This window comes from Ruditapes philippinarum, unplaced genomic scaffold (genome assembly GCF_026571515.1).
Source record: "Ruditapes philippinarum isolate M1 unplaced genomic scaffold, ASM2657151v2 ctg516_1_1_1_1, whole genome shotgun sequence".
Taxonomy (NCBI): Eukaryota; Metazoa; Mollusca; class Bivalvia; order Venerida; family Veneridae; genus Ruditapes; species Ruditapes philippinarum.
The window spans coordinates 29377-151272 of NW_026861855.1; the positions used below are offsets into that span (position 1 = coordinate 29377).

General features: G+C 31.5%; 3 protein-coding genes and 1 long non-coding RNA gene across 7 annotated transcripts in view; 3 read left to right on the forward strand and 1 right to left on the reverse strand.

Annotated features, from left to right (window-relative positions):
- LOC132717134 (uncharacterized) overlaps positions 1–289 on the reverse strand; it is a 14608-nt gene extending 14319 nt beyond the window's left edge. The window contains exon 1 of the mRNA XM_060700539.1: positions 1–289. This exon is cut by the window's left edge and continues 185 nt beyond it. The gene's annotated coding sequence lies outside the window, so the exon portion shown is untranslated.
- A 14352-nt stretch (positions 290–14641) lies between these two features.
- On the forward strand, positions 14642–21219 carry LOC132717135 (alpha-N-acetylgalactosamine-specific lectin-like). Of its 2 annotated transcripts, none has more exons than XM_060700540.1 (9): positions 14642–14793; positions 17101–17173; positions 17350–17490; positions 17879–17939; positions 18519–18614; positions 18844–18932; positions 19321–19435; positions 20180–20406; positions 20835–21219. In XM_060700540.1, the coding sequence occupies exons 2-9, from the start codon at positions 17147–17149 to the stop codon at positions 20835–20837; spliced, it is 759 nt and encodes a 252-aa protein (XP_060556523.1). In that variant the 5' UTR covers positions 14642–14793; positions 17101–17146; the 3' UTR covers positions 20838–21219. The 2 variants fall into 2 exon arrangements, with proteins under 2 accessions (XP_060556523.1, XP_060556524.1); XM_060700541.1 differs by lacking the exon at positions 14642–14793 and adding an exon at positions 16470–16667.
- Positions 21220–24021: 2802 nt separating this feature from the next.
- On the forward strand, positions 24022–27941 carry LOC132717126 (uncharacterized). Its single transcript, XR_009623914.1, has 3 exons — positions 24022–24077; positions 24554–24642; positions 27535–27941. It is a non-coding gene; the product is annotated as an uncharacterized LOC132717126 (long non-coding RNA).
- Positions 27942–59564: 31623 nt separating this feature from the next.
- Positions 59565–116515, forward strand: LOC132717136 (PR domain zinc finger protein 1-like). Of its 3 annotated transcripts, none has more exons than XM_060700544.1 (5): positions 59565–59692; positions 96594–96763; positions 108018–108140; positions 110582–110834; positions 114119–116515. In XM_060700544.1, the coding sequence occupies exons 2-5, from the start codon at positions 96617–96619 to the stop codon at positions 116173–116175; spliced, it is 2580 nt and encodes an 859-aa protein (XP_060556527.1). In that variant the 5' UTR covers positions 59565–59692; positions 96594–96616; the 3' UTR covers positions 116176–116515. The 3 variants fall into 3 exon arrangements, with proteins under 3 accessions (XP_060556527.1, XP_060556525.1, XP_060556526.1); XM_060700542.1 differs by lacking the exon at positions 59565–59692 and adding an exon at positions 61327–61701; XM_060700543.1 differs by lacking the exon at positions 59565–59692 and adding an exon at positions 90487–90756.
- Positions 116516–121896: the final 5381 nt, after the last annotated feature.

Sequence of the window (121896 nt, forward strand, 5' to 3'; positions counted from 1 at the left end):
GATCGACCCAGTTAAATTTTGCACCCTTTATCTAGTTTAAAGACAACACACATAAACTCTAAAAAACAAAATCTGTGCTATTTAACAGTATCTATCCTTTACAATATTTATGTATAGTTGTTTTCAGAAGTATTAAATTATAAAAACAGCATTATTTATCCGAATATTACACCGGACGTTTGAATCAATATCATTATATATCACCCACTAATCCGTGTAAACCTAAAGTACACAGCACTTGTACAAACAATAGTAACTTAATACAGTAATTTATAAATAAACTCGAAGTATGTATTTTTTTGGGGGGATTCAATGATGCGGTAGTAATGTTATATGAGCCGCGTCTTGACAAAACCAACATAGTGCGTTTGCGACCAGCATGGATCCAGACCAGCCTGCGCATCCGCGCAGTCTGATCAGGATCCATGTTGTTCGCTATCAGTTTCTTTACTGTTTATAGGGTTTGTAAGCGAACAGCATGGATCCTGATCAGACTGCGCGGATGCGCAGACTGGTCTGGATCCATGCTGGTCGCAAACCCAATATGTTGGTTTTGTTATGACGTGGCTCAATTATTATAAACATGTTAAAGATCTTTGAGTATCATATAACACATCAGTTGTTGAACTATACCGTCTAAAGTTAATGTGTGCGAAAAGATCGAAGGTTGGATAAAGAGAATTAAGTATTGTAAGTGGTATGTGTAAAAAAAATCATCAAAGTCAAAACAAGCATTATGTTATTCTATGGTGTCGTGTTTGGAACAATTAAAAATGTCGCCTGTTGACAAGCAAGATCCTACTTCATCTATTCTCCTCCTTCTCGTTTTGATAAATAAAGTAGCGCGGAAACTACCAACATTTAAGTTTACTTTGTCGCAATCCTGGCGAGAATCGTACTATAAAAGTAGAAGTATGTTTTATGCTCTCGCGAGGATTAACCTTAGATCTCGCATGTCTTTCTCGAAGGACTATTCTAGTACTTAATGCGAAAAGCAACGTTAATCCTCGCGAGCGTAAACGGGCGATATTTTAACTGACCCAAACAGGGCACCATATTATTCGGATTGTTAGACCTTTGTTACCGCCCATTAGCGAGATTATACCAATTTACTTTGAAGTATTTGTCGGTTTTTCGAACAGCTGTCTTGTACTAGCAGAAAAGGCTCTATCGACATAAATTACCTTTTATAAGGTACATGTATTCATCAAAACAAAATATTGCGAATTATAATGCATGCAATCGGCTACTTAAAGTAGTAATATGTTTGCGTGGCTTAGTCTACTCACAGACACTTGGGGTTTGGAGCTCAAAACGCCTTTAAAATCCAAATAAAATGCTTATTTGTGAATCCCAGCACATGTACTGATCATATATATCAAAAATACTTAATATAAGCCGTTTTGAAAAAATTTCATATTTCAACATCTATAATAATAATATTATATAGCTAATATGCATTTTATTTGGATTTTAAAGGCGTTTTGAGCTCCAAACCCCAAGTGTCTGTGAGTCTACTATATAGACAGAAAATAACATGTCGGGGTTACCTTCGTAAAACTCGATTTTTACGACAGAAGTGTGAGGGTTTCTGTACGTCGCGACATTTTATACAATTTCGAGATTTAAAAGGTGCCCGCGACATTTTATAAACTGACGGTAAAATTTCTCGCGGCTTTAAAATGGGCACTATCGGCTACCATACTAAGCAGTTCTTATTTTGGCTATGTAGCTTCATTTGTTAATTTACTAAACTTGTTGAATGAAATAATATTAAGCTTGATACGCATGATAAAAGTTTATTCAACTTTTTCAATAAAATCAGTATGGAAACTACATTTCATTCTATAATATTGTACTGTTCAAACGAACTTATTTAATGTTAAGAACGTTATATAAAGAAACGTAACTCTAATATATATTTAGAATAGTTTTGTTCTAATTATCTCCCTCTTCTGGGCAAATTTCTATACTAAAGAATCACATTATGTAAATTTAAATGTTCTATACGGGGTATATCAGTTTCAGAGAAGTTCTTAAGTGTTCCGTTGGTTTCTTTTCACAAAATGTATTACATGCATCATAAATCTCACCAGATCCGCCCATTTTCCCCGAAATTCTTCATGACTTGTGTAAAATAAATCCATTTAATTAAATCATCTTTATGTACAGATGTTATATTAACATGTTGTAAGTTGTGGTTGTTGTCAAAATGAGTTATTAAGATTTTAATTTGTGAAACGAATTTGTCATCACATTACATCACATTAACTGAGGTGCGTTGTTGGTGTAAGGGGGGTCTTTTTATAGAATAAAAGATAATGAAATCAAGACACTTGTAGTATGCCATTAGTTTTTAACCTCAAATCTCATAATTTATCTTACTTTTTTGCAATTACCATTCGCTTGCCCATTTTGGAAAATAATTGTCTTCTAACAAATAAAATATTTTATTTGTGCATTCATTTAACTAATTTTGGCGCCTAAATGGGAATTCCGGCACTTAAATAATTATATAAGTAAAAGCAAAAGTGCGGAAGAATATAAAGGTAACTCAGGGAATTATACACAGAAGAAAGAAAATCATCAACCATATTATTACATGGTTCCATTTATTTCCTCAAACAATGGCGATCAATTTTTGAAGGTGTAAATGTACGATTATGTGCATGTTCTATAAATCTATATGGTGGTGATGTTGGTAGTTTTCACTCCGGATCACGACAGTTAGCCACATTGAATTTACCAGAGCACAGTTCAGCCACCGCAACGTTCCTTTGCAGGCTGTCAAGTAGTTTACCAGTACTAATGCCTTCACTTTCGCAAGGAACTGAAACTTCTGTACATGTCAGAGCAGAGGTACGTTGCGAATGACCGAAGAAAGGATTTCATGATCAATCACAACGAAAGTGACATGCGCCGTCCGGGAATCGAACACGGGTCGTCCGATTCATGGTAAAATTTTATCAATAGTAAAATGATATTGTTTCCGTAATCGAATGGTCGATTCTCAAAAGAGTTGTAAAATAGAATGTCTCTGTTACTTAATACACTCAAATATTCAACATACATAGTACATAAAATACGTGCTCCTATTTTAAGTAAGGATTTAACCGTTTGCAATGATTTTATACTTGCAACATTTGATTTTATGACATTAAACTACAGTAAATACTCCTTAAACCGGAATTGTTCTGGACCATGATAAATTGCCGGTTTAGAGAGGATTCCCAGAGATGATGATGATTATTATTATTATTATTATTATTGAAATTTACTATTAGAATTATTTATTAAGCATGGAATTTGTAGTAAAACAATATCTTTTTTTAATAATGAATATTATGCTTTCATTTTTTAATTATTTTTGATTGATCTGTCCATTTTCATTTCCATTGTGTTTGTTACCAGTGATGCTCTAGAAATGTCACGCGTCACGACAAAACCAACATAATGGGTTTGGGACCATCATGGAACCAGACCAGCCTGCGCATCCGCGCAGTCTGGTCAGACTTCATGCTGTTCGCTTACCAACTCTATTACAAGTAGAGAAACTGATAGCGAACAGCATGGATCCTGATCAGACTGCGCGGATGCGCAGGCTGATCTGGATCCATGCTGGTCGCAAACGCACTATGTTGGTTTTGTCGTGACGCGGCTCATATTTTCTTTTAAAGACATTTTCGATTTATTTTTAAACACAATAAACAACGCAAGTGTGTGAACTATAATTTATTTACATGCAAATTCAATATGAATCAATAGCAATCATAATATCCACCCGGAAACCATTCGAATACAAGCGAGTTCAAAGAGTCAAACTTAGCGTTGTTGTCGAATCTTCGTCGGCTTGGAGTAGCATTTTTCTCCCAGATAGGGCTCAGATGGTCACGTTTCTTCAGGATACCTCCAACTGTAGATAATCCAAGTCCGTACTTTTCTGCTAGAATCTGAAACATAAATATAAATCATAACTTAACAATAATTTTTGAAGCAGATATAAAGCTTTTTACACTTTAAAGGGATTCTATCAAGAAAGAGTTTTATTTATAAGGACGGGCCTTGTGTAAACAATAATTGCTGAGTCATGTGTTAAATAGACAATAATTTTAATTATATATAAATGTAAAACAAATTAATTTAAATAAACACAACGAGCAAGGTTAAACAATGGGACACATGAAAGCAGTTTGTGTTATTTTAGGAATATATTTAATATCTCTGTACCATTTAGAATCGGGTAAGTTCGTGAAAATTTAATATTGTTCTGAACTAAAAGGATATGTGTAGTGTTGATTCATTGTATCAAAATATGTATATCTGTTTTGACAGCGCGTCTGTTTCTCGTGCCAAATGCCGAGGGTTAAATAATATCAAAAGAATAGCCATAGCGAGGTCATAGTTTTTAGAAATTTCATTGTGATAAATTATTTTACTACGTATATATGTATGAATATAGCCTTTATATGTTTTGACAGATGCGTCGGACTTTTTTCCTATTCCATCGGCATGCATTTGCAAAGAAACATCAGACGGATGTAAACGGATTGGTGGGCGCGAAGACAAGAAGCAGTGTGCACTTTGTTTTAACGAGGGACTTTTCTGCTGTTGTGTAAAATGATGGTCTTCTAACAATTTGAATCATCAAAAGCTTCTATGAGCTGAACATTCTGATAAGTGGTGTTCTTTTTTTTCTCGGCCGTATACGTTTTGGTTGACCATGACATCCGGTAAATTTGCAGGCTATATGCCCGGTATTTGCCGGACAAATTATTTGTGTTGATGTGTTATTTCTTAGGATTAGAAAATATAATGAATGTTGAAACTAATGTTTGCTTTTATTTGGTTATGGAACTGACAAAAAATGTGTAGTCATACTGCTGATAGTGACTTTGCAAAATGGACAGTATAATTAAAGCTGCTCACCTCCAGATGAGTAAAAATATTTCGATTAAATCAAACCTGAGAAAAATGTTAAAAAAGATTTTAGGAAAAGTATAAAGATTCAAAATTCTAGTGATAATTTTCATGTAATATGTTATTAATGATATATTTTTCAGTATTTATAATTATATTTTTTTGTACATTTTGACCTCTTTATGGTAATTTACATGGTTGTAAGTGCCAATGATAATGTGTAAATTGCTTCCTTTTGGTAACTATAGATTTATCACGGTCGAGTATCTTTCTTAAATGTTATATACTTCTTGTTTCATAGTTTATATCACATAAGGTATTTTCCAAAAAACAAAAACAGCTATGGCTTATCAGTAGGTACACTTGCAAGTATTTGCGCTTTTTGGTAGTCTACATTGATAAATTTCCACAAAGAGTGAGATCTAAGACGAAGCCAATTAATATCTTATCCTTACTGTTCGGACCAATGTTTGTTAAAGGAGCTATATTGAGGTCAAAAATTTGAAATTCTACCAAACATGAAATGATGCCCATAAAATGGTAAAATCTACGTAAGACAGTTAGGAAATAGACTCAGAATTATATTGAAATCGATTTTGTGAACGAGTTTAGTCCCGTTTTAATGAAAAGCGATTTAACGCTTTTCATTTTTTGGGTCATTTTTGTACTATAAAAGTTATTCTGGGAAAACAAACGAAGTGAGGAAATGATATGAAATTTGCAAACAAGTTATTAGTCCAAATCTACATCAAATGATGCAAAGATATTTTGAGTTTCCTTTATATCAATAATAGTCTCAATGGAGTCCCTTTAGGAAACAGAACAATTTTTAAACAAATTATAGCAATTCTAAAACTATATTGAATTAAGAAAATTGAATGGATGAAGTCAAAATAGTGACAATAGATGTCATAGCCACTGAAATTGCAAAAGTCTATGGAGAGCATTATCTGGAAGTCTTTATCCGCCATCATTGCAACAAATATTGTGAACTTGATGGTGGGTGGCACTGTTGCTCTCTACATGTAAATTTGAGATTTGTCCAGAGATGGACATTATTGAAATATAATAGGAAGGCAGATTGTTGGTATTGGACGCAGAAAGTTTTTGGGAACAACATAATTAACGATAACCTCATTGGAATGTTTATTATCTAACAGAGGAAAAAGCGTATGCTTGCAAGGTGATTTACATTGACGAAAGAATTGAAAAAAGTCCAGAGTTTTAGTTATGAGATATGTCTACATCGTTGATAATGATATATGCCAGTTCTTTTTATAATGTGTGTTCCTCACAGAAGCAATATAAGAGACCAAAAGTGACATTGTGATTTTTGAAGCCGCACTATTTTCAAGAGTTTTGAAAATAAGTACAAGTTAATGAGATATACCGATAATTAGGACGGTCATTTGTCATGTTTTTCTTAAAAATTATAGGACGACAGTAGGCCTGTACTAGAAACTGGAATGCAAACTTGTTTTAGTTCCGTCCATTGTTTTCTCGTTTAGGGCACATGCATTGTTTTACTTGGGGACCATATGCCGCTTTTCATGGAATGGCACTTACGTGCCACATTGAAGGTTCCATGATAACCGCCATATGAATACATCTGCGGATGTTTAAAAATTCAAAATTGTACCAGTTCATAGTAAATGTTGAATTCTGCTTAAGCCGGTGCTAGGGGGTGGATGGTAGTTTGCACTTAAAGCTACAGTCTCACTTACATCCCGGCAGAGCCCCGGCAGAGCCCCGGTAGACGTCCGGGGTGATCCGGGAACGACCGGGGTACGACCGGGAACAACCGGGGTACATCCGTAACTCTGCCGGCAACGTCCTGGATGATCCGGGATGATCCGGGAACATCCGGCATTCGACCCCGGATGGAATAAAATATTTAATATCACCGGGGTGGTCCGGGATGATCCGGGAAGGTATAGCTTTGCCGGCATCATCCTTAGCTCTGCCGGGAACGACCGGGGTGATACCGGGAAAGCACCGTAGCTCTGCCGGCACAAACCGGGAATGATCCGGGGTATGATATAGCCGGTAGAGCTACGGTAGAGCTACGGTAGAGCCCCGGTATATGCCGGCAGAGCCCCGGTAACTACAGGCAGAGCCCCGGAGGATAAAGGTAGAGCTACGGTTGATCCCGGTAGAGCCCCGGCAAAGCCCGGATCATTTAAAAAAAATAAGGACAATTTGTGATGATTGAACTTGTTTGTATTAAAAGCCTTCCCATTTCCCTTCTATCCAGTATGGCATAAGGATTTTTCAGAAAATCATCATGAATTACTATTCTGGAACAATAGATATTATATTAAATAAAAATTATGTATCAAAGTTATCATTTTCGGGCGTTTTCAATCCACCGGGGTTCTACCGGGGCTCTGCCTGGATCGTCCTGGGCTCTGCCGGGGCTCTGCCTGGATCGACCGGGGCTCTGCCTGGGTCAACCGGGGCTCTTCCGGCGTCATCCGGGAACGACCGGGGTAGCACCGGCATGAACCGTAGCTTCACCTGGGCTCTGCCTGGATGATCCGGAGCGCATCCTGGGTGGTTAGTAGGGAACTACCGTAGTGCTGCCGGGGTAAGTGTGACCGCAACAATAATTTCATCCCGGATCGTCCCGGATCATCCCGGTAACTTACCGGGATGGTCCTGGGCTCTGCCGGGAGTAAGTGAGACCGAGGCTTAACAGTACCGTCCATGAACAGGCTCAATCAAACCGAGCCTGCAACTTTTTCAATTATGTCGTGTTGGGCTTTCTTTGGGGATTCTTATTTTCTCTATTTTATCGCCACATCAGCGTTGTTTGTGCCGTGTGGAGGCTGTAAAAAGTCGCCCCGTTCATTCGATCAGGGATGTTATATTTCCGATCCTTAAAGATCGTTCAGCATGACATTATTGTTGTGCTTGTGGTAATTTACTTCTTTCTATTCGGCTTTTTCTTGTTGGGTGGTTCCAGTATTCCTCACTTGAATACTGTATAATCACCCTTAGGACATGTGGCCTGCTTTTTAATTTTGTCTTTTGACGTCTTATCTGTGATATGCAGGCTTCATAACCTCTGATCCCCTTTCAAAATTCCATTTTATTTAGTTCTGCCCATTGTTTTCTCGTTTAGGGCACACGCATTTTTTTACTTGGGGACCATATGCCGCTTTTCATGGAATGGCACTTACGTGTCACATTGAAGGTTCCATGATAACCGCCATATGAATACATCAGTTCATAGTAAATGTTGAATTCTGCTTAAGCCGGGGCTAGGGGGCGTGGATGGTAGTTTGCACTTAACAGTACCGTCCATGAACAGGCTCAATCAAACCGAGCCTGCAACTTTTTCAATTATGCCGTGTTGGGCTTTCTTTAGGGATTCTTATTTTCTCTATTTTGTCTGAATCAATATCTGAATAATTAAGCTGATTTTAGTTACTTTTGCCACGGATTTCTATTACTATTATTGTAAGATAAATCCGTGCTTTTGTTATGAGGTCGAATCTGGCGTAGTCGGGATTGTTGCAAATATAGGAATAATATACTTAAGGACAATGAAAACGCATGCCCGCACTTTATGCATTTTATTACATGAAAACAAAACACTAACGACTCCATTAGATATATATCATAACTTTCATACAAAAAAGCAAATTTTACAACTGAAAATAATTCAAATGTTTGAAATCAACTGTACACCAGAAAATCTAAGAACCTAAGGTGAAAATCCCAAAATCACACATTTTTATCACAGTAATGCAAACTTAACAACGGCAAAAACCAAAATAAAAATCCAAAACAAAGTCACTCAAAAATGTCTATTCGTAATGTCACCGTCGGGATCTTTAGCAACGACAATGTCCTCCTTCAGCGTCTGTTACAGATGTACATCGTCGCCTCATAGATCTTACGGTGCGGATAGTCGCCTGTGGAATCTGACGCCTTTCGGCCTGTATCGGAAAACGCTGGTGAAGCCGAGAAATTGTAGACCGATGGACACCAAATCGGTTGGCGCTTTGTTCGTAAGATAGACCAGACTGAATCTGTCCTAAATCTATCCAGCGGTTATTTCTTATCTGCTATTTAATTTCTTCCGATTTCAACAGCCATGGTTCCTGTCAGGCGTATACTTAATACATGTTATGTTGGTTTTACTTTATGAATTTCATATATAAAATTATTATTTAAAAACAAAAATGTCACTAGTTCCTTTCCAGTGCCTGAGATGTCTGTCTTTTTCAAAGATTGTTGTAACGCAATATACGACATTTCGGCAATTCTACCTTTGGTCGTCTGGAGCGCTTCTGATATACTGTCATCGCCGCTTCTTAATTTTGTTTGACATTTAAACACAAGTTGCCTTTAACATTTTATGGTTCGTTTTGTTTTTAAGGTTAAGATTAAAATCTCGGTTGGTACCATATTAGCGTTGCTATGAAGTAAAATATCATTACGTTGCTCCGTCCGTGAATTTGACGTCATCTTTGCAACACAAAAATAATGCATCTTCATTGCCTATAATCGTCGTTAACAAGCTGTTTTTTTTTGCGTATGACGTCATAATTTTCACTAAACATCATGTAATAGTATCTCATGAAGTCACGAAATTATAACGAGAGTTTGCGCTTAAATTACAACTTTTAGCAATTTATTATTCCAGTAGCTATCGTCATGAAATCAAAGTGCTCCGTGATTCGTTGATCATGTTGCCATGGTGATCAGCGCTTTGCGAATATTTCTTTTATCATGTTTTTTAATTTAGAAATATGTAGCAGATAAATACTTTAGCAAAGTGTTCAATCATCATATTGATATGACTGCTTATGATAATTTTATAGCCTTGTCTACGAACTTTACGGACAGCCCTCTACTTAATGCGGAAAGCAACGTTAATCCTCGCGAGCACAAACTGGCGATATTTTAGCTGACCCAAACAGGGCACCATATAATTCGGATTGTTAGACCTTTGTTACCGCCCATTAGCGAGATTATACCAATTTACTTTACAGTATTTGTCGGTATTACGAACAGCTGTATTATACTAGCAGAAAAGGCTCTATCGACATAAATTACCTTTTTACAAATTACATGTATTCATCAAAACAAAATATTGCGGATTATAAATCGTAACTCCAATTTTATATTTAAAATAGTTTTGTCCGAATTATCTCCCTCTTCTGGGCAAATTTCTATTCATTGCTGACATGACTAAAGAGTGACACCACATAAATTTAAATGCTCTATAAGGGGTATATCAGTTTCAGAGTTCTTAAGTGTTCCGTTGGTTTCTTTTCACAAATTACATGCACCATAAATCTCATCAGATCCGCCCATTTTTTCCCCGAAATTTTTCATGACTTGTGTAAAATAAATGCATTTAATTAAATCATCTTTATATACAGATGTTATATTAACATGTTGTAAGTTGTGGTTGTTGTCAAAATGACTTATTAAGATTTTAATTTGTGAAACGAATTTGTCATCACATTATATCACATTAACTGAGGTTCGTTGACCTGTAAAGGGGAATCTTATTATGGAATAAAAGATATTAATCCAAGGCATTATTACATCTTACATTATTAAGATCTCATAATTTATCTTACTTTTTTGCAATTACTATTCGCTTGACCATTTTGAAAAATAACTGTCTTCTAACAAATATTTTCATTTATTTATTTTGCATTCATTTAGCTTAGTCAGGAATTCCGACACTTTAATAAATATATAAGTAATGGCAAAAGTGACAGATTCTCTTTACGGAAGAATATTAAAGTAAATCCGGTAAATTACACACAGAAGAAAGAAAATCATAAAGCATATTATTACATGATTCCATTTATTATTCCTCAAACAATGGCGATCAGTTATAGAAGGTGTACATGTACGATTATGTGCATGTTCTATAAAGCTATATGGTGGTGGTGTTGGTAGTTTTCACTCCGGATAACGACAGTAAGCTAAATTGAATTCACCAGAGCACAGTTCAACCACCGCATCGTCCCTGGGCAGGCTGTCAAGCAGTTTACCGGTACTAGTTGCCTTCACTTTCGCAAGAAACTGAAACTTCTGCACAAGCCAGAGCAGAGATACAGTGTGACTGTAGAAAGACTTTCATGATCAATCACAACGAAAGTGACATGCGCCGTCCGGGAATCGAACACAGGTCGTCCGATTCATGGTAAAATTTTATCAATAGTAAAATGATATTGTTTCCGTAATCTAATGGTTGATTCTCAAAAGAGTTGTAAAATAGAATGTCTCTGTTACTTAACACACTCGAATATTCAAGTTATACCCTTTTCCATACTTTTCTGCTAGAATCTGAAACATAGATTTAAATCATAACTTAACAATATTTTTTGAAGCAGATATATAGATTTTTACTCTTAAAGGGATTCTATAAAGAAATAGTTTTGTTTATAAGGAAACAATAATTGCTGAGTCATGTGTTAAATAAGCAATAATTTTAATATTATTGGCGTCCGCCCCGAAGCGCGACGCCCTTATGGAATGAGAAAGGGCGACAGCAACTTCTCGGGCCTTTTCGTCGGTCATAATAGCCGATCATTCCGATCGGTATGAGGCTTTTTGATTATGAAAAATGAAATGATTAGCAACTGGAGAATTTTGCAATGCAAACATATTTATATTAAATAATCTTTTTCGTCAAATAATAGCGTTCTTCGGTTTTTTTATTTATCATTTTGTAGTACACAGTGGGTTATTATGGTTTGTTATTGTTGTACATGTATCCGTAAGCTGTAAATCTATTTATAGAGGTATGTACTATTCGCCGGTCTCCTATCGGTAATTCCCGGTCTCTCCCGGTCTATTTTGACCGGGATGCCAGCACTATTAAGTGTTGAGAATTGAGTACCGCTCAAGCCTGTGCTAGGAGGCGTGAGAGATATTGCACGTATTCATTATCCCTCATGTACTCAATCAAACCGAGTCTGCAATTCTCTTGTAATTTTGTTGTGATTAATGCTTCCGAGGGATAGCTTTGTTTCCGGATTTTTGTGCTTCACGACGGCGGGTGTCAAGTGCTGTGTGGCAGCTGTAAAAAGTTGCCCCGTACTTTACTTAAGTGTTGTTATATTTTTCTGGTCCTTCGGGATCATTGATGCCAGCACTATTAAGTGTGGAGAATTGAGTACCGCTCGAACCGGTGCTAGGGAGCGTGAGGGATGTTGCACGTATTCAATAACCCTCATGTACAGACTCAATCAAACCATGTCTGCAATTCTCTTGTAATTTTGTTGTGATTAATTCTTCCGAGGGATCGCTTTGTTTCCGGATTTTTTTTAACTAGAGACCGGCGAATAGTACCACGCGTTTATTGTCCGGTCTCTCCCGGTTTTGGAGTAGATGTTTGATATCGTTACAAATGAATGTTAGTCACTTAGTTTGGTTACAATAATTAATAAACACAGATCAACTCTCAAAATTGATTATTATTATACATAAACATACAATTCGAAAAAAACAACCCATCGACAACAATAGCATGTTTCATTTTATTTATATGAGATAAAAACAATAAATATGTACAGCGGTACATTTTTATGGTACGTATATGACACCATCAACTTTGAAACATTTTATTTAATTTGTTATTCGTGTTTAGTAAAAATGCTGAGGAATTATTCTAAGTTACAAATAAATTTTTATGAATTACTCAATTGATTGATAATTTAAAAAATGATAAAGAAAAATACAAATGTACATGTACATGGTTTAAGAATAAACAATATAACATATTGAAAGATTAACCGTAATTTACTGACCTTTTCCAGTTAATTTTTGACTTATAATCGTCAGTCAATATGACAATTGAATTCTTAAAATTAATTTTACAATTTTTCTAAAAAAAAGTAGTAAACGTAAAAACTCAGTATTAAAATAACACATAAAACACAAAAAAAAGAAAGAAAAAGAAAACAATATTCATAAAATATGTAAAAAAATAAATAGAATAAATATTACAAGTATTGTATTATAAAATAATTATGCTCAACATGGTAATATAACCACTGTCATATTGTTACTAAGTGTGAACAGATACCTTATGAGGGAGTTTTCGCTAATAGCGATAACATAATAAGGGAAATACACAAGTGTGGTGTTGAACATGCCTTACACAAATAGATTATAAATGATTGTATATATCCGTTGCTATTAATAATCACGATATAACATTTATGACCATAAAAAATAACAATTATAATATAATATTATATATGTATTTTATTATTTCAAAAATGTAAAAGAACTATTGATTTTGACTACTATTTTGTATGTTCCAAAGAAAATACCACATGAACTTGAAATTCTATCAAATCACCAATATTAATGATAATATCCAAAAATACCCCCTATATAGTATAAATAAACTTATACCATATGGGGAGTATATTTTGAATATCATTGACCTATATATTTTGGATATTATCGTTAATATTGATAAAATTTCAAGTTCCTGTGGAAAAAAACAAGTAATATTCTAATCTCTAGCATGCCTACTAAAGTTCATAATGAACAATGTCTTTCGTCCGCTCATTCATAAGTGATATACAATTCTGGTAAAAACCAATTAACCATTGAAAAGTTTATAAGAATATCTTGTCATCATATATATGTCTACTAGTTCATCTTCACTTGCTGCATTTCTTGTTTGGACGCCCTTTGATGCTTTGCATCAATGCTTTTCTTGTCTCTATTGAAACCACAGACATAATTAATACACACACAACATCACATTACTGTGTACCATCCTTGAGACTTAAAGAAATCTTCAAGTGAATGCATCCTCTAAAATATAATAATAATAATAATAAAAAAAAAAATAATAATAATAATAATAATAATAATAATAATAATTAAATCTTTATTAAATTTTAAAGAAGTTAACATAAACAACTGTTCAAGGCTAAATGTTTATATACAGATTTTTAACATATGCTGCTCAAAATATGATAAACAAGATCAAAACAAGATCAAAATAGAAAGGCTGCAAAACTTAATTTAGATAAACCAACATCAGGCGACGCATCAGAATATATTAAGCTACTTATGCGATTTGTTTCGAGTTATTATTCATCAAAATAATAATAATAATAATAATGAAATAAAAAAATGTCGAAAACAGACATAAACTGGCCTTATTTCACTTTTCAGAAAAGCAAATTAACAATTGGCGCCTTTTGTCTGCATATACAAAGAAGTAAATAGGAAAAACTGGGAAAGACCAACATACGAAGTAGAGACAAAAAAAGGAGTCATTAAATAGATAAATGCTTTTTACAAAATCTCAAGTCAAAAAGGTGTTCTATCAGGACTGCAATAGAAAAAAGTAGAATTAAGTGACTGATACAGATATCTTATTGGCTTCTTATTTTTCAGCAAGCACCGTGAACTTGCAAAAAGTGAAACCGATTTTCAAACTCCAGTATCGATATTTCCAACAAGAAGCCTTTTACAACAATGACAGTTCTCGTATTTAGTACTGTTCTTATTTTTAAGATAAAAGTAATGAGTTGGTTAAAGACTACACGTATTTGATCAGATGGTTTATTATCACGTTATTGATTTCTCTATATTGTTTATCGTATGTTTTGAATAAACAAATGTCTGAAATCTGTGCTTCATTATAATATCAGCCGGAAATGATTTGTAAATTGAACTAAAATTTTGTTTTTTATAACACAATAGACAGTGAATTTGTTTTCGACAAACAGCTGGTATGTCTATGGCAACTTGTTTTCGATAAACAGCTGGTGTGTCAAGGCGACCTTGTGTTCGACAAACAACTGGATATGTCTCTATAAATATGCAACCATTTGCCTTGTACTCCATCATTGTGATTTGCTTCATTACGAGGTAAGTTTTGTATTTTATTTTTCTATAAAATTATTTTTTTTTTATATAAATTTTCTTGTTCTTAGCTCGACTGACCATGCGACCAGTACAGAACAAGATCATCCTGCACGCTTGTCGTCAGATCATCTGGTCTGTTTTGCTCGCTATTCAGTCAATGTTTATCAACCGTTCAAGATATTTAGCGTGAAAAATGTTAATGTTATGATTCCTACTACTTTTAAAATAATTTTTAAAAATCAAGTTCATTGATAACGTTTACACGTGACCATTTAAATATTTAGATAACAAAATAGTGTTCTTTTAAATAATCTCTAAAACGATAAAATAATAACAACATGCTTTTCTCTATAGCTCAAAGCTAAACATAAAAGTATCCAAGCTTAAGACCGATGGTTTATCAAATAATAAGTAAAACAAATGTAATGAGAACATTATTTATCATGACAGAAAAATAAAATGAAAATACATGTATGTTTCTAGTCAGATCTCACGTGACATTGTACCAACTTGAATTAATTTTTGTATTTGTTGTTTATTGTTATATTCCTTTTTATTATTTTCGAGACAGTAATCCGGGATATGTTTCTTTATCTATTTGCAAAACACAATCACGATAAAATAATGTATAGAGGATATTTGTTTGTGTGTAAGATGAAATTTTATTTCATCGAGTGAGCTTTAAAAACAGTATATTCACGAGTGGTGTAGCCACGAGTGAGAATACTGTTTTTAAAGTTCACGAGATGAAATAAAATTACATCTTACACAACAAACAAATTTTCTTTTTATTTTATGCTTAAAAACAAGTTGAAACGAAATTTCCATGATACCACGGATTTGTAATATAAGTCCGTGATGATACTAACTTTAATATTAATATCTGTTTTCCCCACAGGTAGCCTCTATTAGTCAAATTTCTCACAAAATACAAGAAGTCTTGGTCTGAAAATCAACATTAAATGGCAATGATATTATTCATTTTATTCAAATAATATGAATGATCGCTTGTTTAAATAATAAAAACAAACAATTCTAGTAGGAGAAAAAGTCCAACAATCCATCCATATTTCTTTTACTTACGGCGAGTTTATATTAGTATTATGCAGTATTGCATTTTATATTTGTGTTGTACAGTGTGGTTACACTACAGGTAAATGCTAACTTTTTGTGTAACTTGAAAAACATAATGTCAATATTAATTTATATATATATAATTATGATGTTTAATAGTTTAAGATAAGTCTAGTTAGCGAAATTCTGTCATGTGTTTTGTTTTTCTTCAAGTTCATTGTTGTTACTATAATACAAATCAAGTTTTAGTTTCTTTAATGTCTTTATTTGATCTTTGATCTCATTATTATTGTGATTTGCATGTCATTTAACATGACCCTTGATTGGAAATAAAAGTTATTCTATTCTATTCTATTCGACCTGGCTCTGTGAAATGTAAGCGGCAGCCAATTTTAAAAGTTGTGTATTTCACGAGTGGAAAATAATTGTGATTGCATTTGGATTTGTTAGTCATACATCTTTTAAGAAGAAAGAAAACTTATTTGAGGATTGTTAAAGATAATAGATAAGTGTTGACAGATGTGTAAACATTCAAAAAGCGGCTAGGAAATTGGAAAACATGGAAGTTTTGAAAGGCTGCCTTGCGGAGTTACGAAGGCTGGGTTGTTTACTTATTCTTCGGGCTGATGTCTGTCATTGTTTTTCAAGTTATTAGGCAGTTATTGCTCGTAGGATACTTAAATATGCCCAAATGTCATCAAGAGCAGTTTTGCATGTGGAAGGAATTGTATTTTTCAGACTGTAAAAAATGAAACAAAAATTTAGAGACGATATTTGGTGATTGGTAATTTGAATGAATTGAAGTAAGATTTCTTCTTTTTATTACTTTTGAAATTTCAGTTATTTATCAATTTCAGCTTTACTTTTCTCTAAACAGCCCTGACAATGTCAGAATTGTCAACAATAATAAAACTGAGGTACCGCATGGGGAAAATCTTAAAAAAGTAGTCTCATCATTGAAAAGTGTGAAATTATATTTTGATAATTTTCACTGTGAAATTATCAAATATAATTTTCACGGATAAATCAGTAATCCACTAAAAAGCATAAAATAAAACGTTATATTTTCATTTTGGAGTCTTGTATCCCATTTATATTCTACAATAAAAAGGAACGCCGGAATATTCGTTGTTTTACTGCTCTCTGCAAATTTTATTGTAATTTAGAATACAAATGTATGATAGTCAAATGCAAAACAACAACAACAAATAACCTATCAGTCTTAATTCCTTTCAGGGCCTTTATCTTTTGGCGATTTAATTACTGTAGAGACTAAAGAACAATGGGAAAGTTTATGATTACATTCATGGTAAGAAAATTTAGATACTTTATGTTTCCTACTTATTTTACTTTACTTTTATCTAAATTATATTTTATTTCTTTCGTTTCCTGAAAATACGAAAATACGTATTTTTAAATTATACAGGTTTAAGTTCGTGGAATCTCTAAAGGTTACTTAAACGTGGATACATGATTATTTTCCAGCTGGTTGTATTGCTAATTGTGTTTATGAAAGCATCCGAATCGAAGCCGACGTTAAAACAAAACATATTAAAAAGTTCAAAAGCAAGAGGTTTAGCCCTAGGGATTGGAAACGGAAACGGCATATGTAATGACCACGATCAGGTAAATTAATTTGAATCACATGATAATGTTTCCGCCTTAATTACATTGCCGTTTTGGCTTCCAACAAAAGTATGAAAATAAAAACATTGCTTATATTTCATTTGTTATGTTTGGACTACATGTATATCAAATTTATATTAATTTGGGGTGAATGCACAGATTGTAATATGTACTAAGCAACCTCCTTTAAAATGTTCCCCCGATGTTTCAAGAAGATAACTCTGCAATTATACTATTTTAGATGCACCTGATAAATGCCTTAAATCAACGCTTACTTTGCCATTTTGTTTGCAAATGACACTAAAACAATTAAACAACGTTTTATATATTTATTCTTTCAAATATTGAATTATTTTAAAATTCTTATGTATACATTTATATACTCTAGTGCCCAGATGGCTATGCATGCTTATTGGCAGAGGGAAAAACAGTGAAGAAATGCGTTCAGTGTGAGTAAAGATGTTACATACTTAAATATACATTAAAAGCATTAGCATTGCATTACAGCTTTATTACAATTATGTCAGTTTCTTGTGCATAATTGTGCAATATCATTTTTTTTCTTGCACATATTGTGTTAATTATAAATTACTATAGAATCGTTCAATATCTCCTCTATCACTCCGCATTATTTCTATTATTGTACCGAAAAATAGCTTATTACTGAAATATGGAATACTTAAACAGTCAAAAGAACATTTTTGTTCCAGTGAACTTCCCGCTTAAGGATTACGGACCTAAATGGTCACCAAAAGGAATCAGCGTACCAATACTTTTTTCTTCTCTGTATACATGTAGTGTAAGACAATCAATATTCAAATATAAGCAAATTTAACCATAACCACCCATTTTTATTTTGTATTCATCCTTTTTAATGCCACGACATAGGACAATAACAATGGTCAAATGAAAGTATTGTAGAATTGTTGTCAAAGTGTTTTGCATGTACATGCCCGAGAGCCCAATCAACCTTAATTTTTTTTCATTACCACCCTATTTATTAAAAAAATGAATAATTATTATTTTAGGTAACTGTTCGGAGACAAGCCAATGTTATCTTGAAAGTGAAACGACGTTCTGCAATTGCTCAGGAACTGGGTTCACAGGACAATATTGTGAAACATGTGAATGATGTGATATAATTTGCTTAGAATTTAAATTTCTTTTAAAAGAAAAAAACTTCAGCCATTTAATTTGCTTTAGCCTTTGTTTTTCCCATAACAACATTCGTATGTATTGATTGTATATTTTACTAATATGCTAACTTACTGTTCAGATATTATTCATTTTTCAACCGAGAAATATCTTTAAAATGACTTACAAATAATTGTGCTACATCTTCCTACATTTTAGTGCTACCGCCATGTCCAATGGGATGGTATCAAAACAGAAACAGCTGTTACATCTATGACTGCACGGCGTATGATTGGATGGCCGCTGTTGTAACACGACAATTTTTTAAAAATATTCTTAAATTAAATATACCGCTAATACCTCGATGAAATTTATAAAATTTTCATAAAATAAAGTTCTGTTAAGAACAAACAAGGTTTTGGCTTTTTGCCGATTAAATTTTTAAACATTAATAACAGTATTTTAACAAAACGTTGAGAATCCATCATCTGAAAATCATAAGAGTAATTTGAAGTCGCCATATACTCTGCTTTATCAAGAAAACGAATAATGCTTCTTACTGTCGCTGTTTCGATAGTACACATAGTACACACATATTACTTTTTTCGAAAATAGAGATAAATAAATCATCATAATTTCCACCATTTATTTTTTATTTCTAGTGTTATTCGAATAATATTTTTATTATCTCAACAGTGGCACTGCCAGTCCCTTAGTCCGAACGAATATCCGAACTCTTATCTTGTTGAGATCACAGATGAAGAGGAAAACCAAGTTGCATTTGCCATTTCAGGCATTACAGGTTATTCAGGTAATTCTAACCATCTTGTATACTTGCAGTTTTATATATAAATTTATATCTTTTCTCTATTCAGATTTACAAAACGTTTGATAAATTTTAATATCACAATTATAAAACGGAACAACCAACAAAATAGACCTAGAGCGGGGTTAATATATAAAATTATAAACGTAATGTCATGACTCCACTGACCAGCACTGCTAGTTACAGCGAAAACTGAAGGTCTAGCTTAAAGTCAATATGCATCGAAAACATTTTACTACTGTTCGAATATATGTTTAAATGCATGTTGCTTCTATAAGAAACAATTTTCTGTAGCTTTATCCATTTATGTACACGTGACCCTTAACCTTTGCATAATGGATTTGCACATCTTTGTATTTGTGACAGTCTATTCAAAGTTTAAGGGAATTTAGTTTCAAATACAAAGCAAAAGTGACCTGCTGAGAGTACAGAACCTGACAGACTAAATAGATGTGCACTATTTATTAATACTTGTTGCAAAACTAGCGAGAAGCTAATAACCTTTAGATATACAGCCAGTTAAGGAAAAGTTATGTTCCTCATATTGATTAATAAATGACGTAGGGGTTTAACAACTTACACAATGTATCAATATACATGTACCGGTAAACAAGCTTTATAACAGCACTTAATCTTCATTCATTTAATTTCATTTCCAAGCATTTTCTATTTGTTATACTAATAAAAAGGCTATGAATAATCAAAATTTGTTTTTGTTTAATTTGACAGACGCTTGGATTGGTTTATCAGATACGGAGTCAGAAGGCATTTTTAAATGGATAAATTCCGGGAACATCGTAACATATAAACCTTTCGACTATATATACGATGCGTATTACCCTTACATTTACCCCGTGGAAGTGATGGACTGTGTTCATCTACATTATGATCACTGGGATGCAGAGATATGTGGAAAGTTCAAGCCTGTAGTGTGCGAGATGCCAGCATTAATACAGGTAAGTTTATACATGAATATACATGTATATAAATTAATCCCCGATTTGAATGGCACACTTGGCATTATCACCATGATTAACAAATAAAGAAACCCCTACACTGGCCCATATACATATAAAGTACGAATATTATATAGATGTATAATTATACATGTAAGTATTGCAAAATGAGAGCTATAGAAATAATGCAGAGTTTCATTTAATAATATGAAATGTACTTATCAACCGAACATTTACAAAACCTGATCTCTATAGATAAAGACATGTTGTTCTATCCTGAAAGAGTGTTGTATGCTGTCAATAATTCAAAATATATTAGAAATTGTTAAGATATCGCATGTTATAAGCATACATATAATGCAAGTGATTGTTGTTGAAACTAAAATAGCGATAAATATATAAAAAGAATTGCTACTGTTCTATTGCAGTAAAATGGAGAGAAGATGGGACGAAGTCTATGGACATTTTGTTTTATTTAGGTCGTTATAATGAGTACTGTTAACTGGTTAATCAATGAATAATAATATTGTTGATTAGTGGGATTTTGTTTTCTTTGTTCTTTCAAGGTGTAGCTTAAACTGTTCAGTTAATGAGAGACAATATTGCTTGTCAATGAATGATTGTTACATTTGATGTACATAATTATGTATTTTGTTCTTGAATTCGTTATTATACATTTTCTTTATACTTTAAATTGTTTAGTCAATGAATAATGATATTATGTTTACGACAATGTTAGTGTAAATAGAGGTAGTTATATATTTGTTTTGTCATCTTATATCATGTGGGTTATGATAATAAAATTGATGGGACAACAAATTGCGTTGGTTTTATTTGCCGGAAAAATAGTTTGTGTATTGATGTGTTATTTCTTAGCATCACAAAAAATGATGAATATTAAAACTAATGTATGCTTTTATTTGGTTGCGGACAAAAACATGTACTCATATTGCTAAAAGTGACTTTAAAATATAATTAAATGTTCATTATACATGTATGTTTGCTTGATATACAAAATCAGGTGTCAAGTGCCGAGTGGCAGCTGTAAAAAGTTGTCCCGTACTCCACTTCAGTGTTATTATATATTTCTGAACCTTCGGGATCATTTATGCCAGCAATATTAAGTGTTGAGAATTGAGTACCGCTCAAGTCGGTGCTAGGGGGCATGAGGGATGTTGCACTTATTCATTATCCCTCATGTACACACTCAATCAAACCGAGTCTGCAATTTCCATGTAATTTTGTTGTGATTAATGCATTCGGGGGATCACTGTGTCTCCAGATTTTGATGGTATGTAAAGTGAATCGTCAATAAAGATTGTACATGTATATGTTTCAAATTCTTAGCTCGTTCCACATGTAATTTTTCTCGAGAACCTGACACTATAATAATATGTTCAAATTATGGGCATTACAATGCCAATCTCATAGTTTAGCAAAATAAAATCTAACAACAACTGAGGAACAAGAACATGTAATGTGGTATGTCATAACTGAAGCATTGATAATATTTCTGCATAAATAGATCCTTCAGAAAATAACCAACGAAGGTTGGACTAGGTTTACCACAGTCAGTCGAGCATCTCTCTTAAATTTTATATACTTCTTGTTCCATAGTTTATATCACATTTGGTATTTTCCAAAAAACAAAAACAGCCTTGACTTATCAGTAAGTATACTTGCAAGCATTTTCTCTTTTGAATCAGCCTACATTGATAATTTTCCACAAAGATTGGAATCTATGGCGAAGCCAATATCTTCTGCTTACTGTTCGGACAAATGTTTGTTAAAGGAACTCTATTGAGGTCTTAAAGCCTAAAAACATAAATTTGAAAGTCTTCCATAGATAAAGTGATGCACTTATAATTGTAAAATATACAAAGTCCAGTTAAGAAATATACTCAGAATTATTTTGAAATAGACTTTGTGAACGATTTTAGGCCCGTCTTAGTGAAAAGAGTTATAACGCTTTTCATTTTTTCTTTAGTCATTTTGCCATATAAAAATATTATTCTAAATTAGGGTTTGTAACGACGCTAACTATTGTTTAACGCTTGTGTAAATAGTCATGGCGCTTACTATAAGCATGTATATCTATAAAGAATAAAACAATATTAGAAATCTTCGACCACTCGGGAATTATTTTGCTTGAAAATTAATGCGCCTGTCATGTGACCATATTTACGCAGTGATCTCCCCTGAATATTTCGGCCTTTGTGTTACATATAAAGGGAAGTAACCGCTTCAAAAAAGCGGACTACTTTCGGCAATTGCAATTAACAGCATTAATTAGAGTCTGAAATTTCGCTACCATTATTTGTTTGGTCTGACGACCCAAACAAATAAAAACGAAGAGGAGGAATGATCTGAAAATTTGCACACAAGTTATTAGTCCAAATCTACATCAAATGGTGCAAAAAATATCTCCCTTTATGTCAAATAGTCTTAATGGAGTCCCTTTAGGAAACAGAACCAAAATTAACAAATCATAGCAATTCTAAAACTATTTTGAATTAAGTAAATTGAATGAATGAAGTTAAAATAGTGACAATATATGTCATATAGCCACTGAAATTACAATAGTGTATGGAGAGCATTATCCGCAAGCCTTTATCGGATATCCGCCATCATTTCAACAAAGATTATGAACTTGAGGATGGGGGATAGGGTTAGTGGTACTGTTGATCTATACAGTGTAACCAACAAAGGGCGGAGTTGAGATTTGTCCAGAGATAGCAGCTGGGACCTCATTGATATAATATGAAGGCAGATTGTTGGTCTTAGATACGAACAACATAATTTACGAGGACCTCAATGGAATGTTTATCATCTAACACAAAAGACTACACGAGGAGGGAGCGTATGCTTGCAAGATGATTAACCTTGTAACGAAAGAATTGAAAAAAGTCCAAAGTGTAGTTATGAGATATGTCTTTATTTGATATTGATATATGCAAGTTGGATTTATAATTTATGTTCCTCACAGAAGCAATATAAGAGACCAAAAGAGACATTGTGTTTTTTGAAGCCACAATTATGTTCAAGAGTTTTGAAAAAAAAATGTTAATGAGATATGCCGATAATTAGAACAGTCATTCATGTTGAAAAATTAGAGGACTGGGCCTGTACTAGAAACTTGAATGGAAACTTGTTTTAATCAATAGCTGAACAATTAAGCAGATTTTGAGTTACCTTTGATTTGAGGCTGACTCTGGCTATCTATGCAGTCGGGAAAGTTGCAAATAAATGCATAACGTTACTAATTGATTCGAGTACTACATTTAGTTAGTTGAACTAAATTTTTCGAGAAAAAAAACAACATGCGTTTGGTGGCATTGATTGAACAATAACAACAATTTTTAAATGTGTTCGTCTGCAGAATAGGCAAACCATATTGATCAATATGGCTAGGATATTTCAATTGAATTTGCGAAACACCTGACGTAGGTATATAAGGGTATATATATTTCATTTTTATATATCTTTATTCATTCTTTTTATGTAATGAATTGTTTTTAACACTTGCATTGGATATTTTATGTAAAATATCTGGATACCGTCCAGTGTACAAAATACCGGGCACTTGTTTTTAGCTATGCATTAATTTTCCCGCCATTGCAGAGTCATAGGCTGCGGAGCTTGAGGATAGACATGCAACTCTTTTTAAGAAGGTAAGTGTTTGAAAAAAGGATTATACTTTCAATTTTCTGTTATATCTAGTGTATTGAACTTCATGTAGCTCTTCAGAAGTCAAAAGTCAAAATATATTGATGTGCTAAAGGTACATAATTTTTGTAGAGGCGAGATTATACGGAGATATTGCCCATGTAAAGTAGCACAATATCTCAAATGGTGGTACAATTATTGCATGTTGCCATTATTTTGTTGATTTCCCATATATAATAATTTGATGATTTCCAATATAGATATCTGGATCTATTAGAATCGAAAATCGGAAATTATCTGTACAATGTACATAATTAACTGCACTGTGTATTGAAAAAAAAACAATTGTTGATAACTTTTTTTCAATATAGACACTACTGTAGTAATTCTTTAACTCTTGTTTGCCTGTTAAACATTAGTGTCACATTTATCTCCCTTGATTCATTAAATAAAATCTGTCTTATCACACTAACCATTTCAGATGTCCAGGAATTTAAGAAGAAAAAGTTGTAAAGCCAATACAAGAGGGTCTGCTTCTTATCTTTGACCCCAAAAAAAGATGGTTGGAAGGTAGAAATTTCTTTTATACATTGTATTTTATATAATTTGTATAATAAACATTTAAAAGTGCAGGAATTTTTTACCTCTGGTAGCCACTTTAAAAATGATATAACTGGGAAACAAATTAAATTAGTATAAAAAAACTTGCACCAGGTAGGTACTTTACATTAATGCAAATGTTTCAGAAAAAAGTCAAATGTAACTTTCCCTCAAATTTTCTACTAATTTAGTTTTTGTCCAAAAGTGATCTAATAAATCAAATGATGGGCTATCATAGAGTAATTAGCACTGACAGTTTGTAGGCTGTTTCTGATATCTTCCTCATAAGTAAATTCCAGAGACCCCACCCCACCCCCGGCAGGATTCCAAGCTCACATCAGTTTGGGTTACTATGATTTTGTAAAAAAATATTCACATGTATACATACATGGTACTTGAAAATTATCACATTTTAAACAGAGTGAATACCAAACTATAAATTTAATTCTACTATTAAAGCTGCTTTTGAATGTTTTATCTTACATGTAGATCAGTAGCTTTTAAGCAAATTGTTTGGACTGCAGTACTGATCAATTCTATATAAAATAAAATCAAACTGAATAATATTAAAATTTTGAAAATAACAAAAAGAAATTTTGAAAATTTTAATTAGAAAACATTTTTTATTCATCAAATCACATAATATCAGTCAGAAAATTGTTGGTATTTCCTGAATTACAGATGTTTTTAAGGAGGTCCTAAAGATTTATGTTTCTTTTATTTCATTGTTTTATGATTATAGATAATATAATCATAGGCGGATACAAAGTGAGGAATGGAAAATAGGGGGTTATGACTCCCTCCCCCCATCAGGGAAATTTCCTATTTTGTTTTAGAAAACACATAAAGTACATGTATAATGCATGTATAATAATTAACATAAATTTTGGATATAATTTAACATACAATTCTGGTTCATGAACCCCGCGTCAAAACTAGTAAAGTCCCGCTGGAATATACATGATTTCTGATTCAGAGCTCCAGATAGCGTGCGTATCAGTGTAAAATACGCATAGAAAATCTAATATACGCATCACTTTCAAAATCCATGCGTCAAAGTTACGCACAACAAAATGAAAATACACTTGTATGTCAAAATTTAAGCGTGAAAGAATAGAAGTGTAAACATTTGATATTTAGAAAGAGGATGTTTTTAGCATAAAAATCAATATATTTCCATTTCATTGCTTTGAAAACTAAAAATTCTGTTGTCAACAACGCATGTTAAAAACGAAAGTAACAGGAAGTACAGAAGGGAGATAACTCTCGTAGATCAACCTGTGAAATTAGCCAGCTAATCATCATAGGATTTAACATAGTATTGTTTGTTTAGGCATCTATTGACATGCTAATATGCCTCAATATAATAACAAAAATATATATTTTAATTTCTTTCACTTTTGTTGTTGGAACAAAAAAGACATGTTTTTCACCTGCAGTTTTGTACTCAATATTTTCGTACCCAGTATACAGTTACGGACAATTTTCTCTCAGACCAATGCCTTTTTAAGGAAAGATAAAAAAATCTTGTTTATTTTTCTTTAATTCTAATTTTAACTATAATTGTTCAAACTGGAGTACATGATAAGGTACATGCCAGCAGAAATAAAGAAAGAAAATATTGACTCCTAGAATATAAAATAATTTCAGGGCTTCCACTAGTGGAAGTTTGGGAGTCATTTACTCCTTCATTTTGGCTTGTGACTTCAAAATCTAATACTTTTCCTTCTTTACCTATAAAATGTGACTTCCAATATCAGAGATTTTGAAGTCTGACTTCCAAATTTTGAAAATGGAAGCCCTGATAATTTTGCTGTGTATACTCTGGAAGTCTGACTTTACAGAGCATGTTTTTTACTGTTTCACATTGATTCAGTATCTTATTTGTAAAAGTTTTTCTAAAAAAAGAAAACAAACAAACAAAAACAATATTGTAAGATTAATTTGTTTATAAAAAATGCAAAATGCTTTTTTGACAGATTTTACCCCTTAAGTTTTTCAGAATTTGCATTTTATCCCTAACTCTAGATTTTGAGGGGTAAAAACCCCTTGGCCAAAAAAATTATCTGGAGCTCTGCTAATTGCAGAAATATTTTTTCTCTCTGATATAATTATATTAAAAAAAAAATTGGTCTGTTCCTGATATAAAAAATATGTTGTGATTTGTAACAAAAATTTTACATATTCATTTTAAAGCTTTCAGGTAATTATTGCTTAAAATTGTACATTTTGATGCTTATTACCTTTTGACACAGTTCAATCTTGATAATTATGATTCTGTTCTTTAACAAGGGAGACGATTGTAGACTTTCAGATCATTACGAGTTTTTTAGGTCAAGGGAGAAGACTTAGGACTACAAAAGTATAAATTATGCAATCAGTTGTTTCCCTTTATCTGCATCCATAGTATGATTGATTGATATGTTAGGCAGATGTATAAAAAAAAAGAAGAAATTACGAGGTTACAAAGTCGTTATTAGTTACAGGTCTTAATGTTCTACAACTGTCAGGCGACTTCATGTTTCACAAAGCCTCCCTATATAGATGATCCCCCCTATTGGAGTGTTTATATAATTTATTCAATGTTTTCGACATCTTTTCAGCACCTTGTTGACATTTTCACTCGTCAAAAAAATAATCCAGGTTAACACCTATACATTTCTCACTTGTGATGCCTCTGTGTCTATTATCACAATTTTCACTACCGAGTGAAAAATGCAAGCGGGAGAAATTTTGTGCAGAACGAGATCATTTATATAATAAAGTTTGATAAACATTTACGTTTGAAGTGGGTTTTAGGGTATTACGTTAATCCGTAGTTTACAAGTAGTTTCTGAAAATAATGATATGCTCTGGTTCCAGGTGTGAATATCTGGCAGATGCTTGCAGCGCTCCCGGGTAACCAGAGTAGCTGGACATGGCGAACAGAGAACAGTGGGATTATCGTCGTGAAGAGGGGCGAAAGGCGTGAGTCATACTACGTGTGATTTTTGATATAGAAAGACAAAACGGCAATCAACATTGTTACGATGACACTTGAGTTTTAAAGACAGTCAAGTTTAACAAATTTTTGACGCATTTTTTGAGACAATTTTCAAATATTTGAAATGTGCTTACTTTCAAGTTTTTAAACAATAATATTTCAAGTCCTCTTGAAACTTTGAACACAAAAAAGATATTGATTATGAAAAATGTATCTGGAACGCTTCAGTTGTCATTTGTAAAAAAAAAATTATAGGGTTGAAACAGGTCTATTAAGTATTTTGTTTATCTAATGAAAAAGCAGATTAACTTAATACTTAAGTTAAAATATACTGAAAAAGACAGGAATTGTGATTTTGTTTTAGTAGTGAAATTCTGCATTAAGAATGTAAGCGAAGTCAAATTTTAACATAATTTATGAAGATGTTTACATTACTTTTTGGGTCCATTGTTTCAAAGCAAATTGTTTGAACCTGACCTTCCTAGAAACTCAGTTATAAAATTTAACATATAAAACTGCTAAAAATATTTTTTCCAAGTCCACTTCCTCATTAACACTAAAACTGCTGAAAGCACAAGTGGTAGGCCTTTGCCATCAGTATAGTCTGAGTCAGGCCAATGAAAGTTTAAAAAGTCCATTTAAGAAATTCAGCATGCTATGGGTGAACTTTGTCATATATCAAGTAGAAATAATACAAATGTAGCTATGACCCAGGTAAGGTTTGGACCAAAGATCCCCAGCTTGAGAGGTAGAGACCTTTTAACTTCATCACCTATATATTTTTGTTATTATAACTAATGCATTTTTGTTTAATAAGAATTTGTTGGACTTGTCCATTTTGACACTAAATATCTTTAATAGACTTAGTGGTAAAGGTGTCCTGCCTCTCAACCCAGAGATCATGGGTTCGAGCCCTACTCGGGTCACGACCATGTTTCTCCATGTGACACCAGTACTGGTTGGTTCCAGGAAGCGGACTCGAAAGTGATTAATATAAGTTGCTAGAACTTGTTTCGCAATCGAGCTTAAATAAATATGTTTAAACCAAACCTAGGTAAAACCATTCATGATTTATAAAGAAAGTTTCCAAAATACATTAATGCACTGACTATTTTAGTATCAGACAGTGCGGACCATGATGAGACGGCCATGGATGTACTGGCTATGTAACCGCAAATTTTGGTCTGCACTTATCACATAGGTAGAACAGTCACTGCCAGCAGGCTACTTGTTAAAACTTTTGCTTTATTTGTATAACACCTGTGTTTACAACTTTACAAATTTTACATAACAATACTTTTTTTTTAGTATTATAGATATGTTAAGTTTTAACTTTTAATAACTAAAATTTGAAAGGAATTACGATTACCCAAATTACAAAATTAATTGTTTTATAACCATAATCACATTTCAAAATAAATTTCTGGCGTTTCTTTTTGTTATTTGATTTGATATATATACATAAATTGATGAAAAAATCTTTTATTTGTGTGTTTCAGGCATGTAATGGCTTCACTTGGTCATGTGTTTTGTATGATGATGACCTTCACTATCATATTCAAAATTTTTTATGTGGGTCAAGCCAACGTGACAAAGTTTGCATTTACAGAGGTAAGAAACATTTCTGATTCATGTTACATATTTAGTAAAATCATTTACTAAATTACTTAAAATATATTAACTTAAAGGAACCTAACTGCCTGCAAATTTATGACAGAAGTGTTTGTTATGAAAAATAGTCATTAAAAAATCAGGGATTTTTTTGGGCTTATTTTTTGGCTAATATTTGGTCATATTCCCAATTGAAAAAGTATATTATTTTACAATCCGCAGGAGAAAATTCCCAATTGAAGGTTACAAAAAAAAATAACAAACTCTAAAATCTTTGAAAATAAGGTTGTGTTTAAATGTTTGAAGATGCCATCCTAGACAGTGATTCTTTGCATTCATTTAATAACTGCAAAATTTAAATCATGCATTTTTCCCAATTTTTAACAAAACATCACTGAAATTCCCAATTCCATCGGTATGTGTCATGTTCCCAAAATCCTAGGAAAAAACCCTGAAAATAAATCAATTTCATTTTTTTCCTTAATTATATTTGAACCATTGTAGAGAAAGATTTCAACAGAAAATGTTTACATAATTTGTACAAGATTTACTGATATGATTGCTAATTTGGTTTTCTTTTTCATTTATCTTTTGATTATTTTTTAAAATATCAAATAAGATGGACCTCTGACCTTACATGAAACAAAACTTGTTAAAAAATGACTAAATTCCTGTGATTTTGGTATTGTATGTAGTCGTTTTAGATTTCTTTACATCACAAAGAGGTATCTACTTCTCTCGTAACTGTCGCGTTACTTTTTATCTCGCGAAAAACATGTTTTAACAAAGTAACATTATTGAGTCTATAGAGTTACACTGTTGAATGGAGATAATGCAATTATCCAATGAACAACTGTTACATCAATATCAGGTTTGTAAAGCTACCTTTTTAATGTTTGCTTGTCACCGAAGGTTATTACGCGGAGAACGCTTGACCACCGTGATGTGAAATCCGTAAAAGATATCAAAACGGGTCCATATTGGTTGAATAACTCAGTTACACTGTCAAGCATATCATTCGGTAATGGGGTCTGATTGTAATGAGGTAGTTGAATAATATTGAATTAGGAATTGAAGAGTAAAGGGGCGGGCAGTTGTATAATAAAGGTGATTTAGACACCCATTCCTCTGTAATTTTGTCCTGTAAGTGTGTCACCTATTGAAAAAAAGTGTGCCCTATGTTAAATGAAATTGTTATATGATTTTTTCTCCCTGTAGGGAAATCATAAAAGATGTCAAATTTTTTGTTCTTTTTTCATTAGTTCTTTTTATGTTGCAAAATCGGTTAAATTGGGTTTTTTTATTCTTGATAATACATTTTAATTATCGAATTATCTATTTGTAAAACAAAAATTCAAAGTAATTCTGCATCAATTAATCAGTTTTTTGTGTGTTCTTATAATTTTATACTATCAAATAAAAAAAGATAATGATTAAAAATATATTTCATTAACTATTACATGTTTAGTCATCTGTTGATTAGTAAGTGTAGCAAAAATTTCAAATTTTTGTGAAAAAAAAAATAATTTAAATCAATATTTCAGATATTTAAGATTTTATAAAAACCTTGATACCTGTCTGTTAACACTTGTAAAAAAACTTGTCGGGAAGTTGCAGTAATGACACATAAATTTATGTAAGATTAGATATATGACATTATCAGCGTGTTCATGGGTATTACGATGATTCGGGATTTTGAATTTCTTACGAATAATCCTAAATGCACAAGAATACTTGTCTATTTCACATTGCCGGACAATTCATTCACTCATAATGCGTTTAAACAGATGATAAGACGACAGTAAAATCAAAATAAATTATCTTCGCGACTTTCGTTTGGGATCTTTTTATTATCTTACTATTGACAATTGTTTTCACTGACTTTGGTAACGCATTATGTAGAAAGAATTTATCGAATACTTCAAACAATTTTCCTTTGTTATAGTGATTTTGTATTTTGTCGTCAAGTTTGGATATAGACGTTGAAAATCTTCAATCAATTTACGTGTGTTAGGTGGATTAAACACTGTGATGTGGGGATCAGAGAAATTCCATAACAAATGCCCTACGTTATATCCCTTGAGTCGCGTGTTTACTGCGACTTTATTTTCGTAGCCCTTCTTGTTTATACGCTAGAATTATTTAGTAAGCTTATTTAGGTAGATATAAATATTTGTTTGTTTTCAGTTCATAGGTTCATTAATTAATTTTCTGTTGTTTTATCCAAAACTTATATAATAGACTTGTCAAGCTTCTATATAATATCAATTTTGGGAAATCAAGAGGTAAATTTGAATTTAGTCAGTCAAAAGTATAAAACCTGGATCTGAGGTTTTAAAGAAATTACCTCAATGTCAAACTCAGATCTCGAGGTAATAAAACTTTTATCTGAGCTCTGTCTCAAATGTCAGGGTTTTCATTGGTTAATATACATTCTCTGTTATTTTCTGACCAATCAAATACCTGAGATCTGAGTTTGTGCTCATTAAATTTTTTATTGGACCCTGGACTTAAGGTTATAAATTTTTTCTGTCTCAACTCTCAGGATTTTCATTGGTTATTGAAAAATCTGTGGCAGTTCTTAGTATAATCTATTGCAAATTTTCCAAAAAAAAAGAAAAGTTATTTATATTAATAAAAATCTGTAGAATTAAAACAGTTGTTGTTGCATCTGCTATAATAGATAGAGATATTTTCTGCAGAAACTTATGTATTTACTTTATTTTTTGTTTTGAATTATTCATACAGTGATATTTAATTATTTTCTTACAAAGAAATAATTGTTTTATTACACTTTAATAAAAAAAATACCAAAAACATACAGATCGTTACTATATGCCCTTTAGGTGAATTCCCAAGAGCTGTGTACAGAAAGTACCGGAAAACTGTGTTTAGCTAGGTTTTCGAATTCGTGAATAGATATAGAACTTACTCTGATACAGTATCTAAGATCATAAGTGTAAGCCTGTATTTAACAAAATGCCTTTTATATGTGTTATTTTTGTATGATAATTCAGTTTATGTAAATGCAACCTATATGATTCTTAAAATTTTATGCTTATTATGGTTTAGGCTTAATCTTTAACATACTTGTATATGTATATAATAATTCCTAAACTTTAGGTTTCATACTATTCAATAATTTGTGTAATGGCTTTGCCACCTTCTAGGATTCTGGTGAAATAGGCCTGTATTCCAGACATGTATTCTGTTGAAATAAGCTTGTATTCAGGTAGAATAGAACTATTTCTGGTGGAATAGGTTGTATTATGATAAGTAGGTCTATTTTCTGGTAAAATAGGCCTGTTTTCTGGTAGCGTAGGTTGTTTTATGGTGAAATAGGCTTGTAGTCTGGTGATAAAGGCTTATATTCTGGTCAAATAAGCCTGTTTTCTGGTGAAATAGGCCTGTTTTCTGGTGGAATAGGCCTGTTTTCTGGTGGAATATGCCTGTATTCTGGTAGATAAGGCATATTTTCTGGTAGAATAGGTTGTAATCTGGTAGAATATGCCTGTATTCTGGTGAAATAGGCTTGTTTTGTGGTAAAAAAGCCTATTTTCTGGTAGCATAGGTTTTAGGGCGAAATAGGTCTGTATTCAGGTGAAATAGGCATGTATTCTGTTGAAAAAGGTCTGTATTCAAGTGGAATAATCCTATTTCTGGTTGAATGGTTGTATTATGGAAATATGCCTATTTTCTGGTGAAAAGGCATATTTTCTAGGAGCATAGGTTGTTATATGGTGAAATAGGTCTGTATTCAGGTGAAATAGGTCTGTATTCTGGTAGATAAGGCCTATTTTCTGATATAAAGCAGTATTTTAGTAGATAAGTAGCATACATGTATGTTGTAATTTATGGTAAAAGGCCTAGGTTCTGGTAGCATAGGTTGTTTTATGGTGAAAAAAGGCTATAATCTGGTGAAAGAGACCTGATGGAATAAGCTTTTATACTGGTGAAATATGCCTATATTCTGGTGGCATAGGTTGTATTATGTTGAAATAGGCCTGTATTCTGGTACATAAGGTCTGCTTTATGCTGGAATAGGCCTGTATTCTGGTGGAATTGGCCTGTTTTCTAGTGGAATTGACCTATATTTATATTCTAGTAAAATACCCCTGTTTAGTGGTGGCATTGGACTTGTTGTATTCTGGTGAAATACAATGTAGGCCAGTGTATTCTGGCAGAATAGGTTAAAAACAAGAAGAGAGCTATTAAATCCATCGCCTTGCTGAAAAAGAAAATGATGAATTTATGCCCACAGTATAGTGCCAGGCCAGGTCTCTCATCTAGGCTCCAGAGTTGTGTCCCTTACACAGGTGATATAATGTCCCTGATTGAAGTTTTGGTCCCAGGACTACCATTCAACAGCAGCAGTGCATCCCAAGGACCCACAAAACTCATAAAGAACTTTAGAATTTCAATTTCTTTATTGTAATTTGTAGGGATGGCAACGAATACAAAAATCAATACTCGAGTACTCGGTCATTTTTCCGATCGAGTACTCGGTTACTCGGATGATTTCCAGTGATCTTCAAAGTTTATCTCACAATATCAACACCGTCCGCATGCTACTTTCGTTTTCTATTTAAATTCATAGAATTCGTTGCTATAAATAGGACTGCACGGGAGACAAATTTAATAAAATTAATTCAATAATATGATATTTTACAACATTTTAATTAATGCAATATCAAGTTTAAAACATGTATAACAGTTCATATATCTTTTCTTTTTGAAATAATATAGACTGATCGGCAGCAACAAAAGATTAAAAGGGGTCTAAATACTAGTTACCTTTTTCTTACATTCATAATAGCAATCGATCCTTTCTTGTTTTCAAAACAGTAACATCCGCTGCAAACTGTTACACGATTAAAGGTAATAAAATATCATAAGAGGCTGGATGACATAAGCGACACAGGTGCGCGTGTCAAACTGTTGATCGCCTCGTTAAATTTATGATATCATTTTCGCACCTCTGCAAGGATGTTTTGATTGCATTTAACAGGTATTTATGAAGATACATGCACATCTCCGAATTTCTGAACTAACACACCAATCTTTCTAAATCGTGAAAAAAATAGAAATTATATATTTTTTCCGAGTAATCGAATATCAATTTTGTTAACCGATATTCGGACGTTCGATCGAGTACTCGGTTAACCGGTTACTCGTTGCCATCCCTAGTAATTTGGTAACTTTTGTATAAACATAATTTGATCTTGGCACCTTTTGTGTTTTCAAGCTCTACAGTTTGTCTTTAAGATGGCTGTTCTTGAAATAGATGCCTACAACTGAAATATATGAATAAGTTACAATTGTTTTCAGTTGCGTAATTATGTTTTGATATAGGGACCTTTTAGTAAGTAAGTAAGTAACAACTTTATTTAATGAGACTAACAAGTTCAGTTTCCCAATCTTCTATGTGGGCATCAGCATATATAATTTTTTCTGCCTTGATGAAATTAAAATTGTAAATTATAATTTTACATATTTAAATACAGTTATATGGCTTAACTAAGACTTTTACAATTTGTTCTTGAAAATCAAAATTTCAAGATTCAAGAAAACCAGTTTCAAAGTCATTACAAGTTTTAACAAATTCAATTTCAAATTTTAAAATTTTGGTGCTTTCCTATTGGACAAAGTGCATTTCTCTCAAGTACCAGTGGTCAAGATTTAAATTATACATAAATAGTAACATTGCAAAATGTTAGAGGATGCTTTTTCTATTCAAAACTGTAATTGATTAAATACAATTTGAACATTTCCATTTTATCTAAAACACATTTTCTTTTAAACTCGTTGACAGCCAAATGAGCAAGTGTCCTTAAGTTTAAAAAGTGCACAAAAACACACTGGCTCTTTGATTTATAAATCACTCGAAATTTCCATTCAAAGATTGGTTATTTAAAATTTAAAGCCATTTAACATTTACAAACAAATATGGTCATTTCCGCACATGCTGTTTTATTCTGAATACAACTGTCCACTTCTTTTGTTTGAAAATTCAAAATAACCGAAACTCATCGGCATAATTGTGATGCATTTGACGGTAATATTTATTTGTCCGCCAGATGACATGGCCGCACAATTCACCGCGTAAAAAGTAACTCTTCACAGCATGCCAAATCTAATTTTAATTGAACATCTTGGATTTTACCTTTACTGTGAAAGCAGTTTCACGTTACACTCAAGATGACAACTTTCAAGTGTGCTGCGGCCCTCGGTGCGTGGATTATTGTCTCGCAACCCCGTCATTATTTCAATAATCACTTTGTTTAATTGTGGTCATCATTTATGATATGAGTCTGATGAAAAGACATTTGAATATTAAACTTTACGTCTTTGCAGATAAATGTCTTTTGTTATCGTCTAAATGAAATTTGTGATTTGTAACTGTCCGTTGGTCTTTATGAATGTGGTCAGTTGCACAAAAGACGTGATGTCCAGTGGAGTATTGTTAGTGGCTCAATTTCACAAAGAAAGTTGAAATTGTCCAAGATTTTTGGGTGATCCAGTCATGAACAATGTATTACATCTCTTGTGTTCCTCTGTTAAGATTGCATTTGGAACGCTTGCATGTGATACATATAATAGCAAGGTCAACTCATCACTGACCTTAGACCCAAAGGTCCTTTCATATCGTGGCCTCGTCCACACGTATCATTGGTCAGTGAATGGCCGGATGATAGGGACATTATCGGGACTGATACGCACCACCTGTTTAGAAACGCATCCTAAAATATTTCAAAGGGGCAGATGCTTACGAATCTCTTCAAAATGACTTAAACGATTAGATGAATTGCTTTGGCTATATATCTCCTGCATTAGAAATTAAGTTTTTATTAGTTTTGCTAAATTTCCTGAACCTTTCATTGAATGGTGTTTGGGATGGGACAATGGGCTCGCCTTTTATGGTGAAAATTGCCCGATTCACCCATCTAACCTCCATGTCATTGCATGAAATTGATAAGATGAAGTCTTGAACCGAACAATTTTAATATTAAATTTTCGGAATACTTTGGTCAAGACTGCAAAAAAAATTTGAAAGACAATTTAGATTTTAATAGTATAAAAATTTGTCTGGTAAAATATGGAAGAAGTTTTGAAAAACAGTATTACTTAAGATTTAAGTATCAACCTAAGAACATTGATTCTTATTCCTTTAACACCTTTATTTTGTTGTTAAAACTGAATAATTTTTTTTTAAATACCCAATTATATACATAATATTATAAGATAAGAACAATGATTTTATTTATTTGTTTTATAATTAATTTGGATATATATGTATAAATCTTGATTATATAGGGAAATTTTGTTATTTAAACAGGAAAAAATTATTTAATGCACTTTGTTTGGTATATTATTGTGTGCTCTTGTAATTTTGTGATAAAACTGACAATTTTTTATCAAGATAAAGTTTTATGAAAAATGATGGTACTTTATACAATATAGACAGGTTGTCTCTTTTAATGGGTTTCATGAATAATATAAATAATTTTTGACCAATTATTATAGGGAACAATGTGTATATATTTTTTATTTTACATTGTATCATCAAATTTACATATACAAAATGTAGTAGGGTTTCACTTGTAAAGTTGTGTTTTATTGCTATAAAAATATTTGCCCTGTGTATGACAGTATATGAGGTTTTGACAGGTTTTAGTAAAATTGTGATCTTAAAGTGACATGATACTCATCCAAGGGTTATCATATGAGCCGTGTCACAACAAAACCAACATAGTGCGTTTGCGACCAGCATGGATCCAGACCAGCCTGCGTATCCGCGCAGTCTGATCAGGATCCATGCTGTTCGCTATCAGTTTCTCTACTTGTTATACAGTTTGTAAGCGAACAGCATGGATCCTGATCAGACTGCGCGGATGCGCAGGCTGGTCTGCATCCATGCTGGTCGCAAACCCATTATGTTGGTTTTGTCGTGACACGGCTCATATAGTAAGTGAACAGGTGGAAAGTTTAATTTTTGCAACAGTTCCTTTCGATTTTATTATTTTGCATGAAAGATAAATAACTCACATAGCATAAGAAAATTTCTATAGATAATAAATCAGTCTCAATATAACTGTAATGTTCAATTTATAAATAAGAGTGTGGCAGTATTTTAGGCAGATTTATATTTTTGAAATTTTTTAAAATCATCTGTTGGTCAATCACCATTTTGAAATATTTAGTCAAATCAGCTAAACTTGACAGTGAAAAAAGGAGCATAATGTCACTAAAAATATAGTATATATTAGATATATCACCATAAAATATTACTACCCGTAATTTTTTCTTTTTGATATGTTTAATTAATGTTTTTGTTTTTTGTTGTTGTTTTTTTTTCCAGACATTACTGCCATCTTTATACTTCAGTATGAAATAATTTAAAAGTAAATTAATTAATATACTGTTTTTAAATTTACATAATTAAAATGTGAAGGAGATTCTCCTTTTAAATGATTTTGGTGATTATTTGTTTTTATTTATATATAACTATCTATTTTACAAAGTTTATTAACCTCAAAATAGATCTGAAATACATAGTTATTATTGTTTCCAAAGTGATTTCTGTTTTTGTATTTTCTGATCGCAGATCAGATAATACATAGCTAACATCCACGGTCTAACACAAAATTTCCTAACAGTCCTAACAACGCAAATTAGTTCTCACTCAAAACTGCTTAAAACCAGCAATTAAAAAGAAAGAACAATTTTTTATTACAAGTGTCCAACAAATTACTACACCTTCAACTTTTAAAGTAGCGTTGGCTTATCGCGGGCTTAGCGCAAAACGGTTGTAACTCAATTTTAGCAAATTTTTCAGGAGCATGAAAAAACTTTTTAAAACTTTTGTTAATGAATAAAAATGTTTTATTTTAGGAAAATATATACATTCTAGTTAAGGAATTAGAAACAAAGAAAGAAAAAAGAAGCAAATTATTTTTGAAAAAAGATATTTGAATAAGTTCAAGTTACAACCGTTTTGCAAATAAATTTTGATAATTTGTTACATATTTTTTTGTGCAAAAGGGTAGTATCTCAAGTTACAACTGTTTTCCGCACAAATTTTGAGCAAATTTAATTATTTTCTTTGTGCAAAACGGAAGTATCTCAAACCTGCATCTTTTTTATAGGATGTAATAATTGGATAAAATAAAACATTACTTCAAAATCACATAAAATACATGTAGCCATTATAAAATAAGATTATAATATGTGCAAGTCATGTTTAGAATGATAAAAAATAATGAAAGTAAGAATAATCAGTAAAAGTTTGAAGAGAATGAATGTCCTCAATAGAGAATAATATAGTCTATACCACTTTATTTAAAAATATATTAAGGGATAAGCTAAAATTATTTTTTATGGTAATTATAAATTTATATGCTATTCTATAGGATGGTATAAATGCTATCTTAGGCACGTAATAGTTATAGTTCAGATTTTAAAAAATATGGAATTTATTGCAAGCGTAGCGTAGCGGAGCGCAGCAATAAGTTCTATATTTTTTAGAATATGAACTATAACTGGCTTACCGTTTGACCCACTTTCGTGGAATAAGTCACGTACGAAGTGTCGGTACAGCGTTTGATGTAATACGAGTCCCGCCCTAACTAGTATAGATTGACAGGCCAACACATGGTCGTAGTGTTTTGACCTGTCAATTAAAGCATTGCATTTTTATGTATTTTTATATCATTAGTCATCATGTAACAATCCTGCGATCAGGCTGTGTTTGACATGAATATAGCAAGAATCATGTTTTTGAACCATTTCATGTCGAATGTGCTGATGTGGTCACGCGGTTGCTTGATATTGATACGCAGGTTTTATATGCAGACACAAGCAAAAAGAGGCAAAGGCTCAGGTAAATATTTTATAAACAAATATTCTCGAATTGTCGCAATATCTAACATTATCTGAATGAAAATACAAATTGTAACATGACCAAGCGCGCAGCTTTTGTACGCCCAACCAGCACCGAACCTCAAAGTATTGAGGTAAATTATTCAAACATAACATGATTAATCTGCCTAAATGCTGTTGCAATTATTTAAAAAAAACTTTGAAAATCGTATTTAAGGTGTTGTTTTTTTTATATTTGCATTTTGCAGGCCGATTTGAAAAGCTTTTGACATCTGATGACATTAAGAAAGACCAGAAATACAGTGCCCTATAATACAACGAAAAACAACAACTGGGCAGTGCGCGTCTGGAGGGAGTTGGCTGAAAACTGCAACCTACAACCGGAGACTATTTAAAGCAAGAGCCTGGTTCAAATAGAGCAGTTCCGTTCATGTGCAGAAATGGATTTTTGGTTACAACGATTCATCAGTGAAATTGAAAGGAAAAATGGTGTATTTTATCCTCCAACAACTTTACTAAACATTACTGCAAGGCTACAACGGTATCTTCGAAATGAAAAATCCATGCACGTGAACTTTGTTAAAACTGTAGATCTTTTTTTCTGAACTTCGCAGAATATTGGATCCATGCATGCGCGAGTTGACTAACGAGGGTATAGGGGTCGAAGTCAACTGTTAAAAAAGTGGAGATTTTAACAAAATGTGGAAAAAAATGTCTTGGAATTATGAAAAATGGATATTCTGTATGATCTTTTAAAGATATGTGTTAGTTTTGAACATTGAGATTTCTCTCGCTCCATGTCTATTATTTTCAGTTATCAGCCACAAACTGTTTTCTAATGTTTGAATTATAACCATGACGGTATAGGGAATATACTGTTTCAATAATTTTTATACATGTAAAAGCTTGGATATATAAAAAAAAAACGTATGAAATCGCTTTCTTATTTGTTTACTTTATTCGCATGCTACATTCATTGTCTGATGTAAAACTCCGCCCATATCCATAACGTCATATTTGCCAGATACCACGTCAATACCTGTTAAAATAAGTCAACTTATTTTCCACATACACCAATCCCGGTATTGTGTATGCAATATATTTCAAATAAATTGGAGCATTTGATTGGATAAGAAAGTGGGACAAACGGTAAATGTACATGTATTTCAAAATAAAAAGTAAGGTTAGCCACCCTTTCAGCTGCTGGGCATTTAACCCTTAATACCCCAATTGATATTATAAAATTACGGATTTCAATTTTAGCGAAATAATTCAAAACCTTTTTGATTTCAAAATGTTCTAAAGGATTATTAAGCTGGCTCTGATCTTCACTGGTTGCATGATAGAATGTGTGACACCATTTGCAGGTTAAGAGTTTAAGCTGTAACATTTGATAAACATTTGATTGGAAATATGACAGAGTCACCATAACAACTGTGAATACAAGGTCCTCATAATGTGTCTTGACTTAAAGCTACAGTCTCACTGACATCCCTGCAGAGCCCTGGAAGACATCCGGGGTGATTCGGGGCTCTACCGGGAACAACCGGGGTACATCCGTTACACTGCCTACAACATTTGGGATGATCTTGGGACATCCGCCATTCGACCCTGGATGGAATAAAATATTTTATATCACCAGGGTGGTCTTGGATGATCTGGGAAGTAAAGCTCTGCAGGCTTCATCCTTAGCTCTGTCGGGAATAACCAGGGGAGTTACACAGGGGAAGTACCGTAGCTCTTCCGGCACAAACCGGGGATGATCTGGGGTATGAACCAGGATTTGAACCTACGACTTTATAATGTCTATAATATCTTGAAGCAATGTCTTAATTACTGCTTGCGCTAAGAGGGATTCTTAATTAAGACCATTTAACAACTGGTTATATTATTAGTTATAAAGATTGTTGTCAGGTTATATGGCCCTATATAAACCGCTATTTGTAGGCGGGGTTATATTGCAAACAGCCGTTTATATACCGCCATATTACCTGTCAACAATCTTTATAACGAATTTATAATACAGCAAGCATTATTTTTTAGAGAAAAAAGTAAGATGTTTTTATGAATCGACAGCTGCGAGCCGTGTATATAAAACTATATAAACGTCACGATTATCCAATGAAAAGCGACGTTACAAACATGCAGTATTATAAACATTCATTAAGATTTTAAAGTAGATCAAAAGTTTACCGAATTTACTGGCTAGGGGGTCAAATGAAGAGTGCATGGTCAATATTGTTGGAAAAAAAACATACCCCTGTCTGTCTGTTAGTGAACAATTTGTTTATAAAAATAAACTGCTGAATGTCTGTAATGGATTTGCCCTGCTTTGTATTTGGAAAAGTCAATCAAATCAATCAATCAATATACAGGAACTAAAATTGAGCTGTCAACAGTACAGAACCTGAACTGAGTGCACAGGTGATCAGGCTGGCCTGGATCTATACTTTTGGCAAGAACTTATCATTTTCTGTTCCAACATGTCAAGGGTTACAGACTTCATAGATTGTCATAACAAACTAATTACAGAATTAAAACTGGATGTTTATAATATTTAAACATGGTCCTCTTCAAATTTGGTCTTACCCAGAATTTGTGATATAGAGTTTAATATGGACTTCTTTTAGGTAAATTCTACATTGTATGTGGATAGAAGCTTTAAAAAGACTTCATATTATAAACTCTTAAGCTATGTTTTTGCTATTTCCATGTTTCAAGGCAATGTCATTCTATTGTTCCTTTTTAAGTATGTCATTTGCTTCAATGGTTTGTTTGGGGATTTTAACAATGGTCTTGGTTCCTGCCACTTTGTCCATTCCCTTCTCAGTTTTTCCTCTTTGTATTTTAAAGTGTGTCTTTAGTCTGTATAGTTGGAGATTACACCCCCACCTCCCTCCCTTCAATTTGGTCCCATATCCCCTTCCACTCTTTTATCTTTAATCATACCTTTATGATATACTATGGTAGTTTTCTCAGCCATTCACAATAATAAATTAATAATATGGTTTTTGAGAATGTAAGATGCTTGTACCACGAAGAAAATGGTGATCAATGTAATATAATTTGTCATAAAAGTAGCAAAATGTAATCAAAGCACTGGCAGTATTGACTTCCACAAAGAATACTAATTCACTGTAACTGTTCTTCTTTCAAAATTGCAAAAGATGAAAAAGATTGTTCAGGTAATTTGCCATGAGTAACTTTCTTGATAAGAACACTAAAATTTAGAAGCTTTTGAGAAATAAAAATAAAAGCATTTCTGAAGCATTATGGGTCTGAGCTAGGTGGCCTTGACATACCTTCAATGAACAGACTTTGTGCCTGCAACAATTTAAGTTTTGCTACTATGAGCATAAACTGAAGATATTCTGAATTAAATCTACATGTGCATTATTTTTCAAAATATGGAAACGTTTGTCTGCTCTGTAAAAATAAGTGTGGCGCTAATTTTCGACCCATAAGGGGCTTAATCTGTCCACCTTGTTATTTTATAAACTGTTTGTGTTTTTGAGGTAGGTGTGGGGGGGGGGGGAATATGGACATTTGTCCTTCAATATATATTTGAAAGTTATTTCATTTACTTAATATCAAACAATTGCTGATTGTGGCAGTGGATATTTTCATTTATTGGAATTAATTTATGAGATTAAACTATAGTGTAATATACATTTAAGAATTTCATGAAGATAATATAAAATCACAATTTAGTTGGATTTTTTACCAATATTTGAGGTTTATTTAGATGTATTTAAACAAAAAATCTTTTCTACTGTCTTTAAATCCTCCTTTTCATGTGATGATTCAAATAAGACAAACGGAATGCTAATTTACTTCCATTGCACTATCAGAATTTTCAGCGCAAAAAGGTTGTAACTTGAGATACAACCCTTTTGCGCTGAAAATTAAGAGCAATTTGAGATACAACCTTTTGACAAATATTGATTTAACTTGTTAATTTTCAGAATCCATTTAAAATACTTACTGTGGATATGCATAACCACAAAACACATTGAAAATGTTAAAAATGTTATTTTGTGGAAAAAAGTGAGTTACAACCGTTTTGCGCTAAGCCCACGTTATAGAGTTGTCAATAAATGCACACTCACAAATTACGCGGATGAATATGATTTTAATCAATGAAAATGCTATTTTTAGCGATGTCGATTACCGAATACTACACAAATTTATCTGACTGCCGAGTAGTTGAATATATAGTTTCTACATGTTGGACTGTTTGGGCGAGAAGATTTTTGCTAAATTATTTACTTCAATTTTAAACAACAGGTTTACCCTGAACAAAATACCTCGAAATTACCCTAACCCGAAATGCAATGGAAATTCTAAATTTAGAATGACTTGATTTTATTCAGATATTGGTTAAAAAACTTCTCCGTGGTGCAGGGGTAACACGCTCGTTTAGTGTGTGAGAGGTCTGGAGTTCAAATCCCAGTCGAGTCAACATTTTTTTAATTCTTTTTTTTAGTGTCTTTGTTAAGGAAATAGCCACGTTATGCAAGGATAAAGTGTGGCTATCATAAAAAATTAACATAAATTATTTTTTGATGCAACTCTAGTTATGCAAAATTCCGTATGTATCAAACTCTGGTGCCCTGCAAGATGACTTATAGTACATAAAAATAAACTTATACAGGAAAACACATACAGATATACAGTACGATTTAGATTGCAGGGATCAGAAAATACCACTGAGCTTGCAGCCCTTTGATTATTTAGTCAGCTTCATAATAGGTGCAACCTTTGTACAGTGGCCCTCTGTAGAGAAATTACCTCTTTAAAACAACCAAATTTCAATTATTTCCAATATCAAGATTTAAAATAACAATAGTAATGTAATCTCACTGGAGCAAACACCTGTCTATAACAACCAAAACTTTGTCTTCTCAAAGGGTGTTGCTGTGGAGAGCTTGAACTGTATCCTAAAAAAAAATATATATTCACTCGAAATGGTATCATGTATTTTACATAATATTAGGTAAAACTGTATAATAAACTATAATTATTATGAACCTTTAATGTATAGTTTAGTGTTTATTTGCAAGTATTTATTGAATTGACCAGGTTACACATGTGTTGTCTGAACCAAATTACTGCGCGACAAGAACAATTTGCACGAGGCATTCATTCACACAAAAAAAAAACAACCCCGTCGTAGTAAATAAAATTACTAGAGCGTGCAATAAGGCATTGTGTACTTCCCAGTATTTATGTTATATAAGGTGCTAATATATCCTCACTTGAACCCCCATTTCTTTCTTTAAAACATTAAAAATGTATATTATTTTTTATATTTCTGTTTAAAAATAATTAAATGACTATTAATACTGTATTATCTTTTCAGGACTTTACAACCGGAACATATATATATATTGTAAAATATTACTTTGTAAACCCCTTATGTATTTTATTAATACCTGGGTGAATAAAGATATTTGAATTGAATTGAAAAAGTATTAACAAAATTTAATTGGTCAAGAACAGCAGTCACTCAAACAAATTTAATTTGGTAAATGCTTACTAATGAACAGTTTGAAACTATTTTTATAGAAAGTCAATTAAACTAGACTGATTTATAGCTGATTAACAAAAGTAAATATGTTATGATTCATTTTAAATACTAAGCTGCCATCTTATTGGACTAACAATAATTTCAAAGACTATGTAGTTGTAAGTTAAAGCACAGGTTGGTCTGTATATAAAAATTCTTCTTCTCTCTAATATTATTCAACTCTGTCTTGGTTTATTGTACTTTATTTTAACAGCATTTTAAAATTGAAACTATATACACTTTGGTTGCAAAATATGACTTCACATTAAGTTGCAAGGAGATATCCGATTAAAAAATTTAACGTCAGTGAAATAAAAAATGAGAAAAAAGCTCGTATTTTGCAAGCATCTGTCATTATTGACCACCAGCTAAAGGTTCAAAGTTAACTGCCAGATAATAAAGTTGAAAAAATTAGCACATCGTCTTTAATAATGCATGCAACTTTACACCACATGTCGAATAAATCTTCATGCATCGACCTCTCATAATTACCGATAACAGCGCGTCATGCATTCGGACATGCATTTCAATTACACTTGTGAAAAGTTTTACAAATTGACAGCGACTTTGTAGTTCGAATGCAGCTGTAATTGAGAACTGGGCATCAACTCTCAATAACTCTTGAATAAAAATGACCAAATTATAGGTAACAAGGATGAATACAAAATTGACACTCGGATTGAATGATGGGGTTTTACTTCTTTCTCTCAAATCGTACTTGATATTTCAACAATAGGAATGTGCAAGATTATACTATCTATGGCCTTGCCCTTAGAGGTCAGATTTTAAAAAAGTATTGGACATATGACAAAAGAAGCAAAAAAGCTTTACCTGAAACTGAATTGCTTTGAAGTTAGACGATTTTGAAATTTCAGTAGCGCGGCTATGTTTGGGATGATAATTGAATGAAAATGACATGCATGTTGAGATGCATTTTACTCTTTCCCAGCTGCAGTATAAATGCCCCGTTGATTATTTACGCATTATTATCTGACAGCTACCCGGATCACCTGAAGGGGTTCTTGAGGATATCTCTGTATATCTTGACCGGTGATTAAAGTATGAGATACACAGAGTAAAGGTAAAATGAGACAAGATTTAAGACAGAAAAATTCCGCCACTCTGCCTTATATTCCAATGACAATAGTAATTATTAGCTTTTAAAACAGAAATTTGATTTCTTTTATTGATGCCAGCCAGATATAATATATCTTGTCATGAAACCTAGAATTCTGATAACTACAAGCATAAACGCAGCATTTTCATCGTATCACCAAGGGCCAATTTAAAGTCCAATGCCCAATAAAAAAACGACTCTTAAAAAAAAAAAAAAAAAAAAGTCCCCAACAACTAGTAAAAAGAAAAAAAAACTGAAATTAAACTTGAAAAATTGAATTTGTTTTTACTTGTTTATAAAAGCAAGTGGCAAGTTATATGAACATATGCATGAATAAAATTTTCAAAAAATTTCCCAAAGTGCCATATTCCCAATTTACGTTAGGGGCCTTTTCCCAAATTGCCCTGATAAAATGTTATGTCATCATTAATATTCCAATGTTATTTTGTAATGCTGTGGTACTCGTGCTGAAATTATGAATATAGTACATGTATATATTTTAAAAATGTTTAAGCATTATTCACAAATAAAGTCTGTAAGAAATATCTAGTTATTATATCTCATTTGATTTATTTCCTAAATATTTTCATCTGACATCAGAGGGTAATAATCAACGATGTCACATGGCAACATCACCAAATAGCTGTCACATGCATACCGGGTGCCTGGATTTAGTTATTAGTTGTGGCGTTTAAAATGTCTATCTTGAATATTGATTTGTTAGATATAATAAATAAATATCACAACCCACTGAGAGTGATCGAATAAAATGTTCACCCTTGACAAAATTGTGTCGACTTCAGCTTTGACTTGAAACCACTTGCCCCCTTACTGTTGTTGGTTCAAATCCTGGCGCAGACTTTGGATATCTGCCATGTGAGGAAGCTATTCAACTAACTTATGACATATGGTGGAAATCTACTCAGGTTCTTGTTTGTGTCTAAAATAATGCAGGGAGAGGCACCTAAGATCGCCCTCCACCCAGGAAATCTGGAAAGTTGGACTTTGACCATTACTGTATTATGGTACTACTTAAACTTAACAAAAAAGAAAAAAATATTTGGGTGAGGCCCTGCAACTTACAAATGTTGACTAACCTATTGTGAAAGGTTAGTGCACTTGTACAGGGGAATTAGATTAGAAAAACTAAATTTTGCCAAGTTTCAGATAACATCTTTTCTAAGCATTATCAGTTTATTATACAAATTTATTGTTCTGAGGTTTAATTGACACTTTGTGCTTATATTCTTAACTAATTTTAAATTATCTCTCAACGATCTTTGTATTTTCAGTCATTGTGTTTGTGTGGATTTTGAGTAAGGGAAGGAGCTGACTGCTACCGACTGGGTGGGATTAGTAACCAAGAGATCAGTTGTCATGGTTTTTGTGCTGCATTTGTGGACAAGAAAATTAAAATGGTACATAACATAAGGTAAGGAAAAATATATCAGCTCTTCCTTGTTAATGATCATGAATTATCATATATATAAATATTTTGTGAATGTGTTCTGATGCATCAATGTCGAGTTTATAGTAGCATGTTACAGTTTGAGGAAAACATACATCTCTCGGAATATGATTCAATTCCAATTATTAGCTACCCATTTCCTAATACATTTTCTTCCTTAGTTCTACAAGTACTCATTTGCAGTTTTGAAATTCATCTTTAAATTTGTTATGAATTTAGAGTATAAAGAAAAATCAGCATGAGGACGAACGGTCGCAGCTTCGCATTTGGTGCAAAGTGAGAAAAAACAATGAAAAACAAAGCTAATGGTTTGGACTATAACCTAAACCCTGCAGGGTATACCATTCTGTTGCTTTACCAAATGTCCTACCTGTTTGCTTGTACATTTTGTCCCCTACGAGGTATCAGCTTTAAATACTGAGATAATACAAAGTTCCTATGATGAATAGAATATTCCAACAAAACCTTTCATATTTTAAGCAACAAAATATACAACCGAATAATTGAACATATTCAGCATTTTTTAGTAATAATCTTAAGCCAATGTTTGTTTGTTAACTCTTTGCCTTCTGGCACCATCAAATACTACCCCTGAGACCGGTGCAGACCAAGATAATCTGGTGCAAACAAAAATAATTCGGCACAAATTTTCCATATTATCAACAAGAAACTTTATAGGTAGATAGATCTCAATGAGTAGAAGTGCAGTGCAAAAAACTGTAACTCTGCCTTGCTTTATTCCGCAGTTATTGCCCTTTGTTCATTTTTACACTTTCAACTAAATTGTAAGGGACTCTGAAACTATAAGAGATATCAACAAGAAACTACTTCTCTGTGTCCAAAACGTATTCGAGGAGCAACACCCGGTTTGTCCGGCTCTAAAAAATGTATTATACTAGATTACACTCTAATTTATTTCTGTTGGTATATACTAATAGTCACAGAACTTATGCATGTATACATGTATTATGTATAATAATTCATATTCATTAAATAGTGCAGGAAAAACAAAGCTAATGTACCAGTACTTTTTTCTGGAGAGGAGACCAGAAATTAACGTTTTTGGCCTTAAATTAGTATATAGGTACCAGAAGTTTGTGCTGCTGCATGTTAAATTTTTCTTATACCTGGTGAGTCACCTAAAAATAGACATAATTAAAGTACTAACAATTAAGTTCAGGACCAGAAACTAACTAAATTTCTGGCCTAGGTTCAGTGTAACGGTACCACATTTCGCTCTCTTGTTAAATTTTTTTATACGGTTATAACTGGAATTAATCGGTGTATTAGGGTAGCTATTGTACGTCACAGTTATCTGCCACATTTTTTTACCTCTCTTACGAGGGGATCAAATCAGAAATTTTATGTAATAATTCCTACTATCTTTCGTTTTAAAACACTTTCGGTAATTGACTGCATTGTGCTTGTAATTACTATCTGCTATAAAATTGTCGAGTATGTTAATTTCATTTGTTGCTGCATGTTTTACGAAGTAATGCATTAAATCTTACACGTCACAGGTCACTAATATATTAACGGCAAAAACGGTACTACTTGTTACTTTTATTACATCTGCGATCGTTGGAGGTAGATATTTTCACAGTAAAGCGTAAGAATACGAGACATTTAACCGGTTTCCTTTTAAAATTGCCTCATTAATACACCTGTGAATTAGTAGATATTTTAATTGCATTGTTGAATAGGATAGCGGCTTTATGCAATACTGTTTCAAATCAGCGAACATAACGAAACCCGTTGCGGTATTTTTACGATGGATCATCAAGGAGTCCTTTCTTGTTTGAAGATAAATGATATAAATTTTAGGTGGCATTTTTGTTTTCGTTAACTCGTTGACATTAGAAATGTAAATCAGTGTCAACAAAGCTGCATCATCTAATATCATTTTTCCAATCTTTATAACAAAAAATGTAATAAAATTTCATTGTGTGTACTTTTATATCTGCTAAGATAGGTTTGATCATGTGATTTCTTGTTGAGTTTTAGAAGAAATATTCTTTTTTTGTGTTGTCTTTGATTGATAATTTTTCTGAGAGGAAAGATTAGATTTTTTTCTACTGATTATCTTTTCTCTGATTTTTTTATTTTTTTGGAATAAAATTGATACCCAGCAATATAGCCTGAATTTATTATCTTTTTTATCAAGTTCAAGATTTATTTATTTTAGAAAAAAAATGAGATTTGTTTCAACAGATTAATTTTAAAGAGAATAATTTTTTAACAATTTCATTATTTTTTAAAACCATTTACATGTAAGTGGGCAATTAAGCAGAAAATGTTTAAGTGTTACATTTAATCTTAGAAGTCATCTTCTTTGCAAATGCATATTTCATTGCAATTTCTATGGAACAAATTGATTCTATTTTTTTTAACATTACATGTAGTTTGTTGTTGTTGAGATATGTAAGATACACTTCAGTGTGAAATTCATCTGATAATACTTCCATACATTTCCATGTGTTATACTCCCCAGATACACTTTCATGTGTTGTACTCCCCAGATGCACTTTCATCTGTTACATTCCCCAGATACATTTCCAGGTGTTATACATCCCAGATACACTTCCATGTGTTATATTCCCCAGATACACTTCCATGTGTTACACTCCCCAAATACACTTCCAGGTGTTGTATACTCCTCAGATACACTTTTATGTGTTATACTCTCCATATACACTTCCATGTGTTATACTCTCCAGATACAATTGCTTGATTATACTCCCCAGATACACTTTCAAGTGTTATATTCCCCAGATACACTTCCATGTGTTATACCCCCCAGATTAACTTTCATGTGTTCTACTCCCCAGATACACTTGCATGTGTTATACTGCCCAGATACACTTTCATGTGTTATACTTCCCAGATACACTTCCATGTGTTATATTCCCCAGATACACTTCCATGTGTTATACTCCCCAGATACACTTCCATGTGTTATACTCCCCAGATGCACTTCCATGTGTTATACTCCCCAGATGCACTTCCATGTGTTATACCTCTAAGATATACTTTCATGTGTTATACCCCCCAGATACACTTCCATGTGTTATACTCCCCAGATACATTTCCATGTGTTATGCTCTCCAGATACACTTTCATGTGTTATACCCCCCAGATACACTTCCATGTGTTATACTCCCCAGATACACTTCCATGTGTTATACTCCCCAGATACACTTCCATATGTTATATCTCCCAGATACACTTTCATGTGTTATACCCCCCCCAGATACACTTCCGTGTGTTATACTCCCCAGATACACTTCCATGTGTTATACTCCCCAGATACACTTACATGTGTTATACTCCCCAGATACATTTCCATGTGTTATACCTCCCAGATACACTTTCATGTGTTATACCCCCCCAGATACACTTCCATGTGTTATACTCCCCAGATACACTTCCATGTGTTATACTCCCCAGATACACTTACATGTGTTATACTCCCCAGATACACTTCCATGTGTTATACTCTCCAGATACACTTCCATGTGTTATACTCCCCAGATACACTTACATGTGTTATACTCCCCAGATACATTTCCATGTGTTATACCTCCCAGATACACTTTCATGTGTTATACCCCCCCCCAGATACACTTCCATGTGTTATACTCCCCAGATACACTTCCATGTGTTATACTCTCCAGATACACTTCCATGTGTTATACTCCCCAGATACACTACCATGTGTTATACTCCCCAGATACACTACCATGTCTTAAAATACCCCACCAAATTCTGATCTAGACCCTAAAGTGTCTGGGCTGTCATATTGGTGTAGAACAGTGTAACTGGTCTACATAAATAGTAAACTGTTGTAAAGTAAACCACTCGTTACTTTGTTTTTTTTTACTTATTTTCCATGGTATCCTCAAGGTAGAACTAGTGTAAAGACAAAAGAAAATAGAGTTCAGTTTCAATTCTCCCTATCAGCCCTTTTTTTTTAATTGCTGGCCTTATAATTATATGCACATTGCATAATATATATGAAACAAATTTGTTTTGCTGGACGGTTTCCTCACAAAATTTTAATGTTGCTTACATGGGATTTGGTCTTAATGAAAGCTTTGAAAGATAGAAGGCTCAGGGTTATTTGGCAACATGAAAGTCCTAATTTTAGATTTTTTCGAGGGTATTTTTTAAATAAAAAATTTTTGATACACTGTATTTTGCAATAAAAATAACGTACCTAATTTAAATTTTCCAAAGGAATTTTTTTTTCATTGATGTTTAGTTACATTTTTTTGTTTTTACTGCACATTGTTATTTCAAATTTCACATTAAGATTTTCCTTATTTTCTTGCTTTTAATGTTTACAATGTGGATTGTTTTTCATGAAATATTTTTTCCTTACATGAAATATTTGAAATTCAAACCAATTCATTTTAAAAAAGCTGGATGAGTCACTCACAGTGCTATTATCTTTCAGTGATATAAAAAATAAAAGGATGACTTTAAGATATTGTCATTTTGTTATTTTATTGTTAATCTTCAAAAAATGTTGATAAAAATACCACTCATTCTTATTTTGAAACTTTACGAGAAAACTGATAAGAAATTTGAAACAATAAGAATAACTATTTTCTCACGCGTAAATTGTCCTTTTTTAAAAAAAATATAAGGACTTAAGAATGTTTGATATTTTGTATCATTTTATTTGTTATAAAGGTGGGAAACTGTTTGATAAAATCATTAAAAATGCTACATTTTAGATAGCCCTTTGTTTCACTGTGAAACCAAATTAAGCGTGTCAAATATTTCGCTAACTTGTTTTTACAGGTCGCGAAATCACGTAAGTCAAGCCATGCAATCGTAAAGATCTTCCAATTCTTTTCTTTTAAAGGGATTAAAGTTTGAGCGGAGTGATTGTATTGATAAATACAATTCAAATTAACAAATAACGGAGATATTTGTTTCATTGTCTATTGTATCTTTCACGATGAATTGACATAATAAAATCTTAATCGGGGCGAACTTGCATGGTGGGAAAATTTTTTGAGGAACTTAAAGCCAGTACTGGAAACCAGTGAATGGAAAGCATTAAATAGTTATCTAGATCTGTTGCTATTGTGAATGTCATTCTGGGCTCTGTTTCGAGCTTGGTTTGAAGAAATTTAATCGTAAGTTTTTTCGAAAACCACAGGTGTTCATTTAGAATCACACATTGAAATTCCATCATTTGACTAATTCCTTAACTGACTATTGATAACTTTTTTATTTGAAGATAACAATTTGTTTTAAGCTTGAAAAAATTTGCTTTTCTTTGCAAGCAGTTCATTAAATGGTATCATGGAAAATGTCTTTTTTTGCCAAATTTGCTGATTAATAGCTTTTAGTCATAGTTTTTTATCATTTTGCATTACATAGTTACGTTCTAAAAGAGGAAAATTGCAAATGAAAAGTATTGTCCATATTTTATACTCCCAAGTTCAAACTGAAAATAAAATATTATATTGATGCACCAAAATATTGTTTTAAGACCATTTAAAAATGATGAATAGATAATTGTTTCAAATTATTTGTTATGTTTGCAATTAAAAAGGAAATGAAAATTTACCTTCAGTGGCTGATCATGGTAAGCACTGGTAACATAAAAAGAATTTTTTGTTTTGCTGTAAAGTAATTTTAATTAAGCCGACAATAAACACATGTAAACTTGAAGAGAAGATAACAAAAAATAATTTATGAATAAATTAATGAATGAACAAACAAATAAATAAATAATTTTATCAAGAAGACTGTGGTCAGTACATATGAATGCCAATTGATTGATTGTCCTACAAAGATTAACACTATGATTTTTTTTCCTTTAGTATTGATATAAAGTAAAAAGCAATGGGATACAACCAATGGTTTTTAAAACCTTTAAATATACTTCAAACAACTTGAAACATTGGTTTTTAAACCAATTATCTGTGTGCAAATGCTGTATTTGTGGTGATGCATTTTGATAATTTTTAAAGATACACACTTTAATTAGTAGCATTGAATTAGTTTTAATGCACATTCAGACTGTGACATTGAAATAGTTAATGCACATTGAGACTGTGACCTTGAAAAAGTTAATGCACATTGAGACTGTGACCTTGAAATAGTTAATGCACATTGAGACTGTGACCTTGAAATAGTTAATGCACATTGAGACTGTGACATTGAAATAGTTCATGCACATTGAGACTGTGATCTTGAAATAGTTCATGCACATTGAGACTGTGATCTTGAAATATAGTTCATGCACATTGAGACTGTGACATTGAAATAGTTAATGCACATTGAGACTGTGACATCAAAATAGTTAATGCACATTGAGACTGTGACATTGAAATATAGTTCATGCAGATTGTGACTGTGATCTTGAAATATAGTTCATGCACATTGAGAATGTGACATTGAAATATAGTTCATGCACATTGAGAATGTGATCTTGAAATATAGTTCATGCACATTGAGACTGTGATCTTGAAATACTTAATGCACATTGAGACTGTGACCTTGAAATAGTTAATGCACATTGAGACTGTGATATTGAAATAGTTAATGCACATTGAGACTGTGACATTGAAATAGTTAATGCACATTGTGACTGTGACATTGAAATATAGTTAATGCACATTGAGACTGTAACATTGAAATAGTTAATGCACATTGTGACTGTGATATTGAAATAGTTAATGCACATTGAGTCTGATCTTGAAAAAGTTAATGCACATTGAGACTGTGACCTTGAAAAGTTAATGCACATTGAGACTGTGATCTTGAAATAGTTAATGCACATTGAGACTGTGATCTTGAAAAGTTAATGCACATTGAGACTGTGATCTTGAAATAGTTAATGCACATTGAGACTGTGATCTTGAAATAGTTAATGCACATTGAGACTGTGATCTTGAAATAGTTAATGCACATTGAGACTGTGACATTGAAATAGTTAATGCACATTGAGACTGTGACATTGAAATAGTTAATGCACATTGAGACTGTGACCTTGAAATAGTTAATGCACATTGAGACTGTGATCTTGAAATAGTTAATGCACATTGAGACTGTGATCTTGAAAAAGTTAATGCACATTGAGACTGTGATCTTGAAATAGTTAATGCACATTGAGACTGTGACATTGAAATATAGTTAATGCACATTGAGACTGTGATCTTGAAATAGTTAATGCACATTGAGACTGTGACTTGAAATAGTTAATGCACATTGAGACTGTGATCTTGAAAATAGTTAATGCACATTGAGACTGTGACCTTGAAATAGTTAATGCACATTGAGACTGTGACCTTGAAATAGTTAATGCACATTGAGACTGTGACCTTCAAAATAGTTAATGCACATTGAGACTGTGATCTTGAAATAGTTAATGCACATTGAGACTGTGATCTTGAAATAGTTAATGCACATTGAGACTGTCACATTGAAATAGTTAATGCACATTGAGACTGTGACATTGAAATAGTTAATGCACATTGTGACTGTGACATTGAAATAGTTAATGCACATTGAGACCTTGACATTGAAATAGTTAATGTACATTGAGACTGTGACATTGAAATAGTTAATGCACATTGAGACTGTCACATTGAAATAGTTAATGCACATTGAGATTGACATTGAAATAGTTAATGCACATTGAGACTGTGACCTTTAAATAGTTAATGCACATTGAGACTGTGACATTGAAATAGTTAATGTACATTGAGACTGTGACATTGAAATAGTAAATGCACATTGAGACTGTGACATTGAAATAGTTAATGCACATTGAGATTGACATTGAAATAGTTAATGCACATTGAGACTGTGACATTGAAATAGTTAATGCACATTGAGACTGTGACATTGAAATAGTTAATGCACATTGAGATTGACATTGAAATAGTTAATGCACATTGAGACTGTGACCTTTAAATAGTTAATGCACATTGAGACTGTGACCTTGAAATAGTTAATGCACATTGAGATTGACATTGAAATAGTTAATGCACATTGAGACTGTGACCTTGAAATAGTTAATGCACATTGAGATTGACATTGAAATAGTTAATGCACATTGAGACTGTGACCTTTAAATAGTTAATGCACATTGAGATTGACATTGAAATAGTTAATGGACATTGAGACTGTGACATTGAAATAGTTAATGCACATTGAGACTGACATTGAAATAGTTAATGTACATTGAGACTGTGACATTGAAATAGTTAATGCACATTGAGATTGACATTGAAATAGTTAATGCACATTGAGACTGTGACCTTGAAATAGTTAATGCACATTGAGACTGTGATCTTGAAATAGTTAATGCACATTGAGACTGTGACATCAAAATAGTTAATGCACATTGAGACTGTGACATTGAAATAGTTAATGCACATTGAGACTGTGACATCAAAAATAGTTAATGCACATTGAGACTGTGACATTGAAATAGTTAATGCACATTGACACTGTGACATTGAAATAGTTAATGCACATTGAGACTGTGACCTTTAAATAGTTAATGCACATTTGAGACTGTGATCTTGAAATAGTTAATGCACATTGAGACTGTGACATTGAAATAGTTAATGCACATTGAGACTGTGATCTTGAAATAGTTAATTGCACATTGAGACTGTGACATTGAAAAAGTTAATGCACATTGAGACTGTGACATTAAAATAGTTAATGCACATTGAGACTGTGACATCAAAATAGTTAATGCACATTGAGACTGTGTGACATCAAAATAGTTAATGCACATTGAGACTGTGACATTGAAATAGTTAATGCACATTGAGACTGTGACATTGAAATAGTTAATGCACATTGAGACTGTGACATTGAAATAGTTAATGCACATTGAGACTGTGACCTTGAAATAGTTAATGCACATTGAGACTGTGACATTGAAATAGTTAATGCACATTGAGACTGTGACATTGAAATAGTTAATGCACATTGAGACTGTGACATCAAAATAGTTAATGCACATTGAGACTGTGACATTGAAATATAGTTAATGCACATTGAGACTGTGACATTGAAATAGTTACTGCACATTGAGACTGTGTCCTTGAAATGGTTGATGCACATTGTATAATTAACTTTGAAATTGTTGATAAATACTTTTAACTGTGAACTTGGCACCTTGGGCGAACATGGATGAAAATGATGCTTACCCAACTCAGTGTTGCTTTAAATTTAGGGAAGAAAAACGAGCAACTCATTATCATCTATTTTACCATGATATTATCTTAAATCTTCATAATTCTTAGAACCTATATTTCTCATTAAGCTCTCACATCAAAAAGATAAATTTGCTCTTAAGTTTTTATCAAAAATACAAGTTATTTTATCATTTTCTGGCATGTCAGATATAAAATAATTTGAGGTTAGTGACCATCATAATTTTCAAGTCTTAAGTTTATCTTTCAACCTCTTGTTTTGGAAGAAAAACAGAATTCAGGGAAACTATAGTTTGAAGCATGGGCCAATAGGTCCTTCCTTAATTGTGTTAAATTTTTTGTTTATCAAATGCCGTTTTTTTTTTTGTGTGTGTGTGTTTATTTTTTTATCAATATAGGTCTGTTGTACTTGTAGGGTTCAGATCCTGTTAGAAAGCTTTCATGAAACATTTATATGCTCATTTTTGTAATTCATTTTTTTGGCACACTTACAAAATGCCAGTCTTCCACCAATATGCTGGCCACATAAGGTTGTCACAAAAGAGAATCTAACTTCCTTATAGTCAGGTAGGTATCTGAACCTATAGCATAAAGCTGCCGCAAATATTCCAAGGTCATGACTTCAACCACCTGTGAATAAAGGTCACCTGCTGAGATGTTATAATTATATCAATTAATGTCCTGCTTAAAAAAACAAACATTAAGTTTTATTTACATTTTCAAAAGTCGCAAAAAATATATCGAACCTGCATGAAATAATAGTACGGAAGTGCGGAAAATTTAACGAATAACAATTTCACATTTATATCAATTTATACATTGATTTTGGATATAACATTATGACAGTAAAATAACGAAATGTAATTAATTTCACCGACAATTAAACATGTTTCCGAAATATGAGATCGGATTTTCAAATTATATGAAAAGTAAGATGGCCATGTTAGCATGTTAAATGGCCATTTTGTTGGAGATAGATGAATCAATCTAGCATGAGTTTTATTAATATCCATAAACATTTACCTGCAATCAAAATTGGTTTCCTGTCCCATGTTTCATTCCAGATAATTTGCTTTTTAGTGGGCTCGAGTTTCTGTGCGGTCACCGTAAAATAATGCTAATGTGAGCAGGTCAGTTTTTCAACATTTTCAATGAAATAATTGTAGTGCTTTGATCATAAATTTTATTCGTTAATTAGATTAACAGGCTGGGTTCTTGTGTTTCCTAGGGTGTCCGTGGCCAAATGTTTATGGTTGTTGACAGAAAACCACTTGCCCGGCCTCACCTCTGTAGGTTCGAATCCTGATGGGGACTCTAAGGATTCTTTCATTGAGGAAGTTATCCAGCTAGCTTAAAGAACAATGTTGGTGCCTGTTTGTGCCTGAAATAATGCACTGAAGGACACCTGAGGTCTTCCTCCATCAGTATAGCTGGAAAGTCACTATATGACATAAACACTGTGTTGGTGCTATGTAACAAAAAAATATTTTACCCACATTTTTAGCCCACTGATGGCAATAGACCTACTAATGCAACCTCTGCACACCAAGATCAACCCTTCACATCCAATACTGTCGGATCATGGTCTACACTGTTTGCTATTTACTAAGAACATGTTACACGTTATATCACTAATTGTCCAGTCAGTACATAATTATCATGAAGCTTGCAAACAAAATGTTATCAAAGATTGTTTTGTCCAGATTGAAAGATGGAATAAGTCTGTTTAATAAGATACTAAGTTAGCATGGCTAAGGGTCATAAAATCATTTCAATAAAACACAACTGAAATATTTTCATCTTTACTGTTATTTCTATAACTATTCATTTAAGTTTCTATTGCTAACAGGGACTCAGAGCTTTACTTTCAAATGACTAGTTTATAATTGAAGAGAAATTATGAATCGGTACCAGAATTTACAGCTTATTCTAGTATATCCCTGAAAATAGATAATTACAAGAATAACAGGTGCTGCGATATTTCACCGTCTGATTTGAATTCATTTGACAAATTGTTATCAAATCCCTAATACTTTCTATATGTAACCTCGTTATTTTATCTTTAAAAGATTTCTTTGAAAACGGAATGAATCATTTTGATTAGAATTTGATTAAAAGTTATCACTGGGCTGATCTTTTAATGAAGTAAGTGGCTTTTTTTCGATAACTTGGGGGAAATTAAAAAAACAGATAGTTTTGAAGTTTGGATCATTGTTGAAATTTTATCTTAGCTGGTGCCTGACTGTCCAAAATTTCAATGCATTTCCACTCAAGATTGTCTCGTTCCACTCTGCCTTTAGTTTCCTTTGGTTAGAAACTGATTTCTATTTAAAGTCGGTGGAAATTATATATTTTCACAATTTTCACGTTGAATTACGGCACTTTTTCAGTATCTGATGGCAAGGTTGCATGATGACATGGTATATACAGAGAGTCGGTCCTTATCAAGAGTTGCGTATGTTGTCTTCAAAATGATATCAAATTCCTCGTTGCCTTTTCTCTGAAGTTTTGTTATCTCTTTCATAGAAGAATTAGAGAAATGAACGTTGAAATATAGTTAAAAGTATCGCGGGTTGCTGAATAGCAGCCAAGTGTTTGATATACTTCTTATAGAAATTCGTCTACAAAAGAATCGAAACAAAATCTCTGTGAGATTGTTTGTAACAAAGATGATTATGGCTGTGAAACTATTTACACGATTTTGTTTCGTTGTTTCATAAGATGACAATGTTACTTTAGGTCCAATATAATTTGCTTTCGAAACAGCATTCTCTTTTGGTGACAAATTCTATGGCGACAGAGTTATAACATTTCATGTTCCATTCTTCCGTTTAATTGTGCAACAATCTATGACAATGGCCACAGATTTTTATCAAATAATATAATCTTGGTATTTAATAGATTTTCCATGTTTAATACAGTTTTATACCATTGTTTAAACGAGAAATTTAATAGAAATGTTTTGGTTATTTTCGTGCATTGATACGTAAAACATATGTATTACATAAAAATGTGCCTGCTGTCATTGTCTCATCAATAATTTAATTTCCTTTTACCCGTTTTATTCACAGTGTAATGTTCTAAATGGAAAAACAGTTGTCCAAGTTATGTTGCTGTCACATCATTTGTTACATGAATTACATTTGATTGAACAGATGAAGTGTGATAAATGTGCAGCAACTTTACAAGGAAAGAGGTAAGATCATTTGAAAAAAAAAGGAAAATGCTATAGTGTATTATATTTTCATTTATTTAACAATTATGTATATCTTTTCTAAAGATCAGTCCAATAATTTGTCCATTTCCAGGTTTTATATATTGAGTATCTTAATGGTTGTAAGTTGACAAAATTATTATCATGACTTTGTTGCCCTATACCAAAGAGTGGGCCACTTTGGTTGCATGGTTAATTAAAGCAAAAACAATTTTCTTTAGATATAATGAAATAAGAAAGGTTGTACATTATATTAACAAGGAAGTCTGTAAAATCTAAACCACAGTTATGCCTCCTTTCTAAATCATACAACTTTGTAGTCTTGATAATGTCACTAATTAACGTACATAAAAGAAAATTAATACAAATTTTCAGTCATCATTTTTTCAATCATAGTCTTCATGGTTATTACCATCATCTCAATTATCATCTGTAACTGATTTATCATGATGATTTAGATGATAATGATAATGAAAAATGTGGTAATTTTATCATTGTCATCATCACTCCAGTCATCATTTCAATCATCTTGTCTATCATTATCATTCCAATCAACATCATCTCAATCATCATCACTCCAGTCATCATTATCATCATCATTTCAGTCAGCATTTTAGTAATGATGGTCATCATCATTATCATCATCCCAATTGATATCATATTAATGATCATTTTCTTCAAATCTGTCCTTTACATCTGTCATCAGTATTCATTATTATCATCATCTATCATCATATTGATATCAAAACCAATCATCTTGTATCATTCATAATTAACAAGAGCATCATTATTTTATTTCATGAAATATTTTCACATGAAAATAATTTTAGCTGGATAAGCAGAATTAAGAATGTAGAGGCTATCTTACTAAAATAAACTTCCTTATTATGATAATAATTAAGCTGTTCAAAGAATTTACATGTATTTATAGATATGTAGTGATTAATGATGTGTTTCACAACATGTTTTTCCTTCAAAAAGTTTTCTCTTTGTATTTTCCTTAACTTGAAGCCAAAGGGATTGAAAATTTTTTGGCAGTATTAAGTACTTTTATGTCTTTGTTTTGAAAAATATTGTATGGGCTGTTTTCAATCAGCCCATCTCCGCTGCCAAATAATTGCGATTTGTTCTATTGAAAAAAATAATTTTATTATGCAGTGAAACAATGCTTACTTATATTGATCAGGTGAAATATTCATTTGCTTTGTTCATTTGCGATTAATATTTTGGGTTCATAACCGTCGTTTAGAGAGAGCACGGCCGTTGATAACATTTCTAAATGTAACCGTTTCATTATTCTTAAATGCCGCAATTGTAATTGAGGCCATTGTGTTTTTGGAATAGAGTGCGATTACATTTTTGTTTCGCCATTGACTGTTTTAACTTTTGTCTCTCACTTTAGAACTCCCCTACGGCGTAAAATTTATATCGTCATTGATATCTCGCAGTTCGATTCGAATTTGAAAACAATGCGAGCACATCTTTTCGTGATAGCTGTCTTATTGGAAGGGAAAGATAAAAGATAAACAATTGAATTGCGGGCACTTACTCAAGTCATTGAATCTCCGCTAGATCATTTTAATTGTGAGACTTTAGTTTCAGTCTAAACACATGAAAACAATTGATTGACTATTGTATTGGTATAAAAATTTTCATCTTGTCTCGGCATGAAATTATATTTATTTGTTTATTCATGAGGAAGAAAGCTTTTCAATCAGAAGCAGAATTTGTTTAGAGTGATTTGGGACACGTTTTTCTTCTCTTTAATTTTCTAGTTTTTTTTTAATTTTCTAACTTTTAATTTTGTTATTTTCAATTAAACCACACACCGTTTAAACAGCTGTGGTGATTTTCTTTTCTCATAATTTCTACCTTTTAAACCGTAAAGATTCGGACTAAACGTAGAAATCCGGGAATGGCGGAGTCTGAGGACGGGGAGTCGGTGGACGGGTATGATAACGATGTGTGGCTACATCAGGATGACATGCAATGTGAGTTGCCGTGTGGAAAACAAAACATTGATATAACATTGTGTGTGTGCTGATTTTAACTAATTTAATAACAAAACCAACTTAAAAAAAATATTATTTCTATTCTCTTACCCATAAATAAATTTAACCAATGTGTAACCATTTAACTTAATTTTTTTAATTTTTTTTTTATTAAAACATCTTTGGAATTTTTTTTCAATTTTTTTTCCATTTATTAATTATTTTATGTTTAACTTCTGTTTATATAATATACACGTGCCTTTTTTTTTATTTTTTCTGTCTTAGATTTGTCCTTTTATTTTCTTTCAAATTTTGAGACAAAAACATTAGTTATACATGTTTCAAATGACCAGTAGACCTTGACCTTAATTGTTGAATCGTGGCCACAGTATCTCTAAACCGATGGTTGAGTGTACTAGACTGTATGAAATATAATGTTACACATGTTATAATCATATTCTATTTAATTAAGTCACCTCTTTAATTGGTAATTGGCTGAAATTTGAATTATTCTCTATTGAATTTTAATTTATTTTTTTTTGGATAAGTTTGAAATGAGTTATACTTTCAAGCAATAAGTGCAATTATAAATCTTTTTTTAAACAAGAGTGACTATACAGTATATAAGCCCTGTAGGAGGACAAAATAAAAAAGATATTTTTTTCAGCTTAAAGAATGACAAAATAAGAAAAATTGTTTTTTTCACCTTTTGATATTTTTTTAGGAAATTATATTGTTTTAACATTTTATTGTTTAACACACTAGTATATTTGTAATATTTTTTGTTTTTGTTTTGTTTTTTGTTAATGGTTTAGTATAAGCAACATTGATGTTTGATTGGAAAGGAATGTTCCATTTTGATTTTTTTAATCCAGTCATAAATTTTGAAAAAATAAGATAAACTGTCTCATTTCTAATTTCTTCTTATAATTCCATCTGTCTTTATTGTAAACAAAAGTTGTGGCTTAATTGAGAGTATAGTCGTGTTTGTAATGTTTAGTTGTTATGTTACAAATTTTGATTTAAAGTTTCCCAAATAAGATAATTTTTGCTAGAAATTTTACTATCCCCCATAAAATGTACAATTTTGAAATTTTGAAGAATCTAATTTTTTTGTTTATCAATTTTTCGATTTTGAATCTTGAGTTATTAAATTGATTCGATAAAATCAAATTTGTATGCTTTTAATTGAAGTAAATGTCTTTTTTCTTTCGTCATTTAATGAAATATTGTTTTTTTGGATTACTCCCCTTCATATATAATTATGTGTTATTGGGTTTTTTGTTTAAACCTCTTTGATAGTTAAATAATGATTTGCATTATACCATGATGTTCTATGTAAGGTATTAATGACTTGATTACGTCCCTTGGAAAGGATTAGTTTTTTTAAATATAGCTTTTCACATAGAAAAAAAAAATAATAATAAAAAATAAAACCATAAGGATCGGGTGTATTGGCTACTTTATCATTTTATATACAGTAGTTCCACACTGAAGAGGCATCTTGCAAGTCAGTTTTCTTATTTCTTTGAAGAAAATATACTTAGTCCATATAACACTATCTTTGAAGGATTTGACAAGCTCTGCCTATAAAGAACAAGGCACTGTCATCTACTTTCCCAGAGTTCTTTCTTGTTTCCATTGTTATGACAACAACGCTGTAAAGGGCAGCTAGAAAATATGGTGTAAATAACTTACTGTTGATCAACCCAGGACAGTTTTAATTCTATTAATTTCATTTGTGAGCTTTCATGATTATTGCTTTTCCAGACACAGATGACAATGCAAGAGTTATAGCTCCTGATAAACCCTCTATTTAATCATATTATAATGATTTATATATTATTTGTACAAGCTATTTATATTATTTGAGAAAAAATGCTAGAATTGATTATGGTTGATTCTTTAGAGTTAGTTTGTTAGTCTTATTATTGAATAACAATTTTTGTTCTTTTAGTATTTGAAAATGTGAACTGTCATTTTAGTTTTCTAGAAGTAACTTGTTATATAGTATAGTATAATCTACTAGAAATAAATAGAAAGTTATTTAAAAAAAACAGTATAGTTGGCATAGATTTAATAATGATTTGATAGACCATAAATTTAATATTGATAACACAAAAGATATAATAATGATTTGATAAACTATATAAATAATGATTATTTGATAAACCATACATTTAATATTGATTTGATAAATCATAGATTTCATATTAATTTGATAAACCATAAACTTAATAATGATTTGATAAACCAAGGATTTAATACTGATTTGATAAACCATTCAATTATGATTTGATAAACCATTGATTTGATAATGGTTTGATAAAACATATATTTTAAAATGATGTGATAAAACCATAAAATTGATAATGGTTCAGGTTTGAATAAACCATAAATTTTATAATGATATGATAAACCATAGATTTTATTATGGTTCAGGTTTGATAAACCATAGATTTTATAATGATATGATAAACCATATATTTTATTATGGTTCAGGTTTGATAAACCATAGATTTTATAATGATATAATAAACCATAGATTTTATTATGGTTCAGGTTTGATAAACCATAGATTTTATAATGAACCAAAGGTTTTATACCATAATTCTAATAATGATATGATATACCATTGATTTGATGCTGGTTGATGAACCATAGATTTTATATTGATTTGATCAACTAGAGATTTAATAATGATGTATGTATGTATTCTAGGCTTAATGATGGTCCATCACTGAGAGTTCAGACACCAGACAATGTCGATCACCATTCATGTCCTTAAATGTTATTATCAACCAAAATGTGACCTATAAATTTTGAACTCAGTAATTCACTGAATGATATTTATTAATTTTGTATGCAAGTCGATTTTTTGTGATGATACAATTTTAAGGCACAGGAGGCCATTATGAGACCATTATATGTATTATGAAGAAAAATAAATGGTCATATCTTTGATTTAATAATGGTTTGATAGAGTTGGTCTTTTATCATAGGCCATAACTAGAGGACAAGTTTTTCTACCAATTTCAAAACCTTGACATAATAACAGAACCAAATTTATTTGAAATGGTTGAACTGTTACACTTAAATGCCAAAATCATACCACTAGGTCCTTGCGTGGCATATTGAATGGCTTTTTACATGAAAAATTGGTGCTTTCTTTTTTATTTCTTTAGGGAGAAAATATAATGCTTCTTGAAGTACATGTAATTTTTTTATGCAATTTTTCCTTTTTTGCAGTTTTTGACATTATTTAAATTTGATAATGGAAACCTGTTTAGATTATTTATTACACTTTAAACAGTTTAATAAGTGAATTATGATATATGTAATTGTTCATATTACATTCTACTGCATCAATGCAAGTTGATTTACTGCTGTATGTTTTTGTAACTAAATCTACTAGGTAATTGAAATTTAATTGCATTTTATTGTGAATCGTAACATATTTATTGTGCAAGAGATATCAATTTTATGCATATAAATAGTCATTAGAATATTATATAGGTGTAAAAATATGTCTGTTAGCTAAAAGTAATTGAAAAAAGAGAAATATAGGCATTCATATAAAATGAATTATAAATGTATTTTCAACATGCAAGATTTGCATTTAATTCCTTAAATGACAGTGATTTTTATATGAAATGACGTCAAATGGTCATTATCCACTTATACTCAGGGATAAATACTGTAAATTAGAATTTGTTAAAGCCAAAATATAAAATGGCCTGTTAATGATACAGGCCTCTGGTTGTTGGACAATTCAAAATACTTATGTAATACAGGAAAATTTATACATAATTATTTCATGAGCTTTGCATGCTGACTAGTAGATTTTGTTAATTATGTTATAAGATATGCAGATGAACCCTTTCCATGCAGAACCAAAAATAAATATTAAGCCTTTGCCACCAGTATAATAAGAGCCACTGCCAGCCAGAGCTACCATGCAGTCCAGACTGGCTAGACTGTTTGCGCTGTTGACTGACCGACTTTAAATTTTCATTCTGAGAGGCATCCAAAACTAATAAAGGACAGTTCCAGGAATGGAGGCTGGACAAATCTGTTTAAAAAAAGGTTTATTAATGATAATTGTTCATTTTGTCTGTTTGCGCTACTCTTACACTTATTATGAGCTTATACTACAGTATTGATGGCAACAACCAGGGTTTCACATTTCTTTAAATTTATCATGGACATAACTTTAAATTAGCTTAATATAAGGTTATTTTCCCAAACAAGGAAAGCTGCAAATTTGAATATGACCTTTAACTTTCTTAAATTGAATGATTTCTTCCTTTCTACAAACGAAAAGTAATTAGTATATATCAAAGTGAAAATGGAATTAGATTTCTTCATAAAACTATAGTTCTTGTAAAACTATATCAAATTTTGAAAGTTCATTACCATGAAAATTTGCTGACATGACCATACAGGCAGTGAACTTGAATGCATTATAGTCTTATTAAATTTTAAGGTTTTTGGTGGTTATTTAATTTTAGGACTTTTGGAGGTTATTTCATTTTAGGAGTTTTGGTAATTATTTTATTTTAGGACTTTTGGTAGTTATCAAATTTTAGGACGTTTAGTGTTGTTTTTTTATTTTTTTATTGAAGGACTTTTCGTGGTTAATTTTTTTTAAGACTTTTGGTAGTTATTTAATTTTAGATCTTTTGGTAGTTATTTGATTTTAGGACTATTGGTAGTTATTTGATTTTAGTACTTTTGGTAGTTAATTAATTTTAGAAATTTTGGAAGTTAGTTAATTTTAAAACTTTTGGTAGTTAGTTAATTTTAAGTCTTTTGGTAGTTATTTGATTAAATGACTTTTGGTTGTTAGTTTTAAATTTTAGAACCTTTGGTTGTTATTTGATTTTAGGACTTTTGGTGGTTTTTTAATTTTAGGACTTTTGGTGGTTTATTTTTTTAGGCTTTTGGTATTATATATGGACTTTTGGTGGTTAATTTTTTTAGGCTTTTGGTAGTTATTCAATTTTAGGACTTTTGGTAGTTATATGATTTAATGACTTCTGGTAGTTAATTAATATTAGAGCTTTTGGTAGTTAGTTAATTTTAGGACTTTTGGTAGTTAGTTATTTTATGTTTTTTGGTAGTTATTTAATTTTAGAACTTTTGGTAGTTTTTTTTTTATTTTAGGTCTTTTGGTAGTTATTTGATTTTAGGACTATTGGTAGTTATTTGATTTAGGTACTTTTGGTAGTTAATTAATTTTAGAAGTTTTGGTAGTTAGATAATTTTAGAAGTTTTGGTAGTTATTTGATTTTAGGACTATTGGTAGTTATTTAATTTTAGGACTTTTGGTGATTATCAAATTTTAGGTCTTTTGGTGGTTAATTATTTTAAGGATTTTTGGTGGTTATTTAACTTTAGAACTTTTGGTAGCTATTTAATTTTATGACTTTTTGTGGTAAGAACAGACCAGCCCAATTGGCAGCAGTGTAATTATTCTAAGCCATACATGTGCAGGCCAGTTTGCCACTTTATATAAGTAATAAAAATTGTGCAGTCTAACCAATTGTGTGTTGACATCGTTTTAGTATTTTGAAATCCAAAAGATTTTAAATACCATAGGACAGTTTCTAATTCAAGGCATGACAATTTTCAAAGTCCATTACACCAAATCAGCTATGCATGAGAAAAATCACATAAATAATACTCATTAATTTTGTTTTTCTAACTTTCATAATACCTAATCTGACGAAACCACTATTATCATAAATGCATTATTGCCACTATTTTACAATAAATGGGTTTTAAATTTTCAAAATCATTATTGCTATTTTTTCTCGTAAATTTAAATATTCTGCATTGAAATAATATCTTTATCCAGTCATAAAAGCATAATACAATAAAGACTGCTTCAGCGCTTTTATTACTTGCCAAGTCATGTAATTTATACATACAATACAGTTTTTTGTCTAAATTTCCATTATACAAACAACTTTTTCACTTCACTTTCTTTAAATTTATTGTTGCATTTTCATGAAATTCTCTTTACAAGTTACCCATTCTGTCTGCGTTTAAGCCTTAATCTCTTCCCAAAGGTAAAAAAATGAAAATTTATGTTAAAATTTACATGTTTTTTTCTCCTTTCCTTATTAATTTCGCTTAATACTATGTTAATTTCCCTGTAAACTGAAACCTCTTTTCTCTGTCGTTTCAAGATAAAACGTTCATTTCTATTCATACACTGGCTACCTGTTTAAAGTATTTTTTTGTTTATTTTTACTTTCAGTTAATATTCATGGATTATCATATCTTTCACTCATCTTCCATAATGATAGGGTCTTATATTACAAAATGACAGCAAACCTTTTTAAAATGTCACGTTGGAAAGTTTACTGAAAGTTTGTAAAAGGACACTTGTTATTTTATTTTAGATATTTGGGTATGGGAAACATGCGTATACACAAAATCTTACATTAGATGAGGATAGTTAAGTTTGTTTGTGGAAGCTTTATATGAGAGTAAAATTAATACAAGATGCTGTATTTTCATGAGTATCATAGCTAAGTTTTGATTAGTTAAAAATTTAAACACTAAAAAGAATAATTTTGAACCCTTTAAAACACTTATGTCCCCACACTTTCCTTAAAAGCAGTATAGACGATTTTCTCATTTTGCCTCCTGCATGTGAAGTAACACGGCAATATGGGTTTTTCCCATCAAATTCCGTGCAAAAAAAAAAATACTAACAGATTTGTACAGTACCATGATGATTTAACATGTTGCACTTATTATTTATATGAAATTTGGCAAAGCCTATGAACGGGGAAGTTGGTAAAAATCCTTTCATTTTTATGCCACCGCAGCATCTGCGATGCGGTGGCATATAGCGATTCACCTGTGTGTGTGTGTGTGTGTTTGTTTGTGTGTGTGTGTGTTATATAGATTATAGAGTAAACTTATAAAATCTTCTTGTGAAAAACCATTAGTCCAATTTCAACCAAACTTGGCAGGATTGATCCTTGGGTGAAGGGGTTCCAAAGTTGTTCAAAGAATTTCATTCCATGCAGAAATCTGGTTGCCATGGCAACCAAAAGGAATTATAAGAATAAATTTAAAAAATCTTTTTGTAAAGACCCAAAAGGCCTAGAGCTTAGATATTTTGCATAAGGCATTGTCTGGTAGACCTCTACCAAGGTTGTTCAAATCATAGCCCTGGGGTCAAAATCGGCCCCGCCCCAGGGGTCGTTGATTTTCACTATATGTACATATAGTAAAAATTTAAAATACCTTCTTGTAAAGACCGAAAAGGCCTAGAGCTTAGATATTTTGCATAAGGCATTGTCATATAGACCTCTACCCAGATTGTTCAAATTAAAGCCCTGGGGTCAAAATCGGCCCCGCCCCGGGGGTCATTGATTTTCACTATATTTACATATAGTAAAAACTTAAAATACCTTCTTGTAAAGACCGAAAAGGCCTGGAGCTAAGATATTTTGCATAAGCCATTGTCTGGTAAACCTCTACCAATATTATTCAAATTATAGCCCTGGGGTCAAAATCGGCCCCGCCCCGGGGGTCATTGATTTTCACTATATGTACATATAGTAAAAACTTAAAATACCTTCTTATAAAAGACCCAGAAGGCCTAGAGCTTAGATATTTTACATAAGGCATTGTCTTGTAGACCTCTACCCAGATTGTTCAAATTATAGCCCTGGGTCAAAATTGGCCCTGTCCCGGGGGTCATTGATTTTCTCTATTTGTACATATAGTAAAAACTTAAAATACTTTCTTTTAAAGACCCAAATGGCCTAGAGCTTAGATATTTTGCATAAGGCATTGTCTGGTAGACCTCTACCCAGATTGTTCAAATTATAGCCCTGGGGTCAAAATCGGGGGGGGGGGGGGGATCTTGGTTTTCCTTATATGTATATAGTAAAAACTTAAAAAATTTCTTCTTCCAATTGACAAATGCTAGGTTAGAAATTTTGCATGAAACATTGTGAAGTGAACTTCTAGCAAGATTGTTCAAATTATAGCCCTGGGGTCAAAATTGCCCCCGCCCCGGGGATCATTGATTTTCAATATAATAATTTATATATAGAGTAAAAAATCTTATTGTCTGAAGGTACAAGGCTTAGAGCTTTAATATTTGTTAAATGATATCATCTATAAGAACTCTACCAAAGTTGTTCAAATTTTGCCTCTAGTGTCAAATTAGCCCCGCCCCGGGGGCCATAGCTTTTCCTTATATGTATATAGTAAAAATTTAAAAAATAATCTTCTTCATATTTACAAAGACTAGAGTTGAGATATTTTGCATGAAACCTTATGTAGTGAACCTCTAGCAAGATTGTTCAAATTATAGGCCTGGGGTCAAAATTGCCCCTGCCCCGGGGATCATTGATTTTCAATATATATATATAGAGTAAAAAATCTTATTGTCTGAAGGTACAAGGCTTAGAGCTTTAATATTTGTTAAATGATATCATCTATAGGAACTCTACCAAAGTTGTTCAAATTTTGCCTCTAGTGTCAAAATTAGCCCTGCCCCGGGGGCCATAGCTTTTCCTTATATGTATATAGTAAAAATTTAAAAAATCATCTTCTTTAAATTTACAAAGACTAGAGTTAAGATATTTTGCATGAAACCTTATGTAGTGAACCTCTAGCAATATTGTACAAATTATAGCCCTGGGGTCAAAATTGGCCCAACCCCCAGGGGTCATATAGTAAAAAATCAAAAAATCTTCTTGTCTGAAGGTACAAGGCTTAGAGCTTTGATATTTGGTATATAATATCATCTACGGGTCCTCTACTAAAGTTGTTTTAATTATGCCCCTAGTATTAAAATTGCCTTGCCCTATAGGCGATTGTTTTCCTTATATGTATTAAGTAAAATTTGGAAAGAACTTTTCTCTGAATTGAAAAATCTTCTTCTCTGAATTGACAAAGGCTAGAGGTTAAATATATGGCATGAGACTTTGTGAAGTGAACCTTTACCAAGATTGTTCAAATTATAGCCCAGGGGTCAAAATTGGTTCTGCCCAGGGGGTCATTGATTTTCATTATGTACATATAGTAAAAAAAATAAAAAATAATTTTGTCTGAAGGTACAAGGCATAGAGGTCTTCTACCAAAGTTGTTCAAATTTTTCCCCTGGTGTCAATTTTTTCCCCTGCCCGGGGGCATTGATTCTCATTATGTACACATATTAAAAACAGAAAATGAAACAAATGTTTTCTGAATGGGAGAAAGCTACAGCTTAGATATTTGACTTGAAATGTTGTTTGGTGGACCTGTATCAAGATTGTTTTGAATTAAACCCTTGGGTCCAAATTTTGCCTTGCCCAAGGGGACAGTGACCTACTTTCTTGTCCTTTGATGTACAGCAATGAAAGTTTGACCATGTGCACAGTTTTAGTTGTAAAATTGAACTTTGATATCAGGTGACCTAGATTTTGAGGATGTGACCTATTTTCTAGTCCTTTGATGTACAGCTATGAAATTTGAACCATGTGCACAGATTAAGATGTAAAGTGAACTTTGATTTTAGCTGACCTAGATTTTGACAAAGTGTCTTACTTTGTTGTCCTTTGATGTAGTCATGAAATTTAGGCTGTGTGAAATATGACCTTCACCACCAAATTCACTAGACTCGAGTGCATTGATATATTCCTACTCTGATCCTTTATTGAATTAACAACAGATTTAACAACTAATCTGATCATAAGAATAAGATAGGTCCGGGATCTATGCATTATGACAATCTTCAAAATTGTTTAATGCGGTGGCATAGCATTTTTCTCAAATGCAATCTTGTTCTGTTTTAAAGGTGTCATTTGGTATTATATGTACCCGCTTCCGTTTTCACTCGGAACACTCGACGATTATTATTAATCCGAAAAGTTGAGATTTGTTCCGTTATCGGAATACACCGCCTTTTATCATTGAGTAACATTGTAAATGGCGGCGCCTAAAGCTTGAACTGACACTGAAAATTTCATTGATAGGTATAGAATTCTATATATTTTTTAATTGTTTTTTTATTTGATTTTCTTTTAAATATACACGTGTAGTCTATAGCCGGGCAAGCCAAAGCCCGGGCCGCTTTGTGGATTCAATGGGTGGGAAAAACCTGGCACATTTGCCGAGTTTTCGAGCATCTTTATTGATAAATTAATTTCACTATAAAAGATGACTTAAATGATATATGGGAGCCTTTCAGGTTACACGGTTATGTGAACCTGAACTTCTTATATGACAGTTTCATTTTCATGAAGAAAAAAAGATTAATATTCGCTTGTCATATTTATTTAGAAAGCAGGAAATTGAAGAAAATCGTGCAATGGGTGCAGCCAGGGGCAATAGAACTGCTAGTCTTTGATCAAGTATCTTACTAGTCTGCAAAAGTATTGAAAGTTAGAATATTATTTTTCTACCCCCCTAAGATCAGAAAAACTGATTGATCTTAAATCATTTGATTTTTCGTCTGAATTTGATGAATTATCGTGTTTTGTTAGTACTGATCTTAATTTCACATAATTTCGCCAAAACTAGGTCTAAAAATATCCAGACCAGATAATAATAGGTCACAATTATTCCCCCTGAATGGTGATATCAAATATCGTTTTAGGGAATTGTTCAATTAAAGTATCTAGTGGCTTTTGAGCGAGAGTGTCTCCATTTGGACTTTTTCCCTTCACCTTGAAAACCCGTAATTATTACGATAGCATGATAAAAGTCCCATAGATATACATCAACAATAAATCATTACTACCTATTAGTATTATTAAACTTATTAATCCGGCTCGTTTTTCTTTTCAAACGAGCTTTGAAATTTGAGATACCGATCTAAACTGTAATATTGTAAGTAAGTGACGTTCGATCATGACAAAAATCTCCTTGTTCACTTGTAACCATTAATTTATAAACTTATGAATTTCGCTTTCATGAAATTTCTTAATAGGTCCATAATTGCTATCTATTTACCCTCGATAGGTGTTGAATTATCAAATGATATATGGAGATATTGTACGAAAAATACAATAAGATTGATAGTGGCGATATTTTGATTTTTCGATTCGGGGGCCACGATAGCGATCTACATTGGGTAGCTAATAATCATATTTACTATGTAACAAGGACGATTTCCTTCAAAATTTGGCGAATTACACCTCGTAAGGGTGTTGGAGAGGTCCCTTAATTTGATAATAACTATGAAAATTATACAAACAGGACACAATTTATTCAGAAAAATATAAAAAAATGTCAAGAAAAGGAATTCTTTAATGATTATTTAACTTATATCAAGATGAAGATTACATTTTATATCAAATTTTACTTTTTTTTGGCTTTGAAGAAAACGTGTGATAATTTATCATAATGGGGCTATTATGAATTGCCAATGATTGTTGATGTTATTAAAATAGTTTGTCCATTTCTTCATACTTTAAGGTAGGGTACCATAGTCTACTGAAGAAAATATTGCCAGATCATACTTGAATTTAATGTTAACCTGAAATTACACCTGGTTATTTTGATGATACCTTTGGCCATTTATTCGAGGCGAGACAATGATTTATGCTTTTAGGTCAAGACTGGTACAAAAGTGAAGAAAACTGGAAGAATTGGGAGAGCTATTGTACCCACTCCAGTATTGGCCTCACCCTGGTGTTGGTGGCAGACTGTAGTTAAGTTTTTTGTGTACAAGATGGTATCTAAGTACTGAAGGGAATTAGTTGAAACTTCACACACTTGTTCTATGTGATTATCATACATGATTGACACAGGTCCCATAACTCTTATTTACCTTTTTATTGAGTTATGCCCCTTTTCTTACTGTCGGGCACTGACAGTAATCCAGCGTGGTGTCTTATGTTCAGCTCTTGTTTGTATTGTACTATCATATAGGTAAAATTTTGTTTCACTTGTTTTAAACCATCGATAAAAGATTTCTCTAACAATTATTTTGCTTAACAATTTCATCTTACTTGGATTCAACATTATATAGACTATGTCAAGGTTATTTGGGTGACCTGTCAACTTTTCCTGGTGCAGGAAGACCTCATTATTAACAATTATAGGAACCATTCTTTTCCGATTGAAATATTTTTAATGGATGGCAGTTCTATGAAATGATACTTTTGTGGAACATTTTGTAAGGTTATTAACTAGAGATATAATAAATCTTATAAAACTTTATAAAGATAAATATTAAAATTCACTTAGCTGCTTCAAATGATATTTTTCGATTGTAATGAGAAAGTACCGAGTGCAAACAAATTAGCACGCATTTTCCTGTCTCGTAGGAAGACTGCCCTTGTTCGCCGAAGGCCAGTATTTAAACGCATTTCTTTGACATCTTGCTATGCAGGAACATTTTAAATTCACTTGATTTTCCATGTAATCGCTGATGAAAAAATAACAGGTGTGAAAAGTACGACAATGAATTTCAATAACTTCAAATAAATTTATCAATTTGTAAATCAGATATCTATTTAAACTGCAGATAGAAAGTGTATCATTACAGAATTCGTCCTAAATCAAACGTTTAAATTTTAGAAAAAAAAAATAATTGGTTTTCATAAAGTTATAATTTCACATGTAAAAAAACTATCGTTACTTTATTAGCCAGTTGTGAGGAGTATATAACATCAAAGAGGGAGGATTGACAAAAATGAAAAAAAAAAATCATTTAAAGTATCAGTGATAAATGCTGATTAATGGTAGTAATTATTATTTAAGGTCTTTCACTGACATTCATGCAAGTTTTAAAAACCTAACAAATTCTGAATAAATACTGGCCTTTTTGCCTTGATAATATTTTTCAAAACACACTTTTAAGAAATTGGTAGTCTCATTTTGCGGGTAATTTGTCTCCTGTCTGCATGTCTTAAAATTGTAGTTAATGTTAATTTCTGTGATTTGTGGCAGATAAAAATGTAGAAAACTTCTTGTGCGTTATGAAATTATGTCATTGTTTTTTTTTTCTTCAAAAAAAGGTAATTTGAGCCGCGCCATGACAAAACCAACATAGACTGAGCAGTCTGATCATGAGCAGTCTGATCAGACCCATGCTGTACGCTTCCAAATCCTATTACAAGTAGAGAAACTGACAGCGAACAGCATGGATCCTGATCAAACTGCGCAGATGCGCAGGCTGGTCTGGATCCATGCTGGTCGCAAACGTACTATCATGGTTTTGTCATAACATGGCTCAATTTTTATCACTTGATCCTACAACCTGTTACTGTTTTGCATTATTAATCTTCAGATTTGATTTTATTCTTTCTTCTTGTTTTTAAATTTTATATTATGAACTGAAGTTCCTAATTGTATTGTTTAGTAATTTGCTCTTTTATGAATCTAATTAGTTAATTAGGTCAAAAAACAATTATCGATTGTGGTCTCTGCCCTAAAAAAAGAGGGTTGGTTGGTAAGAATATAATTATTTTTTATATACAATTTTTTACTGTATTTTTTTTTTTTTTTTTTTTTTTTTTTTTTTATAAATTTATAATTATCTTCTTTGTAAGAAAAGATTCTGAAAAATTGATGGGGTTAAATAAGGGGTTTGGTGGCAATTGTTTAAATTGGCAAACCTATTTGTAGATTTTTCTTCACATAATTCTCTTTTGAAAACATCAACACATTTTGAATACATTTAATTATACATTTAATTTAAAAAACAAAAAATAAATAAATAAAATATTTATCAAAAACTCCTAAAATTGTGAATTGTTAAATTCAAGAGGTTGTGAAGATAGCTGTACTATACATTTTTAGCTCTAAACATTGAATTTTGGATGGATATGTCTTCTATTTTGAATTGCGACCACGATCCATAGACCTTCAGAGGGACTGACCCGTGTAGATCGAGGGCGATCAGGTTTTGAGGGTGTATTTTCACATTGGCGTCTGGTATAAACTATAACATCTGACACAGATGGCTGAACTTTCTCTTTCCGTAGACCACGACGAAATTTGAATTTCAGATTAAAACATACCGTCTTAGATTTCCAGTATCATATTTAGTACTTATTATAATAGAAGGGCGATTTTTTTTGTCGTAAAATCTTTTTTGACATGAGATTCCATTATGAAGATTGGATGATAATCTGATAAAACATTCAGCAGCCTTTTGTAAAACCAGTAGAAAATGAAAACAGGTTTTTTTGAAACTTGAAATAAAAAACTATGTGAAAAAAAATCAGGTAAAAAAGGGCATATCATATTTTATATGTTCTTTAGGTATTCTCTCCTTTATTTGTTATAAGATTTCCGTAGTTGAATTAGGATGTTGTTCAAATTGGGAATTTTGGGAAGAAATTCTTGATTTTAAAAAATTTAAAAAATTTAAGAAAAATTAGTATTGTTATAAACCTAATTGGAATAAATGAGGAACATAATTACTGACTTATTGTGTGAAAATAATTGACATAGAAAATACATGTTATGAAAGTAGCAAGTCATAATTTAATTGATTTTTCATGATGACTGCTGGCAAAGGATTATTTGGCACTAGTCAATTAGAAAGACGAAATTGTGATTCAGGATTTGAGAAATCTTTGGTTCTTATTTCAATTAGAAAAGGTAGCTTTACTTGATTTATAGTGGCAATTATGTAACCTTAATATAAACAATCTTTTTATTGCATTTTTTTGTTGTTGTGTTTATAATATTATATATTTATAGTATGACTTCTTGAATAAAAAGAGGATAAAAATAAAAAGAATAATTCAATAAAACTCATGCTAAAGTTAATGCTCTTATATTATGATCTTCATCACATGAATATCTTATGTGGTTATAATGGAGATATAACTTGCATTCAGTTAAAATTCAAGCTAGAGTTATGTGTCTTGTTCAGTAACCATCATTTATGATCCTGAAGACAAATGTGTACTTTCAAGTGAATGTAACCTTCAGTTGTGGAGGCACAAAACCTAAAGGGTTAATTTCCAATGAATTCAGTCATGGGCTGACTGGATTTTATAAATAGCATGTCAATGAGCAAGTCTATATTCTAATGACTTTGACCCAAATTTGAACAGAGAAGCAGAGATTAGGGTATAATAGATGTTGTTGGTTTTCCATGCTAATCCCCAGGGACAAACTAAATTACTGATCAGAATAGATTAGCAAACCTGATGCGCTTAATTTCAAAGCTGTAACTGTAACAGTTTGTTTGTACGAGAAATGTACTGTACTAGCTGGGAAAAACCCGAAATATTCTTTATTTCCGTAGTATGTCTATTAATTGCAATTCCTTTACAATTCGTAATGCATTTTTCAATCGATTGTTGCCTCCTTATATTTAATAGTCATTGTAGATAGAACATTTGCAAATTGCACAACAAGCACGAATACATGTAACTTACATTTTAAAAAAATATAATAAAAAGGGATTTTTTTGACGATTTAAATTCAGCGTACAAACGTCTAATTATGCTTCAGTCGTAGAGCATTTCTTAACACTATAGGCTAGGTGGATTTTGGTATTTTTTAATGCGAATTTATTTTACTTCGAGCAGACCTTTCAGTCTTTGTCGCAACAGACAAACATTGATTTATTCAGAATTGCAGACATGGCATTACTTTGTTAATTTACTCAATTGTGAATTGAATTGAATTTTGTGCATTAGGTTATACTTTTTCATAAAAATATGCAACTTATTAAACAACAAGCACATACCAAAAAATTGATTAGTGCTGTAATAGAGCACAATTGTCATGGCTGATTCTGTACATTAACTGTGACTGTTCCAGCTTTGATGTACAGCATCGTTAAACTTGTGATATCTTAAGCCCCATTTACACAGTCCCAGTTTTGCATCTAGGATTGCCACCTTTAAGTCAACCATAATCAACCATGGTAAACCGGTGTGGGGCCGTAGCGATTCCGTGAAGTACGGGGACAAACAGTAGTGAACCGTAACAAACCGGGAGATAGCCATGGTTGTATTAAAATAAACACTAAAAGTGCTACTTTGGATCATTTTGTTTTAGTGAAGGAACACAAGCATGGATTAATTGTTAAATTAGAGTAGAGCAAAATCTTCAGCTGATGCATTTTCAGCTTCAGGTACCTCAACCTCTGTAGGCGTTGTAGGCACAGTTTTTCCAACTTTATTCCCCTTTCCTTTGGGTGGCATCTCTGTGGTCATTTTACCAAATGATTGATGTCAATGTGGTCAGGCAGTTTTATTCTCATAAACTTGAACTGGGAAGCATAGGTGCATTACTGGAGTGTACAGGGACAGTACTGGCATCACCCGTAATGTTACCATAGCGAAATCAGCGATGGTCGGGATAGACGGTGATGAAACCGTGTCTAGGCAGGTCTCCACCGGTAGGCACCGGGAATACACCGGGTTAACATTGGCACTTACCATATATATATCCAGTGCTATATCGGGTACTGAACCGGGAATATATCTGGGCTCTGTCGGGGGGGATATGTAAACATAATTTAATTTTCCAGAAAAACACCATGTAACACCCCTGAGTTCACCAGCTTAAAACACTGTAGCGATACTGTGGCCATTACCAGGACAATGTAAATGGGTCTTTATAACCGTGTCATTGAAATGCTAAATGAGCTCATCTAAGGTCCAAATGGCTAAAGACATAAAATTTAAATTTCTTATATACATAAAAATCTCCTAAACTGGAAACATTTAAATTATGCAAAATATAATAGAGAAAATTTTAGAATATATTTCGATTATTTGTGTTTGAATTTTTGTAGTCAAATTTGAGTTAAAAGTGTTTTATACACCATTTTGCAGAACTTAATTGAGTTTTCTTGAAAATATATCAGTTACTAAACTAAAATTATGCAATGTACGATTAAGGACTGTTGAACTCTTTTAACATTAATATATTGTAATACATTTTAATAAGGCAGGAAAAAGTAATTATCTATATTAATATGTATGCATTATATATAATTATAAAAGTTTATATAAGTATAATAAATGTGTATAATCTTCGCAGTTTACTTTATCCAATATAATCCTTCCACTAAGCTAGATTCTTGTTCGTGACTTGCTTTGTTGTTAATGTTTCTTGTTGTTCTAATTAGATTATTATTGTGTTGTATATAAGATAATAAGCTTTCCTGTCAATCATGAATTTTTGTTTCACTTTGATAATTATATGTAATTAGCTCTAATAATGATGTCATTTGTTGGTGCCATATTCCCATTTAGCAAGAATGTATTAAAATCTTATATATCATGTCTTTTTGTTTCTCTAACTTCATCATGCAAAAGACTTACATTTTTGATTTTCAAATTTTTTTGAAATTCTAAACCTTTATTATTTTGCTTTTCAAATCTTAATTTTGATTTTCAGACCTCTATTTGATTTTTTCTCTCTTCAATTTGATTATCAAACCTAAATTTTGATTTTCAATATTTTTTTAAGACCTTTTTGATTTTAAGGCAATTAAATTAATTGCTCAAAGAGTAATTTTTTTGCACATTTTTTTGTTTTTTTGTTGTTTGAAGTTAAAGTTTTACCTTCTGAAACAGTTCAAGGGATTTCAAATGTTAGAGAATTATGCACAAATTTGATCAAATATAATAATTCTTGATTATTTACATGAAAAGGGGAAAGTGTTTGAAAGATTTTGTCCTTTTTTTAAATCAGAGTACTAATAACCATTGGTCTTGAAATATACTGTTAAATTATATGTACTGCATTTTGTGAAGAATTACAGAGAGAAAAAAAGATTAAATGAAAATTTCTCATATTTTTAGGGAAGACAGTTTTTTGTGCCATGATTTACAGAGATTTTCCTACAAGATTTGTGAATATTTATGAAAATATAGTAGGTGAAGTTTTATGAATGAAAGTTTCTTGTTTACTTGCCACGAGCATAGTGGGTGGGGCGATAAAACAGATATCTCAAGATAAGGGGAGATAATTTCTTGCTGTTTGATAAAAGCCGACCAAAACATAGAGTGTTTTCCTGTATCATTTAGAAATCAAAATTTGATGTACATAACAGGTTACTCTGGAAGTTTCCTAGAGTGTTATTAGTTCTTTTGACTTTAGCAAGTGTCTGATAAATGCTGTAGCGATAACGGCAGGAAGGACGTTTGGTATCAAGCCGGGATCCAGGCTTTCCGTTAACCTTACAACCGTTATGAAAAATATGATATTATCAAAATGAAAAAGAAGGTTTCTGCCAGTGCCTATCAAGAAATATCCGGAAAGGCTAGATGTTCTGATTTTAGTTTAGCTAATTAATGCGTTTTGGAAGTGACACAGCGGGGTTTCAAACTTCTGTTTCAAAGTGAGTCATTGATAAAAATGGAAGATTGTTAAACAGCTCACCCTTGACATTATGTATAGATCATATGTACATTTATAATGGATCAAATATACATATGTAATCGATCATTCAGTTTATATATGAAGGGAAATGGATGTTAAATTACGAGGCCGACATACGTCCCGATTGTTATCTACCGTTTTCAGAAGTTGATCGATCAAAATATGATTTTCCCCACGCTTCTAATGATAATCATCATTATCAAAACAAGTGCATTTAATAACTGTTTTTTTCATAAATGTTATATATGGTACATTTACCCGCTATAAATAATAGATATGATATATATAGTTTTACGATAAAAACAATGCTGAATTATTGAAGAAGAAAAAAAAGATTCTTTATGTGTGCATCAAGTGTGAAAATATGCATTCAAATAATTTTGCGGTTCCCACATTCGGTTCCCAGATATTTAGAACTGACAAATTGCTGAACCTATTAATCTGTCTTAATTAATTTGAAAATTGTATCAAATCTTTGATTATTAATTTTTAAGTGTTTCTTTAAGAATAATCATGTATTGTGCGAGATATTAAAGTTGTTTTTTGAGAGATAGGATTTATATTAAAAACATAAATCTTTGAGTCAGTGATTGAGTTTGAGTGCTTTGTATTATACATTGTTTTATTTTATTCGCGACACGTTTGTTACGATTTTTTTGTCATTTTAGGTGTTATGTGAGATTCGATACTGCTAATAATGTTAGAAATCTCGTCTCAGATCTTGCTAACAATGGCCGACAGGTAGAGAGCATCATACTTTGGCCTCGTACGTTTCAGCTTATGTCATTGTTGGTGACATATTCCCATGTAGCAAGTCCCATTGTTTTAGTGAATTGATTCCTTGATTTCGGTTCGATTGCAGCTTTAATGGAGCATATGAAACCCCCCACCTTAACGTCAATTCCACAATCGCCATCGAATATACAACTTTCATGAATAGATGAGAATTTTTTTCCACGGTATTTCACAAAAACGTTACTTTATTCTGACCCCCTGCCCATGAAATTGGAGATCATCTTATTTTGGGGTCGAACATTACAAATGTCAAGCATTCCTTTTTAATCTTCGGGACCTTTTTATATTTTTCTTTTATTTATATCTTTTAAAAGTTCAGTATTAAAGATAGTAATATTTTTATTGTCTTTTATTGCTTTTGATAATTATTTAATTGGTTAGAGAATGATTTTGTTTACTTGTATAACATAGTAACCAAGTTTCCATCAAAAGTCTTTGTTTTTCACCTAGTTATTATTTATTCATTATAAAGAAATGATTTATTTGGTTAAGTTGTTACATTTAAAAATAAATAAATGAATTTGGTGAAAGGATTTTGGCATCATATTATGCAAGGTATTCCAGTTTTTGATAGAAATTACTGTTAACAATTTTCATTTTCACTCAATTTTCGCTTTTTCTAATTGTTTATATTATTTTTTTCAAAAATTTTCTCTTTACGTCTTTAAATTTGATTTTTGGTCCATAATTTGTTACTTTGTGTTATGATTATGCAAGAACAATTTGCATGTTAATTGAAAATATCTTTTTTTTTTTTTGCAGGATTTTTAAATATAACCTAGGAAAAAAATAGCAACCAAGCATAATTTAATTTTTCACAAGCAAATTTTTATCTGAAATATACACAAATTTTAACTAGTATTAATTTAATTAAAATTATAATTCTAAGACTTTCTCTATGTTGGACTCAGATATTTCTCTATGATGATGTTCATATTTATACATACAAAAATACTTTATTCAAATAAATTAAGATATTCTAATTTCTATAATGCATAATGATATATTTCAATTATTGTTGTGTCCAGATTTCTGGTTCCTGTTGCAAGTACATGTATAATGATTTTGTAAACTTTAGGGAAAACTCATGTAAAACAATTTAATTAAATGAAATTAAAAACAAACAAAAAAACTTACAAAATACATGTACTTGATATCTTATGTATAGAAAGGATTAATTATTTTTACTTATATGGCATTATTATTGACCAGACATTAGTGAGTCAAACGCTTATGTTATTTGCTTTGTAACACCAAAATTTTTAAAATACAGACTTTAAAACTTTTACTAATACAAATTCAGAAAATACAATGAGATAAAAAAAAAGTTGCCTGTTGTCTGTGGTTCGAAGCAAATATCGTTTCCTGTAATTTGTTTTTATCGTTTAAAACAAGGATACATTGATACTTCCCATGCCTTATCTAAGAATACTGGTTTCTAAATCCAACAGAAAACACCTTTTCAAGGACACTTCGAACAGGAAATTGCTTAGAGACCAAACTAGAGGAGTAGTATGTTTGGAAAAAGTGGGCATTAGTTTGAAAGTTCTGAAATATCCCACAGAGTTCTTAAAGAAAATCGATGAAATATTTGCATCAGTTAGTGAAAAGTTTCAGGAAAACGTCACCGATGTTTACATTGTGTGACAGCACTGTGAAATTTTCATTCCCTCACCTTTCCGCTAATTGCCATAGCTTAATAGCTTAAGCCAGCAGTATTTGCAGAGCTTTTGATGATTTCTCCTAAAAGTAATCCACCGTTCGAAAAATAATTGAAATATTCTTATTTTTCGTTTTTCCAGAAATCGGTTGTCATAGTAACGCGAATGACATTTTTCCAAGAACACGTCAAGTAATATGAAGTTGAAAGCATTGACACATAAACCACATTTTTAGGGTACTTGACAGTTTCCGCCGCAAAGGAAGTGAAGTTAGTTACATTTGTCACTGTGGTTACGTTATCAGAAATAAAAATTGATTTCCTCTTTAATCGTTACGACGACAGTGATCGTCCATCTGTTGGTACCAGGACGTAAACTTAAAACTGAACTCTTACAGTTCTTCTTAAGTTTTTTTATGACAAGAGAAATTATCAAAGAATATATTCATAAACTCTTAAGTTGGCCATTTCAGTGTTCAGTTGAAGATAAATATTGGGTAACCGGTACATATTTTGTCATTATAAGTTATTTTTTTCATTTTTACTATGGCATGAAATTTGCCGACAGTTGGTTGGAAAAACATCTTGATTATGAGAAATTTGCTACCTCATATAAACAACAAAAAAAACATGTGAAAAGTGAAAGAATTTGTTTGACACATCACATGAAAATATAATCCCTTGAATTCTGAAATGGAAGAACTGCTAGAATATTTGAATTATTCCATGTAAGCACTCGATCTAACCAAATTTCAGAAGGTTATAGGATCTGCCTGCTTATTAAGGTCACAAGTACCGTTAACTGTGTGTGAAATATGGTAGCAATTATTGCATAATGTGGCAGCAAGTGTCTTCCTTTACCAGTCCTGTACAAGCTGAAAAGTTGTCATTTTACTGCAAGAACATGACTTAAATTCAATCACCCTCATCCCCTCCATCATCCCACCTGACATGCGCCCCTTCCACCCCCCTCCCCACCAAGAAAAGAGAAGGGATTTTTTATGCATTTCCTGATTGTGATTATTGAGTGAGAATGATATCAATTAGTAAAATACCAACATGACTTAATAATAAATACATTATCAACACTTATTAAATATTCAGTACTCTTGAGGAATATCCCTATGAGGAAGAATTCACTTTCCACTTGGCAACTTTGATATTTTGCCAGCTTGCGCGATCTGTTTACGTTATGATCACTGCGTGCAAAGTTTAAAAACCTGGGTGTTTCCTACCATCACGGTGATCATATTTTCATGGTCAAGTCCTTTTCATTGTACTTTCAACCATCGCAATTTTTCTTTTACCAAATCTGTTATCATCAACAATAAACAAACTAACAGAGCTCGGGTTTTCAAAACCAGGCGATGTGAGCAATCGAAAGCCCTTTATCAGTGAATAGATGACAATTTCACGCTGTTACATTTGCAAAAGTGACTTAATCACGGGTTAATTCCATCCTACGGATCATAAATACCGGGTTTTTGACTGATAATTTGAGGATAAATTGATTTTTAGTTGCTATAATATTTATTTAATATTGATAAGAAGACACTTTCAACAAACTAGTTTACTAAAATGATGCTCATTGTAGATTTTTGTCGTCATTTTCTTATCTATATAGCCTATTCAGGTAACTGATTATGTAATCCACCTTTTAAAGCAGTTAATGAAAACACTATTGTAAAATTTATGAAAGCAGTTCCTGAGCATAATATGGTCTTTTAAAATATGCAGACATGGCTTTACTAGAACAAATGAAAATACAGAAAACTTTGCATATAATATGATATTCAATGGGTCGCTGAAATTATATTGATATATCTGGATATTGTTATATCTGAGAGGCAAGCAATTTGAAATTAAGAGTCAGGACCGTTGCTGCAATAGCATCGTTCGTTATATGTGATAACTTACAAATGAAGTTTGCTGTACCAGATTTTTTAACATGAATGCTTTTTTAAAATCATTTTTAATTAATTAAGAAAGCACAATAATATATTGTTTTTATTAGGCATTTGGCTTCTTAGATTTTAGAATAGATACATATACAGCACTTAGATTTAAAATTTACAGTTTTTTCAAATTATATTTCATACATATTTAGCACAGGTGCGCTAAAAAAAAATTCAAAGGCCTATTTTTTACTTTCAAAGAATGATTTTGTTAACATGACTTCATCAGTCTGTAATAAAGAAATGTCTATCTTTATTTCATACGAAAAAAAATAAAATAAATTAATAAAAAGACACGGAAGAATTTTAACAGGATAATGATTATAGCATCTTTTGAATAACTGCTGTATTTTGAGATAAATGACTTTCATATAACAAAAAATAAACATTTGTATGAATTGTAAAACTTTAGGTCATTTTTCACATCATTTTACAAAAGAAAGAGCGCTCATCCCTGGATCTAACAACAAAACTCATTTTTACTATCATTTTCTATACGTTTTCTAAAAGGAAATACCGCTTTTTCATAAAAAATAAAATTCATGATTTATGCCTTTGAATGAAACGTAGAGATAAATAGATCATCCGTTTATGTGACTGTCAAAATACGAACAAACCAGGTAAATAATGTCGGCTCCAGCGTATAATTATTCCTATTAAATGATAGAAATCGTCAAATCGCTAACTTGTCCGTACACTATAGGGTGGCATGAAAGGAACAAACTTTTACTTGTTCCAGTGTTTAAATTAATTTGATTTCCTGTGAAAATGTTTTTCCAAAGGTGTCATAAAGAAATGGTTAAGTAAATAAATGTGCTTTTAATTGGCTGTTCAAACTTTCAATTTTAATACAAAAAAAAAATCGCCGTATGAGGAAATTTTTAACATCGATTAGAAAAAATATGATATTAAAATACAATGTCGGTAAAAGCAAATAAATAAAAAAAAAGAACCGTATTTCCCCCTACATTTTCTCTTTGATGAATAACCTAATAAAAAGACCCTTTGTCATTGTAAATGAAAATGTAGTGCAAATGCCAAAGTGAGAATTTATAGTTTTCTTTAAATACTTCGTCTCTGTATTTTCCTATTTTGAAAACGAAAATATAATAGAAAACGAGGAACTTTTTTTTTGTGTATATTCAGAAAAACAGCAATTAAAATTACATTTATATTATCTTTTCTTACTTTGGGATATCGACTTAAATATAAATTTTATAACAAAACATTCAAAAGTTAAAATGGCAACCTGAGCAGCATTTTAACTAATATTTTACTATGGAGGGCAGTTTGGGTCATTTTATCTTTCAGTCAGCATAATCTTGTCTTTCTAAGGAAAATTTAAAAAATCACTCTTTCTTATACTGCGGTGTGAAACTAAAATTTCAGTAAATTGTGCAGCTTTTTCTGCATTTAAAGCATTTAAAGCAGCATGCCTCCAGATTTATGAAAAATTCTTAAATATATTCAAAAGTAAAACATTGAAAAGTGAACAAAGAAAGTAATTTGCACATTGCAAACGGCACTTAAGAACAACATAAATTACCAAAAAGAAGCCAGAATATGCAAAATTAGTAACCCTTACAGTGTATTAGTCACACAGTAGAAATATGGTGATAAATACTGAAAAATCACACATATTAACTTGTAAATTATTACTTTGAATCTTAAATATTTGTATGCATAAATAACCTTTACTGCAACAGTCATGCAGTAGAAATATGGTGATAAATACTGCAAAATCAGTCATTAATCGCCAAGGACATGTAAATTATCCCTTAAGTTTTGAATCTTTTTACTTTTCTTAAAATCTTTGAAATTTTTCTCAATTTTTATTTTCTTGAAATAATAATTTTGGCTCAATTCTGGAGGCATACAGCTTTACATATTATGCATTCTATTCTTTTTTTGTCATTTATTAATTACATTAATCTAGTTCTCACAGTGAGTGATATGCAGTGAGTGATATAAGACTATATCTCTCACTGCTCAACAATTACATATTTCTTCAATTCTCATCACAATATAATAATATTATTATATTATAGTGTTAAATTTGGCACACTTGTAATGCAATTTATTACATACATTAAAAAGAAATTCAAATAATGATGATATTAGGGTGTAAGCAAATGACAAGTTTTCAATATTTCCTCAAAATTAATTACTTTTATAATTTCTGTATGGTCATCATAAGATATATTTATATATATTACAGTATTACTTGTATAATAAATCATTATATAATCAATAAGATTATTAAACAGGGTGATTAAAGGAAGGGTCTATGTGATCTATTAGAAATGACAAAGGATTTAAGTTTTTCCCTCTACTTAATCTTTTTGTTTTTACTATGTGATAATTCTGATGAAAATATGATTAAAAACCTGTTATAATCTCCTTTCCTATTCTTACCGTGATAATGAAAGATTAATCCCTGATACCTACATTTACCTTTGATGTTCTCAATATATACCATTGTGTATGTAATTACAATGTAAAGCTCTGATAAAAATGAACCTGCAAATTTTCTCTAATACAGTGTTATTAGACACCTTAAGTATCATAAAATTTTATTTATCATTATTACTATTATCTCTTTTATGATCATCATTGTCATCATCATCGTCGTCGTCATCATCATCATCATCATCATTGTCATCATTATCATCATCATCATCATCATCATCATTGTCATCATTATCATCATCATCACCCTTGTGGTTGAGGGGTTGCCTTTAAGGGTTGAGGCATCAGAATAGCAGCCACTATTACATTGTGTAAATAAAAATTCATAAGAGGTGTCTAATTGGCAGAAATTACTGGTGTTTATGCATCCCTTAGCTCCAGCAGGTGAGGTGTTTTTGACCCCTAGTGTTGATTCAAGTTTGTTACACCTAAGGTTAACCAAATTCATCTTTCCTGTTTTGGCGCCATATAACTTAAATTGTGTTGGTGTGCCGTAAAACCGAACAAAAATAATCATCATCAAAATAAAATTGTTATATTTATGATGAGCACTCTTTTTACTTATGCACAAATGGTCAAATAGTGATAGGCCTGGTGATAGAATTTTTCCTATGTAAATAATGTGAATTGGTAAACAGTGACCATTTCTTTGAAAAAATGTTATTTAACATTAAAGACATTATTACATTGCAATTAAATGATTAATTAAGGCATTTCAAGGAGATAACAGATTGCTACAGTCTGATTTTGAAAACTTTGCTGTTAGATTTTTTTTTTCTCAAAATACAAGAAAAAAATTATTATCCAGCTTCATAATAATACATTTACCTTTTATTTATCATAATGAAGAAATATTTTTATACAATTTGTAAAGATGACAGCAGATAGTTTTAAAGTTTTATCAAAATTGTAAAATTCAAAATGACAGTTATGCTACTTAATGGCTATATATATATTATAATACAATAATTTCATCACTCCAAATAAAACTTTCTTGGAATGTTGATAAGCCACAATATATTAATATAATGATAATGATATTATACTAATAATCATTATCTAGTAGGGAGTCCCTTCTGTTTCAGTGTAATATAAATTGGTATCTCTTGTATGAATGACCAATATTGTCCGCTGCCCCCTGGTGGGCGTGTTTACAACCTGATTATTGTGTCACACTTGACAATTGGGTGTCAAGTTTATTGTTGGCTTCTGTAATGATGTAATAATAATTATTGAATCATCTGATTCATAAAGAAGCTTATAAACTTCATAATAAAGACAAACTGAAATATGTAAATGACTGTTTATGTCAAACAAATTAGAAAATAGAAATTTTTGCTAAATAATTATTTTTTTCTTTTTCTTTTCTTTCCAACTGAAGGGATCAGTTTCGGTTATAAAGTGTGAAATTGCAGATTTAAGACATCAATAAAACGCCAAAAAAAAAAAAAATTCAGTCTATATTTCAGACAATCTTTCTGTTTATACATTGTCACATTTTTGGTTTAGATGATTCATACAGAAATTTGTTTTAGTGTTGAACTCTTGTTACTTTGATAGCTAATGTTTATCCACTATTTTGTAAGCTGAAAAAAGAAATATAATGTTATGAGCAAAAGGAAACTTGTGATTTTGTGAATATCAATTTTTTATAAAGTACATGTATGAAGGAAGGTAAAATAAAGGAAAAAAAGGTTTTCCCTCATTTCATAATTATAGTTAATCATTTTAGGGTAAAGGCCTTGATGTTTAACCTTCTGTATAAGAAAAAAGATTATATTATAGAGCCATGTAAGCCTGCACTCTGACCAGGTTCTATACTGTTGGTAGCTTAATTATTTAATTTTGAAATTTCCTAATTTTCAGAATTTTTTATACAAATTCACCAGGTTAAGAGTTAAAGACTCTTAATTCTGAAGCAAAAGTTATGCTTTTTTTTGTACTTCTGTAGTGCTAGATTTATGGATTTATGGATAACTAGGTTGTGTTAGGCGATTGTCATCTAGAGCCCTAGAGCTTATTGATAATTGTGATTTGATAATTTTTGGCAGAATTAAAATGGTCCTTTCGGATGTATTTTTCTCATAATTTTTAAGTAAAGTTTGCAGAGAACCTGATTCAGTGTTACAATTTCCATTCATCTTGTTTGGTTGCTTTGTTTATGTTTTTTTTTTAAATAAATATATAAATATAGTACTTCCCTGCTATGAATTAATGTTATTGTCATAAAAATAAGAATAGAGGGATAGATATACCTAGCATGGGTGTTAACAGTGATATACATTTATTAATGAAACACCAAAGTCCATGCAGTAATAAATGACAGTAATTTTCACTTTGATCTACCCCTACCTTTTTCATCAGGCATTTTGGTAGAAATTTTGTTCTGTTACAAAGAAATGACCCGGCATTGTCATGCTGGTACCATCTCTCCACTTGCTATGTTTTCACGCAAGTCTAAAACAGTATTCCATGTGATAATGATGATGACAACAATATTTCTTTTTTTTCCCATTCCAGCAGTGATTTATACCTATCCCTCTTCCCTCATAAATTTTACAGTTGTTTCACAGCATGGGGAAATCCCTTTTAACAGCAACTCATAATTAATAATAACTAATCATCTTTCATATATACTGATAAGCAGCATCATTGCAATCTATAAAAAGGTCAGAGCATGCCAAAATTTAACACTTGCTAGTTTAAATCTTTGTGGCATACATGCACATAGATTTTGGAACATTTTTGTAAAAAAAAGTCTTAATATATATTAAAAAAATTTGAATTAAAAAAATATTGCTTATTGCAAATAGAAGTTTTAAGAAAAGAAAGAGGAGGAAATTGAAAATTGTGTGGATGATTTATTTGATAAACGGTCTATGTATTATAATGCTGAAATAATTTAAATAGATAAAGGATCTTTTAGAAAAGTGACTTTCAGAAGTTTTATAGTTCTAATCTGTTTATCTGAAGCAGGGTGGCCCTTAAGTGAAACCCTAAGTAATCCCTGCAAACAAATAATTAGACAGGTGTTTAAGGGACTTATGTTTTCAGATAACCAGGGAGGGATTGTTTTAATTCTGGATGCATCAAGGTGTGTGAAATCATAGAAAAACTCTATTTTATCTGTTTATCTGTTACATTTAGCTCATTTGAAAACATTTAGATCAGTTTAAGTCATTTGACTGTTAATCCTCGAAGAGCGTATAATTTTAAACAAGTGAACCCAGGTGTGTTTTAAAGTCGACAAGCTAAGACGTTTAAATTGTCCTCGCATAGAGCCTTTCGGAGATGTGCAAAGCTCAATTGACCAATTATAGGCTTTTTGTGCGATATTTGAAATAGATAGAGCGTGTTTGTTTGTCATTGAAGTTAATCGTCAAGTTGTCACTCGGCTCATTTAGGGCTGGTGTATCACTCGCGTTTTATCAATAGACTACTCTCGGCTAGTTTTCTACTGGATAGGAGGCGGAGTTACAACTTTAAATCAATAACTGAGGGACAGTGACTTGTATTATGGGAAGATTTGATTGACAGTTTATCTCAATACATGTGTACAATACCTGCTAACGTATTTACTCTTTCCACAATTTCATTTTTCAATCTGTTAAAATAATTTCATAGTGTAGATACACATTTCATTTAAGATAGAAACCTCACAGAATCTGATGACTTCTGTAGAGTCAGAATGTTATAGCATAAAAAACACAAGTTGTTGAGAAAAAAAAAGTTTTTAATATTTTTACAACCAAAAGGACTATATGAGTTAATAAAGGGAACAAATGATATTTGGTGATATAAATTTGAATACAATGTTGCTGGAAAAATCCAGGAGACAGATGTTGCTTGGTAAGTGAAAGTTTGTTTCTCTTCCAGAAAATGTAAGTTATGTAACACGTTTGATATAGAGGCTGAAATTCATTATAAAGTTCTGTTTGAAAATAATTGCAACTTTAATACATTGTTAATGGTATGATGATGAATGAATTGTTTATAGAAATTGAATATATGATGTGAATTAAGAAATCTATTATAAAATAATAGCAAATCAGGCAAACAGTTTTATATATTTGATTGTGTCAAGGTTATATATCATATTGATATTAAGCCTTTTCTTGTGACTTAAAATTGAAATAGATGGTATAAAGTGAAAGTATAAGTACTCTGAGTAAACATAAGCTAATATAATACATGAATAAAATTCATACAGAATAAAAACAGAAAGAAATTAATGTATAATATCTAACATAAGTAAGGGTGAAATGCTTAATTTAAATGATACTAAATTCCTTGAGAAGAATGTTTTTTACATCATGACCAATTTTACAATTTTTGCGTATAACATTTTAAAGAATGTCCCAGGAACATTGAAGTTTAAGGAGTTTAATAGTTTGAGAAAGTTAATTTTATTTCATTGTAAGCATTATATTCATTTTTTTCTTCAAATTTGACTTTCATTATTATATTTATGTTCTATATAGGGGCACACAATCAAACAGTTATTATGAATATTTATGTTGATGAAGGTACAGAACATTTCAAATTAAAAATGAGCAGGTTATTTTTTATATTAATTAGATAATATAGGCTGTGGTACCATTACATATACTGAATTATTGAAATTATTCTAATTAGCCATTTCTCTGGCCTTTTATCTGAATTCTTATATATTCTGAGTACTGCTTTTTAAGGTATAATTGAAAAAAAAACATAAACTTGATCCTTTGGAAAATTTATAACTCAACAAGATTAAGTTCGAGATCAAGAAATATAGAAAAGAAATATATATATATGTACTACTATATATATATAAATGAAAGTGTTGAAGATGTGATGACTTTTACTAAGCAACACCAGACTTGCATTCATCGAAATATTGATAAAAGTGAACATCGGAAAATAATTAATTTGCTAAATCAAAAATCTGTACACTGTAGTGTAATTTATCACTTAATTTAATTTCTACCAATTCATACTGCTATTACACTTCTTGTCTTTCTTTCTTTCTTTTCGCAAATTTGATGCGGAATTGTGAATGGCATTGCCTAAGTCTTTTCTGCTAGGACATGCCAAACTTTAAACTTGCTGATTGGAACTTTTGTGCTGTCTAAAGTGATGGTTCTGTTATAGACTATTGAAAAAATTCAGATTTATTTCTGTACATATATCAGAAGATATATATCAGATGAAACCTCATTAGGCACATAATACTATATAATACTTAAGCTTTAATCAAAGAAATTCTCTAAACTTTAAAATAATTATAAACTTGAAATAAAGAACAAACTTTTTGCGTGCAGTTTTGAAGATATTTGCAAATGGAACTTTACAAAATCACGATACTACTATATTTATTTGCATTATTTATAATTATTAATTAATTTACAAATTTTACAGTAGAATTCTTGAATAACCTTTTATCTTCTGTTATTATTTAACAAATTTAGTGGATTAATTGCTTAACCATCCAAAGTTTGCATCATTATTATAACATAACAATATACAGTATCCTGCTTATAGAACAGTTTTATAAATTTAAATTATCACCAAATTTGTAAGTTAAATAAACTATATCTAAATGCTAACAGACAAGTACTAAGAGTCAGGCTAGGCGGTATAATGCATACAGTGTGACCAGATTCTATAAAACCTTAACTTTTTTCCTGCAAATTTGAAATTAGTATTGTGTTTTTTTTACGTTGAAACATATTGAATTAAAAACGGACTATTCCAAACTCAAAAGCAGGGCAAGTTCATTATATAAATTCAGTAGGGTACAAGTTGATCTTGAGATTAAAGAAGTTCGCTTGTTAAATTTATAAAGTTAACAATTAAACAAACTCACTTAGTTATCTATGAAATATTTTAGATTTGGAAATTTAAGGAAAGAAAAAACACCAAACAAAACAAAACAAACATAAATCTATCCAAATTGTAATTGTTAACCTTAATTCACTTGAAATCTGAAATTTCACTTTTTTCTTTAACTCTATTTTATGAGATAATTTTCAAGGTTATTTGATATCACAAGAGGGTGTGATTAAATATGTTAAATTTGACTAATTCACCTGACCTGTCCTAATAAAAGGTAGCAACTTCTAGGATACAATTACACAAGGCAATCATTAAGTGAAAATCTGTTTCCGATTGATATCTTTTTAATTTACAAAAATTGGTCATTTTCATGAATTTAAACTATTTTAAAATATTTCCTATTGTATTCAGCTAATTACTCAAAGGTTTCTCTTTTTGGAATCTTTGACTGAGTTTTTCTTTTCTGCCGAGCTCGGGTTTAATGGTAAATGTAACTTTTCAGGATATGACTTGCATATTTTTATTACGTAGCGCAAAACTTGAATTTTTTATTCCATGTGAAGCACACAACTTGCATATTTTTATTCCATAATTATGTAGCGAACATTAAAAAGTGGCGTATTTTTGATATTTCATAATTATGAAGTGAACAAATGGTATATTTTTATTATTCCATATGTAGCCAACAACTGGAATATTTTTATTATTCCATATGTAGCGAACAAGAGGAATTTTTTAATTGGTCCATATGTAGCGAACAACCGGAATATTTTTATTATTCCATATGCAGCGACAACAGAAATTACTGTACATTGAAATTATTGACATTCAGTAATAGTGTTTTTAGAAAAAAATCAAATCAAATTTGAATATGATGCCTAGTTGTTTTAATATGGTTTTTAATTAATGTTAAATTGCCAAAAATAAACAATCAGTCTGTTATGGCAATTGACACTTACGGTAAATAATTATGAATCCTTAAGGCATTAAATTCGATCTTTAAGAAAAAGGTATGACATTCCATTCTGCACTTGCTATCTTTGGGTATGCATTTTTGTTCAGATTTAATAAGTTTTAATAAAAGTTTTGACATCTTCAAATTTGATTGAAAATGCAATAATTTGACGTAATAAATGAAGTCTTTGAGAATTAATACTGTTTTTTCTTGTCAGACCATTTCATTATATACTTTCTTTTTCGGGAAATTGCAACGATTTTGTTATTAGATTTCTATTGATACGTCGTGTTGCATAGTTTCTGTGCGACATTTAGTAGATTAATAAATGTCATTGAACAATTTTGTACCGATTTTAAGAACCCTGGAGAGATTAAATTAGATAATGTTACGGTCGAAAAACAAAAACTTTCATTTCATGTTAAAACTAGTAAACTGTTTATATCAAACTTAAGTTCACTATCATCGTGTTTAATAGATACAGTCGCCTGATTTAGTTTCTGACTCCACACTGAAGAGGCTTTTCACTGATTATTATCAAAATATTGAAGCAATCATCTTTGAGTCTTTGTAGTTTAAGCTCATTTTGCGTGTACTTGAACTTTCGAATATTGCCGATGAACGTCATTGACGGCACTTTCTGTTGACTTTCGATGACTCTGCTATCTTCGAAGATGATTTTTTTCCAAGGTAGACATAGTGAAAACCCAACAAAGTTTTGATAAAAAGTGCGAAATTGTTGATAACAGTTTGACCACTTGTAAGTTACTATCTGTAATATTTGTTGTTTGAGCAAGCTTTCTCATGAAGTTGTGATACCTTTAGTCCCAAGTTTATGTCTATCGTGGAACATGGGGTACACGATGTAGCGCTGTATTTAACAGTTGAAGTAGAAAGAGTGAATAAAGTTAGTATTTTAGTCCTTGGAGATATTAAAAAATAATTAGTCCTTTTCATACTATCATTAAAAATATTAAATCAAAGATTGATGATAGTAAATTAAGCCCCAAATTTGAAAGTAAAACTGAAAAGGTGTGTTTCCTTACTTGTATAAACTTTTGTCTCTTAGCGGAGAATCTAAAGGGACATAACTCTAACATAAATGTTGAAATGTAATTTTGCTTTCTTATACTCCAAACTATTCTGGAGAATAAGTGATGTCAAAGCTTTGTTACTTAGTAAATTATGCAGTATTTTCCTTTTTGCAAAAATTAACTAAAATAAATTGAGCTTACTATTCACAGTGGTTAATAAGATAATATAATTATTATTCAAACTTACTGATGGTTAAGCTGCAATTCAGACAGTCAACCCTGCGACACCAGTATTTTTAACTGCCAGGGCAGCCTACAATTCCCCCAAATTCAAAGCAACCTACATGTAGCTTGTGTGTTACAGTGTAAAACTGATTAGCATAACTCAAAATGCCCCCACACTGCTTTAGGTTCGAATCCCACCATGGAAGTTTGGAGGGAAGCCATTGCTAGCTAGATTTTTTGGGGGTAAATACCTGCTAATGACTGAAATAATGTAACATGGAGGGTCACCTGAGGTCATCATGAACCAGTAAAATTCACAGATCTAGTGAAAAATTTGCAATAATTATGACCTGCAAAGTGTTGACCCCATTTAAACCCGACCAAATTAAAAAAATGTCTGTCCCACAAATTATTCGAAAAATTTGCAGTGACACAAAACCTAACGAGATAAAAAAAATGGGTTTCACAAATTTAGCGAAAAAATTGCAATAATTATGACCTGTATTAAGTGTTGATCCCAAAACCTAACCAAATAAAGAAAAATGTCAGTTTCACAAATTTTAGCATGTTAAATTTTGTTGAAACTGTTGGCACATTGATGTACACACGGAAATATTTACTTTATATGAAGCCGTCTTTATAATAGCAAACGGATATGACAGAGATTTGCAAAAATGGAAGTCAAAAGAAAAGTGTTAAAATAGTGAATTGAAAGTACATAAAATGTGATTGCTTGATTTTCAAAGAGAAATTTTATTTTGACAGATTCAGTTCAGCATTGTTAATATTTAAGGAAATGAATATTTAGATAATTAAATGAATTTTAAAGAAATTATGAAAAAAAAATTTTTTCTGAATTGCTTTCTGACTTTTTGTTGTCAAAACAGGAAGGGGGAAAAAACTTAATAAGTTTGGGATGAGAAAAATATAATTAGTCTTCATTTATTGAAATGTTATTTGGATGTATTCATTCCAATAATTTCAATGTACTTTAAACGACTAAGTTTTACGTTACACGTTTCATGACGGCTCAGAAGTCGCACATAAATTTTAATTCTGCCATACATTTGAAACTCTATACCAAAATAATTTCAACTTTATATTCTGTGTTTAAAATTAACAACTGAACAGTTATTTAAATACCAGTCAGATGTTGAATTGTTTTTGCTTATTTTGTAAGTAGAAAATAAACTATAATTTATGTAATATATAACCTAAAATTGTGAGGGGAGTGGTGGCAGGCCCAGTCAGGTTAAGGTGTCTGCCTCTCAACTCAGGGATCATAGGTTTGAGCCTACTTTATAGTGTTTCCTAAATGTTTAATGTACATACATGATGGGGTGGTCTTAAGAATTGTTTAAATAATCAAGAATTTTCCTTCAAGAATTAAAATGTACAAAAATGTTTTCACTAAATTTTTTATTGTGAAATAGTCTTGTTTATTTGAATTATATTTACTGTCAATATATTAATGGTTAAAAAATATAATCTTGATATAAAAGGAAGCTGTTGAAATTCAGTCATTGTGTATGAAATAATTCAAATATGATATAAATGTGGTGTTTTGTTAATGCTTTAAATAAGACAGCTTTGAGTTAATTAATATTTTATCTTTTAAACAATTATCTTATACTTGGACTTGTCTTGTGTATTTTCAGACAGCCTCGAGGATGGCTGGGACATGACGCAACTGAAAGAGGAGGAATTTGAAGAATTCTGCGTCTACATTGTACATGACCGAGCCTGCGAGAAAGTATGTCGGAATCGTGCCCAGGCCTCCTTGCCAAGGAACCTCACTCTGAAGCCCTCACTTACCCAACCAGATCATGTATGTTAAACTTTTTATTATTTATATACTTTTTTCTTTTCTGGCATTATTATCTCATTTCAAGGTTGTAGTCTTTTCTGACATTATCATGATAATTGGGTTTATTAAGGTCACTTGGTATCTAAAACACAACATTCACATAATTTATCTACTATGAGTATTGGATTAAAACAAAATGTGAGTAAAATTCATCGAAATTATACATGTTCGGGTTTATCTCCGAGATGGAAAACTAAAAGATGAAGACCGATAAAAATTGAGTTATCTCAAGTTATGATAGAGTGATATTATCACGATTTTTTGACCCATTACCAGCTCAGATATTGCATAAACCATAGAGTTTTATACAACACAACTTAAATCCAACACAACTTAAATCTGTTATGATATCTGTGTAAAAAAATGTTCGGGTATTTTAGTGTTTTAACTCCCTGAATTGAGAGTATACTGGCAAGTAGTGGTAATCTTTTATCACTTGCCGCCAGTGGCTGCTTCACTTTTATTTTGTGCGATATCTTGTTTCTGGTGAGATTTATGCCTCATTTAATGTGACATAAAAATATTCCCGCTACCTTTTGCCTGAGGGAGGTCTTGTTTCTACAAGTAGTTATTGCCCCATCAGACTTTGATAGAATCCTCCGATGAAAATGTTTTTTTCTAGGTGAAACATTAAAATTTTGGTTTTTAAAACATTATGATTGTGAGATTAAAATTAGATAGGATTTGTTTCTTCGTTATTCAAGATGAACTTTCTGCAAAAGTTTAAGTAGCTGTAGAGGCAATTTTAGCATTTTTTTAATACCTGTACTTGAAAAAAATTCCATTTAGCAAACATCATCTCTTCAATTTCTTGAATTGCAATTTCTGAAGAAAAAAAAATCAAAACACTGAAGAAAAAAATCAAAACAGGCAATGATAATTTATAATTTTTACTAATTTCATTCTTTTTCAAAGTGAAATCTTTAGAAAAATACAACTGTTCAAGTATATCTTAACAATATTTCCATTATAAACTATATGACACGATTATTACTCTGTAACTGACAATTAGGTGGCAATGGAAACAAATTTCCCTGAAATTTTCACTATCTTTGTACATATTTATTATCAAGACATAACTTTCTGGCTTCAAATTTGATGGTTTTATATCAATGAAAATTTGGTTTTATCAACATTGATAAGTTTATATATATTGCCGTAGAAAGTTATCAGAGTCTCCTTCTTCATCATGATTTTGTTGTTTTTGATGATGATGATGATGATGATGTTTATATCAAATTATCATTTATGTTTATGTATATGATAGGATGATTATAATGATTATTATTCTGTTGTTAAAGATAATGATGATGATGTATTGTAATAGTATTGGTAAAGATGATGATGATAATTATGATGATGGTGGTAATGATAATTATGATTATGTTGATTTTTATAGTTTTGGTCATGATGATAATGATACTGATGATGTTCTGATAATTATGATGATGATAATTATGATGATTATAATGATGATGACTATTAAAATAATAATTTAAAGGCACACATTGTCAAAATTTGATTGATTTTGCTAGACTAATTTGGATAATTTGACAAAAATAGTTATCATATTAAATTGCTGATGAAAATGATGATGATCTCCAATTTTAACATATTTCTACTTAACTGTATATAAACTTATAAACTTCATGTATAAGAAATTTTTTAATTCCTGGATTATTGCTACATTAAAGATTAAAGAGGAAAGGATAGTACGAAATAGATTGATCTTATCTACGGAGTTTATATACACTGATGATAGTTCGGAGAGATTTGAGCTATCAGAGAGCAAGAGATAAGATCTGTAGAGGTTGTAGTCAGGTATCTTGTACAACTCAGCTTGGTCGGGTTCCTCTCTTATCAAGCCATGGAGAAGGGGGGAAATAGCCCGCTGATTGATTTATCCTTACTTTCTTCCATGCTGGGTTACAGAAAAATATATTGTCCGTCTGTCGCCATGGAATCAGCACATCAACTTTTGTCTCCTCCCCCCCCTCCCACATCTTCATCTTGCCTTTGCCTCCAGCTAGAAACTGGCATGGCGGGTATAAACTCTTGTTTATTTTTATCAAAATATTTTTTTTATTAATTTTTTTTTTTTTGCATAGTGTTTAGGGTTTTCCACACTTTTTTGTTTTTCATATTTTGGCCACTAATCTTTGCAATAGAATAAGTTTTTCTTTGTATTTCAGTGTTAAACATTTCATTAAATACTTATGTGATGCTATTATGTCTGCTTAAATGATCGAGTGGCTTTATACAGCTTTTAAAATGGTTTCAAAATGTAAAATGTATCATCTCAAATATCATTCTTTCTCTACAGAACGATCATAAAATAGCTGTTTTAAATTTGATTCTAAAGTTTTGTCATTTGGGTGGTAAAAGTGAAAACAAATTAGCCGTGTCATGACAAAACCAACATAGTGCGTTTGCAATCCAGCATGGATCCAGACCAGCCTGCGCATCTGCGCAGTCTGATCTGGATCCATGCTGTTCGCTATCAGTTTCTCTACTTGTTCTAGGGTCTGTAAGCGAACAGCATGGATCCTGATCAGACTGCGTGGATGCGCAGGCTGGTCTGGATCCATGCTGGTCGCAAACGCACTATGTTGGTTTTGTCATGACACGGCTCAAATTGTGAAGATACTGTGCTAAAGGCAGAATTTATTTTACCTGCTGTGTGGGTAATGATACAAAATTCACTAAATAATTTGCGATTTTACATTGGGGCTTGGCTTTAGTACAATGAAAGCGTATTTCACAGTGGACAACTTGACTTAAATTTAGGATGTGTTTATTTGAGAACATTATTTGAATGTTAGGTAACACTGTTACTGAGGGGGGGGGGGGGGGTGGAGGGGGTAAATAGAAACTTGCAGCTAAAACTTTTGTATTAATTTACCTCCTGTATTTGAAGAGTGTCAATTTTTTGTGAAATTTGCAGGATCAAGCTCAATTATCACTTGAAAACTGCCGTAGGATAAAAAAAATTGCATTTTTTGTCACTTGTTTCTATTTATTTAAATATTGAAAGCCTGATAAGATGTTAGAAAAATAACAAAAAGGCATTAAATCAATAGATGTTCGGGACGATATTCAAATTTTTTTCACATTCATTTTTCCACGTATTTTGTTTCACCTGGCCTCCTAATTCGGCTCCTGTTGATTCTGTAAGGACGCAGCAAACTATTCCTGGCTGCATCTTATCAGTGCACAAATCTGCATAAATTTTCAGCGGCGGAGATCAAATTTCTGCGTTTAATTTAATGATTTTGACACCTTAATGCCCTATCTTTGTGCTTTCACTTTTGTAGCACAGGATATTTAGCAAATCTTGTTGACAGTATGTAATTTTCTCAATTTCTTTCAATTTAATTCTGATATATACGTCTTCGTTTTCCCATGGTCACTATAAAGGGGCGTTTTGTCGCCGAAGAGGTTTCAGTCGAATTTTGAGGTTAGTCATTTTAAAATAATTACAGGGAGCTTGGAAATAGATTGATATGTGGTTATAGAAATGCTTTGAATTTGCAAAGTGCAAGTTGATTCAGTTTCAAAAAGGCGGAAAAGATAAATAATACTCTTCTCACTTAATCCTTTACTTGCATTTTTAACGTGTGTTTGTATAAGTTGATCCCGAGGGTTCTTTATGGAAGACGAAAGAAAAGACGTCTGTTTAGATTTGAGGATAAAAAGAGTTTGTGTAACTGTCTTTTAAGGACAAGGTTTTTGCATGTCCTCTCTTGAAAATTAATCTTAAATTATACACATTGATTGTTGATTGCCACCACAGAAAAATGTCATAGTGCCTTTTGGCTTAAAAATGATAATTGAGTACCTATTAAGTTAATTTTGTAAAGTAGTATAATGTCAACATCCAAATATGAGGATTTGAAACTGCATTGAAGTATAAGGAACCAAATTGTGTTTGGTTTTCACTGCGATTTTAAACATACAAATTGTGGTTTATTTCGTCATTTAGAATATTTTAGATGAAAGTCAGTGAAACCTATTATGCTAAATACTTTCACTGCATTTTTATATGTATTTTTCTCACAGTTTCTAAAGTTTAGCTCCAAAGCTGGAAGTTCAATATTTTAAAGACAAAGTTTCGTTTTCAATTATTTTCTGTCCAGACAACTTGAAAAATACATTGTAATGCCCTAAAAGTTATGTTCTGAAAGTGGTTTTCCTAAAATTGTTGATCTATTTTTTGGTTTCAGATTTTTCTTTCAATTCAGCTTCCTGCGTGATTTTTCTTTCATTTTGCAGAAGACAGCTTCCTGCATGCAAACCTTCATTGTGTCTTTTTTTTTACAAGTTACTGAGCCTTTTAAAAAGCAAAACAAGGAAATTATTTCACCTGCTACCCAATGAAAAAAAAAAAAAAAAAAAAAAAAAAAAAAAAATAACGAAAAAAAATTGAAAAAATAAGGAAAAAAAAAGAAAAGAAAACACATTGGTCTGAAATGGCCATTAAACTTGAAAATCTTTTTTTATTTTCTTGACTAAAAAATAAAATAATTGTAGCAACATGCATAGAATTAGTGCAGTGCACTCGGCGAAATGTTATTTCATGATAAGAGAGAGGACCCTGTTTAAGACGAGTCGAGTTGTTACCTCCTGTAACGTTAGTTAATGATCATTACTCCGTATTACAAGTGAAATTTACACGATAAAATACATGATTGATATGTTTTACGTTCTTTTAGTCAAGAGGCGTACACTTATGATGAAGATCTAACGACTGTTAAACTAAACTTTTCTTTCATTTCCATAATCAGCTTGTATATATTTATATGGCTACTGGAGGGGAGGTTTTAAAAATGTTTTCTTTTACGATGATAAATAAACTTAACCCCTAGGTTATAACCACTTGATTGTGTTATTTCAAGCTATCTTCACGTTCTGCCAAATTGCATTTTATACTGGTGCAAGTGATTTGAATTTATTGAACCAATTTTTTTTTACTGCAAAAAATATTATAATATGAACTATAAAATTGTTCTGCTGTCTAAATTGACTTTCTTGTGAGATGAGAAGATTTGTTCAGTCTGACTTTCTTAATTTAAAGACCACCTTGGAATGGATTAAAAAAAAACCAGGAAAATAAAATGTCTTAATTGAAATCAAGGCCTTTAAGATTGTTTCCCATTAATCAATGCATATTATCAAAGATCCATGATGTTACAAAAGTTTCAGCTCAACAGATAAATTCAAGAGCAATTAAAAGAAACAAGAAAATTACATGGTTTTTTTTTCCAGCTCGAATTATTATGAGTGATAAATATAATGTATGTAAGAAGATTTTTGTCTTCCTTTGATAAATCAATATTGTACATTAATGTTTAAAAGCCAAGCAAAAATGTCTTTCATATAAAAGAGTAGCTTCACTAAATTTCCTCAATATATCAGTGTTATGGGCTATTTCAATAGTGAATCTTGCTTCGATCAATTGATACAAATGGCAACCTGGTAAGTGACTGATCACTTCTGTCCCTTTAATGTATTGATACTTATCTCCCCTTTTAATTCACCTGTTTTGCCCGTCCCAGGTGCTGCCCCCTCGCCAGGAGAACAAGTGGATGGCAAAGCAGGGGGCGCCAAGATGAGAGGGGCAGTAAACTTGAATCGTAAGCAACTGAAATGGTTCTAAAATGGATCGCTGGAATCCACCTGTTCCGTTATCTGATTATTATTTTTTTTCATCAAAATGTCTGATGGAAAGAGGAGCTTTACGGAAGTTTCATTTCTCTAAACTTTTTCTTTCAGATAAGGATCGGACTAATATAACTTGTTTTTACACAGGCTACAGATATCATCATGGTCTTTTGATTTTCTCGAGAAAAACATCTGTACTTGTAATGAAAATGTTTCGTCATTTAATAAAATCCTCTTGTAAAGTTAACGGATGAAAAGGTTATACAAAATGATAGATAAAATGATAATGGTCACTTCGGTTATGGCTTTTTGTTTCTGTAGACCTTCCTCTTGGAGCCAAAGACGTTACGGCTCATTTCCGTGCAACAGATGTTAACGGTTGCCGTCTCCTTTTTTATTTTCTCTTGTGTTGTTTTTTTGATGATGGTATATAGATTTCTATCGTGTATATCGACTGATGTTTGTCAGAAGTTTTTCTTCTTTTTATAGTGAAATGATACTTTAAGATCCCTACTATGTAGTTCTGATGTAAATTAATTGAGGTTTTTCAAATTTTCAAGCATTTTTTTTTATTGTCAATGAAATGGCCATCTTCAAGTAAGAACAGAGAAAATATTTTATTTGCACATGATTATGTATATTATCATAGATATCTGTCATTTAAATACGTCATTGGATGGTAATATTTTTATGGAACTTCAAACAATTTTTAGCATTACCCAGCATACATCAGCATGCTAAAGTGTTAGTTCCGTTTAATTTTAGATTTTCCATGATTATTGTTTTGACACGGACTTCCCATCCTTATTAAGCGCCCCCTAGTGGTTATATGGCTGATACGGATATCACCGTATATATACTGTTTGCAAAGTAACAGATAAACTCGCCTCTATCAGTGCATTATTGCGGTCTTTTTGCTTATTGTTTAGTTCCGAAACTTATGCTATGTCCATATACCCTGTGGACATGGCTTATCGGAAGTTTACAGAGAATCACCTTCACTAACTGCCGGTAATCCCTAAATATGCTAACTTTCGGTAACTTTCGATTGCGGCAAGATGATAAATAATCCTCGAGTGTCATTATGTGTCAATTGGATAAATACAGGAATAAAGCTAACCTTATCTTATATAAATATACCCATGTTTAGTGAAAATTAGCTGAAAGTTTGTGAAAGTGTTGACTTTTATCATGGAAGTCCTTATTGATTGTTACAAGAATTTATAAACAGTTTGTACAAATTAGCTAAAATGAATTGTTGTGAAATAAAAGGTCATAATTTTGATCAGTTTTTATTTCTCACTTAAGGTCTTTTAAAATTGTATTGCCAAAAATGTGTTTTGATTTTTTTCAAATTCTTTTCTGATATAATTGTTTTATTCATATAACTATCTTATTTTCACATCGTTTTTAAAGGGTAGTTAATTATTTGATGTTTTTTTGTTGTTGTTGTTGTTGTTTTAACTGAACAAGTATAACACTTGCTGATTATAAATTAATAGAAAAAATGGCTAATAAAAATAGTTATATAGTAATTTTTAATTATCAAAATGCAATACAAGACATATGGAGATATTTTTTTCTATTTTGTTAAAATGTTAGGTTATATGTTTTTATTGCACCCAAAAAAGTATTATAAAAGCAGATAGCGCATTTTACTACAAATTTAATTCTGTTTTAAAATCTTAAGTGCAGTAATTTTTTTTTAAAAAGCAGCTGGCCTTAAACTATATATTTTTGTAGGTATAGAAATTTTGTTATTGCTTAAAATCTTTTCTTAGCCACCTGCCCAGCACATTGATAGCACTAATAGACGCAAAAATCATTTTACGCATATTTCCGAAAAATCGTTTTTGCCCCCATATTGCAAAAGATCTTTGGAGATTTCAATCTGATAAGGAATATCCGAAAAACTTTTTAACAGAAAACATACGGTCTCCTTCAGTGAATTAGATAGGTACTTAAAGTTAAGATAATTTCTCTTATTTCAATTAAGTTGTAAAAACCACATTTGCGGGCTAATTAAGCCAGATAAGACTGTATTTCTGACAGTTTAATTTCATTACGATAAATTTTAAAAATTGATTTGTGATAAAAAATTGTTTAAGCACGAAAGGTAGTACTATAGATTCTCATTTTATTGTATATAATTATTGAATAGTCTTTTATGGGAAGAAATTAAAAGTCAATTTGGAGTGGCAATTTTTCCTCTCTCAATTTTATAATTCTTGACAAATACCTATAGGAAAGGATTTGGCAGGTTCTTTAAAAATTAAAAAGAATAAAATTTCATTAATTTACCAGAGTGAAAGGTAAAGATTTAAAAAAAAAATTTTTTACCTGAAACCTTTTGAAGGTAAATGGAGTCTATGTCACACCTTGACTTTTACAAACATTAATCATGTGACTTTAATTTGAGGTAATTTTGTATTTTAAATTGAATATATTCTTTTATTACGTTCATATAATAAGATTTAAAGATTGTCAAAAATGACTGAAGAGAAAGAAGAAGATATAAACATGTTATCAGTCCTGTTTTTCATTATCATCTTAAAGCATTATTGAATGTTTTACAAGTTGTTATTAATGTGTTTGGTTATTTATGTATGGTATCATTAAATCATTTTGTCGTACTTAACCTTTAACCTGTTTGAACCGGAAGTGATTAGCTTCCTTTACCACCGGTATATACTTGATTAGCTATGTTAGCCAGCAAACATCTGTTTGAAATGGAAGTGATTTAATTAGCCTAAAGTTACTGCCGGTGTATACTCCCTTAGCTATGCCAGCCGGTGTATACTCCCTTAGCTATGCCAGTCGGCACATCTGTGCAGTCTGACCAGGCTCTATATACTGTTGTTTAGCTCAAATTTTGTATTCTCATACAAAATCCCTTAAATTTTTTAATCGACTGGTCTATGTTCAAAGCTGGGCAAATCCATTACAAAAATTCAGGTTTAGAGTTTAGACATTGAAACATAATTATATAATATTAAAAAGATTGTATTGTTGACTTATTTAGTCATTAAAACAACAGCAAATTTTTATTAAAAAACAAGCATTCTGTCCATTACTGTGTTGATGTAGGTATAAATAATTGGTAAGGGAACTTTGATCCTGTCCAAAAAACAGCTAAAACACTTTGGTTGGCCTAACATAATAATAAAAAAACACCCATAGAGCAAGTGTGACTGAGTATCTGTTATATAATCTGCATTTGAACCCAGACATGCACGAGATCCCCAGACGTGCGCTCTTGTTTCATGCTCAATTTAGGAAAAGTGATAATGCTGATTTCCAATGTTTCGTTTTTTAACATTTTTTTTTTCTTCAAATGTTTATGGACATACTGCAGACAGGGCGAATAATAAAAAATAAAAAAAATTCTTAATTTGATTAACGACGTGCATGACTAAAAGTGTATGCTAAATAAATTTTGTTATCAACATAATCATTAGCAGTAATGTACGGATAGATAATATTTATATAAATGAAGATTTATCACTGCAGTTGTCCTCCCTTGATCCCTTGATCATTTAAAGCATTGTATTTGAACGATTTATTGAATTATTGAATTCACTCATTTGAACAAAGAATTAAAAAAAATAATTGCCTATTAAAAGATATCGGTCAAAATGACATAAACCAAAATAATCAGGCAAATGATATACACTTAAACTAATTTTTTTTAACTTAGATAAGTTATAAGGTCTTATTCTTTAAGGACGATGAAAATGAAAAAAAAAAATTCCATTAATATAAAATTGTTCCATTTAAAAGATAACTAGAAATCAAAAGATTTTTGGTTAAAAAATTTGGAGTGGGGGGTGAAATATTCAAAGCAGACAGAGGGGGGAGTAAAATTGGAAATAAATTTTTGTGCGAAAAAGCAAACACTATTTGATATATACATTATAACACAGTAATTTTCCTTTTTGAATGTTTTGTTGTTTTTTTTAATATGATGTTTCAATGTTCGATTTTAATCAACCTTTCATTGACGTAAAAAATGGTCATCTGATAATAAACAGAATATAAGAATATAATTAAACGCGTCTTTTACGATACAATGTTTTTAATTTACTTGAAATTCTGTTTAATTTTCTGTATACAAACGGATACATTTACAATGGTGAAATTTTCATTTGAAGTTAAGAATTGGGTTGTTTTTGATGAATAAAGAGGAAAATCATTGTAACACTTTATCCTTTCCGTTTGTAAACATTAGTACAAACTCTTTTGTCATGTTATTTATTTGATGATTGATTTTATATTGTATATTTAAATTGAAATTTCCTCAGAAGAAATTTGTGTTCATAATATCAATATTATATAATTATATGGTATAAGCAGTTTTTTTAATGGAAATTTCACTGTAGCAGTTTTTTTATATGGTAACTTTGAGTGGAATTCAAATGATAATCTTCAGGATATAGAAATTATGTATATAGTTATCACAACATTAGTGCAGTAATGGGTTAAGTCCTTATAAATTTAAAAGGAGTTAACCAGTTATTGCTCACAGGTAACAATATATATTTTGAATTTTTTTTTTAAAAAGCAAAAAATGTAAGTTAATAAATGAATAATAAAAAAATAAAATGAGTAAATAGACCATCTGATTAAAAAAATGAGCAGTCTTTTAAATAGCCTATATCAAGTTAAAAAAAAATGTCTAGTAAATAAATAATGTTGAAATGTCAGTCAGGAGACATAGAAACATATGAAATAGATTTACTATCCGAATTGATGTACCTGTCAAAAATCACAGCATCTTAAAATAGCACTGCCCTTTCTCTCATTTTGAAAATAACTTATCAAAAATATGATTAAATGCATAAAATAACAGAGTTCTGGTAACTGCCACAGTTAGAGGTTATCCATCCACTGATATTTTATATAACCCCCACTGCTATACCATCAGATTGCAAGCCAGAAAGGCTTATCAGCCATTGCTGCTATAGCACACGCCAAGTCACCTGTAAGCGAGGGAAGGATAGAAGACTGTCAGCCTCATTTCCTTATAACCAAATCAGAAATCATGAACACATCGCAAGCTTATCTGATTTTCTCTGATTTCATATAAAAGTTGTTTGATTTTTACATGCTCTTGCTAAATATTGAAGTTCCTCCTCGAGAAATTAAATCATTCCATAGTCAGGTGTCTTATGTGAATGAAGGAAAAACAATTTTTTTTAACTTGTGCAATAATTGGTAATTTTTGTTTTGGGGATTATTTTTTGTTGTAAAGATTGTAATAAAAGGTACAGACTATTGATTTATTGCATGTTTCAAATAAATTTAAAATCCTAATAATGATTCAGGTTTTAAGATATGATGAAATGAATATTCATCAGCATTATCATCATCAGAAGATTCATCATCAACATCATCATCATCATCATCATCATCATCATCATAATGTTTACAATATATTTAATTATAAATAACTGTATCGGTATCAAAGTATCGGATTAATACCTTTTGTTGAATATAATCATTAAAACATGAGGCATGGAAAATAATAATAGAAAATTATTGATTTTATTTTCAGGCTCAAGGGGTTTGGAGTGTAGACTACATTCCAAGAGGTACAAGGTTTGGGCCCCTAAATGGTGAGATAACAAAAGAAGAGCCACTTAGACGTGGAGATACCAACAGAATCTGTCTCTGGAAGGTTTGTATAATTTTTTTTTTCCGCTCCGAAGTTTAAGTGCAGCAGAGTACACTATATTTTCATGTCTTTGTTAATGCCAAGAAAGGGCACCTGTTTTATTTGGATATAATATACATACCATGAAAAAATTCACAAAACGACACAATTCAAAATGTCGAAATGAGTTTCACTTTATTCAGAAAGTTTTTAAGAAATTATTGCTTACGACAGCGATACCCTCGCCTTTAATTTCTTTATTCTCATGCCTGTAATTTATCATATATCTATTATATGGTTAATTTTAATGTATAATTAATACATTTGCTGTCAAATATTTAATAATTATTTTTTTAATTAATATGTCATCAGGCTGCTTATTGTGTCTTTTATGGGTAAAATTTCTTTTTGTATGGGTCAAAAGTGCAGAAATACAGACCAACGTGTCTGAAACTGAAACACAATGAAAGGTGACCTTTCATTGTGTCTTGGCATAAAAATGCTGACAGAGATTTTTTTTTTACACGTACTTCTGCACGTACTCTCCAAGTTACATCCTGATTTTGGACACCCTATGCAATGTTTCATTAAGAATATCGTATAAATCATCCTCTTAGTTTCTTTTTTGGTGGACTCATTTTGCGTTTATTGTCAATTTTTGTATCACTGAAATTTAAAAATTAACAAAGAAGCGCTGTAAAGTCAAAATAATTAAAATGCATACTTTTATGCCATGAAAGGGTTATTAAACTGTGCGAGAGATTATCTGTTAAATTTAATTAATGTTTAACTATCGAAAATATTATGTAAATTTTTGCGGATAAATCTTAAAAATATGAGATGGGATCTCGGAAATCTTTTTCGTTGAAAAAGAAATTTTGTTTAATTGTGAATTCATATGCAGTAGTCTATAAATAATTAATTAGATTAGATGCCACAGGAGAGCTGCCCTTCACTCTTAGTTTGATGCAGAAGACTATGAAACTATCATTTTATAATGGACTGAGATTTTTATCCGTACGTTATATATTTCACTGAATATAGTATTAAAATATTTGCATTTAGAGTGCACTGTTATTTTCAATAGACTCTTAAAAAAGACACGATTTTTTTACACGAAAAACGTGCTAGTGATTTGCATCATTATTTTGTAAATATTAATAATTTTCCTTTTCACCGGCTGCGTTATTTTGACAGCCGAATGCTAGATAGAATTTATGGTACAAAGCGTCTAATATCGTATTATACAAAGTGTCAAGGGTCGTATGTAGAGTCTAAAAGCGACTGAAATTTCAAAAAGGAAAGTGAGAATTCTTCGGCGTAATGAGTTCTTCATGAAAAAAAGAAAAATTTCAATTAATCACTTAATATTGAAAACTTTTTAGTCTCGCACATTAATGACTAGATAAAACTGCACACCCATTTAATCAAACAATCACTTTTTGTGGCTGCGTTAACCATCATAGACATATCCATCATCGTGATTTACTAAAAAAAAAATATGATTGAAAGCTTTAGATGAGGAAAGGAACTTCTTTTTTCCCTGCTAAAACCGCTTTAAAATGATATCACGATCTTCATCACTTATATTTAACATAAGAGTGAAAGCAATCGGTATTATGATTTTTTTTTATACTTATCAAAAATATCAGTTTGAATACATATAAAGAAATTAAATACTTAACAGAAAATAATAAATGATGTGTATTATTCATGGCCATTAACGTTCCAATTAATTTAAATATTTGGGATTTTAGATTTATTTCAATGTGTTTTTTTTTATCACATTATAATTATGTTTAAATGAGGAATTACTTTACTTTAATGATATTTCTCAAGTCACGTTTAAATAGCAAAGGCATCTTACGATGAATTTGAATTTCTCTCAAAATGAAATTTTTCCGTATTTTGGTTCATGTTTGACAGATGATATATTTGACATAACTAAACGTCAACACTGTAAATGCACTTTATGTAATAAAAAAGGAGTAACTTTCATGATTTTAAAATTGATGTAATTTCTCAAGAAAAAGTCTGTTAGGAAATGAATGTACAGATTCATTTCTGATATAGGTATTTAATAAAGCTAGATAAAACTAGGTAATTTTTTATCCACAGTTTTTATCCTAAAACAATACAATCGTACCAATATACATCACTTGTTACCATGTAACTTCTATGAAATCATTATCAACCCAAAGCCCTCTGGGGGAAACTGAATATACCATTGCGACCCGTGCAGACCTATATCAGCCGACACTCATTGTCTGCACTGTTTGCAATCCAGTCAGTACCTATTTTGAAAGTTTTCCTGAGAGATAGAAAAATCCTTTTAAATAATTGAACATGAGAAGGAATAAATACATGTCCTGCAAATGAACATAATTACTGCTGTTTATATAAGGATTATTTTTTGTTCTGTAAAGCAGTCGCTAATAAAGTTTTATTTTCAATTTGTTATTCAGATATTTAAAGACAACAAAGTGTGTGAGTTTATGGATGTAGGGGACACAAGTCGCAGCAACTGGATGCATTACGTTAACTTTAGTTACAACTCGGGACAGCAGAACGTAATTGCGTGTCAGATCGACTACAATATTTATTTCTACACTATCAAACCGATACCGCCCAACACGGAACTCCTCGTGTGGTACTGCCGGGAATATGCTGAGAGGCTGAACGTACCAAGAACTGGCGAAGAAATGTTGCAAGCATGGAGTAAGTTTATTTAATTCTGCCATTCAATATCGGTAACAAAGTGTTACAAATCTTGACCACCATCTGCTTCCATTGTGGTTAATTTTCTTTAACATGGAGTCTGGGCTTTATGTTGTCATTGACAACAAGGTAGTTCAGTCCCTTTCTCATCCTTAATTTGATTAGGAAAATTTTTGTTTGTCTCATAAAAATTGGAAATGTTTCTCTATGGTATACCAACCAATTCTTACACCATTTTAAAACTCTTTATTTTTTTTTACTTAAATCTTTATTTTTCCAAGTATTTTGAAAAAAAAAAAAAAAAGTTGAATATATATAAAGAGGTAGAACATGTCAAACACCAAAACACTTTAACTAGAAGAAGTATTTTCATAGTTTTCTGTAAAAAATATTTGTAATTTTTCTCCTAACCTTTTTCACAAACTTTGCTTGTTACTGATAAAATAGTTGACGTTTTTTAATCTGAACACTTCCACAGAAATAAGGGTAGGATTCACTTTTATAGGAGTTAAGTTGATTTGACAAGTGCTGTACATTTTATTGGGTGTAGGTACCGATTTACCAAAAAAAGTTTGAAAATTTTACTCCTACAGCATGATTATAATATCATGGCAGACAGCTTCAGGAAACTTTACGATGGACAAAATTATGATGTAGTCTATCTTATCATTTATTTATAAAGCGAAAAAAAATAATAAGATACGAAATATGTCGGTGCCAAATCGAAAGTGTGTAGATATCACAGGAAATACTCTTTTTTACGTGAAAAATGGTGCAGATGCACAGAAAGATAACTTGATAACGGCAGAAACAAAAATGATTATAATAATTTAAGGCATATATAAAACATAATACTGATATGTAAGCCCGCCAGGGAGGGTCTCGAATTATCAAGCTTATAGGTTATAAATTTGTTCATTTGATTGCGTAAGATTTCGCTTTTTTTTGTTTTCTCTCTCCACTTTTTCTTGGTCTCGAAAATTTGATTACAGTTTTATTTTATCATCTGTTGTAAATCAGCCTGAAAAGCTGAGAAAGCTCCATGGATAAAGTTAGTCTCCCTACTTGTTGTGGTTTCAAATTTACGAATTAGAATTGTCAAAGAGTAATGTAGAAAAACCGAGGGACAAACATACAAAAAATTATCTAATATGAAAAAGGATGTGGTTGGTTTTTAGTTTGTTTATGTTAATATCAGGAAACAGAAATTTTTCGTGCTCCATGGGGATTGATGGGTGGGGGGGGGGGTCATATAGGTTTTCCTTCGTCCGTCCATCCCAATGTCCTGCTGGAATGTAAGGGCATCTGTGTTCTATGGTTTCTCCCCAAATTGTCGATTTTTTTTAGATCTATCTCTTTTAAATTGAGAAATATCATTTAGATACTTTCCTACGCTAATCTTTTCTCTTCTTGAGTACAATAAGTACAGAATATTGAATTTAACAAAACTAACAATGTGACGCTTTAATTCAATACCATCAAAGATTATAAACATTCATATTCTATATCATAATTCACATGATATAATTAAGATGGCCTCAGATCTAAAGTAGCTACTTATGGGGTATGCTAATTCTGCATAGAAAGTTTGAAAATGAGATTTTTTTGTAGCATTTTAAATAATCTTTTGAAATATAAGAACGTATCTAATGTGTAGTAAACAGCATAAAATGTTACCTTCGGGCACTTCTAAAATGCCGGAAAAAATTGCGATTCACTCTAACCTAACATTATGTGTACAATTCTACGTGTTGAAATGAGTGTGTAATACTATATATAATTGAAGCTTTTCAAACGGTTTTCTCAAGTTGCAATAGCAATGAAAGTAAAGTGACAGCACGTCTAAAAATGTGAGAAAATGATAATTAACGAAGATTTGAATTACTTTCTAAAAAACAGGACCGGATGAATTATTTAGTTGTTCCCCATAAAAATGAATGAAATAAAACGGAGAAGATTTTTTTAACGCGTTTTTAAGAAATTTAGCTTGTATCGTGCATTATTATATCTAATGCAGGTGGTTTTCGCTTTAAGATGAAAAATAGCTGTCAAAATGTGTTTTCACTTAAAGTGAAAATACTTGCTCTAGCTGAATGGGTGATGTGATAACCATTTGAAAAAAATAGCTAATACTTTTAAACGTCGATAAAGCCTCTATTCACATAATGGTCGCTATCTTTCAAAATGCATTTTTATTATGAACATTAATGGCTATTAATTAGTAAGATAAACAAAATCTCTTAAATACAGCCCTACATAAAATTTATACAGTTTTGAATGTTGTTGATTGAAATTGATGAAAATTGGTTTTGCATTAAGCAGAAAGTGTTTTTTTCCTGCTATAATTTTTTCTTCTTCTTTCATTTGGCAAATACAGCTGCATTTAAAGTTAATACATGGGATATTCTTTAATGTTAAAGATATAAAAAGACACTATTTCTTTAATATGTATTCTTTAAAGTGACTTATTCTTATTGAAACTGAAAATTTGTTCTGTTCTTAAAGTTTCAACTTCATAATGCTACAAATACTTTAAAAAGGCCTCGAAATGTTTGCGTAAGAATTGTTAACTGTGTGATTTACAGCTGAATATACTACCAAAAAGATTTTTTTGGGCAACAAAGGAATGAATTGGGTAAGAAAACGGCCCAGTTCTACAATTAAATATAAAATGTCGCTTTTATTTACTCTGGATGAAAGTAAAATTGAAGTAGCTTACAAAGCCCTCAAATTACAAGAGGGATCAAGTGCTTTCAGAGTGGCTCATCTTTAAAAGAATATAAAATATCACTGACGATACATACGTCCAACTTATGTTCTCCTTCACGTCTGGGGAGATGATATTTAATAAGCTTGTAATGTAAATATTAAAATTGTTTAAAAAACTGATATTTCAATTTCAAGTACGGAATTGATACGTAAAATCCTTATTTTTTCAAAACCTCTCCTGAATAAGGGTAAAAGAGAAATAAATACCATATAAAAAAAGAGGTGATATCATTAAATGAAGAGTGAAGTTATTGATATTTGTGGGAAGGGATTATGAATTGTCAAAGACAATCTTATAGAAATAGGAATGTGAAAGTAAATTAATCACAATTGAAGTTAGTTAGAAAGTATGTATATCATTAGTCGGTAACGGTTGTCAGTAAATTTTTCATCTTAATGACCGAATGGAACTTTTTGATATAAGATACTTGATACCAGGTGAAGGTATGGGATCAAATTCCTTTATATATATTGATACCTTATATACTAAATTGATACGTTTTTATCTATTGCAGAAAGACAGGCCGTCAATCAGCAGGTCCCCATGCCATTACCTATGTATATAGAAGAGCGCCACCTATGCTTAAATCGCCATCTATCTAGAACGCCACCGAGATCAGTAAAAGAGAAGCCGGTGAAAGACGATCATTGCGACAGTGATGATAGTGGCGTTAGAGAAGACGGCTATGCAATCGACTACAGTCTCCATAAACGGGACGGAAGTCCAACAAGCGATGACCTTGATCATACAACTCATGGAAAACGGGCATCATTTAGTGGCGAAGACTCACTGTCACCCTTCAAAAGTCCAAAATTAGGGCTGGGGACAGGAAGTGCATTTACCAGTAAAATATCTCCAATAGGTAGCATCAGAAGTAGTCTGCCAAGCATCATGGCTCCATCACCAATCAAACTTTCACATAGCACACCAAAAAGAAGTCCGAGCATGGGCTTCTATGAGAACTTATTTTTAAAGAAAATGAAAGAGAGCAATGAACAAGATTCTGAACCAAAATGGAAGGAGCCAAAACTTAGCCCATCCAGTCATGACATGAAGCCTGAAGTAAAAGATGAAATGTCAAAAGATATTGAAAAGAAGCCAGATATAAGTAATGGACCCAAAGACTTGAAAATACCAGTATCTGAGACATTTAATCCATTTCCATTTAGACCATTTGGGAATTTAGTTGACAAACCATTTGTGCCTCCGTACGGAAATATGCCAACAGATGAGATGTATTCAAAGTTTATGACACCAGGAACTATTGGAAAAATGCAGCCACCCGCAGGACCATTGTATTTTCCTCAAACTGGGCTACCTGGAATGTACCCTTTTGGTCCAATGTATCCATTTAACCATTACCAGCAGTTGCCATGGCCGATGTTTCCGCCTCCTTACCCACCAATGGGTATGAACAACCCCCAGCATCAACAGTCATTACCACCACCCGCACCTCATTTACAACCTTCGCCATTTCCACGACCACCAACCAGTCATTCTGGACCACCGAGTGGTGATCCATTAAACCTCAGCATCAAACATAAGTCTGGCTTAGACGGAAGGGGCCACAGATCCTTGCCATATCCTCTCAGGAAGAAAGACGGGAAAATGTTGTATGAATGTAAATTTTGTCTGAAAACCTTTGGACAGTTATCAAATCTTAAGGTTCATCTACGTACGCACACAGGTGAAAGACCATTTGTTTGTAAGACATGTGGGAAGGGATTTACACAACTTGCCCATCTACAGAAGCACCATTTGGTCCACACTGGTGAAAAGCCACATGAATGCCAGGTTTGCCACAAACGTTTTAGCTCCACCTCAAATTTAAAGACACATATGAGATTACACAGCGGAGAGAAACCATTCATGTGTAAACTTTGTCCAGCCAAATTTACACAATTTGTACATTTAAAACTGCATAAAAGACTACACACAAATGAAAGACCTTATGAATGTCCACAGTGCAATAGAAAATACATAAGTGCGAGCGGACTGAAAACTCACTGGAAAACCGGAAACTGTATTCCGTCCGGTATGAGTATGGACCTTAGCATGTTGATACAGCATACAACAGAGGCAGCCATTAAAGAAATGAGCGAGTACGGGGACATGCATGATATTGCTATGATAGACAATGGTGAATATGAAAAGTTTGAAAAATCAGACAGTAACGGTTTAAGTCCTGAAAAAGATGATAAAACCCCTGATGATAAAAGTGAAAAATCTTTTGACCAAGAACAATTTGACAAATACCGTATGGATAGACTGGGTTACAGTCTATTTGATAAAGAAAGAATTGATAGCACAAATCAGTCTATAGACAGTGAACCAGTTTCCCCAGTAGGTAGTGAAGGGGACAGTCTACATAGCGATGATATGGAGTTGTCGTCTCAGCCACCCGATGACCTTTCACCTCGCTCTGAGAGCTCTCAAGGTCAAAGGTTAGACTATTTTAGTGAACAAAGACATTCGTCTGAAGACAAAATAGAAGAATCAAAGTCAGAATATGAACAATTATCATTCAAAGAACAAAACTGTCAACCTATTGACTGTTCAACAAAGTGCTAAAATTAAGATAACATTGATTCTATAGCATTTTAAAAATTATCTGTCTCATTTAGTAGTTGCTAACCCTGATTTATTTAATAGTTTTTAACCCTGATTTTGTGTATTTGTTTGGCAAATAACTAATTTTTGTTATGATTATGGAATAATAGAACGTTAATTTCTTTTTGTTTATTTAGAAATAAAACATAGTTGGTTAAATTTGTTGGTACATGTGCATTAACATGCCACATTGTAATATATGACTCAAATATACAAAAATATCTGTAAAACCTTTAATTTGATCCAAGTAGATTTTTCATAGCTTTAACATTTACTCATGTCCTGTTTTTACAACTAGTTTTTTTTTATGCCACCGCAGCATCTGCGATGCGGTGGCATATAGCGATTCACCTGTGTGTTTGTTTGTGTGTGTGTGTGTGTGTTATATAGATTATATAGTGAACTTAAAAAATCTTCTTGTGAAAAACCACTTGTCCAATTTCAACCAAACTTGGCAGGATTGATCCTTGGGTGAAGGGCTTCCAAAGTTGTTCAAAGAATTTCATTCCATGCAGAAATCTGGTTGCCATGGCAACCAAAAGGAATTATAAGAATAAATTTAAAAAATCTTCTTGTAAAGACCCAAAAGGCCTAGAGCTTAGATATTTTGCATAAGGCATTGTCTGGTAGACCTCTACCAAGATTGTTCAAATTATAACCCTGGGGTCAAAATCGGCCCCGCCCGGGGGTCATTGATTTTCACTATATGTACATATAGTAAAAACTTAAAATAACTTCTTGTAAAGACCCAAAAGGCCTAGAGCTTAGATATTTTGCATAAGGCATTGTCTGGTAGACCCTTACCAAGATTGTTCAAATTATAGCCCTGGGGTCAAATCAGCTCCGCCCCGAGGGTCATTGATTTTCACTATATGTACATATAGTAAAAACTTAAAATACCTTCTTGTAAAGACCCAAAAGGCCTAGAGCTTAGATATTTTGCATAAGGCATTGTCTGGTAGACCTCTACTCAGATTGTTCAAATTATAGCCCTGGGGTCAAAATCGGCCCTGCCCCTGGGGTCATTGGTTTTCCTTATATGTATATAGAAAAAACTTTATAGTAAAAAAATTTCTTCTAGCAAATGCTAGAGGTTAGATATTTTGCATGAAACATTGTGAAGTGAACTTCTAGCAAGATTGTTCAAATTATAGCCCTGGGGTCAAAATTGGCCCTGCCCCGGGGTCATTGATTTTCAATATATACATATAGTAAAAAATAAAAAATTCTTATTGTCTGAAGGAACAATGCTTAGAGCTTGAATATTTGTTAAATGATATCATCTATAGGTACTCTACCAAAGTTGTTCAAATTTTGCCTCTTGTGTCAAAATTAGCCCCGCCCCATGGGCCATAGGTTTTCCTTATATGTATATAGTTAAAACGTAAAAAATCACCTTCTCTAAATTTACAAAGGCTAGAGTTAAGATATTTTGCATGAAACATTATGTAGTGAACCTCTAGCAAGATTGTACACATTATAGCCCTGGGGTCAAAATTGGCCCCACCCCCAGGAGTCATTGATTTTTACTATGTACATATAGTAAAAAAAAAAAAAAAGAAATATTTTTGTCTGAAGGTACAAGGCATAGAGCTTTGATGTTTGCTCTATAATATATTCTATGGGTTCTCTACTAAAGTTGTTTTAATTATGCCCCTAGTGTTAAAATTGGCCCTGTCCAGGGGCAGTGATTCTCATTATGTTCACATAGTAAAAACAGAAAATAAAACAAATCTTTTCTGAATAAGAGAAAGCTACAGCTTAGATATTTGACTTGAAATGTTGTTTGGTGGACCTGTATCAAGATTGTTTTGAATTAAACCCTTGGGTCCAAAATTTTGCCTTGCCCAAGGGGACAGTGACCTACTTTCTTGTCCTTTAATGTACAGCAATGAAATTTTGACCATGTGCACAGTTTTAGTTGTAAAATTGAACTTTGATATCAGGTGAAATAGATTTTGATGATGTGACCTACTTTCTTGTCCTTTGATGTACAGCTATGAAATTTGAACCATGTGTACAGATTAAGATGTTAAGTGAACTTTGATTTCAGCTGACCTAGATTTTGACAAAGTGTCTTACTATGTTGTCCTTTGATGTAGTCATGAAATTTTGGCTGTGTGAAATATGACCTTCACCACCAAATTCACTAGACTCAAGTGCATTGATATATTCCTACTCTGATCTTTTATTGAGTTAACAACAGATTTAACCACTAATCTGATAATAAGAATTAGATAGGTCAGGGATCTATGCATTATGACAATCTTCAAAATTGTATAGAAACAAAGAAAATCTGTTCCTACACTACTATTTAGTGTTGTATTAATGTGGTGGCATAGCATTTTTCTCAAATGCAATCTTGTTTTTTTACATTTTTCTCTGTGGAGTTTCTTCAAAGTATAGCTCATAATTTTTGGAAGTAAGATTAACACATTCTCTTAGATTAGCCAGAATATGTGCAATTTTTATCATCTCATATAAAACAAGGACCAATCGTCTATGTTATTCAGGGGTTATCACCATTTCATATTTTTTGTGTGTAAACTGTTTAATTTAATGCTCAGTTATGTACCTTTTTTGCCTTTCCCAATGTAAGGCACTGTCTCCAATTTGTCATAATATCTTTTTTTTGTACTTTTTTTTTGAAGTTCATATTTCTTTTCAATATCATAAGTTTTTACCAGAGATATCATTGTCAGTGATATGATAAGCATTTAGGCTGCATTTTATTGATGTATTTAAGATTGGAATTTAAGTTTTATCTCTTTGCATTTATTGCTGTGTTTTGAATTATACTATGCTAGGAAATGCAAGATTTCTATAAAACTGTTTTAACATTATAATGTACTTATCAAAGAATATGTTTTAGTATGAAATTTTGACCCCCGACTTAAAAGCAAACCGACTTATGGACAAGTAAGTAAAGTTAAAGTATCAGTTTTAATTAAGGGCCTCTTTAACACATGTAAAATATTTTTTTGATTTTTACTAATGTTTAAATTAGTATTGCATTGAAAAGTATATATTTAAACAACCTTTATTGGTTTACATTGTTAAATTTATAATAAATAAGGATAATCAGCAATTAGATTTAATGTTCAGCTAAAACGGTCATATAACTTTTGAAACCATTTGATTTCATCGAGTTAAAACAGAGTTTTATTGAAGTCATTGATTTCTCTTTCATACATAATCTCTCTAAACATGTGGATTAAATCACCTTTGATTCTGTACGAACCACCTGCGCTACTTTTTTTAAAAAAAAAACATTTTCCCTCCAGTTTTTAAAAGTACAGTATGGGAAAAAAACCATTCATAAAGTAACGTCATTCATTAAACATCCAGATAACAGCACTTTCCTATCAACGAGCTGATATAGCATTTAAGGCTCGGTGAAAAAATTCGCCAATTCCGGTGAAATTATCCAGCATTTCACTCTCGTAGAATCTAATCTGCAGATTGTGTCATGATAGAGCCAAGTGAAATATTTCCCCCAGAAAAAATAATTGATGTCCTTTAATATCAATTTTGTATCAAAGTCTAGATCAAATAATTTATTTCGAAAACACGCCAGATCGTTCGCGTCATTTATTTTCATACAGAATATGTTTTTCATCAAGATTTGTTACCACTGTGCATTTAAGTCTGATATTTTTTTTCATAACAGTGCGAAAAAAATTGGAAAGAAGTTTTTACACTGGTATCAAAGGAATTCTTATTTTGTAAGGAAATTTTGGTTACAAGGTATTATTGAGGATGAATGAAATATTTCTTTTGAAAGATTATTACGTTTAAAATGAAGGAACCAAAATGGTTCAACACATTGTCTTTGATATCCCCTCACTGCTGTCCACAATTTGAATCCTGCCAATGACTTTGGATTTTTTCATGTGATGATGCTATCCAACTGGCATATGGAAAGTCTGGGGTTGATAACTCGGGTGCCCGCTTGAGTGCCTGCAATAATGCATCCTTGGTCTTCCTCTGCTGATAAAATAATGACTTAAAGCCCAATTATTTGTTAATATGGTACAAGCTTTTATCAATAATGACTTGTATAGTGTCAGGCAAATTTGTACTTCTATGCAGTCTGACCATGCTCTATACTGGTGGCTGCTTGGTTTTGATGGCTGAAAATTAATGTCAAAATCTCTGTAATATACTTGTCAGTTCCAAGTTTAATTCCAGACTAATTCATTACAAACTCAGCAGTGTTAAGTAAGGATTTACTTTTAATTAGATAAAGCTGAATTGCAAACCAGTTAAAATGATGCAATTGTTTGAATGTCCTGGGAAAAGTCTGGAGATTTTTTTACTTTTGATGGAATAGGGGGATGGAATTTGGCAGATAAGTTTAATTCTCTACATATTTTGACAAATTGAAATTCCTTGTTTAGGGGGGATTTTGAGGACAGAGGTGATTTCTTCCGTTATGTTTTGTTGAGAAAAATTGTTCAAAATGTAATATTACATGAAAATTTAGTCTATTATTATACATAATTTTTATTTTTCTTATTTTTATGTGGAATTTAATGAAACTCAATTGAGTTAACATTACTGGCACCTAAGTCTTGGTTTACATTATTTTATAGCAGAAAGTTTCTGTAGACAAGTTGGCTGATAAATGGTCTGTTAATTTATCCAGAATTATTTATCATGAAATATAAGTCTAGTTTGGAGGCCATGTTTATTAGATCCAGGGAAAGATTATGTCAATTTGAGAGAAATTTTAATAGAAATCAAAGGAAATTGAATATCATAGATGGCTGTCTAGTAAATAGGAAAAGATTCGTTAAGATATATTTCTAGTTAGTGACTTATAAAATGAAATAAATTTTGATTTTTATTGTAAAACCTGGAGTATTAAAAGTAAAATATGATTTGGAATGAAATTAAAAAAATTATATTAAATCTTAAATGATAGTTAATGATTGATGCAGTATCATCAATTAGAAATAAGATAAAAAGAATGATGCTCAGACTAGTGTCTTTTCTTATTGGGAAAAAAATTGTTTTCTAATGACAAACCTTCCTTTTTTTGGGGGGGGGGTGGGGAATGTCAGGAATGGGGTGAAACAATTTATAGTGAATTTTATATTCAAATTTTCTATAATTTTCAATGTAGTAATTAAGCTTTCAATTGTCTCCATAACTTTTTTCCCTTTAAAATTCAAAAGTTTGAATTACCTAAAATAAAAATGAAATAAAGCCCAAGTATATATAAGCCAAATAAATTTTATACATTATTTTAAAATTTTATGGGTTTTTTTTTTTTTTATTAAAATGTCTTAATTTAAATTTTGTGTTGCCCTTTTTTCTTTTGTGAAAAATGTCGTCTGTAAATTATTATTTTGTCTACACTAACCTACAAGAATCATTTTTTTATGACTGGTTGCTAATCCTAGCAACTTTAATGTTTGAAGTGCAATTAATAACTTTGTAGTATAGATTATATAAAGAATTCAGATATTGTATATTTGTATTAGAAATTTGTAATAAAAAAAATCCCCAACAACAATAACAGTGTGATTAATGTTTCCAGTTTTGATAAGTAATTTCTTTCTTTGGATTCTACTTATTCATTTAATAAAAAAGAAAACTTAAAAGAGCTGAGAAAATGAAAATCAGCAAATACTGAAAGAACAACAGCGACATTAAGATAATAGCTATTTTTTTAAA

Coding starts and splice junctions, on each gene's coding strand:
- LOC132717136 (XM_060700542.1), top strand. CDS start 61,626: ATGGCGGAGTCTGAGGACGGGGAGTCGGTGGACGGGTATGATAACGAT. Junction 61,702..96,593: donor ACATCAGGATGACATGCAAT/GTGAGTTGCCGT, acceptor GTGTATTTTCAG/ACAGCCTCGAGGATGGCTGG. Junction 110,835..114,118: donor AGAAATGTTGCAAGCATGGA/GTAAGTTTATTT, acceptor TATCTATTGCAG/AAAGACAGGCCGTCAATCAG.
- LOC132717135 (XM_060700540.1), top strand. CDS start 17,147: ATGGGAAAGTTTATGATTACATTCATG. Junction 17,491..17,878: donor TATGTAATGACCACGATCAG/GTAAATTAATTT, acceptor TATATACTCTAG/TGCCCAGATGGCTATGCATG. Junction 18,933..19,320: donor ATGATTGGATGGCCGCTGTT/GTAACACGACAA, acceptor TTATCTCAACAG/TGGCACTGCCAGTCCCTTAG.